At 39.9% G+C, this 137671-nt stretch overlaps 1 protein-coding gene across 2 annotated transcripts; it reads left to right on the top strand.

Moving 5' to 3' along the window:
• Nucleotides 1-35641: 35641 nt before the first annotated feature.
• On the top strand, nucleotides 35642-115914 carry rab3gap1 (RAB3 GTPase activating protein subunit 1). 2 transcript variants are annotated; one of them, XM_062432382.1, is made up of 24 exons: nucleotides 35642-35715; nucleotides 35826-35881; nucleotides 40273-40351; nucleotides 40454-40586; nucleotides 48468-48546; nucleotides 51271-51390; nucleotides 56336-56501; nucleotides 57337-57436; nucleotides 59553-59634; nucleotides 59822-59890; nucleotides 61008-61081; nucleotides 67827-67919; nucleotides 68138-68310; nucleotides 74415-74510; nucleotides 75664-75836; nucleotides 77362-77416; nucleotides 78520-78885; nucleotides 80400-80537; nucleotides 92352-92579; nucleotides 94484-94580; nucleotides 95578-95681; nucleotides 98026-98141; nucleotides 99690-99792; nucleotides 115030-115914. In XM_062432382.1, exons 1-24 carry the CDS (start codon nucleotides 35698-35700, stop codon nucleotides 115276-115278), a joined length of 2967 nt encoding a protein of 988 aa, XP_062288366.1. In that variant the 5' UTR covers nucleotides 35642-35697; the 3' UTR covers nucleotides 115279-115914. The 2 variants fall into 2 exon arrangements, with proteins under 2 accessions (XP_062288366.1, XP_062288367.1); XM_062432383.1 differs by lacking the exon at nucleotides 115030-115914 and adding an exon at nucleotides 104127-115011 and having other exon boundaries at nucleotides 35694-35715.
• The last annotated feature ends 21757 nt before the right edge of the window (nucleotides 115915-137671 follow it).

The following is a 137671-nucleotide window of genomic DNA, read 5'->3' as shown; positions in this document are numbered from 1 at the left end:
ATGGACACTGAAAATCAAATATGACAGTCAGCAAGGTTCAGGGAACTTGGTTTTTCATGTTATTCCAGTTTAGAAAAAAGAATACCTGACAAAAATAAATGATTAGGATATTATATATTAAATCCAGTCAAGAAATCGTTTTAATTTCATTTGATAAATGAACTCATATCTTCTTTTTTTTTTTTTAAACAAGGTTTACTTTATTTTCAGTGTACAAAAGTGCAATACATATTCTGAAACAGGCACTGTAGTTATCATCACCCACCCCTTGTAGTCCCGCCCCGTCCGGCAAGTCATTCAGCAGATGGATATACCCCAAAGTAAAAAGAGAGAGAAAGAGAGAAAAAGAAAATAAAAGAAAATAAATAAAAGAAAAAATAGGAGAAAAAAAAAAAAAAAAAAAGGGTAAAGGTAAAGGTTAATGGATTTCAGCAAGTAATTGAGCATCCGATTTCTCCACAAAGTTTAGAAACGGTTCCCAAGTTGAATAAAATTTGGATATAGATCCTCTCACAGTGTATCTAATCTTTTCTAGTTTTAATGACTGCATAAGATCTTTAATCCAATGAGCATAAGTAGGAGGGGAGGCCTCCTTCCATTTAAACAGTATTAACCTCCTTGCTAATAAGGTGGTGTATGCCACCACATTTGTCTGAGTGGCATGTAGATGTGCACCAGCTGGAACGACCCCAAAAATTGCACTCAAGGGAGAAGGTTCTAGTGGATATTGGAGGATAGTGGTTAAAGCATCAAATATGGATTTCCAGAAATGGGTGAGTTTCGGGCAGGCCCAGAACATATGACAGAGGCTGGCAGCGTCCTGTTTGCATCTATCACAGGCTGAGTCTAGCTCAGGATAAATCTTAGCTAATTTTTCTTTAGAGTAATGAAGTCGATGAACCACTTTAAATTGAATAACACTGTGTCTCAAGCATATTGAAGAGGAGTGAATCCTTTTTACCACCAGCTCCCAGGTTTCCTCTGACACAGACATCTGCATATCATTCTCCCACCGAGTTTTGAGAGGTTCAAGGGGTACCGGGCTAAGGGTATTGATTGTATCATAGAGTTTAGAAATGAAGCCCTTTCTCGCAGGGTTAAGATCAAGGATGTTGTCTAATTTATTTTTGGATGGAGAGGCTGGAAATTGACCGAATTTGCAGCGAGTGAAATCTCGGACCTGTAGATACCTAAATAAATGAGTTCTTGGCAAGTTAAATTTCTCACAAAGCTGATTAAAAGAAGCAAAAGTACCCCCTATAAATAGGTCTTCCAGGGTGCATATACCCTTTAGTCTCCAAATCTCAAAGGCATGGTCAGAAATAGAGGGGGGAAAGGCCGGATTTTTTGAGATTGGAGAAGCAAAAGGTGGGTCTTTGAATTTGAAGGCCTGTCTAAATTGTTTCCAAATCCTGACTGAATCACATATAACTGGATTAGTAGTAAATTTGGATACAGAGTGGACCATAGGAAGTGATGAGCAGAGGAGAGAGTGTAGAGATGTTTGAGATAGCGAGGACATCTCTAGTGCTAGCCAGGACGGAGTATCTGTATCTATGACTTTGGTCTGCCAAAAGGACAATGCTCTCACATTGCAGGACCAGTAGTATTGCTGGAAATTTGGTAAGGCCATCCCTGAACTCATATCTTCTGTAACAGTCTGTTCTGCTCTTCTCCTGCTGCTGGTAAAATTCCATTCACCACACCCCTGCTCTACTCCTGCTAATCAGCCACACCCACCTCATCAGTTAACTCTGTTCACCTGGGCTTCATCAGTAATCACCTGGACTCTCAGCTGCACCCCATCTGTAATCAAGCCTGTATATATACTCCTGTTGTCCACTCACTCTTGGCCAAATTGTCATTTGCAATTGCTACATGCCAGACCTTCCAGCATTGATTCACGGACTGATTCCCTGGTTTCGACCCTGCCTGCTTTTGACCTCCTCGTGTCCTCCCCGGTAAATGCACCAGCCTTCTGTTCCTGACTTTGAGTATTGCCTGTTCCTGTTTGCCTGTGGCTGTGTGGCGTCCTCCGGCTTCGATCCTGTCTGGATGGCCAGAAACTCCAGCTTGGTCAACCTCCAAAACTAACATCCAACAATATTAGCATCATAAACTACTGTTATTTGACAAAATTGTTGAAAGGCTTTTAATAAGACTCAAATGATGTAAGCAGCTATATGATTTTGACATTTAACTTTAAAATCTAATTTGACACCTGTGTAACATGGCTTTGGTCTCGATATTTGAAATGTAATTCTTAGAGTATTTCATTTTAATGAAATCTTATGAATTGTTTTTCTAGGGATACAGCATGGGACATATAAACTGAGTAAACCCGACCAAGTCCAAAAAAATGTCAGTTTGAGTAATTGTTAAGAGCTTCTAACTGTCAGACAGCAGTTGTATGTCATCTGGGTTTTTCTCTGTAAAACCACTTCCTGTTATATGGCCTTGTTACGTGCTGTAGGGTTTTTTTTCTTTGTGTTTTTCCTTTCTCGACAGATACCGCCCTCCTCCCTCAGCTGATCACCACAGCTGTACCCCATTGCAATCAGGACCAGTATAAAGGCTCCAGCCTCTCCTTTCTCTGTGCCAGTGGCCCATTTGGCACTGCAGTGGTTGTTGCCTTGTGAGTGACTGTTAGTGAGATGGTGTTAGTAGTGGTGTTATCAGTTAACGTATCAACTTGCTTTTAAGTGAAGCCCGTCCTTAGTTGTTGAACCAGAGTTTTTGGTTTATTATTCTGATTTAGTAAATACATCCTTGGTTTTGCTTTCGTACTCCAGGGGCCTGTTTCAGAAAGCGGGTTGAGTGAAAACTGAGTAAGTGACTCAGTTAAAGGAAACTCTGGTTTTTCGGTTTAACAAAGCCAGTTCAGCTTAATTCTGAGTCAATTACCCAGTCAACATACTCTGTGAAACTAACCAGCTTGCTAGCATGTTTTCTTCAACAAACCCCGAGTTTCTCTTTTTTAACTGAAGCCTGCAGACTGAATAAATACGCAGCAAATCGCCGTCAGAGGGTGAGTACACCCCGCTGGGGTGTTTAATCATTCTGTTCTGTTTGAGTGTTTCCATTTCTGTACAGTCGACGAAGGCTGAGAATCATGTTCAGCTCTGCAGTTCAGAACAAGTTCTTTGTGTTGCACTTTGTTTTTTTTGCCAATGGCAGTTTTATATGTAACATCAGTGACGCTGAGCATGTTTCCAAGGCAACGGTCTGTCAGGCTGTCAGATACGATACTTGGAGGGTCTTGGTAGCCAAGTGGTTACTGCGCATGCCTCATAATGACAGTGTCCCTGGCTTGAATCCAGAGAGGGACATTTGGTGCAGGTCATTCCCCTCTCTCCCTGTTTCCTGTCGGCTCTATAACAGCTACTCCTAAATAAAGATGAAGGTGCCCAAACAAATTAAGAAAAAAAGACTCTTGCACTGAATCATTTACTGTATACTTTTGTTGTGTGTACAGTAAGTGTATAAAGGCAATTAGGTGTTGCTTTCAAATAGACAATATTAAATACTGGCAGTGTTGGGATAGCTGGTAAAATTTACTTTTTTTGCTTAAATTTAACTAACTACTGAAATATATCACATGTTGAATGTAGCCACTCAATGCTGTTTAATGAGGGCAGGCTTAACACCACAATTGCTTGTAATGAAGTTATACCTTGACTTGTTTGAGCTATATTTTTCTATTTAATCTTCAATTGCTGCCAAGTTGGCCTATGTTTTGTACCTGTTGGGGTCTGCATGAATATTAAATGCGTTGCGCGCACACAGAATATAAATATTGAATAGGTGGACCACTCGGGACAAAACTTTTTCATTAATACTCACACATTGACTCTCAGTGATTTTCTTCCACTCCAGCTCACATTCTTTTGCTGCTGCTACTGTATTGCTTTTCTTAAATATATACTCATTATCTGCATGCATTCATATATTTTTTTTAACTCAACTGGGGAGGACTGAGCCCTTTGTTTCACCTGTTGCCGTGGTGAATTATGTTGTGTTCCATTGATGAGGCCTTGGTATCTCAGAGTTGATGGAACTCACTTATCACTTGTTCTGAAACCCAAAACTGTCTGAAATCACTCACTACTCCCTATATAGTGAGTATGCCATTTTTTAGTGCTGTCCGAATGTGACATACATATGTATCTATGTCCACAACCAGCATTGATGTATCACGTTTTAACTGTGCGGTAGCACTGACGTAATTAACGGCACCTGAGTAGTGTCCGAAAGTGTTTTTTTCTTTCTGCCGATGAGCTCCCTATATAGTCAACTACGTTGGAGTAGGGGATGAGTGATACCAGACACCTGGGCAACAGTGAATTGCATTATTGTTAGTGTACTTTCCATGTTTCTCACAGAAGATTTGCAGAGGCTAGGTACATTTTCATTTGGTGTCTTTAAATTTAAATGACGTCAAATGTTTTTTTTAATAACAAATCTATAAAAAGCGCATGTAGATATTGACACAATATCACTAACTAGTAAAATAAGTTATGTGAATTAAGTGCAGTCTAATATTAATGAAGTTCAGAGTGAACAGCTGCTACTGAAACAGTATACATTACATAAATGTTTAATTATTAGATATGACAGGTGGAATAATGTTATGCCAGCTGTTTCTTTACACAAAATGTCTTAGTCTAACCTGAAACAGGTTAGAGGATAAACTAGCAGTAAAATGTGTTTATTTTGCAAGAGGTGAAAATGTCAGTGCTTGTTACTGTTTGGATGGGTTATTTGGATGTGAACTTTTGAACTAAATGATGGGGTGCTCAAAAACTATTGTCATGGAACCAACAGATCTGCTGGTGTTTCAACACGTTTCCTGTTGACATTATTACACATAGGATAGATGGAGAAAGCCACTGGCTAATAGCTGTCTTAAAAATTTTGTTTTTTTCTTAAATTAACAAATGTGTACTAATGCCGACTATGAAGATAAGATATGAAAGTGGTCGGCTCCATTAGACCCACAAAGTCTCCAACAGGCATCCCCGCTTCCCTGATGCCGTTTCTGAATGGGTGTGACAAAAAATCTCTTTTTCCAGCAGAACTCCTGCCACGTATTCCAACCCGTTGAGTACCATTGTAGCTGGCATATGTTTTCCCAACTCTCCAGCGTGATCAATATCTTTCCCACTTTTTCTTGTATTCTGTACTCTCTTGTTTGGATAATCGTATGGCATTATATAATTTGGAAATAATTTTGTTAGTATCTAAAAAAATAAATAAATAATCTTTTCCCAGTCCGTGATCCTTCTGCAGGGTTTCAAAACTCTGGAATGCCCCCTTGTGGACAAATTAATAAGTAGTTAAACCTTTTTAGATCCCGTAATAGTTTTCTGGGATCTCCTGTTTTACTTGTAATTCATTGTCAGATAGTAAGGCTGTTTATAGGGATTCCCTTAATCATTGTGCCTTCTATTTCCTTCCATGCTGCAGTATATATTGGTGAACACAGGCAGACTAAATGTCTCAGCTGGGCCGCATAGTGGTATTCTTGTAAGCAGGGGCCATTGTTACCCCCTTTTATATCCTGCCTCTGTCTAATCCACTGACTCATAGGTTCTATAAACAAGGCGAAGAGGAGCAGCGATGCACAACATCCCTGTCTTGTTCCTCTTTCCAGAGTAAATGAATTAGTCAGGTCTCCATTATTTTAATTTTTGCCATTGGTCTAAGGTATAGTGCTGCAAATGTATCAATTATAGTTGTGTGAAAGCCACATTTTGATAGTACTTTGTATAAAAATGACCATCGCACTGAATCGAATGCTTTTTCTGGATCCAAACTTAATATCAGTGTCTCCTTGTCTCATAACGTGCACTGTTTTCCTGATATCTTGGGTTTGTCCTTATCGGACAAAGCCAGTCTGGTCCTTATGTATTAATTCTGGTAATATCAGTTCTATTATTTTTGATAGTATGGAGGTGAATAATTTATAATCATTATTTAGTAGGCTTACAGGACGATAGTTCCCACACTCCAATTTATCTTTCCCCTCTTTGGGAATGATCGAAATCATCGCCTCCCTCCACGAAGGGGGGGGGGGGGTAGTTTTGTTTTCCAGAACCCAGTTGAACAATTTTAATAGTGTTGGAATTAATTGATCTTGCATTGTTTTGTACCATTCTGTGGAAGGTGTATCTGGGACAAAATAGCATCAATCTGGGTATCGTCATTTGTTTGTGGTTAGGAACATAATATTTCATAGTATTTTTTTGAAGCACTGTTGAATTTTCTCCAGGCTAGTTTCTATCTCATTTGTTGTTGGGTTTCTTATTTTATGTATAGTTATGTATAGTCTACTTGTTTTTTTTGTTTGTTTTTTTTACTTATGATAGAAGTTTCAGTGATTTTCCCCCTGCTTCATAGTATTGTTGTTTTGTAAAAATAAGCTTTTTTGAATTTCCTGTGTTTGTATTTCCTTTTTTATATTTTGTAATCTCAGATTTTGTGTCATATTTAAGAGATTTTGCATGTTCTTTCTGTAGCCTTTTCAAACCATCTTCTAAGTTTATGAAGTTTTGTTCTCTAAGTTTCTTCTCGTATGAGGAGATGGCTATTATTTTGCCCCTAATCACAGCTTTTAATGCATCCCAGAGAATGAATAGGTGGAGTCACTTCTTCATTATCGTTATGTTCCAAATACAATTTGATTTCATTCTTCAGTTTGTCTTTAATAATTGGGTTATTCAAAACGTTCGAGTTCATCCTCCAAAGAGCAGACCTAGCCTTATTATTTAAGTGAACTGACAGTGGATGAGACCATGGTCTGAAAGAGTGCTGGGTCTTATTTCACATTTATCTACCCTGAAAAGATCTTTCTTTTTTTTAAGCATAAAAAAAGTAGTCGATGCACGAGTAAACATTGTGAGCGGAGGAGTAGTGTGTGTATTCCCGACTCGTCGGGTTTATCTCTCCACACATCTACAAGCCCTACTTCTTGCATCCAAGTATTTAAATCTTTTGTTGAAATGTTTTGCGTCAGATTTCCCATTTGAAGAATCAATTTTTGAGTTTAGTTGAATATTAAAATCACCCCCACATATTAAAATTCCCCGGACTTTTTGTTATCATTACATCAAGTATACATTTCTAGAAAGACCAGTCACTGCCCGGAGGAACATACACGTTGAGGAGACCCATCACAGTACCATCTATTTTGCCTGTAACCATAACAAATCTGCCTTCGCTATCTTTATGTACTGATATGTGTTCGTAATTTACAGCACTAGATATCAAGATCGCCACTCCTCTCCTCATCTATTCTGTGCGAACCAGTCCTTAAAGTAGTGGGTTTCCACCTCCAATTCCAACTATAGTCCAGTTCAAGTAAGTTCACAATTAACCCGCCGTCCTCGAGCTGGGGGTAGATCCATCAGGTCACAGAAGGTGCCGGGGAAGACCTCCTGAAAGCCTGGAGATTCTCTTTGTAGCTTGACTCACATCTGGCTTTGTGTGCGCCCTTCATCCCTCACCTGTCTGCTCTCATCCAGGTCAGCCGCTGAACCTGGATAGTCGTGGTCCAGGTTTATGTGACTTTCATGCCAGGTAAATCCCTTCCTCTGCCAGGTCCTGCGGAGTATTATCTCTTGTTTTGAAGATTAGGAACTCGACTATGATGGAGCGCGGCCGCGCACCCACCGGCGGCAGCAGTCCCATAGAGCGATGAGCTCTTTCAATATGCAAATCAGGCATGTCTTCCGTTAGCTCGAGACCCTCGCGGAGCAACTTTTCTACAAATTAAATCATCGTTGTTGACTCCTTCTCAGATCCCTCTGGTCACCATCGATCCTTATGTTTTTGCGTCTACAGTATATGGATGCTCTTCCAAAGAAAGTGTCAAAAATGCTAAACGTAATTATCACTATTGGTAAATATCATAATCATATTCATAAAAGCAAATGGAGAGAGTAAGGTTCAGGCAGTTTGATAGACACATTTAAATTTGTAAAAGGGTAGTTTGTGTCATGTTTTAAGTGGAGTGCAATAGCTCTGTGAATGTGAACATTTAGATTAATTTTTCAATAAATTATTAAATTGTATAAAATGGCCATGTTTATCCATTAAATCTACAATATATACATTTTTTTCTTGTACCACTCTTGTTTGAATACGGTTTTGCGATTTATTGTAATGGTTCCATTATTCCACAAGGTGGAGCCAAGTTTTGCACAGTGTTAGCTTTCCAACATGGCCGACCCCCTTGCGCATGCTTGGTGAAAATAGGGCATCTTATTTAGGTAAAATTATTGGTTCATGTTCAAGATTCATGTTCTAAATCTTTGGCAGTGTTAGAAGAAGATTGCCTAAATTACCACAAATATACGATAAACTCTCAAAATGCAGGGTTAAATAAAACATAATCTGTCTTAACTTGTATGTTAAGCAAAAACTTCTCTCTGGAATTCTTTCAGAGTAATGTGTTTGTCCAAGTGGAGTTGCCTTACGTAAGTGTCCAAGATGGAACAGTCCGGTCCTCCACGGACGAACTACTGTACATCTATCCAACTATAGGTTCACATCTGTTGGAGTCCGCACAAAGTATAGAAGCAGAGTTAAGAGTTTTTTTTTTCATCTGTACGTACAACCAGTGAATTACTAATACAGTATCTGAGAGCTGTTTTTCACACATGCACCATGTCGTTACACAATCTGGGCCAGGAAGTGACAGATGTGAGTTGTGCATGCGCAATGTAAAAGGGCCGTGGCTGATGTGACTGGGTTTTTTTTTTTTTTTTTTTTTACTTAGACCCTACATATTTTTGTAAAAGCCCTTTTTAAAGGGAGTGTTAATGAGTATTTATGTGAAAAAATGCACGGACAAACTTTCCTCTGGTCACGTCTGTAATAAATGAAGGGAAGAAGCTCAACAGCTCTACACTCCCTCTGCTGGAGCCCTGCAGTAACTACAACACCACTGCTGGAGTTAGAATAACATAAACATAAACACAGTGTAGCAACTACTTTTCAAAAAGGCCGCTGAGAGACTTAGTAGGCTCTAGACTGTGACTATTGAGTTCTTACTATTCCTTTTATTGTTTTTATTTATTATTACATTTGTGCATGATTATATTGTATTTTAATAACTGTACAGCACTTTAATCAACTGAGTTTGTTTTTAAATGTGCTTTACAAATAAATCTTGACTTAACTTGACACGTCCATTCAAAAACATACTGAAGTCCAGATGACGTTTTACTGATGTCTATTGAATGAAGAAATATAAAAGGACTGACAAGCAGCTGTTCTACAAAAAAATGTCAAATCGGACTGAGAATAAAGTGATGAAAAGACGACAGTGATGATGGTGACGGTCAACAGAAAATATCAGAGCTCTACTAACTCCCTTTGTCCAAAACTCCTGCCGCCACCCAAGTGAACAGAAAAAAATAAAAGGAAACCACACCTGTGTGTCAATCAACGCAAGTGACGCAATACATGCTGCCCAAGAAATTGTGTAAACACCAGCAAAAGCATATTTTGGCTCTTACACACAGAAATAACTATTTTCACAGTGCTGCAGCTGACAAAACAGAATTCAAAGCACAAGACAAACTATAACCTAACAATCAGTGCCAGACTAGGACAATAATTCAGGCCGGGAATTTGACTCTATTCCAGGCCACACTTTTCATGCAGATATCATATACACAAATAGAACATTACACCTCTAATTTGATGATACAAATCCAGTGGTCCAGTGTTTCCAACATCATTTTGAGAGACTATGGTGGTGGGACATCAGTCCAACCCTGTAGGGGGGTCCGGGGGTCTGCTCCTCCGGTAGAAAATGTTGTACATTTTTAAGTCAAATGCATCATTCTGGTGCACTCTGAGAACAACATTAAGGTTATATTCATAAAAATAAAAAGTGTGCTTTAGTAATTTAACTGCTGGTTGATGATGACACATGTTCCAAACAAACCACCAAAAATAAATAAACAATAATGTCCATATTTCAGCTCTGAAACAAAGAAAGCAGAAGTGATTATCCAAGTTCAACTAGTTAATTTCTGTTAGATTTTGACATTTTTCAGTAAATATCTTTTTCTACATTGTGTTTCTTCTAATAACTAAACTAACTCTCTCTGAACCCTCCATGCAGCAGCCACAGAGGCAGCAGGGTTTTTGTGGTACAGAGATCCACTGAAGCCTTCTGTTGCCCGTCATCACCACATAAGTGGATTTGATTGCTCCGGGCATCCTGCAACTCATTCTTGCTAAGTATATTGTTGCTGGTGAAGTTGACTGTTCATGTCAGCCAGAACTACTATCAGGCCAACAGGAATTGTCCCGTGCTCCCGATGGGCAGTCCACCAGTGCTTACAATGCCAACAATGTACATTATTCAATCTGTCACATTTTTTAATTTTTTATTTAGGTAAATTATTGGTTGATGTTCCAAGATTCATATTCTAATTTCTTTGACAGTGTAGAAATACAGGAATAAAGGTATACAAACTCTCCTACAAAAGTATCTCCTTGAGCATTAAAAAGAACTAATTCCTAAATTACCACAAATATACACAATCAGGGCCGGCCCAAGGCATAAGCGAACTAAGCAGCTGCTTAGGGCCCCGTGACCACTAGGGGGCCCCAAGAGCAGAGCAATTGACTTAAAAAAGGAAGAAGTAATTAATTGTTTTTTCCATGTGTGAGTGGTGATGATTCATATATTATCAAATGTGCGTTTTTGTACAAAAAAACAACAATAATATTATGTTAGCAGAGAGGCAGTAGGAAACTACTTCCTACTGCCTCTCTGCTCGAAATGTCAGAGCTCCGCTAGTAACGTGTGCAGTGCGTGCTGAGCATCCAGGAGCTAGGAGCAGGTGAATAATGTTGTAAAAAAGGACCTACCCTTCAGTTCCAGAAAAAAGAAAAAGGAAGAGGAGGAAAACAACAAGATAAAGGTATGTCTTGCTAATGTAACATTTGGTGTAAAGGAGAGTTTGAAACGTTTCCTCAAATTAGGAAAGTCCCTAATTATTGTTGACATTTTGTTCCAACTACGTTAGCCTATAATAGCAAATTAGCTAGCTAACGTTTTTGTGTTTGTGTAATACTTTGAATAAGTTGATTCTCAGTTTTATTCTTGGTCGCTTTTTGGCATCAAAACAACGTTTTTGATAACGTTTAATAGCAAATGTTTAATAACGAACGTTAATTACAAACGCAGTGACGTTTGCTAACAATATGGTTTTGCATTAATGAATTAACTTAGTTAACTTATAGTTTGAGGTATGTTGTTTGCAATTGTTTGCTGCAGAGCACAGTAATTTATGTGAGTAAATAAACATATTCCTTTTACATCAACTCCCTGTTATGCTCCTACGTTATATGAAACTTCCCCAGGAGCACTGTTAAAGTATTTTGGAGGAGGTACTGACTCAGCCCAGGAGCAATCCACTTCCTCAGGAGCAGCCAAGGCTGATGAATCAGGTGATCAAAAACTGTCACCATATATATTTAATTTCTAGTCAAATTATCTCCTTAAGATGTAATAATATAAGATAATCATATGACAAGGGACATGTTTTGAGACAAATGTGTATTATTTCAAAACTTCTCAAGCAATTTTCAGTTGTTCCACTGGCAGTTTGTTTTCTTATGACAAGCTACAGCTGTACTTTTTTATTTAGAAAATAAGCTGCATCATTTTCAAGTGTAATATGACTATAACATGGCTAGCTTTTGTTGTCAATGTCAATGTCAATGTCATCTTTATTTATATAGCACATTTAACACAGCCAATGGCCTACCAAAGTGCTTTACAGCAAAATAAGTAGAAACAATAAAAACAATTAAAAAAAAAAAAAAAAAAAAAAGGTCCATCTCTATCCTCTGCTCCATCCATTGTGCCCACTGTCCCTTCTGTGTCTTCTGCTAACTCAGCTGTACCTGGTAAGTTAACAATAAGACAGCCTTTATTTTAATTAATTATTAATTATTTAATTAATTGCTCAGTGTACTGCAGAATATTCTGAGATGAATAATTTTGTCCAAAAATATTAATTTAATTTCCCTATAGGTCCTTCATCTTTGGTCATCGAGACTGATGTTTCATCTACTTCTTCAGCGTCCAGTTTGCAGCAGGGATCAGGAGCTCCGCCAGTAGACCCAGCTGAGTGTCCCTCTTTCCTGTCAGACTACTTTATATTTTATTTATAAACCATTTGTGTTACCTTGTTTCAGGTGCCTCTGTTGATTTACATCATTATTTAAGTATTTGTCTGATATTTTTTTAATTAATTGTATTTAATACTGTCTGGTTTTGTACATTTACTGTTGCAGTTTATTTAAAACAAAAAATAATAAAGCAGATTGTGTTTACAGGAAATGATTGGTTTATTTTGTTACTTTTAGTTGGCCTAGATGACATTCAGTATCCCACTTAGTACTATATCACTTTGAATATTAAGTGTAAATCAACCCCAGGCTGCTCTTGTAGCTGAATTTGCTACCATTTCAGATTAAAAAACATATATTGGTAAAATATGCCGGGCAACTCTTTGAGGTTTTATGTATTGATTCTCTGTGTGGCCAGTAGGGGGAGTTGCTGACTTTGCTTAATATTAATTGAAAGATTTTTCTGTAAATTTGCAAATCTGGTGTCTGTTTCCATGGCATTAATCACTGTGGATTACAATCAAACTACAACAAAAAGTTCTCACATTTAGTTTTACAAATGTAATCGTAATGACGGAGTAAAATACGTTTATAGTAGGTGTGTGAATGATCAATAATCATTATTATTGGCAGTAATAGAGGGCCCCAAAATCAAATTTTGCTTAGGGCCCCATGGAGGCTTGGGCCGGCCCTGTACAGAATGTACAATAAACTCTCATATTGCAGGGTTTGTTTTTGTTTTTTTACTTTACTTTTCTGTTAAGAAAAAATCTTCACTCTGGAATTAATTTACATATACAGCTTGCTCTTCTAATGGTGTGTTAAGAAGGAAGCATACCACAAACTTAATACATATTTATTTATACAAAAACAGGCAGATCCAACAGGCCCCAGAAAGAAAAAGACAAAAGAGGAAGAGCTGTGACAAAAATAGATGATTTGGCTGTGGTAGTTATGTTTGATTTCAATAATAATAATTTAAAAAATAAGTTATTTGTATTTTTAAAATGATAGTATGTAAGGTTGTGATTTAAAAAAAAAAAAATTTAAAATTAAGTTACGCAGTTAGTTGTTGGATTTATACAACAGTGTATTAGGGCTATATATGTATGGGGGGGATATTTCGAGAAAAAAAGTCACAAATTTGGGAGAAAGAAAAAACTCACAAATGTATTTTTAAAAATGCAATGTATTTTCAAAGTCCGGATGCTTAGGATGATATGATGATTCTGGGCTAGATTACAAGTATCTCTTTTTAACTAAACCCAACTGAAAAGTACAATTAAAGCGACTTCTCTCCGTGTTGCAAAGTCTGGCTATGTGAATGCTTGGCAGAATAAAACACCTTTTTGTCAAGTTTTGCGATTTTAATCTCAGAAATAAAAGAAAGCAGTTCTTTTATTGAAATATTACCACCGCCCTGCGCCCATGTTATAAATGGCAAATGCACTTGCGCCAGTCTGTGTGCCCGTGGGTGTGTTGGTCTCAGAATGAGGTGTGGTCAAGCGCGTTGTTGGCACATTGCTATTTTGAGGCAGAGGAAAGCGATTGCGCCACAGACCAACAAAAACATGGTCTGAAGTCACTGGTGCATATTTCACTGTTATTTTAAGGGCACATTATTAAGATTTGAAAAGGCACAGTACAATGCGCGTACACTCTGCCTGTTAGACACACAGGGATAGGCAGCGGCACACAAACATACAAAAAAATAGAAATAGAAGTATTACATCAACATATTTAAAAAAAACATGTTATAATGGTCTTAATATTATCAGAATTAATTAACTGCAAAAAATAACAGATTAAATGAGAACTACTCTGTTTGTTTGTGGGGGAGTGGAGAGTGCCGCTCACAGACATGATTAAAACAGTTTTGGAACAATATTTAACACATATTGAGATGACATGGATCAGGTTTACATACTTTCAACAATTAAAACCCTGCTGAGTTTACCTGTTACTACATGACTGAACAAAACCATTTTAAAAAGAACCAAAGCTGTAATTAAAAGATAACCAAACAAAAACAAAGCACCATGGTGTCTGTATTGTGCGCTGCTGTATGCACGGTGACCTGACGGGAGGATACTCGAAAATATGCAGCAAGCCAGTTATTGGTGTTTTTGTGGAGAATGGGTCTCAGAACCACGTCTGCTTCTGGAGGAAAGACGCTCCGCTTCCACTTTATTTTATCAACTTATCAACATGAAAAGTATCTGAACATCTGAGGTTAAAACATCTGTACTGATCTGTTAATGAATGTGGGTGATTCTTACAGTGTCAGCTATCCAGAGCTGTTTATACTGTAGGACATAGATAGATAGATAGATAGATAGATAGATAGATAGATAGATAGATAGATAGATAGATAGATAGATAGATAGATAACTTTATTAATCCCGAAGGAAATTAAGGCATTCAGTAGCCCAGGTCGTACAGTCAGTCAGTCCAATAAAGAAGAAAAGTCAGTGATCGTTCTCCTACAGTGTGGAATTATAAAGCTGGATGGCCCTGGGGACAAAGGACCTCCTCAACCTGTCCGTTGAGCATGACAGCGACTGAAGTCTGCCGCTGAAAATACTCCTTTGTCCAGTTAAAGAACTGTGCAGGGGGTGGAGATCACAGTTCATTACTGACAGCAGCTTGCTCAGGTTCCTCTTTTCTGCCACTGATGTCAGGGACTCCAGCTCAACGCCAACAACAGAGCCAGCCTTCCTCACCAGCCTGTCCAGTCGCCCAGCATCACTCTTCCTAGTGCTGCCTCCCCAGCACACCACAGCATAAAAGAGGACACTGGCCATGACAGACTGGTAAAACATCAGGAGGAGTTTGCTACAAATGTTAAAGGACCCCAGCCTCCTGAGGTAATAGAGCCGGTTCTGCCCCTTCCTGTAAACTGCATCTGTGTTTGCTGACCAGTCCAGTTTATTATTCAGATGCAGCCCCAGATATTTGTAGGTCCTGACTACCTCCACATTAACCCCCTCAATGGAGACTGGTAGCCAGGGGCGTTTCTAAACCCCCTGGGGGCCCTAGGCAAGAAGGACCATGGGGCCCCCCTGAATAATAATGAAGTCCAGGACTACGGATCAGAAGAGAAATCTTTTATTAAACAATGAACATATAAAATAAATAATATATATATATGAAATTGTGTAAAAAATCAGCCGGTCTCTGCTCCCAAGCGCTCTACCAAGTGTCACCTATCAATCAATGTCACCACCTAGCTAGGCTGCTAGCTCGGCTAACTGGCAAAGGAGCAGGGGCGGGTTTTGAAGCAGTTTGCGAAGCCTAGCTCCACAATTCTTGAGAAATACATTTATGACCTATTTAATGTGTTTAGAAGAAAATGGCTGAATTCACTTTGGTTTCAAGTTGTGTCGCTGATATGGAGCGATATCAGCCGTCTGTCGGGGCCCCCCTACTAGCAACTAGCCAGTGACAACTCTAAAAGGGCCCTGTGCGGGGCATTTCCGATGTGTTGTCGTTGCAGCGTCTAAAGCAGTTCCATTATTTTGTCATTGACGTCAGCCGTCCCTCGGGGCCCCCTTCAGCTCGGGGCCCTAGGCAATTGCCTGGGTTGCCTGTCCCGTTGCGGCGTCCTTGCTGGTAGCAGAGGGGGGCTGGACCTCCGGAAGTCCACAACCATCTCCTTGGTCTTGGTGGCATTCAGCTGCAGGTGTTTTGTTCTGCACCATTTCCCAAAGTCCTCCACCAGGTTCCTGTACTCACCCTCCTGTCCATCCCTAAAACACCCCACTATTGCAGTATCATCAGCAAACTTGTGCATGTGGCACAGTGGCGGCTGGTGACAAAAATGTTTGGGGCACAGTTTGATGGTTGGTGGTCCTAGGGTTAGTGTCAAACAAGCTGTAGCACCACTTCATACCGCAGAAAAAAAAAATAAGAAAGGAAAACCAATCTAAAAACAACACAACACACTATAATGATGGGTGGAGCGGAAAAACTAAGGGCAAAAAAAAAAAAAAAAGGTTAGTGCAGGAGGCAGCCAAATTGACAGACCTTTTCCGTGTCGGAGGGGCTGAGGTCAGCCTGGCCACAGTCAGTGATGACACGGACTGAGCAGAAGCAGCATGGCAGGTAACAAGCACTGTCTATATGGCCCTATCATCCCAGACTTATAGTGTGTTTGTGTTTTTGGATGTGTTCAGGGCACACAGAACATTAAAGGTAGCAATGTTACACCATACGTGCATAAATCACTCATCTGCTTTATCAATTCAAAATAAAATCGATACTGGCTGACCAGAAAAGCACACACATTTCTTTATTGCAGAAGAAAACATATTTCAGGAGAGAGCCCGTGTTTAAAGTTAAAAAAGATACTATTTGAATATATAGGCTAATCATCCTGTTTTCCTGTTCTGTCTCTACAGTAATAAATAGCCATTTTTACTAGCTCAAGAAAAAGACATTAAAGTGATTAATTAATTTGTAGTGTGTGTGTCTGTGTGTGTGCATGTGTGTGTGTTTCTATGTGTGTGCATGTGTGTTGTGCACTGGGATTTATTTTCAAAAGTGCTATAACGTTATCACTGTTGCTGTTATTATTATTATTAGCTGACAAGGCCAGTGTCAGTTATAGGAGTGAGGAGGAGGAAGAGACAGATGAGGAGGGACAGGAGAAGGAGATGGAAGAGGATTAGCAGAAGGAGGAGGAGATGGAGGAAAGTGGAGCAGGAACCACAAGAAAAACAGTGCCAGGTACAGGGGCAGGACAGTGTGCAGGACTGGGTTGGCAATAGGTTTCTGTATATAACTACTTTAAGATGTCAGTGGCTTTCTGAATTAGATATCTTTTTTATTTCCAATGTTAATGAGTATTGCTATTAGCAATAACTCATTAACATTGGAAGAATAGCAATTTGCTGATGTCAGTTGAAGTCAGTACAAGTCAGTTGAAGTCAGTAGTCAGTTGAAGTCAGTCCAATTCAGTAGTCAGTTGGAGTCAGTTGAAGTCAGTAGAGTCAGTTAAAGTCAGTAGAGTCAGTTGAAATCGGTAGTCAGTTGAAATCGGTAGTCAGTAGAGTCAGTACAAGTTGAAGTCTTGTTTCTAAATATTTGCTTTGATTTGATAAGCTGCTTGTTTTTAATTGCTTATATCATTAAACACACTCACACACATGCATATGTTTTAGATTGTTTTTATACTGCCAATAAAAGTATTTGTGTTAAAACTACGGTTCCACTTGCGTCCTTCGTGTGATCAGATAAAAGGCCTCTCCAAGCCAAGCTCCCGAGCTAAATTTCAACCCCAGCCCGCCCCTGGCTGCTGATCACAGTCTCAGAGGTGCAGACCTTAATTTGACAAATTGAGGTCTTCCTGTGAAATAGTCTGTAATCCAGGACACCAGGGGCCTCATGTACAAAGGGTGCGTACGCACATAAACGTGGCGTACGTTCTTTTTCACTGCAAAGTTCGGATGTATCAAGAGCAGTGATGGGAATAACGGTGTTATAAATAAACGGCTTTACTAACAGCGTTACTTTTTTCAGTAACAAGTAATCAAATTAATTACTGTTCCCCCCCGTTACAATGCAGTTACCGTTACTGCCCCCCAAAAATGCGGCGTTACTTCTTCAGACCTCACTGAAGCGGTTTTCACCCGAACAGGCGCTTCTTTCTCTCTCTCTCTGTCTCCCTGCCAAAGAGTGGCTGCACTTAGAGGCAAAACCAAAGACATAGTAGGACGCAAATGAGACACAATCTCCCGGAGTCTGGATCGAGCGAGCAAGAGTGCGCTATAGAGAGTGACTGCGGGTATATGTGTGTGTATGTGTGACTATCAATGCAGTGCGTGTGAGAGCAAAACTTCCTGATAGCTTTTTTGAGGAATAAAATTCAATCGCTGCACATCTGCTACATGTACAATTATATTATTTACTTCTTTTTAGTACATTTCTTAAGCACAATTTAATTTTGAATGTATTTTGGGCCAGTTGTTGTTGATTGGGGCAGCCAAGTAATTGGACGTATTTGAACGATTTTTAAAAAAGTAACGTAATGGTTACTTTTCCTGGTAATTAATTACTTTGACATTGATGTAACTCAGTTACCAACTCAGTTACTTTTTTGGAGAAGTAATGAGTAATTATAATTAATTACTTTTTCAAAGTAACATGCCTGAGTGAAATGACCTTGGAAATGTGCGGTGCCTCACGCCAACTTCATGGCTGGCGTATTCACGTTTCTACAGCTGTTGATCCTTTGGCGACACTTAGAGGTGATGCTGGGAAACTGTTATAATAAATAAATGTGAAAACAATTAGTCCTCAGACTGAGTGATGTGCACATCAGAGACACATGAACAATTAACACTCATGAACAATAACACACCCACGTGTCTGCAATTACACGAGTGGATATAAAGCATGCACAAAGTGGTGCAGAAAATACCGTTAACAACAATGGCTGCTTTAGCAGTATTAGAAGACATTGTAAATGGTGTAATACGAAGAGAGCGTGTGTTCAGAGACAGAGGATTTACTGGCACATGATGACAACTGGCTCATCAGCCGCTTTAGGTTCCCGACGGCAATCCTCCTGGAACTGTGCGCAGAGCTGTGGCCGGCCTTGGAGCACGACACAGTGAGGAGCCATGCGCTGCCTGTATCCATACAGGTGCTGACCACACTGGGGTTCCTAGCAACCGGGGCATTCCAGAGGTAGCTGGCCGACCGATCGGGACTGTGCCAGTCGACCGTGAGCCGAGCCATGCCAGCCGTGTGGGACGGAATTATCCGCATGTCAGCCAGGTATATCAGATTCCCATACAATGCAGCTGAACAGGTCAACATTAAAGCACAATTTGCAGCGAGAGTCGGTTTTCCTAATGTTATCAGAGCTATCGACTGCACACACATTGCTATAAAAGTGCCATCACATGATGAATTTGTATATGTCAACAGGAAACATTTTCATTCGATCAATGTACAGATCATATGTGATGTGAAAATGCAATTAACCAACATTGTGGCGAGGTGGCCTGGTTCAATGCACAATTCATACATTCTGAGTAACAGCATGGTTGGGAACAGACTACTGTGCGCGATGGGTGGTTTCTTGTTGAGTAAATAATTTATTTGTTTAATTGTCCTAATATTAATCCCTGTGATGCGTATTGAGCATGTGCGCCCCCAAATACTATCCCGTCTCCACAGCATAATTACTAGTCAGTGGTTAAAGTTAGTGACTTGCTGGTTAAATTCATAGACTGTATATAAGAAATGGACGTAACATCCGTGACGTCACCCATTGGTTTGTGGACTGCTGCTCGGAAGCCAATAGTTTCGGATCTGGGCAGCGCCATCTTGAATATTTCCGGTGCATGCCAGGAAAAATAAAAACACGGTTTCTACTTATATGGGCATCAGGAGGAGCATAAGGCGCGCTCCTGAACCTGTGAACCAATCAACCTGTCAATCACGACGTAGCCACGCCCTAATGCATACCCTGCGTTATCGTCAAATATAAAATCAGGGAGGCCAAAATTTCACAAATGAACATCATACTGCATTGAAGAAGGCTTTAAACTAGCGATTGAGACCATAAACACATTTTGAAAACATTTACTGAGGTTAGAAATCAAGTGAGAAGTTGGTGAATTCTCCATTGACTTGTATAGAGACGGAAGTCCTTTTGACACCAAAACGGTTGCCCCCTGGTGGTCTTTTGATAGAATGCAGTTTTTAAGTTACTTCCGCGTTGGCATCATTTCAGAGGACAGGTGTCGTGCCAAAAAGAATCAGGCCGCTGGAGCACGCACAGCAGCCCGTTGAGCAGTAGCGCAAAAACGTCTGATTTTCTTTGGATTAAACGGTCATAATGTACATTTGCACACAACTGTACGTCCGCAATTATAGCAAAGGTATGTGTCTTAGAAAGTTAACGTTTGTTACGTAATTATCACAACTGTGGACAAAAGAAGTGTAGTTTGTAGCGAAATCAGGCATGGCAATTACGTGATAATTGCCATATTGTCTATGTATGTAGGTCTGATGACTTTGTTTAGCCCTGTCTTTGGAAATTAGACTATAATGAATGTGATTTATGGGTGTGTTTTCAATAAAGAAATGATCACTTTTGAAATGATCTTCGTGACTCTGCATTATTTTTTATCTGATCTGGGCCCTATGTAGTATTTGCTTCCCATGTTTGGATGTGTATTGTTTATGCCTACTATTTGGAGGCAAGACTATAAAAGACATGATTTATGTGAGGGTTACGCCTATAAAATAACGAACAGTTTTCACCTGCCAAAAATTGATTGAAGGCCAAATACAGTTACTGTTAGGTGATTTCTGCCTAAATATGACTTGATCTCATTCTTGAGCTTCATAATGTAAAGATCTGAGCTCACAAGACAGCTTGGAATTCTTTTAAAGGACCATTACAACAGAAAATGGGCTTTTTCACCTGCCAAAAATTGATTTCATAAATGACAAAAACTCTTTCAGTATCTAATTAAGAGCTGGAATCAATTTTTGGGAAGTGAAAATCTGCATTTTATGTGTTGCACTGGCAGGGTTTTTTAGTATCAAATTAAGGGCAGGAATTAATTTTTGGCAAGTTAAAAATGCTATTTAAGCCATGCATTGGCCCTTTACAACATTTCCAGAAGGTACAGAGTACTGGTTAAGGTATAATCAGGTAAACATAACTCTGAAGAGTTACATGAAGACATATCGTGCACTCTAAGAAATGAAATAGCCATGTTGTTCATGTTATGTAACTTTTTCATGGTATTCATTAGGTTTTCACAGAAAAAATAAGGTTTCATTGGAATAACGTAATAGTATAGGATTTCAAGTCTACGCAACACAGCTGATTCAAATGAACATAACCATCTCATTTAGATCAAATAGGCGGCCATATGCAAGTCTAGGACATGCGCAGTAAACAGGAAGTTCAGCAGGTAGTTTCAACCAGTCACGCGCCATGTGCTCAAGGGGAGACCAGAAATCACCCATCACCCAAAAGATTTGGTAAGTCATCCTTTCAAACTGGAAAACCAAGCAAACAATAAATATCAATCACTGGTTAAACCTACTCACAGAATAGAGCGTATATATCAATGGAAAAAATAACTGCTTTTCGAAAAAAACTAATCTCTTACTTCCTGATAACCATTTATCACAAATCTCAATCTCAAACTCGATATTGCCTGTTAGCGAATGCCACTAAACTAAACTAATCCAAACCAGGTCTCTGAGCATGTACATGCAGACGGATGCACGCCATACACTCAACGTTTCACCCCGCTTGCACACACACACACACACACACACACACACAGTTACCTACATGGAGGGAGGAGAGAAATATATTGTCTTTTTCTTTACTTAGAGAATGTATTTTATTCATTTATTTATTTTTGGCAATTAGATTATCATTGTCCCAATGTTGTTTTCTTTTTAAATTTGATTGACTAATTTTCTTTTTTAATTTAACATTTTTTGTTTGTTAATTATTATTATTGTTATTATTAATCGTTTATTTATTTATTTTTAATTCTATTTACAATTATAATTTATTTTATTATTTTTATTTATTTCCTTATTTGTTCACTATTATTATTATTATTATTATTATCATTAGTATTATTATTACAACTTACCACATCTTCTTGTAACTTTTATTGATAATGATAATAAGGTTATAGTATTAATATATATGATGACGTTCTGTTGCATATATACATACATAATATATTGATAATATTTATTAGTAAAGTGACATATAATGGGATGAATAGAAATTAGTATGGCGATAGGGTGCGGACCGGGCTGTGGGGGCTTGGGATGGGGGCGTGGCTCCTCGCCCGGCGGCCTGGGGGCATGCCCAGGGCCCCTGTGGGGTGGCTGGCGTCCCCCTCTCTCTTTGGATGGGAAGGAAAAATATAAATAATAAATAAACAATAGGAAACTTTTGGGAGATTGGGAGTATCGCTCCTAGTTGGGCTGATCCCCTCCTGGATGGTCTGGGGGTGGCCCAAAATAGGATGAGGCAATGTGGTGAACCAGTGCCCTCCTGAGGGCCTGGGCACGGCTCACTACTAGAGATCCCTCCAACCAAAGAGGAAAAGAAAAGAGAAAAAGAGAATAAAGAAAGAAGAAAATAAAGAAAAAAGTAAAATAATATAATTGATTAATGAAAAATAAAATTAAATAATGGGGCGTGGGCTTCGCCGTCTGCGTCCTGCTGGGGGTCCGGACTGACTTCCTCGGGGGCCAGAGCTGGGGGGCCCTGCATACATCCCGGGCTCTCTGGTTGGGTCCTGCTCATCTTACCAGTATAAATATAAATAATAAATAAACACAACCATTTGATTGCGGTTATTATTAGTATATTATGTGTGTGTACTTGTTTTAAAAAAAATGTATTTCTATATTTTTTCTTAGGGTATATGTGGGCATGTATATATGTAAATATATATATGTATATATATATATATATATATATGTGTATGAAAGGCCGCTTTAATGCACGGGCTTACCTGGGCTGAAGCCCAGGGGCCTCCCAGTTCAGGGTCATGATGAGCTGAAAAAGTCATATTGTTTTGTAACTTGTCAGGTTTTCTGTCAATCACTCTAATCGCACGTTACGTGGCTGCTGATTGATCCAAATTAAGGGTGACCCACGTGGCCCCATAGCCACGAGCCCCAGAGAGAGGACCAGGATGCAAACTATTCAAGGGGAGAATTGTTGATGTTTTCAGTCTTTTAATGTAATGTGATTGGACAGTTCTGGCTGTCATTCACGCCTTCCAGTCAGCTGTAGTTTCAGGAGATGACGTTAAAGTGGAGCCGCGGAAATTAAAGATTATTTGGTAATTTCTATACAAAAACATAATTTCACAATACTTTAACTAGAAGACAATAAGAGCAGTTTAGACCGGACCGGCTTCAGCAGCAGCAGGTGATGGAGGACGAGCTGAGACCCTGAGCTTCCCCGCTGCTGTTATGATAAACGGAGCTGGCTAGCTGGATGCAGTGTGAGTTATTCATTGTATTGCTTTATCCAGGGCCGCCTTAACCTAATGTTGGGCCCCGGGGCTGAGAGGTTTTGTAGGCCCTCCATCCCCTCGATTTATAGTCTCATTTTTAAAAAGTGTAATATTTAGGTAATCTACATCCAGTGGCGGCTGGTGACAAAAATGTTTGGTGGGGCGCAGTTTGATGGTTGGTGGTCCTAGGGTTAGTGTCAAACCATAGCACCACTTCATACCGCAGCAAGAAAATAAAAATAAGAAAGGAAAACTAATCTAAAAACAACACAACACACTATAATGATACCTGGTTTGTCCCAGTGTGGTATCTCTGACCCACAGAGAGAGGAATAAGAAATAATAACCAGACATGATAAAATGTCCATTTCACTCACATCACCTAAAGATACCAGCAGTTAAAGCAGAGTTACCAATGAGGTAATATGCTTAAAAAGAGACACCACCTATATTTTAGTTATTGTGTCTTCAGTCCTGATTTCACTGTAATCTGTTAGTTGTTGCAATACCTAAACATGACAATAGATGGCGCATTAAGCACTATACACTGCTGTGATTAAGAATAATTTATTTAACTTATTTTAATAATGACATGTACCCCAAATCAACTGTAATAGTCAAAATTACTTCCATCATTTCTTATCCTGCATTTATGCATTTTAGTTTTTTACACTTCATAGTTATGTCTTTTATAAAGTCTTTACAATATTAATAACAGGAATGCAGCTACTACCTGATCTTTTATATGTCCTGTTGGAGCTGCTGGATGCAGCCACTGACTGAATCTATGTTCCTCTTCTGGAGCTTGGCATAGCGGAGGTCCACATGTGGCCAGATGTGGCCAGCTGCAGAAAGAGCTAAAGTGCTAAAAACAACTTAGCTTCATGCTATTGTCTTGATGGCTGCAGCTACTTTAGTGTTTGCATTTTTTCAGAGAGATGTTTTAGGTCTCGTTCCCCTGTCGTTGTCCACAACGTTTCGGTGCTGACACTTTAAATGAGCAAACAGATAAAGCAATAAGCTCCGTTTATCATAACATCAGAGGGAGAAGCTCCTGGTCTCAGCTCTCCCTCCATCACCTGCTGCTGCTGAAGCCGGTCCGGTCTAAACTGCTTTATCCTCTTATTGTCTAAATAATTAACAAACAGCAGGGGGGGCTATGATGGGTTTGAGCACTTTTTAAACTCACTTTTTAAATTTCATATCATATTTTAAAATCTAATTATCTCAGAGTACTAAACAGTTCATTCTCATGTTTGCCTTGTTTTCAATGTAAGAGGTTTTTGTTTGCTGAACATAAGTTGTCCTGATTACGAATTCATCAGTCTTTCACCTGATAACGTAAATCCATTTATTGCAATTGGTAGACATACAGGTCTGACGCAATTGCCTCAGAGGCACAATGTACAACTGTTATTTACACATGTTTTATAAGCAGTATTAATTTTGACAGCTGAAGAGATTACTAATCACTGTCTCTCTTCTTTTTAGGCTCTGAATGTCGAGATGCAAACAGTGCCCTGAGACTGTCTCTACGAGGTGCCAGTTACTAAAACGTTACAAATTGAATCATGGTCATTATGGTCAGAGACACTCATATCCATGCACATACTATGAATGCCCATGCTCAAAGTAAATTCCAAAGATACAGTACCAGAAACATTTAATTGACACAATCATAAACTTAACATTTCTGAATATATATGCAACTAAATATCTATCTTCACTACAAAAACGTGGTCACAAGTGTAGAATTTAGAAAAGACATTGCAATATAAGTCATGTAATAATCAACCATGAAGCTCCTGTATATTCCCTGAAGTGATCTTTAATATTATTATTATTATTATTATTATTAATATTGAAGCTGTTTCTACACATCATGTTACAATGAAGTTCTTTGGCACAAACAAGTACTTAACAGGATAATGTAGATTCATTTGGCCAGATGCAAGAACCACTCGTACGCACAGATTCGTTCTTAAACCATGCGTACGAGTGATTTACGAAATCCAAAATACCAGGTATTTTGGATTTTCTCTTAGGTACGAACACAATTTACGAGTGATACAGACCTGTCGTACCTCTCACGCACAACCAACCTGCAGTCCTCCAAAGTAATAAAACATGACTGTTACTGTCTAATTGTCTAATGGCAGTGTGCCAACGATATCATGTCTTTTGGGGGAACTCAAATTTTTCCGGGGGGGGGTGACATCATATACTATAAGCAAGATATGATAATCACTTAATGAACACATAACACCTCCACACGGGTATCAAGACCAAACAACACTGTATGATACTATACAGCCAAGCACGATACGGTAGCTATACTCTACAGAGTGATGTAACCTGCTGTAGTTTATCAGCACAAACAACACAGAGAGGTTGAGATGTTGAACTGACATCTCCAACTTCTTCTGCCGGCTTGTCCTGCGTTGTCATCCCTGGTGTTAGCAGGTCTGTGCTGACAGCAGTCCACATCAGCAGTTGAGCTTCAGAGTCAACTGACTTGGATTTTCTTTTTAACATCACTGTATGCTGACTACCACTTAACAGAGAAATGAATAATGTCGATCCGCAGGCTGAGTGTATATTATATTGTCAGTATTTTAGAGACCCCTGAGTAATGGGTGTGTCTACAGGGGATGTAGGCAATGAGCACGTGTTTACTATTTCCCGTTCATTAAATTGCACTTCTGAATCCATAATCATGATGACATTACTCTGTTTGTAAAATTATTAGGCTATTTAGTATTAAGAAGTAGGCTATTTAACAATTTAGGTAGATATATCAGTCATTTACATTGACAATTGAAACTATGATATAATGCAAGCTTACAATTAATTAATTACAATAAATGAATTAATATTAGCGGCCGAAACTACAAAGCGACTTGTCCACAATATAAACTGACTATTTATTAATAACTTTTATTCATTTAATTGAAATATTGCTTATCTTAGTAATAGTTTAACTCCCTGGCTGATGACATCCTCTGGTATAATTCATGTTCAGTCATTTTTGTTTTTATTTCTGTGACGGTGCAACAGCTGAGACAGCGTTCACAGCACGGGTCATTTTTCCTCATTCTTTGTCTTTCTCAGGACCTTTAATTCCACTAACACTAAATAATAATCTGTGTTTCTGTTGATCTATTTCTGAGAGCGGGACCTCAGTCTGAGAGCTCGTAAAGTTCTTATTCTTAGTCTTTAGTGCCATTTTCATGAATGGAGCTTCTCCACAACCTGCCGGTCGTCTGACCTTATATGGTATTTTGGGGGCGTCATTCATGTTAATTTACTCGGGAATTCTCGGGAACGCGCGTTCATTTAGAACAGGTGGGATTCATCATGTTTACGAAGGTCATTTACGACTGTTTCCTGGTGATACGAGTGTTTGGTGAATCCGACGTGGCTCACTCGTAAATTCCACCTCACGAAAACAGTACGACAGATTTAAGAAGAAAAATACGAACATATTCTTGCATCTGGCCCATTGTGCCTTTTTTTTGTTTTCAAGTTTTTCTTGACAAGAAAAACACAATTACCAGTCTTATTCTCTAATGGCACTGGCAAATTCTTAATGTTGATATATACATTAATGTGATTATGTTTATTACTATTTCTTTCTGCCATTTTGAGGATGTTGATGGTGCTGCAAAGGGAGAAATGGAGAAAGCGGTTTTGGGCATCTATGTTGTGGAACGAGAGGGAGCAGAGTCAACAGATCTACCTGAGGATGTTGGCATAATCGTTGAAGGATGTAGAGTGCTGCAAGACCTCAGAGATATGGCAAATGGCTGCGCATGCTTGTTTGGCTTGATCTATTGTTTGAACTTGAGCTATCCCAAGAACCTGCGATACACTTTCGAGTTTCTTCAGAAAGTTGTGATGGGATTGGATGGGAACAAGCTCTCCACTAAGGTGCAGGTCCTTAAAAACAAACTGCATGAGTAAAATCACCCTCAAGACTGGATAAGAACTGGACTGGATTTCTGTTCATCTTTACACAAGGAAAAACTGACTGCTTTTGGATTGTGCACTGATGCTGGACTCAACTGTTGAGTTTCAAGAAATTATTTTGAGGGTCTGTAATTGTGTTATTTGGGATTAAATCAGTAAAATGATTTTATTTAGGATTTATTTTTAATTTTTTTTAATGAGTACATTTTTGTGTGTGTGTGTGTGTGTGTGTGTGTGTGTGTGTGTGTATATACACATGCATATTGTACACGTTACTTATTTGTATTGGTCCCACCAATGTTTCCAAAATAAAGAGTTAAGTGAATTTGAGCAACTTAAATTGTATTTATTTGACCTATTTATTTAAACAGCACAACTAGTTGCATTGACACTTAATTGCATTAACACAAACCTACCACATTACTAATGTTCATTTTTGTTAAGTTAATTGAATTCAATCATATTAAGTTAAGTGAATGTGGTGTCAGTGAATCCAACATAATGTTGTTGTGTTTATGCAATGTAACAATATAATATAGCTTTCAAGTAAGTGAATTAAGTTAGATTTACTTAACAAATGTTGTTCAGATTAATGGTACATTGCTTTTCCCATTTAAACAACACAGTTTTGTGGGACCAGTTGCCATAACTTAGTTGAGTAAATCCAACATTTTATTTCTTAGAGTGTGGCAGAAAAACCCTTTCAGTATCAAATTGGGAGCAGGAATCAATTTTTTGCAAGTAACAAACTGCATTTTATGCGTTGCATTGGCCCTTTACACCATTTCCAGAGGGTACAGATTACAGGTTAATCTATAATGAGCTAAATATTGCTCTGTTGAGTAATTTTGAGCAAGAAAACACTTTTCAGTATCAAATTAATGGCCGTAATCAATTTTTGGCAGGTGAAAAAGCCAATTTTGTGTTTTAATGGTCCTTTAAAAGAATTCCAAACTGTCCTGTGAGCTCAGATCTTTATATTATGAAGCTTATGAATGAGATCAAGTCATATTTAGGCAGAAATAACCATTCAGTAACTGTATGTGGCCTACAATCAATTTTTGGCAGGTGAAAAAGCCCATTTTCTGTTGAAATGGTCCTTTTAAAAGAATTCCAAGCAGTCCTGTGAGCTCAGATATTTACATCATGAAGCTCAAGAATGAGATCAAGTCATATTTAGGCAGAAATCACCTTTCAGTAAACTGTATTTGGCCTCCAATCAATTTTTGGCAGGTGAAAATGCCTTTTTGTGTGTTGTAATGGTCCTTTAAAAGAATTCCAAGCTGTCCTGAGCTAATGAGTTGGACAACATCTTTAAATGAAATTGTGTACAATAGGCAGAACAGGTCAATGGAATGTAGAACCTTTTTGTTTGTCATCTCATGTCATACCAGAGAATGTCTTGTAGGAAGTATGACCACATACAAATGCCTTTGTGCTGGACATGTCATGTCATAATGCCAGAAAAGCTTGTAAAAAGTATGAGCTCAGATCTTTACATTATGAAGCTCAAGAATGAGATCAAGTCATATTTAGGCAGAAATCACCTAACAGTAACTGTATTTGGCCTTCAATCAATTTTTGGCTGGTGAAAACCGTTCGTTATTTTATAGGCGTAACCCTCACATAAATCATGTCTTTTATAGTCTTGTCTCCAAATAGTAGGCATAAACAATAATATTAGATATACAAAACACATCCAAACATGGGAAGCAAATACTACGTAGGGCCCAGATCAGATAAAAAATAATGCAGAGTCACGAGGATCATTGCAAAAGTGATCATTTCTTTATTGAAAACACCCATAAATCACATTCATTATAGTCTAATTTCCAAAGACAGGGCTAAACTAAGTCATCAAACATACCAAGCACATAGAGAAATGTCTATCACGTAATTGCCATGCCTGATTTCGCTACAAACTACACTTCTTTTGGCCACAGTTGTGATAATTACGTAACAAACGTTAAACTTTCTAAGACACATACACTGTAACACATTTCTGTAATTTCTACAGTAAAAAATGACAGTAGCTTGTTGTTCTAACATTTTACAAGGTGTAACTGTATATTGCAATGCATTATGGGTAAAAAATAATTACAGTAACTTAAAGCATTTTTTCACAGTATCACATTGTAAAAGTACAGGTTGTGTTTTCACTGGTTGTGACTGTAAACGATACATTACAGTTAAACACTGTTAGTAGAAGGCGGTTTGAAACATGACACCACATTTAATGGCGGACGCAGGAGAGCGAACATCCATCCACTCAGTGTAAGTAAGATGTTATTAACCTACAAAATTAAAATGTGATTCAAGTAGTAACTTCATGCAATATAATTTGACCGTGTATCAGCCTGGTTTGCTCGTCTATAAACTAAAATGTTAAAATACCACTCAGTTAGATATATTTAGTTACTCTGTAATCACATTCTAAAAAGCTGCAAAACTAGCATGTTGGTAAGAATAATGTTTCTTTATTTGTGTGAGTGACTGTATTTCATCATTTTATTTATCTTAGTCGTGTTTTATACGGAATATACGGGGTGTGGGACTCAGACTGCACCGTTTTTGCATGTTAGCTAGCGCAAAACTGGTTAAGTTAAGCTAACGCTAGCTACGTGCATTAGCCCCGTCACCTGCAGGACAGGGAATGCCAGCAAATTATCTAAAACCCTCAAGGTTAGAAAACTGTTGGAGGGAAAGCCTATAGTGCATAGTTGCCCAGTCTGTTGTGTAGGAGGATTATGGATTATTATATTCAAAATATTCAAAATGTAGCTCTCGTTATCTAATCAGAGGCACCACCTTCGGATTATTGAAGGAAAAGATTTTATTTAATTGGCTGTTTGTTTGATTAGCCAATTAATAAATCAATAAATCGTAATTAATAAATCAAGAAATTTCGGAATCAGTCAAATATCTAAAGCTCATGGCTCTACGGTTCAATAGATCCCCTGTATCACTTCAAAGAATAGACATACACCATTGATTGAGTTTTATGGATTTTATTAACTACACACTACTAATAAATGATGTATAAATAAATGTAATGATGAGTTTGCAATACAATATGAATTCAACATATGGTTACTCGATATAGCGACATGAATGAAAGATGATGGTGAATGATGAATTTAAATGAAGGATATGTTATTATGTGGAAACTAAGAAACATAAGTTTTACTGAGTTTTACTTTTAAAGAAAATTTGAATTACTCGATCTGACATCAACCTTGATTAAAGCAATATTTGGATCCTACTTTCATCCATGGCGGGCCTCAGCTGTCCGTTCTTCAGAACCACGCGTACAAACACCAAGTGGAAGATCTCAGAGCGCGCCGCAGGTCCGGGCGGGGTCCTGTGAGGTGGTCCGGTTCGGCTGGCCGTTTCTCCGACTGCCTGGTTCCGGTGGTTGTTGTCATAGGATTGACAGAAGTTTGTCTGCCCAAAAAGCGCTCGCAGGTTGACGACAGATGGAGGAAAAGTTAAATTTAACTAGTTCACTATTTAATAACTTTCTGGAGAGATCTCAGCGTTAGCCACACGTCAAATCCTCAAAAAGGGTCAAACAGGCTGAATGCAAAACTTAATGACGTGTTTACTTAAAGGGCCTTTTCTCTGTACGTTTTCTGACAAGTTACACGGTTACAAAAACTTTTAAAAACTTAGATAAAGAATAACTAAAGATTAAAATAAGATAAGGTGACTAAGGTAAGAATGTGTGAGGTGAAGAAAAGGAAAAGAGGAAACCTGGAGCAAAGCCCAAGTCAAGTCAAAAAGGCAGAAGGCTAAAAACAAAGAAGAGTGAAAGGACAAAGATGGGTTTCAGATGGGTGCAGCCGTTTTTTCCCTGGGGAGGGCTTTAGTGTCAAGCCAATCAGGTCAGCTTTTACTCTGAAACTTTTCATCATCATCATTCATTCAGTATTTCATCCTCATTATAAAATGCATACTATAACATAGTAACACAGAACACAGGATGTATCATTCTGGCATTATTGACACTGACACTACTATGTTCCATGATAGATAATTGATTATCACCATAATGTAACCATAACATCAATGTAACACTTTCTCATATTAAGTAACATTCTCATACTAACATTTGTGTTTATCAATCAATCTTTATTTGTATAGCGCCAAATCACAACAAAGTTATCTCAAGGCACTTTACACATAAAGCAGGTTCTAAACCGAACTCTTCAGGTTTTAATTTTAAAGAGACCCAACATTCCCACATGAGCAAGCACTTAGCGACAATGGCAAGAAAAAACTCCCTTTTAACAGGAAGAAACCTCAGGCAGAACCAGGCTCAAAGTGGGCGGCCATCTGCCTCGACCGGTTGGGGTAGAGAGGAGAGAGAGGAAGAATAGGAGAGAGAGAGAAGCACATAGAAAATAAACACTGAAGCTAGAAGGTCCGGGACTGGAGTCTGTCATCCAGACGTCTACAGACCCAGATTACCTGTGAGATGAGAAAGCACAGACAACTCTGGGGAAGAAGTGTAGGTTATTGAATGCATTAATAGTACATGAATGTTATTGGATATAGATGGATGGATAGAGAGAGAGAGAGGAGGAGAGAGGAGCTCAGTGCATCATGGAGGTAGGAGTCCCCCAGCAGTCTTAAGCCTATAGCAGCATAAACTAGGAGCTGGCTAACTATAAGCTCTATCAAAAAGGAAAGTTTTAAGCCTACTCTTAAAAGTAGAGAGGGTGTCTGCCCTCCGGACCGAATCTGGGAGATGGTTCCACAGGAGAGGAGCCTGATAACTGAAGGCTCTGCCTCCCATTCTACTTTTAGAGATACTAGGAACCACAAGTAGGCCTGCATGCTGGGAGCACAGTGTTCTAGTAGGTACATAAGGTACTATAAGCTCTTTAAGATATGATGAAGCCTGACCATTAAGAGCTTTAAAAGTAAGGAGAAGGATTTTAAATTCTATTCTAGATTTTACGGGAAGACAATGCAGTGAAGCTAAAATAGGAGTAATATGATCTCTCTTTCTAGTTTTTGTCAGAACGCGTGCAGCTGCATTCTGGACCAGCTGGAGAGTCTTTAGAGATTTATTCGGGCAGCCTGCTAATTTACTAAAAGAGAAAGTATAATGACAGTTCTTCAAATACCCATTTATCTGTGATGGCTGTAATAACTGTTACAATGGAGGTTTCTTTAGGTAATTGATACTGATATAAGTAATTGGTATTGTCTAAACCATACTAAGTAATAAAACGTTCTTGTTTAAGTCTTATTCACTAATTCTCTCACTTTCATGCTCTGTGTGGTTTCAGGAGACACAGAGGGGAAAGTTAGGAATGTTCAGTGTCTCATAATTTATGACGGCCGTCTGTGTGACTCTGATCTAATGGTAGAAAGGGTTAGTAAAGTCTCTCTGATAAATTATGACGTCCAAAGAAAGCAAAAATCTGTCTTTCGTTACTTTTATGTAGTTCTTGTCACTTTGGGTTGCTCCATGGAATGTTAATGGATCTTTGTTTGTCCAAGAGAGAGACCATATCAGTCTCTATATCAAACCTGGTCCAGTTTACTCATCCTAGGGTCAAAGGTGACTCTGACCAGATGATGTTCTTAGCCATACTGATGCTGTGTTGGCTACAGTTGTTTCCATAAAACATGTTATTTATGCTGTATACCTGTATGTATTTTTTGCATTCATTTATTTTTTTTATAAATGTTTTATGTAAAATTGATTTGTTAACATCTTAAATGTTCTGTGCACTGTGCACTTTGATAAACAGGTTGAAGTCAGTTGACAGTTTTGTATAAATACTGTGACCAAAATACTTTTCACCTTATCAGGAACATTTTTCCTCTTGTAACACACATCATAACATATCATAGATAACATTTTCTTGCGGTGAGTATCAGAATCACTGTATCAGGAGACCATCATTATAATTGACAAAACGTATGTGCTTGAAGGGGTGCTAGTGGATTATTTTGTTACATTTTCCATTATGAATAACGGAGTTATTTTTATTCAACTCCCTGCATTTCCATTGTTTTGCAGTTTTGAACATTTGTAAAACTGATAAGCTTGTCTCCAGAACTTGGGGTTCTGCTGTCTCTTGTAAACAATGTTTTTCATTGTCTTTTTCTCAGATTTTGTGACTTCAGATGCCTCATCAGGATCAACCCAACCATTGGCACAAAGGTGAACAAGTGGATCAGTCCAAGAAGTGGGAAGGTGCAGCAGAAGAGGAACAGCGGTGTCAGCCTTCATGTCTCTGCACCATGGCCGTAGCTACCATTGAGGACAACGTGGTCATGTCCTCGATATTTTTTTCTTGAGGTTTCATTTCATTGTGAAGTGAAAATAGCTGAGACAATTATCCTTGCATCAACGGACCGTCACGTGACACGTACTTGCTGATACCGCTGCCATGTCAAAACGAAAGTAGTCTGCTATAGCCAGCGGCGGAGTGAGGCCTTGAAATCCACTGGGAATCCACCGGCCCCGGTCCCGGTATTATGTCCCAACTGGTTTCCAATTTAACTGGTTTCCTTACCGAACAGCTCCAGCTGTGTTGGGCTTCCGTCAGCAGATTCGTCACAAATTCACAAATATACACAGCATATTACTGGAGATTTTTAAGTTGCAGGTATATAGTTCTCACTTCCAGAATTTTTTTTTGCTGCAGTAGATCGCCAGAAATATGTTGTCTACATTTTGCAAACTGTTCATTCATTGGATGAGCCCTTTTCTCCCTTTCCCAGCAGGCCGTGCTCCATTCCACATTTTAAGAACAAACAAAGAAAATAATATATTGGAGTTATCATTTTTGAATATACAACCATGGAAGTTGTAGAATACTGAAATAGGAGTTGATTTAAGTTGCAAAATTGGAAGTGATGAGAAAGAACTGAACCACAAGAATGACTATGACTGAGAAATGCACAGCAAGAAAGCGGTATAAATACATCATGGATTATATTGATGTAATACATATGTCATGGTTTTCTTTTTGACCTCGGTATTTGAAAAATCCTGGCTACGGCCTTGCTCTGCACTCCTCAAAAAATGAATGGACATTGAATGGCTTGGATCCTGTCACAAAAGACCAGACAATGGCACTTTATTTCACTAACAAAGTTCCAAAAATCTGGTTAGTTTTTACACGTTAAACTGTATTGAGTATTAATAAATGTTCTGTTTTGTTGCAGCACTGACTCTTGTTTTATTTCACAGCTGAAGATAATCTAATGTAGTGTTGATACATTTTAGATTATGAGCAATCACAGTGTGCTTAATTTGCTAAATGTGACAAACAAACAAAGATTAACTGTAAAAACATTTTACAATAAGATATTGAATTATGAATAATTACAGTTATTTACTGGCAACATTAGTTTCCAGGTTACTCATGTAATTTGAATGGAATACAAGATAATGTTGTTAGCAAATACAATTAATGGTTGTTTCTAATATTAAAAAAAACCAATACATTGCTGTAAATAAAACCACAAAAAAAGGTATCCAGTAATATACTGTAATTATTTTTACAGTAATTAACAACACTTTTACAGGACTTTATTGGCAACTTTTTTGCCTGCTACTTACTGTCAATTCTACAGGAAATTCTTTACAGTGTACCTTTGCTATAATTGCGGACGTACAGTTGTGTGTATATGCATATTATGACCGTTTAATCCAAAGAAAATCAGACTTTTTAGCGCTACTGCTCAACGGGCTGCTGTGCGCGCTCCCGCGGCCAGAAATCAAATTCTGGCAGACGATCACTTTTAGGCACGACACCGGAACTCCCCGCCTGGTTAAACTACAGCTTCAGATCTTTCTAACAAGCCCCTGATTGAAAATTAAAAATCTTGCTGTTATTGTTTATGCCGGAGGACAGCGTGCTAAATAGTACATTTTTGCGCGCCTCCACTTCTTCTTGCGCGCCTCCACTTCAGTGAGTAGCGTTTCCAATCCACGGACGTCTTTGTACATGAGTCCCCAGGTGTGGATCCACTCTCATATGCAACAGTTTGTCTCTCAGTAGAATTGGTTGGCTGGTGTTGAAGGTAAATAAATAAAATACATCTGCATCCTCTGAGATGCTGCACAGAGCGCAGTGTCAGTAGTGTTTTATTCTTGAAACGCATTGCTTGGCAAATGACAAAAGTGACAGCGCTCCTGACTTTTAAAGGAAATGGGAGATGACACTCTGATTGGTTTATAGCGTGTTATGCCAAAAACACACCAATGATTAGTGAGTGGATTTAAATCAAACCCTTTTGGACCATGCCCTGGCGCATTGACCACCCCACCCCAGTTAAAATAGCAAAAAGTGGATTTGGACACGTCCTAATGGCACTTGCACCTCGCGCTTCACGTCATGCGCTAAAATAGGGCCCAAAAATTCATATTTTCTCGCGAATCGCGATGTAATGTATTTTTTCCCAGTGGAGTTGCCGTACGTAACTGTCCATGCTGGCGGACCCAACTGCGCATGTGCGATTTGGGTAATGGTAACAGTGACAGAACAACAAGGAAGAGCAAGATACTAACATGGCTGCTGACAGTGATGTGAGTTTCTTTAGCCAAATAACTCAGCGAACTGGTCTAAACGTTAATTCCCCACTTAAAACAACATCTATGATTTATTTTTATTCTGAACCTGTTTCCTTCTCTTCCAGCCCGAGTCAGAGGTGTTTGAGATCACCGATTTCACCACAGCGTCAGAGTGGGAACGGTAGGAGTTTATCCTCATTATGCTGACTCGAATTGTTTGTTTATAAATATTATACACTAGATTATAACAATGATTTAAAATAATAAGGATACGTAGTACGACAGCAACTTGCTGTGTCTCTTTTGGCATCACGACATCTTAAGTTAAGCCATTTTCTTTCGTTATGTCTCTTGGTGCAACAAAAACAAACAACAAATGTGCCGTTTGTAGCGACATTAAGTTAATATTCAACATGCATTTGACATTCAAAATACAAACCTATTATGTGCTTCAAACATTTGAGTGAATGATGTCAAACCAACTGTATAACATAGAGAATAATATCCCTCATGTGCCACAAGGCTTATTTTTCAAATATATCTTTTTGTCAAATTTTTTTACAATTAAGATAAATAAATAGTTATTATGCTACTTGACCCTTTGATCTCAGGATGTCAAACTAACTGTATAACATACTGAATAATATCCCTAATGTGCCACAAGGTTTATTTTACAAATATATCGTTTCGTCAATTTTTTACAATTAAAATAAATAAATAACCTTATTATGCTCCCTGACCTTTTGACCTCAGGATGTCAAACTAACTGTATACCATACAGACTAATATCCTTCATGTGCCACAAGGTTTATTTTTCAAAAACATATTTTCGTATTCTCACAAATAGTGAAATGGAGACACCTGAGTACAGCGAATGTGTTATAAGTGATTGTAGTATAAAGACACTTGTGTCTGGAAGGTCCAGTCACTGGTTCATCTGTATTCCTGCTACAATTACACCATGAAGGCAAATGTGTGAATCTGCTTAGAGCGGCCGCCACAAACTCAGTGACTGTGTAAGAAGGAGACTGGTGAGAGAGGCCACCAACACACTGTTGTGCTTGAGAATCGGGGTCTCATTAAGGGGACACCATTGTTGGGACCTAGTAATAATGGGGAAGCCATTATTTAGGGGAGTAAATCTAGTCTCATCACAGGAGCACTATTTGTTAGAACTCATGGCCTCACTGCTGAGCACCAAAATGTAAGAACTAGCTCCACTAAGGAGGGACTGCTATAATGCAGATGATAGTTGCTACAAGGCAACCATACATGTGAGAGTAGAAAGGAATGCGTTTGGTTATTATTAATGACTAATAATTATTAATTATTAACAAGAAATTAAAGAATAATCACTTCTAATGATTAATATGGGGCACCACTGGGTAAACCGGAACAATAACCAAACTGTCTGATTAGCCTCAATCAGTCAGAATTTAAAAAAAGAATATATATATATATAATATATATATGTGTGTATATATATATATATATATATATATATATATATATATATATATACATATATATATATATATATATATATATATACAATGATCACAAAAATGCTTCTCTTTAAAGCTATAACAATTTATTAACAAATTATTAATCAACAACTTAATCAATGAAAAGTTGTAGTTGTTGTAAAATTGTACTGCCACTATAACTAATAGACAAACAACAACAGATGTGTATGACTGTACAAATAAACAGATGTGTGTGTGTGTGTGTGTGTGTGTGTGTGTGTGTGTGTGTGTGTGTGTGTGTGTGTGTGTGTGTGTGTGTGTGTGTGTGTGTGTGTGTGTGAGAGAGGGGGCTGTTCAGGAGCGTGGGGGGTTCAGGCTGACGGACTCCGCAGTCTCATCGCACAAGAACAGGAAGTGGATATGGGGCACTGTTTCTGCTGGACAAAGTGGCGCGAGGGCGCCCACTCGTGGTCTAAGCTCCAAAACACACCGGCTCAACAGCAACACACGTGGCGAATGAATGAGGCTAGGATGTAGCTTAGCTTGTATCCTATGCTACCTCACCAACACCTGAGTAGTGTGGGATGTGAATGTGTGTGTGTATGTATGTGTGTGTGTGTGGTTAGTAAGAGGAAGAGAGAAAAAAAGAAACGCCGATCGAGAGAGAGAGAAAGAAGCAAAGCTTGGTACACAGATAAACGTGCACAGCACAGAGGCTATGGACACGGGTCACCTGATACTGGCCGACTAAGCTTGTTGTTTCTCTCGCTCAAGATGGCGCTAACCCACGAGCAAGCTAAGTTGCTAACACAGGTAGACGTGATTGTAAAGGAACTACAGTTGCTGGTTTGCCCACAGGCCGCAGCTTTGCCCTCAGCGGATAAAGGAAAGCTGTGCTTTGGTTCACTAAAAGCCAGGATATTGAGGCCCCCAACAACACCTACGACTACTCTGAAGGAGTTAAGAGCTTCAGCAGCTGTGATGGGACAGACTCTGCATACAACAACTGTTGCTTAATGGCAGAGTGGCAAAGAGAAAACCACTGTTTAAGAACTCATATTAAATCTTGATTAGAATTCACCCAAAGTCATGTAGGAGACTCCAAGGCCAACTGGAAGGTTCTTTGGTCTGGTGACACCAAAATGGAGCATTTTGGCCATCAGACTAGACGCTATGTTTGGCAGACACCAAACACTACACATCACCACAAACAATGGAGTAAAATTGCAGTGTCCAGATGTGCAAGCCTGACTGAGACCTATCCACACAAACTCAGTGCTGTGATTGTGGCCAAAGGTGCATCTGCTAGATACTGACTCGAAGGGGTGAATATTTATGCAATCACTTCTTTTATATTATATATTTTTAATTAATTGACATTACTTTGTAGAAATCTCGTTTCACTTTGACATTAAGGAGTTGTTTTTTGTAAAAAAAAAAAAAAAAAAAAAAGGAAAAAAAGAAAAAGTTTTAAAAAGCCAAATCTTATTGACCATGTTTCCATTTATAAAAGCAATAAAAGGGGAAAATATCCAAGGGGGTGAATAATTTTTATAGGTACTGTAGATACTTGATTCATCCCCATTGGGGAAATTCATGTATCCAGTAGCTCATACAGAATAAAAAAACATGAATAAATAAGAACATATATACAAAGACCTTGAAGTTAAAAACGAAAGTAGGAGCAGATTAAAAAGCAGGTTAAACATTTTTAGGAAAAATTACGATGTTTTTACATCAACAATAAACCTACTGTTGACACAAGTTGTATTTTTTTTTTTCTGTAATCAGGGTTGAGGTCAGCATTTATCCAATCTTAATCTGGTATTGAATCAGTCAGTGGAATCTGATTTCAGAATTGAATGTGCGTATCAAATTTGAATATATTAAAATTAATTTCTGTATCCAGTCAGCTGTAAATAACTACAGCTTAAAAGATGTGGTTGAATCTACAGGCTAAAATTACACAAACAATTTTGAGTGGCAGCCTAACACACAGTTTGACAATTAGATTTAAAAAATGCAAAAGAGTGCAAATATGTACCCCTTGAAATAACTGTAACCTGTTGACTTTAGCACACTCATTTTCTCAAGCATCTTTCTTTAAATACTGAAAGTCCTGATTCAGAGCTATTAACCTGATAACCTTAAATTCATATTATTCTGATGGCACTTATGTCACCTTTCGCTTTTGTAGCACTGTTTACTTTTTGGTGCTGGTCACTGCTCCATATGCCCAGTGTATTTCTAATCAAATCAGAGTTCTTTGTTAAAGCTGCAGTCTGTAACTATTTTTGTGTTATATTTACTAAAATTGTCATTATGATCTGACAGTAGAATAAGATACAGATAAGCTGTGACAAAATCCACCGTCTTTGGGTTCACCCAGTGGTCGTAAAATGATTTACAAAAATTCCACCGCTCCCGAATCAAAAAAACAATCAGAGCCAGGAGGAGTGTCAATGACGCTGTACACCCCTCCCCCGCACAGCGTGTGCTCTCACATGGCAGCACTCCTCCCCTGTGCAGCATATGCTTTGCTCTCACTCGGTCAAACAGGCTTCTTCTCTTACTGTGGGGACGAGCCTTCACGTGCATGTAGCGTGCACAGCAGGTTCCTCTGTGGGGAGGGGCTTAGAAAGCAGGGCTGCAGTGAAGCAGAGAGAAGAAGGAGGGACCTGGAGTCCACTTTAAGTCATTACTACAGACTGCAGCTTTAAGTGCATCGTCCATTCCTCCTGGAAGGTTCTTACTTTTGTAGTGACTTTACAAACTTTGTTCAGTCCCCTTGGCAGGTGATGACTTGACTCATATTCATCAGAAATTGATCATAAAGGATGAAATCAGGTATCCAAAATGTCCATTTGGGTGATGTTCACTTTTAGTGCAGAATGAAAAAGAGTCATTGCTTGACTTGCAGTATATGGTAAGAACTGTGTGCTTCCAACGGCCTCAGACTTATATAACATCTGTGATTACTTCACCTGTTGAATTTTTACACAAAAAAAACAATACTTCCCCTAGTGGTCATATTAAACATAACAGGTATATATATGTGTGTATATATATATATATATTTCTCAACATTCATTTTATTTGATTGCAGGTTTGTGTCCAGAGTTGAAGAAGTACTAAATGACTGGAAGCTGATTGGAAACTCAGGAGGAAAGTTCTTCCCAGAGAAGGTATTTTGCACTAATTAAGAACTGAATATTCAGCTGAATAACGCCAGTGACCAGAAATGTCTCACCTTCACTCTGTTATATCACTACATTATATGAACACAGGGTGAATACAGCAGTGGTACCTGGGGGGAGAAGTCTCAAGAGATTAACTTCGCTGATTTTAAGTTCTCCATAACTCACTACTTTCTGAAACAAGAATGTGAGAAGGACGATGGAAAGGATGAGCTCGAAGAAGGTACAGTCATGTGGGAATGTGCCCTAATATGTAGTGTATATTATAACAATGTTTAAACAGCTCCATTTCAACTTCATATTAACAGTAGTACGTTAGTACGAGTGTCTTAAAACAACAGTCAGAAGTGGGTGGGTGAAAATAAATCGATTCACATAAGAATTGTGATTCTTATCTTGTATGATTCTGAATCAACTCATAAATTCAAATGTTAATTAAAGGGACCTTTTCCTCATTTTCAGTCATAATGTTACAATTTTGGATGTTCATGTTAAATATGGCCAAAGTGTCAAATAATGAGGTAAATGTATGATTCAATTATCCCTGTGAGAAAAAAGAACCAACTTCAGACTGCTTGGTCTCCAACATATTTATTATGAATACTCTCTGTGCCATAACCAAAACAATAGCAACAACAACAACAGCTGAGCCAAGCCAAGACCAGCTGACCAATGCTGCAGCACTTAAACAAATTAAACCAAATCTGCCTACACACACTTTGTGTATTGGACAATGATGGTATGTCTTAACATCCAGTTATGTTTCTGATTGCATTTCACTGGACTAAGGACACCGGTGAATTCTTGAGTAAAAGACTTAAACTGTGCCCCTTTTTTGGTTTTGAATTGATAATTGATTCTGAATTAAATGGGACACCACACATCTGAATTCAATAGAATTTTGAGATTCCCAAAGAGCCCAATCCTACTGTATTGAGTTGTTGTTATGCACATTCACTTAAAAAGCATACCTTGACCTTTTCTGGTCATCAACATCCAGTTGTGCACACATTGTCACATTGTTAGAGTTGGATGACTAAGCAGGACTGCTACCTGGCCAGCAACATTATGAATGATGAGATGATGACATCTTGCTCCTAGGTCCCAGGACATAGTGAAAAGTAATAACAACAAATCAGTTGCATTGACCAGCAACTATAAAAAAAAATCTGAATAATTTAAAGTGCGTATGCAGTTATTGCACATAAGTGCACTTGAGGTCAAATTGTTGTGATGGCAGTGGAGAGGTGAGGGGTGTAAATATATACTGTAAATGTACAGAAACTATTTGACAACCATCTAGTGCCAAATCACAACAGAGATCATCTCAAGGCACTTTTAAAGAGGAGAGAGAGAGGATAGGAGAGAGAAGCACATTGGAAAAAAAAAATCCGACCCTTACTAAACACAGCACAAAAAAATTGTGTTTGGTAGAATATTTCTTGTTTCTTGTCTTATTTTTTTGTAACAATGCTTCTTGGCAATTAATCCTATAACGTTGGAAAGCCTGTTTATTTCCCTTTTTAAATGGTGCCACATTTGTAAAGCTATGTTTATAAGCTTTATCAAAAAGGAAAGCTTACTCTTAAACATAGAGAGGGTGTCTGCCCCCTGGACCGAATCTGGAAGGTTGTTCCACAGGAGAGGAGCCTGATAACTGAAGGCTCTGCCTCCCATTCTACTTTTAGAGATACTAGGAACCACAAGTAAGCCTGCATGCTGGGAGCGCAGTGTTCTAGTAGGTACATAAGGTATTATAAGCTCTTTAAGATATGATGGAGCCTGACCATTAAGAGCTTTAAAAGTAAGGAGAAGGATTTTAAATTCTATTCTAAATTTTACAGGAAGCCAATGCAGTGAAGCTAAAATAGGAGTAATATGATCTCTTTCTAGTTTTTGTTAGTACGCGTGCAGCTGCATTCTGGACCAGCTGGAGAGTCTTTAGAGACTTGTTAGGACAGCCTGATAATAATGAATTACAATAATCCAGCCTAGAAGTAACAAATGCGTGGATTAGTTTTTCAGCATCATTTTGAGACACGATGTGTCTGATTTTTGCAATGTTATAAGGAAGTCCTTGAAAATTGTTTTATGTGGGAATAGAAGGACAAATCCTGATCAAATATAACTCCTAGATTCTTTACAGTAGTGCTGGAGGCCAAAGTAATGCCATCCAGAGTAGTTATATCATTAGATAATGTGTTTCTAAAGATGTACTGTAGTTAGTATCGTCTGCATAACAATGAAAATTAGTGTTTCTGAATAATTACCTAAAGGAAGCATATATAAGGAGAATAATATTGGTCCAAGCACTGAACCCTGAGGAACACTGTGTCTAACTTTTGTTTGCATGGAGGATTTATCATTAACATTTACAAACTGAAATCTATCTGACAGATAGGATTTAAACCAGTTTAATGCTGTTCCTTTAATACCAATTAAATGTTCAAGTCTCTTTAACAGGATTTGATGATCAATAGTATCGAAGGCAGCACTAAGATCTAACAGGACGAGGACAGAGAGAAGTCCATTGTCTGATGAAGTTAAGAGGTCATTTGTAACTTTTACCAGTGCAGTTTCTGTACTATGATGAGCTCTGAATCCAGACTGAAAATCCTCAAATAAACTATTGTTATGTAGAAAGTTACACAGCTGATTGGAAACTGCTTTCTCAAGGATCTTAGAGAGAAAGGGGAGGTTAGATATACAGTGCATTCAGAAAGTATTCTAATTTCAAAATTGATTTAGTTCCTTTTTTTCTTATCAATCTACACACAATACTACGGAGCCCGTAAAGGATCATGCAGTATATTTTTAATGTTGACTGAATCGAGCGCACGTTTTTTTTTCAGATGTTTCTACAACTTGATTGGAGTCCACCTGTAGTAAATTCAATTGATTGGATAATTTGGAAAGGCCTGTCTATATTAGGGTTCACAAAATCCACGGTTCGGTTCATATCACGGTTTTGGGGTCACGGTTTTCAGTTCGATTCGGTTTATGTTGTTCTTTTCTGGGTTTTTTTTACACATAAGTCATTTATTAAGGAAACTTATAAATTAGTGCCTCAGATGAATTAACATTATTTTACACACTCTGGGATTAACCCATGGAGAAACACATCATCAGGAGGGATTCCCACCTGACCATAACTGACGAAGGAAAAGATCATAACAATATAAAGAGCTGTCACATGAAGACCATCGTGCATGCATGCTCCATAATAAATTCATTAGTTTGTTGAAGTTACTAGAAATATCCTGTGCTACTTTGTTTTTCTGCATCAGTTATTTTTTTAATATGCGCATTGATCTATTTACAGCTGCTGCTGCACGTCTCCTGTACAAACGGACCAATTTGCCTCAAAATGCTAAAATACAACAAGCCAACTCTAAAATAAAACGTGTAACTTATCCCAGGCTACATTATAAAGCCTATTTCCATAAACATATTGCAGGATAACAGAGAAAAACAGACAAGGAAACTGTTTTATTGATGCTGCTCAAATCCGTCTGTGGCACATGGAATAATAATACTAATTATAATAATAACACTAATAACGGAGTGTCTATTTGCACCCCTGGTACAAATAGCCTCGGCCACACAGCTGAACTATTTGCACCTTAGACGTATAACAACGTGAAAACATGGCGAACATTCATCTTCCACGCCAACAGAAAAAGGCGAATTTAGAAAGGTTTCATCTCTAATGTTTGTTCTAAAGACATTTCTGGCGGGAAAGTTGTATTATATTTTCATAATCTTTCTTCAGTGAATGCATAAAAGCGTCAGTTTGTCAGTTAGAAATTATTTGTTGCCAATATCTATCTTCTGTATTAGCAAACATATTGGGCTGTCACATCACTATGTAGGACCGAAGCAGTTGCGTAATGGGCAGTGTGTCCGTCATTAGTTCAGCAGACACGGTTTCGAATCTTTGCAGCAGCAGTTATATATTGATAATGTTTTCAGCGGAAAAACTCTGCTACATTTTCATAACTTTGTTGAGTAAATGCATACAACCCGAAAATATCTGAATTTAAAACCTTCAGTTTGTTATATGATGGAAATCAAATCTTGACAAACAAGTCTATGGTTGCCAAGGATACCAAATAAATTTCAGACCTCTCAATTCTCAGACATTGGCCGTGAGACACATGCATTTCAAGCTGCTCTCACACGCCACACCTGACATTTGCTTTGTTATAATCAACCTATCTGGAGATGTTGAGCGCGCTCTCAGTTCCGTAGCTGCCGGTGCTCGTACTGTTGGAAAGCTTTGCACGGAGCAAAAGCCTCCATCCTCCATAGGTCCCACGTATAATAATGTAACGCCTCTGTGTCGTGCCAAATGAAAAAAAAAAAAAAACTTCACTGGGTTATTGGCAAGACTTACGTTGCGCGTGTCATGAACCGAACAAACCGAACAATACACATGTGCCAGAACCGTGACAAGCGTACTGAACGGGACAGATTTTTTTAATGAACCGTTCCACCCATAGTCTATATCCCACTGTTGAGGGTGCATGTCAGAGCAGAAACCAAGGCATGAAATCAAAGGAACTGTCTGTAGACCTCCGAGACAGGATTGTATCGAGGCACAGTTCTCGGGAAGGGTACAAAAAACATTACTGCAGCATTGAGGGTCCCGAAGACCATAGTGGTTGCCATCATTCGTAATTGGAAGAAGTTTGGAACCACCAGGACTCTTCCTAGAGCTGGCCAGCCAGCCAAACTGAGCAATTGGGGGAGAAGGGCCTTGGTCAGGGAGGTGACCAAGAACCCGATGGTCACTCTGATAGAGCTCCAGCATTCCTCTTTGGAGATGGGAGAACATTCCAGAAGGACAACCATCTCCACCAATCAGGCCTTTATGGTAGAGTGGCCAGAGTTACTCAGTAAAAGGCACATGAAAGCCCGCATGGAGTTTGACAGAAGGCAAAGGACTCTCAGACCATGAGAAACAAGATTCTTTGGTCTGATCAAACCAAGATTGAACCCTTTAGCCTGAATGCAAAGCGTCATGTCTGGAGGAAACCAGGCACCTCTCATCACCTGGCTAATAGCATCACTACGGTGAAGCCTGGTGGTGGCAGCATCATGCTGTGGGGATGTTTTTCAGCTGCAGGATCTGGGAGACTAGTCAGGATCGAGGGAAAGATGAACAGAGCAAAGTACAGAGAGATCCTTGATGAAAACCTGCTCCAGAGCGCTCAGGACCTCAGACTGGAGCGAAGGTTTACCTTCCAACAGGGCAATGTCTCTAAGCACATAGCCAAGACAACAAAGGAGTGGCTTCGGGACAAGTCTGAATGTCCTTGATTGGCCAAGCCAGAGACCAGACTTGAACCCGATTGAACATATCTGGAAAGAGCTGAAAATAGCTGTGCAGCGACGCTCCCCATCTAACCTGACAGAGCTTGAGAGGATCTGCAGAGAAGATTGGGAGAAATACCCTAAATACAGGTGTTCCAAGCTTGTAGCTTCATTCCCAAGAAGACTTGAGGCTGTATTTGCTGCCAAGGGTGCCTCAACAAAGTACTGAGTAAAGGGTGTGAATACATGAGATATTATTATGTATGTGATATATATTTCTGTTTTTTATTTTTAACATTTTCTAAAAAACCTTTTTCGCTTTTCATTATGGGGTATTGTGTGTAGACTGATGAGGAAAAAAAAGAATGCTGTAACATAACAAAATGTGGGGAAAGAGAAGGGGTGTGAATACTTTCCGGATGCACTGTAGGTCTATAGTTGGCTAAAACCTCTGAATCAAGAGTAGGCTTCTATAAGAAGTGATTTAATCACAGGTACCTTAAAAGGACCTTGGTACATAACATTCCTTAATGTAAGAGTATATTTTGAGTGTTAAGTCAAGCAGAAAATGTTAATTCGTTGTGTTGTAGGCCAACAGTTATGCTCAGCAGTTTGAACAAATATTATGTCCACACAAATTTTTTAATAATTTTTTTTGCATTGGAAAGCAAAGATTTTCCAACATGTTTTCCAGAGTCATGTAATCTTTATACAATGGTTTATGCCCGCTCAGACATGTGTTGCATCTTTCTGTAACTTCTAACCCACTGTGATCACACAGTACAGGTGTTGTAATTACACTGTATATATGTTGATTTTCTCATGAAGTTCAAGAAAACTGAGATGTGCAAAGAAAAACTATGAATTGCAATCCCAAATTTAAAAGCACAGCCACTACAGTCACACTGAGGCTTCAAATAAAAATTTAAATTATTTGTATTTCACATGATATTCCTGATTTATTTTCTTATATTTTTGGACTAATTAAAACCCTAACCTTTTTTCATAGTTTTTTTTAAATTGTTGGGTAGTTCACTAGTCTTTGTCTTTGCTTTTTAAGGGACAAAATGGATTGAGGAATTATCTATAGCGGAAGAATGAAGATTAGGGGCCCCATTTTAACGATCTATAGCGCATGGCGCGAATCGTCAGGCACATGGTCTAAAAGGGTTGGATTTAAGTCCCCTCATTAATCATAGGTGTGTTTTGGGTGTAACACGCAGTAAACCAATCTCCCATTTCCTTTAAAAGCCAGGAGCGTCACTTTGGCAGATTGCTATTATAATGGTGCTTTTGTCAAACAATGTGTTTCAAGAATAAAACATGAGTTACTTGGGCTGAAAGAAAGTTTGCTGATGAGCTGCTAACCTCACATTGAATTCATAAAGATGAAGAATATGGAGATATAACCAACCAGTCTGTTAGTGTAGAGGTGTGTGTGGTTATACTGCAGCAGCCTGGTGTCATCAGCTGATTTAATAAACAGTGAACAGCTGTGTGTAATGGCATTGTGCTCTGTGCAGCATCTCAGAGGCTGCAGACTTATCAACATATCAGTCCTACAGTATAAACAGCTGTGGATAACAGACACTGTAAGAATCAGCCACATTCATTAACAGATTAATACAGATGTTTTAACCTCAAATGTGCAGATGCACTTCTTGTTGATAAAATCACAAAGTGGCAGCGAGGCAGACGTGGTTCTGAGACCCATTCTCCACAAAAACACCAACAACTGGCTTTGTGCTCCATATTTTCACGTCTCCTCCTTTCAGGTCACCCTGCATACAGCTGCACACCACACAGACGCTGTGGCGCTTTGTTTTTATTTATGTATCTTTAATTACAGTTTGAGTTCTTTTTAAAATGGTTTTCTTCAGTCATGGACTAACAGGTAAACTCAGCAGGGTTTTAATTGTTGAAAGTACAGAAACCTGATCAATATCATCTCACAAATATTTGTTAAATATTGTTCATAAACTGTTTTAATTATGTAATAACCCCTCATACAGTTGTTAGGACTGTCCGCAGCGGCACTCTCCAATGTGCTGAACCCCCCACAAACAATAGCAACGTTTATTTGTTTGTATGTTTGTGTGCTGCTGCCTGTCCCTGTGTGTGTAACAGGCAGAGTGTACGCGCACTGTAGACCTGCCTACAATGTGCCTACAACGTGCCTGACCACACCTCATTTTGAGATCAACACGCCTATGGGCGCACAGACCAGTGCAAGTGCATTTGCTATTTAGACAACGCGGGCACATGGCGAGAAAATGACAACTGCATCGGGGCAAACTAACAAAAACACGTGTGTTGCGCCCGCCATCCGCTGTGCCCTGATGCAAGATGGGGCCCAAAGTCTGAAAAGTATCTAACTCACAAAGGCAATAACAAGTTATCAGACAAGTCAAAAATATACCTGATTATGTTCCTTAATAAAACTGCTTGTTAGATAATTATTAAGTGTAATAATAATTAAAAAGCTTATATAATTATCACTTGATTACTATATTTTAGCTCCACATAGTTAATGACCTAAATTAGAACTATTCATGTACTATTCTTCTGTTTATTATTAACTGTCATTTTATTTTTCACTCTTTGTTGTTGTTTTTTGCTTCCAGTACACACTTAATTTATCTATTACATATCTTTCCCACAAAATGATCCTTATTATCATGCCCACATGTAAAATTTTCCATATGTTTGTTAAAAAAAATAATTTAAGACTAAACATGTAAGCGATTGCACCAGTCATCCCTCCAACAACTCTCTTTCCTGCGTGCAGATACCTTCCCTTTGGCAATGCAAGACCTTCTGTGCATGAACAATGACTTCCCTCCTCGAGCCCACTGTCTGGTCAGATGGTAAGTTCAGTTATTCAGTACATGCAACAGAGGCCAGGTTACTCACAGTTATTTAGAAAATCAGACCTGGTTTCTGTGAAAGTGCTAACATGGGTCAGTTCCGTAATAAGATTTCACTTCCACCTTAATCTTTTTTGGAGTATGGCTTACTTCATTGAGAGCACAGTTTAACCTAACAGCAGAACCTGCCTGAAATTCTGTCAACTGTCAATGATTATTGATTAATAATAATCCCCCTTCGATCACAAAAATGCTTATTAAATCATGTTAAACTGAACTAGAATATTTTCATTTTCTGAAGAAAATTCATGTAAGAGATGGAAGTTGTTTTAGCTGCTGCTGCTGCTGCTGTTCCAGGAGCAATTTAAAAAAAATGTTTTATCACCACTTACAGGTGAAATAGTATCAAATGTGATAGACTTGTTCAGTGTCCCCCTCTTTACATCTCTGCTGAATTTGGTTATTACTGAATATTACATTTAAGCAATGTGGCAGTTAATACGTAGTATGGTGGTGTTTTTTATAGAAGGTTGGGCTGTTGTAGCTCTGCTTCTATACACTGCACATTATCATGGAAAATGTCTGTACCAAGTTTCATTATATTAATGTCAACAGAATTTCAGAAATATCATGTTATTTTAGTACTCCCTTTGTGAAGAATCGTATCAAATGTTATGCAGTTTTGCTGTGCAGATTTGTATACAACATTCCACAATTCGGCTGGAGTGAAATTTAGTGTTGAAGAGTAATGGCCTGTTAAGTGCATCAGGCAATGCCTTCGAAATTTTAGTGACCAATTACAGACAAATGCTGTGCTGCAGCCCTGCCTTCAAAGCCCCTCCCCACAGAGGAACTTGCCGTGCACGAGCAGGCTTGTAACCACAGTAACAGAGGAATCTAAACCGTACTCTAATTTAATTCAAAGAGACCAAACAGTCCCACATGAGCAAGCACTTGATGACAGCGATAAGAAACCTCAGGCAGAACCGGGCTCAAGGCTGACGGCCATCTGTCTTGACTGGTTGGGAATGAGAGGGATAGAAGGAGAGGAGGGAGGAATGAGTAGGTTCATAGGGTACTATGAGCTCTTTAAGATAAGATAGAGCCTGACCATTAAGAGCTTTGAAATTGAGGAGAAGGATTTTTAATTATATTGTTGATTTACAGGCCAATGCAGTGAAGCTAAAATGGAGTAATATGATCTCTTTCTAGTTTTTGTCAGAACGCGTGCAGCTGCATTCTGGACCAGTTGGAGAGTCTTTAGAGATTTGTTAGGACAGCCTGATAATAATGAATTACAATAATCCAGCCTAGAAGTAACAAATGCATGGATTAGTTTTTCAGCATCATTTTAAGACAGGATGTGTCTGATTTTTTTTAAATGTTACGTAGATGAAAAAAGGCAGGCCTTTAAATTAATTAATTATCTGATAGTAAGAATCTAGTTAGAATCTTATAATTAAAGAATTTCATGAAGTCGTCACTACTGAGAGTTATAAGAATACAGGGATCGACACAGTTATGACACTGTCAGGCTGGCCAAAGTGCTGAAAAGAAACCTCAGGCTGTTTTCATTCTAATCTTTTAATGATGAGTAATAGGCAGCTCTGGTATTACAGAGAGCCTTCTTACATGTTTTAAGACAGTTTTACCAGACTAAGCGAGATTCTTCCAGTTTGGTGGAAAGCCATATTCTTTCAAGTTTTCACAATGTTAGCTTTCATTTTTGAGTTTGACAATTAAACCACAGAGCTGTTAAAATGTAGCTATCCCCCTTTTCTTTCCTCTCCCTCTCTAACTACTAACCCATACAGTACGTACACATCCACATGTCCCTGTCTTGTTCCAGTCGTTCTGTTGATTTCTTTCTTCACATCAAACAAACTGCTTGTATCACTGCAATTATATTGACTTGTATGGTTTTCATAGCCCTAACAAATAGTCCCTTAGCTTTTAAACATTCTTCCCATACCCTTTCCACTATAAATTTTGATATAGTAAAAATCATATAAATTTACTGTAATATGCTAGAAAGAATAAAAGTAATAGCACAATGTCCCCAAAGAGCTGAGGATTTTGAATTACATATTTGACATACATTAAGAGTAATATAAAATCAGTCTGCACACCACCAAGGTGAACCGGTGTGGACTTGATTTTATTGAAGACAACAGAAGTGCAGAAATATCATGTTATCTTATACTACTGCACCCATTTGGGAACATTTGTTGTAGTATATCATGTTTTGTTATAGAAGGCTGACTTCCTGCTGTCGATAAGTGGCACTATGACTCAATATTGGCATTTAGTTGTATTCGGGCCATGACCCCCATATCAAGCATGAGAAATTTGGGGCAGATTATGTAATGTAGTGTTACAACAATTTACTGTTTAATGACCCAAAAATGTTTTGGGCAAAACTGACCGGCCACCCCAAGGGCGTTCCATGGAATTTAGTCTTTTTGAACTACCAAATTTAAAGTCCCTCGGGTTTATTCTGTAGGAGTTCGTTAAAGTATAAACACAATAGTGAAGATGACAATGGTGTGAAATCATATTTTAATCTGATTATCAGAGTTAGTTTCCTTATATGTACATAAAATAGCTAACTATATTAATTGTTATCAGTTGTATAATTAAATACTGTTTTAAGCTAATGTCAGCTGTGAATGCATGTAGAATAATGTTAAATATGTTCATCTGTAACTTGGATTGTGTTGACAGGTATGGTATACGAGAGTTTGTTGTCATTTCCCCTGGAACCAACTGTGAGGCCATCATCAGCGAGTCCAAATGCAATCTGCTTCTCAGTTCCATCTCCATTTCTCTGGCCAACAGTAGCTGGTGAGTCACCTTCATCGCTCACTATAATCATAATACAAATGTTTGTTTATGTATTGGTTTGTTGTGTGTTTGAAAGAATCAGTTGTTTGTTTTTTACTGTGTGTAAAACAGTGTTTGCCTTGTGATTTATGACTAATTCCAGGGACAACTAGAACATTTGCTTTTTATGTGAGAGCTGGAAGGAGTTACCTGCAGCTGCTCTAGCTGCAAAAGCTGAATGTGGTTACCATGGAAGATTACATTAATGAGATGATGGCAGTTAACAAGTAGTATGGTTTTACTAATGACCACAAGGTGAGGCTATGGGTGCAATGCTTCAGAATGCCACATTCTCATAGAGAACTTATGCACCAGGTTTCATTTTCTTAAAAACAGAATTAATATCATGTTTTGATATTACTTTTGCATAATAATGAGTATAATTGTAATAATTGGTATAATAATGATTGGTATAATTGTATGAAATTTTACACATTGTGCATGTAACTTGATGTACAACATTCCCAAATTTGGTTGCAATACAGTGTTGTATGGAAGAGTTGTTGTCTGTTGCATCAGGCCATGCCTTCAAAAGTTTGGTAACCAATTCCAGACACAAGCAGCAAGTGACACCTTAAAAAACAAAGTCTTAGCTTTTGTTTTTGGTAATCTAAATATGGTACCAAATTTGGTGAAGATTAGATGAAATATGTGCCAAACAAAGCAAAAAAAGGGTTTACCAAAAATCCAAAATTGTAGAAAAACTTTCTAGGTCCTAATAGGCATGGCCTTTATCAGTCAAATTGGAACAATTGTTGCAAATATTGCTTTGTCACACCTCACAATTCATGAGTTATTAGCCAAAGCATAAAACACCTAATAACTGACCACAAGGTGGTGCTATAGGTAACATACTTTATTATGTTACCCATGGGATGTAATGTGTAAATACTTGACCACTGGTAGTTTTTTTTTAGAATATTCCACTTGTAGACTTTCCATTATACATTTTAATACTTAAAAAAAATATTAAAAAGTGTAAAAGATATAGAAAACCCAATGATAGTAGTACTGTTCTTAAAAAGCTGAATATAATTGTGTTACAATGTGTTGTCGTGTGCACAGTTTTGATGTGCTCTGACAGATTATTGAGACAATTCAGTTGTGTCCACTGTGAATAATGTGGATAAATTGCTGGTTTGTTTCCAACCTGTTTAATTGTCTGCCTGCTTGTGTTTGTTGACCTCCTGGACCTATTTATAGCGATGCTTCAGTGTTTTCCTCAACAAGTACAAGTGATTGTTATAACAGATAGAATCAGAATCAACACTAGAAAAGTAAATACAGAGTTTTAATAAATTGTAGTTTTTACTTAGTAATAGTCTAGAGCAGGGGTGTCAAACTCATTCAGGTCAAGGGCCACATACAACACAACTTGATCTCAAGAGGGCCGGACCAGTGAAACCATTTCATCAACAACTTTTAAATAAAAACACCTCTTGAATGTTTCCCTTTTTTACTGTAAGGAAGTACATTCTGAAAACCATCACATTTTATGATCCACCCATTCACTGTACATTTCAACAGAAAGTTAGTGCAAGTTCAACATTATACCTCAGTTTTTTTGACATTCAGTGTACAGTACAAGTATTGCATTCTGAGTACTTGTCACAACAACTGCTATTTTTCCGATCATTAATTAGTTGAAAATGTAATTTACTGCTGTGGTGTCTGTCATCAGCCCCAACTCAAGGAGCTCAGTGATATTCAAAGTCTCATCGACACCACAAATTAATATGGCCAGTTGAGCAACATCTGCAACATGTAATGTCCTCATCCTGTCCCGTGCTCTCGTCAGTTGGGAACAAAAATGCAACAAATGACAAATTAAAGTTTCTCCTCAGATTGATGTTGGCAAAAGCCTGTCGATTGCTGGGATTAAGCATGGGCCGGTTACCGGTTTCAAGGTATACCACGGCATGAAAAAGTCACGGTTTCAAAACCCCTACAATTTTCCGTCATACCGTTCCTGCGGTATGAGCAGGTTTTTTTTTAGTTTTTTTTTTTTTAAATGTGATGTCTCGTCAGAGAGAGAGTGGAGGTCCGTCAGGTCGCGTGCAGCTGCAGCGTAAATTACCCCTCCCCCCGCGCACCTCCGGTTGCTGTAACAAGCAGGTAGTTCTGCAGGCTGTATGATGGCTGAAGGAGGCGAGACCCATGAACTTTTGGGACGTATGGGAATACTTCTGCTACCGTAAAAAGACAGACGGCCACGGCTTGGAGGAAGAAGGTTGTTTTTTTTCACTAAAAATAATTCATTTATGTCGTGACTTGAGTTGCAGGTTTAGCCTCAGTTAAAGGACTGCATTAAGGACTGAACTTATTTTTTTATTTTTTATTTAGAAAGAATTCAGTTATTTTTTATTTTAAATACATATTTACTAATGTTCCATCATGTTATATAATAAAAATAAAAGACTGTAGAATGGAAAAGTTTTCATTTATTTTGTTTTTAATTACAGACATTTCAAAATAACACATTTTAGAGCTGTAATCATAATACTGTGAAACCGTGATATTTTTGCTTAAGGTTATCATACCATCACAATCTCATACAGGCCCATGCCTAGCTGGGATACACGACTTCTGCAGCCTTCAGCATGCATGTCTTCATAAACTCAGAGTATGGCTTTGATGTTGATGCTATTTCATTAGCAATAAGGTAGCTAGCTCTCACTGCTGCATTGCTGATCTCTCGGCTACGGCTAAAAACTGACTGCTGTTTCCTAAAACCCGCCAACAATTCATTTATCTTGTCTGTTCTCAGTTGTCCTTGCAAGTTCTTGTATTTTTTGCCATATAAGTCTGACAGTGTCGCCGAATATTATATTCCTTGCGCACTGAGAGGTGCAGTGAACATACTAAGCACACTGCCTTCCCATTTATCTCTGAAGAGATGAAAACTGGTCTATTTTTCTTTGGAAAACTTGACACTCTGTTTCCACTTTTCTCCTCTTTAACAGACATTTTCCACCACTGGTGTGTTGGTTAAACTGGTGACCATATTAACTGGTGACTTTCTCATATTACAAGATACTTAACGGGAGTTGATTGAACACAATTTACCTTGCATAAAGTGGTTAGCGTAACTTGAATATTACACACCTATGAGTATGTATTTAAAGGGGATTACATTTCAATTAACGGCTTTTAGGAGGACGCCTATGTGGAAGTCACCCGTTAACATGGTCACCAGTTAAACCCAAACACTGGCAGCTCCTGAGAGCAAGCGGGAGCATAATAAGGCCTGCTGCTCTTATTAGGACAGTGCGACCCCCTGTAGAAAAATCACGAATAAATGCATTTTATTGAAAAATTGGAAATTACTTTTTTCTGCAATTTTCCTACTTTGCAAAGGTACTCAGGGTCCCGTTTTCTGGACTGGGCTCATTGGGTTTCTGAAATAGTATTAAAGCACACTTTTCATCACTTTACAGCTGTTCCTGGCTCAGACTGACTTTCTACCGCAATTTCTGTTTTAGCTTCTAAGAAGGCTTGTTTACTTTTTCTGTTTGAACATTATATCTTTGTATAAGACACAGAGACAGCAGTTATTATTAACACAGAGTGACCAACAAGCCACCACCCACTTGCATTATGCAGTTTTTAAAACAAACAGCAGACAGACTGGGGCCACTTTCATGGGACAGATGAATGAATCAGAGGATGATAAATGACATTAATTTACATGTCTATCATAAAATAATAATCTGTCAGACAGAAGTAGCTAGCAAAAATTCTTCAATGGAGTTCACTTTTTTCTTTTAATTGATATTGTTGTTTTAACCATCCATTTTATCTATTGTTGCTGCTTTACATTACATTAATGTTGTAGCTTGATAGTTTGGATAGCTTGAATGCTGATGCATTTCCACTGTGTGTTGTTTGTCAGCAATTAACAATTAACAGTAATTAACACAATTCAAGATAAAGTTCTGTATACTGGTCTGTCAGACCTTTTAAAATGAAGGCTTTTTACATTTCCAGGGAGTGAGTGAAGTAACTAGAAGAGAGGAGACAGAAACGAGGAAATTCAGGATATAAAGTTGTTGAAAGAAAAAGGAGAAAATGAAGAACTGATTCCAAATAAAGTTTAAGGAGGAAAGAGAAACACATAGAAGCAGTCCATGTATCAGGTGATGGAGAGACATGAACAAATAGAAAGCAGAAAGACATGGTAATGTTTAACTTACATCTGTATCTTGACAATTACTGTTATGGTAAATATTTACAAGTCTACAATATGTCAGTATATCAAAATACACACTAAATGGCTTCCCCAATAAGAAGTGTTATAAAAAGATTTACAAATCTTTTAGTTTCAGTTTTTAGTTTTATGGAAGCGTATCCGCACCTTTATTCAAATTGTATTTTTTGGTTAAAAAATACAATGAAGTACAACAGGGCCCCCGCTTATTGGATTGCATTTTGCCAATACGCTTTATCTGCACCAAAATTCAATTGAGAATGCAATATGTCAGTTCCCTCATCAAGGCGGGTCTTCCTTAACGACGTCACTTCTGTGACTTCTCAGCTGTGTCCAGATATTGGCTAATACAAGTAGACATACCCATGTAACCAGCCAGGGACCTAGAATAGGGAGCTAGGTTGAGTCATAAGAACCAGCAGTTAGCATAATTTATTATGACCGAAAAATGTGCACCTCTTTTAAAAATAATCTAGTGTGTTCATATTGGAGAGTTACAGTATATTGTGATTTTACTCATTATTTTTCAAAGTCCAGTTTGGTTTACAGAGTGAACGTGCAGTTGCTCTGTGATATACTTGATGCTGTGTAGCATCAGAGGATACTGGCTGGTTAGGAGATCCTGCCACTGGAACGGATATAGATAATGTATTTAATTCCACATAATAATGTCTACATCTTTTTATCTTGTGCAATCAGCCAGGTACCCATGTTTGTGCAGATCCAGCAGAAGTGGAGGCGAATGTACATTGGAGAGTGCCAGGGACCAGGCGTGCGCACTGAATTTGAGATGGTCCATCTCCGCAAGGTTCCAAGCCAGTACAACCACCTGTCTGGACTGCTTGACATCTTCAAGTCTAAGACAGTAAGTGCTATGGGACAAGGTTCAAACAGAAAAACAATGACTTAATGGAATAAATGTAATGTATCATACAGCTTTAAATTTAACACATGCTCATTTAGCCTTTTGATAGAGGGTGTTTATATTTTGTGTTCTCTGGGGATTACAAATGAAAGGGCAAGAATTTCCTATTTTCAGGTTCATGTTAAATGATTCTTTACTTTCAAACCCAGCTTTTTGGTTGTGGTTAAAGTGAACTGTAGTACCTGTTTGGTTTGGTCGATTTAGGCTGGTCTAAAAACTATCAATATGATCCATGCAAATGCCAACCAATCAACAGTTCTGAGACAAAAAAAGACTGAGAAAAAGGAGAGTCTGTGAATATACAGACGTGGACAAATTTGTTGAAACAATGCTTCATTCCTCTTGACAATTGATCAAGTTAAAAGCAATTGTCTAATGTATACCTGTCTACACATGTCTTCAATCTTATAATCATTCATTGTAGTCATTCAGCCTATTTAAATGGATAAAAATAGTCACACTGCTGTTTTGTATCACGGGTGCACTACACTGAACATAGACCAGAGAAAGCAAAGGACGGGTCTCCAACCCTGCACCTAGATAGCTCCTGCCCTGCTTGTTTAAGGTACTTCCCCACTCTAACACACCTGATTCTAATAAAGAACTTGTTATCAAGTCCTTAATAATTAGTTCATTATTAGAATCAGGTATGTTAGAGTGGGGCGATACCTAAAACATGCAGGGCAGTAGCTCTCCAGGAACAGGGTTGGTGACCATGGGCTTAAGCTGTCAAACAGTGTGGCATCATGTATGACATGAGGGTGTCTCTCCTCAGGGCTGTACCCTGTCCCCTCTACCTCCAATCAACATTGCCATCCGTTTCACGTATATTCTCCAGGACTGGCAACAGTATTCATGGCCACAACAGCCCCCAGGTAGGTGCATGCAGAATGAGAATGATAAGTGTTGCACCAATTATCTCAAAGATCTGTCTCTTCTACAATATCATGATCACAATGTCCAATTTAATTGTTGAAAGTAAACGTGATGATTGTCATCTCAAATATGTTTTAAATATTGTTCCAAAACAGTTTTAATCATCTTAACCCCTCATACAGTTGTGAAGACTGTGAGTGGCTCTCTGCAAGGTGCTGACCCCCCCACATACAAACATACAGAGTAGTGGAGGGCTCATTCTAATTTAATCGGTTAATTTTGCAATTAATTCTGATATATATATAAAGCCATAAAAACTAAACCATTGTGACATGTATTTTTTTTTAAATATGTTGATGTAGTCCTTTATTGTTATTTTTTGTATATCTGTGTGCCGCTGCCTGTCCGTGTGTGTAACGGGCAGAGTGTGCGCTCATTGTGCACCTGCCTATTAAAATGTTTATGTGCCAGTGACTTCAGACCTGGTTTTTGTTGGTCAGTGGCCCAATCGCTTTCCTCTGCCTCAAAATAGCAACGTGCCAACAATGCGCATGACCACATATTTGGTATACACCAGTGACGTGCGGTGAGGTCAGTGTCTGGGTAGGCAGTGGGCATTCAAAAATCTAAACCCCACCCAAATATACACATAAAATGTTGTATCCAATATAGTGTCTGTAAGCTCAATAAGCTGCTTTAAATATCTGAAATACAGGACCATGCTGGCGTAAATTACACATGTAAGAGCCTGTTTGTCTGGTTTAGCTATTATGAAAGCTTATACACGAAAGCTGAGAATACAATTATAATACAATAAAATCTTGGTGTAATTACAAGGTAGAAATTAACAACACAGTGGCATTTGTTGAAATATGAGAAATTTAATTGAAATATATATCAAATAATTATTAATTTTCAAATAATGACTACAATAACAACACTAGTCTCATTGCAAGTGGCTTTAGCTACATCATTTATAAAGTGCACAAAAATCAATAATAACTGTCAACAATGCATAGATGTGTATGATGTGTATATGAGCAATTAATATAAGTACAAAACTGACATAGAAAAAAAACCACAGGACTATTTCAGAAATCAACATTCAGCCAAAGAATCAGAAATACTAAAATAACATGAATGCAAACCTTCATTGCAGCTAAAACACTTCCATTAATCTACATCATTGTAAAGTGTACATCCAAAGAAAACATATGGATGCAAATGTGTAACACTAGGTTGATCAGAGTGTGTTTTTTTAGAAGTTTTAACTGCAATTTGTTGAATGTGTGCAAAGTATCATAAATGTAAAAAATGAATGTTAGTAGAAAACAGTCATAACTTTGAAAATGTAAACCATTTTCCCTCCAACAAACAGGCCTATTTCAGAATCAACCAAGGTGACTCAAAAATACTAAACACACATGAATGCCAGCCTTAACCGAAGATAAAACACTTCACTTAAACTACATCATTGTAAGTCAAGTGCACAAGTTGAGGGGGCAACACTGCACAATGCAGACTTTACCTAGATTTGTAAATAGTAACAATAAATGCCCTCGTGGGCTTTGTATAGATTTGTTAAAAAAAAACAAGATGCCCACCGTTGAAATCAATGAAGATGAAAAGTAGAGCTTTCACCATTCATTTCGATATAGACAAGCTTACAAGACATGCGCGGCTGTTCGATCATAGATTAAAAGGACTTTTAAAACGAAATTTGGGGCAAAATGATCATGAAAGTATGCAAATAAACTACAAATTGTGACAAGATTGAGTCTGTAAACCATTTTAATTAAATGTCACATTGTTTTGCATTTTTGGCCTTTGGCCAGGGTAGGCCTAGGTATACACCTCCCACTTGTGAGTGCACATTATGTTCAGTAGTACAAAAGTGACAAAGGCTATGTCTCCCGTCTCAGCCAGTGAACTTTGTTACTTGTTCAGATGTGTTCAGACTGGCCTCTACCACTGGTGCCAGCCACCAACAAATGACTACATATGTATTGCTTTGCTTTGATTTATTGCAGCTGTTTTTTATTATTGAATTTTTTAATTGTTGTTTTGTTTCTGTATTCTTTGTATTTGACTGTTTTTATGTTTTCTACTTGGCAGACTTTGACACACTCCTCTGTGGTGAGGTGGGAGGGGTAGAGTTTGGGAAGCTCCCTTTTGGAGCCTGTGAGGAGCCAATCAGGTAAAGGCATTGTAACTGTGATGACAATACATTCCAATAATTTGCACCTCAAACAAAACTTAAATTGCAGTATTTTCACTAGGTTTTGATAATGTTCAATAGTGTGTGCAGCAGCTATGAAAATCTAGTCACATATACACAGTCAATTGTTATGCTCAACATTAAATTGTCTTTTTGGCTGTTGTAGTGAGCTTCATCTTGCAACCACTTGGCCTCACCTGACAGAAGGCATAGTTGTGGATAATGATGTCTACAGGTGAGTGTCCAAGAATGTTTCTCTGCACTGTATCTGACCTCCACTGCAATAACACTCTGCTTTCAAGTTGTTCATCCAAAGATTATTTATTGGTAAACAATAAGAGTTTGGTCAAAAAGAAGAGTTTCTAAACACTAAAAATCGAAAAGTTAATGGAGAATAGAAAAAAAGATTTTGCCGTTTGTTTTTGGCAGTCATAAACCAAGCAAAATGTAAGTTGATGCATTTTTTCTCCATTTTGGCTGTCAATACTAAAATCCTGTTTTTCTCATCCAAAAACAAAGCTTGGCCTCCAGAATGTGTCAATGTGAAAAAAGCAGCTTGGTGTTGTAGTGTGCATGGGTAAAACGCAACCATAGTGGTAATAAAACAGATGGTGGCAGTAGCATGGTATTTCATTGGAAGAGGAAGAAGAAGAAGAAACAACATTTTTTCTCTTATCTACTTTGATAGCGTGTTTAGAGTCAAATGTAGCTATAATGTGTTGACGGAAGCTGCTGCAGAAACAAATAGTATATCATTTTTTCTTTGCTGTTTTTTTGTGGTTGACAGCTTGTCTGTCTTGCACAAATGCCTAGTAGGAGGAGAATTATCCATTTTGGGTAATATGGACAAGCTGAAACTCCTGCTGTGGGGGCATGTTGCTTTTGCTTGTCATGCACATTTTAGAATTTAGCTGTCTAATGTAAACATGGTTGAAAGGAGTTTCACATTAAGACAACAACCAACATGTCTTGTATTTCACCTCAGCTTGCTGAATCAGTGATAAAACTAACATTCGCTGTAGAATATGGGCAATGCTGATGTCACTTAGCAGGCTACACAACTAATTATCATTAGCCAAAGAAAATGCTGACATGGGAGAATAGGTCTTGATGGTGTTATATACTGTAGATGAAAACCTGAAAGAGACAACTGTACAATGTACAGTGGTGTGAAAGAAAATCTTCACCACTCTGCAGTATAGGTGCAAAATGTTGTGCTATTCTTCCTTTGTTTTTAAGCTACAGCTACCAGTTTGTTTACTTGGTGCCTCAGTACCTCTGCAGGCTCATACAAAAATGTAGACAACAGGCTAAATTATTTTACTAAATGTGCTCTCTTTATGCCCTGGCAGTGACCTTGACCCTCTCCAAGCTCCTCACTGGTCAGTCCGAGTCAGGACAGTTGAAAACCCTCAGTGTCTACTGGGTAAGATGAATCCTTTGATCTACAGCAGGCATTTTCAGATACAATTTATGAACCTATAAGATGTAAATATCCAAAAAAAAGTCAATGAAATGATATTGTTTCACCTCCTTTTACATCAAATAACCTTGTTTTTTATGTACATTGGTGCAGTGATCTGCCCTACCCCGTTTTCTTTCAAGATATTGAAAAATTGAATGTGTACTGGGAACAAGTGGGATTATCTCAACCAAATCATACATTTCTTCCTTTTTAGATTTTTTTTCATTAATGTATCAGTTAATACAATATAAAAACTGCATGTATTATTGGAAAAGCCATAGTAGCCTGCTGGTTTCAAGTTCAACTGGTCTCTGACTAAGCTTGACTGACTACAGAATAACTTAAGTTGAACTGCTTTCTGAAAATGAGGCCTTTAGAGGTTTTATATTTGAACAATGACACGTTTTTCAATGTTTTCAATTTGCTCATTGATGTTTATTTAGATCTTGGAATTAGTGTGCAATAGGTTTCATCATTCTGAAGATGATATTGAATGCATCCACATCAAGAACAAATGGCAAGCTAAAGACAAGGGCTTTTAGTACAGTGATGTTGGTCAAAATGGCCCGAAATTGAGCTAAAGCCTCCTGACACACTTAAGACCATACCCACTCACACACTGTTATTTTTAATAATGGCAGGACTCATGATCACTTTGACCCACAGGATGTTGTGTATTGGGTGCCACCTTGTCTATTTTTTCACCTTATCTTATTGTGGCCATTTAGCCCAGTTATGCACAAACTGTCACCTGCTCTCAATCTCTGAAGATAACAGGTAACAGGATTCAGGACGTAAACCAATCATTTACAGAGGGTGCTAATCGCTCAAGACAATACGTGTGAGGGTTTTGAGTGGAAGAAGTAGGGTTAATTTTCATGAGATCAGTTGTTATACTTAGACACATGTCAGTCTTGTAAAAGACAATCATAATTGGTATTGTCATAGATGGATTAAAACAGCCTTAATGTGTGTTTATTTCCCCTGTGGTGAAGGTATACATTTTCTTTGTTGAGCTTTTAAAAGTCTCCAAAAGCACTGCAATTGGTTTCAAATAGTGTGCAGACACCCTGGCCAAGCTCAAATGAGACATTCTGTTAGAGACTGTTGAATAGGAAACAACATCAAAGCTCAACCTCATTTTACTCCTTGGGAGAGGCTTCCTAACGTTCAAATCATATTTGCACACATTTACGTGTGCCATGAAACCTTTCAATACATCTGTGCAACTGCAGATGGTAAGCTATTTTGCAACTCAGTTGTGACATGCTGGTGAAGCTTAACCCATCCTTTGCCAAAAACGCCCATTTTCAACCATACTGCGCTTTTCCACTACACAGTTTCAGCACGACTCGCCTCGCCTCGGCACGGTTCCTTTTCCATTACAAAAAAGTACCTACTCAACGTGGGCGGGGTCGTCATAGCACGGCTCCGCGAAACTGCCGTGACTTCGTTTTATACGCGACACAAAACACATAAACAGTGGAGGACATTGAGGCAGTGGTGTACTTGCTGCTGTATGAGGCTTTTTGTCACACACAAAGCAAGAAAATTGAGCCGTATGGTTGTAACTATGGTTGTAACGCTGCTGCCGGTATTTAAAAATGCCAGGTTTGATTCTTGTGTGGGACGGCTCATGACGCTTCCAGCGACAACTACCAATCAGCGGCCAGCAGTGTGTCGACGTCACATTTTAGTACCGACTTGGCTCGCTTGGAACCTCACCAGAGCAGGTACTAAAAAAGTATCAGGTACCAGGTACTTTCCCTAGTGGAAACGCAAAAAGAACCGAGGCGAGTCGTGCTGGAACGGTGTAGTGGAAAAGCGCCATATGTGGTGGCTACCACCCTTCTCCATCAGCAAGGAAGAGAGCCATGGCCATGAACAGCAGTGCAAAAGGAAAACCCTCCAAATTGTGGGGAGAGGGGAATTTAATTTTGGAGGCTACTACCAGAGTCCCGTTTCCCTCTCCTCAGAAATTTAGCTCTCTCAATTATCAGTATGTTTTGGAGCACATATATTTGTGAGAGCAGTTTTTCCAACAATTGACATTCAGTCTATTGTGCGCCAGCAGGCGAGGCCACAAGTATCACATTGAGGGAACCTATTGAAAGCACTGTGTGAGGTAGCAGGTATACAGGAAAATGTTTACAAAAAAATAGTTGTTGCACTTAATGTGTGTGTGCTGTTTTGCAGTTTTGTGCCATGTGTAATATTCTTAGAGAATATGTTGTCGTACGGGTCCCTGAAGTACACACGATTGTGATTGGTCCATGTGACATATGTGTGTGTAGCCGTCGTTGTGTTGTCTTAACTTAAGAACATATTGTACAAAATAAGACATGGTGTCAGAGTGAAAGTTTTGCAACGAATGAAATGGACATCGCTGGAGTTCCTACACCTCGCATGGACTGGGATGTGAACAACCTGCCTGAAGCATGGCGCAAGTTCAAGCTCCACGTCAACTTAATGTTTTCTGGCCCGTTTAAAAAAAAAAGGGGAGGACGAAAAGTGTAGCTACCTGCTCCTTTGGGTCGGTGAAAGAGGCCGGGATATATTCAACACCTGGACGCTCACAGAGGAAGAGCAAAAGGTACTGAAATCGTACTATGACCGCTATGAATCATACGTCATGCCGAAATCAAATGTCATATTTGCTCGATACAAATTTCACGAGAAAGAAACTATAGCTGGCGGCAACAGGAGCTGAGGAGCAGACTGTTCATGCTATCGGTCGGTATCCCTCAAAGAAGGCGGCATGGAAAACGCGTCAAGACCCGACAAAAGGAAACAGTACCTCCAGGACTGAGGGAGATAGAAAGCGCCCAAAGCGTGTGGTTACTGCGGAAACAAACCTCACGGAGCAAAGTACCCCTGCCCAGCAAAAGGGAAACAATGTAAGATGGAAACCACTGGAAATGGAACCACTTCGCAAAGGTTTGTCGCTCAGAACAAAGCAAAGGAGTACACACAGTAGACTACGGCAAGAGCAAAATAGAACATGACAATAATCTCTGTGCCATGCTGCAGCGCACCAGAGAGCGAGGAGTCAAACTCAACCCAGATAAGAGCACCATCTGTGCCACCGAAGTCAGCTAATTTGGGCACAGAATCACCAAGGATGGAATAAAACCAGATCCAGCAAAGAAGAGACAGTGAAGTTAACAAAGGTGAAAAATTGAAAAAGAGCTTTATGCCATTCAGTTCGGGTGCACGCGCTTCCACCAGTACGTCTACGGCCGTCACATCACTGTGGAAAGTGACCACAAGCCACTTGAGTCCATTATGCGAAAACCTCTAGCAGTAGCACCACCAGGGCTACAAAGAATGATGCTTCAGCTACAGAGGTACGATTTTACTATCATTCACAGACCAGGCAAAGAAATTCCTGTTGCAGACACTGTCTCCAGAAAGTCACTGCCTGACCAGGACACTAGCCTCAGTGAAGGAATGGACATGCAGGTGCAGACAGTGTATAGCAACTCACCTGTCAGTGACACCAAGCTGGATGAAATCAGAGCAGAAACTGGAAAAGACACCCAGCTTGTTCTGTTAAAAAAGATAATCAAGGCGGAATGGCCTGAATCACAGAGACGAACTATCACAGATGAATGACATCATATTCAAAGGTGAGAAAATTATCATACCTACCTCACTGCGCACAGAGATGTTATCCTGAGTTCATGCAGGTCACATGGGCATGGAAAAGTGCAAACAGAGAGCCTGTGACATCATATTCTGGCCTGGGATGAACAAACAGATTGAGGAGATGGTTGGAAAATGCCACATCTGTCTCGAACACAAGCCTTCCAACACTAAGGAACCGATGATAAGCCACAAGATCCGAGACAGGCCGTGGCAAACAGTTGTTACTGACCTGTTCACCTGGAACAATGAGAACTACTTAGTCACAGTGGACTATTACAGCAGATACTTTGAGCTTGAAAAGCTACACAGCACCACAACCTCTACTGTTATCCACAAACTGAAAGCTTCCTTTGCCACACATGGAATACCAAAGACTGTAATATCAGACAATGGCCCACAGTACAAATGCAGAGAATTTGAGATTTTTGCCAACACATGGGGGTTCACACACATTACCTCCAGCCCACATTATCCTCAAAGCAACGGCCTTGCCGAGAAATCCGTGCATATTGCAAAATCTCTTATGGAAAAGGCCAAAACTGATCAGAGAGACCCATACCTGAGTCTGCTGGAGTATAGAAACACTCCTGTGGACAACTTCCAGTCACCAGTCCAGCTGCTCATGAGCCGTCGCACGCGCTCAATCCTACCCAACACACACCAGCAGCTGCAACCCAAGGTAGTCAGACATAAAGATGCTCACATCAGGAGAGTACACAGACAAGGTCAGCTAAGCCGATGTCACCACTGCATGAAGGGCAAATCATCCGATTCCAAGAGCAAGGCTACTGGAAACCAGAAGTTGTCGTCCGGCCAGCTGATACTGAAAAATCGTACCACATACGCACATCAGAGGGGGGACAAGAACATAGGCGAAACAGGCTTCACCTCCTGGACACAAAAGAAACACAAAACACTCAGACTGTTGAAAACCCTAAACATAACACACAGCATACATTACCCACTACCACATTACAGGCTTCAGAGACAACAAGAGAGACAGCCCCCCATACTGTGCGGTACCAGACAAGGTCCGGACCGGAGGTTTAAGCCCAGAGTAGTTCTGGGTTTATAGAAACATGTAACTGGCATATTAAAAAAAAATCTGTGCTATTGTTATCAGGTTATGAGAACTGTTATTCAATATGACATATGAGCAAGCTAAATGATGACTGAGATTTGTTTAATGGTTATCCTGAATTATTGCTTTATATTACGGTTACATGCTAGTGAAATGCTACAATAATGGGTTATGTATCACAGTAGCAAGAAGTTCTTAAATCTTATGTTCTTTATCTTAAGAGAAGGGGTATGTAATATTCTTAGAGAATATGTTGTCGTACGGGTCCCTGAAGTACACACAATTGTGATTGGTCCATGTGACATACAGTCCCCTCCAAAAGTATTGGAACAGTGAGGCCAATTCCTTTATTTTTGCTGTAGACTGAAAACATTTGGGTTTGACATCAGAAGATGAATATGAGACTAATATGAGAGATCAACATTTCAGCTTTTATTTCCAGGTATTTACATCTAGATCTGATACACAACTTAGAAGATAGCATTATTTGTAACGGAACACCACATTTTTAGGAGACTCTTTTGTAAGAAAAGGCTTCCGTCTTGCGACCGTACCTCATAGTTTAGACATATGAAGAATATGGGAAATTGTGCTAACATGTGGTACACAACCAGTACTTGCCAGAAATTCCTGCAGGTCCTTCAGTGGTTCTGTAGGCCTCCTGGCAGCCTCCCTGACCAGTTTTCTTCTTGTCGTTTCATAAATTTTGGAGGGACGTCCAGTTCTTGGTAACGTCACTGTTGTCCCATGTTTTTTCCATTTGCTGTCTTCACTTTGTTCCATAGTATATCTAATGCCATGGAAATGTTTTTGTACCCTTCTGACTGATACCTTTTTCATCAATGGACCACTTTGATGCTTTGTAAGCCATGGCTTTTGCTGTAAGATGCACCAAGTAAATGTCAGGAAAATCCTGCAGGCACAACTGAACTTTATTTGGGATTCACCTGAATCACTTAATTGATGGCAGGTGTGTACTGACTACTATTTAACATGAGTTTGAATGTAATTGGTTAGTTCTGAACAGAGCTACATCCCACATTATAAGAGGGTGTGCAAACTTATGCAACCACATTATTTTATTTTTTTACTTTCTATGCAAATAAAACCATCTAATTGACAAATATCAGCACAAATTGCCACAAGCAGTTAGGGGGGAGATAGTGTGTTCAGAGATTTGATGTTAACTGTGCTCTGTCTTTCCTGAATGATATCAAATTGATATTTAATGATATAACGAAAATCTTCAGTCAAACTCTGGACTACCTAAAATAATTTCAGCTACTAAAAAATAAAAATGTCCTGACAGCTCTGATGGGACCCAGGGTTCATTCATATCTTCTGCTATATTATAAAATATCCCACCGTATAAACCTGAGTCTGTGTGTAACAGCTAAATGTGCACAGCCTTTGTCTCAGTTTGGAGACACACTTATCGTTTCAGCTATGACATACAGCCAGCATTGTTGCTATCAGCTGCAGATTAGCATGAAATCTTTTATGGGTAGGTCCATAAAACGGAGCAGATTGCAGGTTCAAATGAATTCCTGAATTTTGTCAATAAATATTTTATGGGTAATATAATTTTTTTAAATGTATTTGTCTTCATTTCCGTAGTTATTTTTTATATTTTAGGTTCATGATTTACATAATACAGTTACAGAATGTATTATTTTGACGCCATTTTGCAAGTTCCACCTCTTTGGGGTCGACTGGGCAGACTCACTCTCACTCTCCTCTCTTTCTCCCCGGTGTCTGATATGATCATTTTCGTATTCATATTCTGATAGGTTTAGCAACCAGTCAATAGTACTAAAGAAAACCTGTGATCATGCCAATTTAAATAACTAATTTGGCACTATATAAATAAAGATTGATTGATTGAAGAGTGAAACAATTAATTCAACTTTCTGTTAGTTGGATTCTTAACTGTGTAAAAAGTGTTGTAAGGATTTGGCCCATTGTCTTCCCATGCAGGTGACTTTCTTAGAGAGTTCTTAAAGCTCTGTTGTAGGAAGGAGTCTACAGAAGAGGTTCTGGGAAGAGGATTGACTGAAGAGGAGGGCAAAGGTCAGGCTACTGGATGTACTGGAATAGATTACATTGTTTCTCACTGCAGTGTCACTTAGCACAATGTATTCTAAAGGATAAGTGTTTGCCATAGACCTGCCTCAAATTTTCCAATAAATCTAAATCTGCATGTTCCCTCGACACGATATACAATACATAATTAATACAGTATAAAATATTAGATGGTGCAAGTAACCGCTGTTTTTTTCCTCTTGCAGAAAATAGTGACATCAGCTCTGCTTTATCCAAGCTGACAGAGCCAGCAACAGCAGTGCCAATCTCCAAACTCTCTGTGTCCAATATGGTACATAGTGCCCGAAAGCACATCCAACGCCACAGACGAATTGATGAGTCACCACTCAACTCTGATATACTCAATTCCATCCTTCTGGTAAGTCTGATTTGTGCTCACTGTTTTACAGGGGTATTATCCACACAGAACTGATGCAAGCAAACTCCTCACCTTTCATCAAAATTCACCACTTTGAAATCAAAACAGGTGATCTACGAGATTTATGTCAGTTCAAGCAGTCATTTTTAAGTTGGGGGGCATGGTTAGCAATATAGACGTGAACGTAGCAGTGCAGTGTTTTTACAGTTTAGGCAAGCCATTCTTAACCACTGGGCCACACGTTAATATTTGAGCTGTGAGGACCTGTGCAGTTATACCATTTGGAGTAGTTTGCTTGTTATCCAGCAGAGGGCACTCTAAAACTTCACTAACTCGAAGTGTTGTATGCCCTATTGACCGGTACCAGGTATTGATGAGTGTTTACTAATGTGAGTGTTGTGTTGTTATGTTAAAATGGAAGACAATAGTGAGCAAAGCTGTCTTGAGTGGACAATCAAGACACCAAAACATTTGAGTACCCGATGGTTCCACAATGTGGATGGCAAAGTCACAAACAAAGATAATACTGATGATTTAGGCAGCTGTCTCTTTAACGTTAGTAGAGGCGAAGACACTACAGATGAGCTGGTGGGTGCGTGGAGCGTTCAACCCAAGACACAAGTTGACCTTGCTTCTGTCAAAACAGCCAATCAAATTTGTGTTGTCACTAACACCTATTTATGTGAATCAAGGTTTTCATTGTGACTTTAACAAAATCAAAGAAATGGAACACACTAATAGCAACTTTGACTTCTTTGTCATTCAGTTTAAAAAAGATTTTGTCTTCGATCAAAGATGCCAGCTTGTTGTCACGATCAGTGTGATTGAAAACTGTTTGTCCCAACAATTCTTCTGCAACTTTACTAGTCTCTGAGATCCCATCTCTTGCCCCAGTGCCATAATGAATCTTTTCTTTGATGTGCAAGAAGCTTGTGCAGGGTTGGAGGGGTGAGGGTCGCCATTGTCACACAAAGTTGTTTTAAAAGTGTTGACCAGTGGCTTGTGTGTGCTCCCTAAGCAGACTTCTCCAACTAGCACCCATCCTAGGTCCAGGCGTTAACAACCGCTTTGATGGTGTTGCTCTTTTCTCCCTCCCCGCCGTTGTGCGGTGAAGTTGAGGCCAAGCCTTAACTTGAGGTGCAGGACCAGGATGCATGGCAGAGTCATGATAGGTGCTATCACACTCCATACACTTAACTGCATTTGGACAGTCCTTAGCAAGGTGAGTAGTTGAGCCACAACACTTAAAGCAGATTCCTCTTTCTTTGAGAATGGTCTTTCTTTCCTCCAGATTCTTGACTCTAAAAGCTTTGCACAATTTGAGAGGATGTGGCTTGCCATGTATTGGACAGCTTTTGTTTGGGTCACTGACACATTTCATAAGACTGTTTGCACTTGAGCCTGTTGAGGCAACGTCCGTCTTGTGTGACCAAAATAGGGTTCTTTGTGCCTTTTAAAGAGGGCTTTTTTTTAGCTCTGTAGGTGAGCCGCTAGCACTTGGAATAGCAAAGCTACGGTCAATTCCCTTCCTTGTGTTTTAAACCAGCTGAAATCCATTGTTCTGGAAGCCCATAGGGCAGTTATGCAACCATGGGTTCAATGTTTCCAGGTGGGAGAGAGCTGGGAGGGATGGATTTCTGTCAATTGGTCTACCAAAAGGCCATATATGAGATCAATGCAGAGCCGATGAGAATTACAAAAGGTATAATAATAATAACGATACCCTCCATTATTATCACAACAAACACATAGAGCAGGCATGGGAAGCCCACGAATCAATTTCCAAATATCAATTCATTGTTAAAATTGTGTTGGAAGCAAGCAGACCATTACTGTATCTAAATAAATAAGTGAAGTTGTGACAATTCTTCACCGTTTTCTGTGTCAGCTCTGCCCTGCTGAGACAGAGGAGAGTAGCAGATAACGTTAGCCTCTGTTACAGTTTGCTGTCATTGCGCTGCTCTCCTCTCCTCTCAGGAGGGCCTGTTCACGGCAGGAATATTACTACTTTATTCCTCCTCGCTGTTCTGTATAAAAGGTCCAGACACTGAATGGTGGGACAGATTTGCTCTGTCAGTTAGCGGCTACAGGACGATGATGTGTTAGCTGTGGTCGAGCGAGGTAGAGAGTGAATGAAGTGAGGGAGCGGTGACGGTAAGAAAGCTGGTGAATCAGATCAATAAAACGTTATTTTCTGATAGTTTCACAGCGGTTATGTTCAACAGCAGACATCCTAACTCTCCCGGAAGTTCCGGGAGTCTCCTGCATATTGCTAGCGGCTCCCTGACGCCCGCAAATGAGTCTCCTGCATATTGCTAGCGGCTCCCTGACGCCGGCGAATGAGATACAATCTCCCGGAATCTGGTGTGAGCAAACAAGAGTGCGCGCTACAGAGTGTGTGCGTGTGTATTTGTGTGACTATCACTGCAGCGCGTGTGAGAGCAAAGCGTCCTGATAGCGCTGTGTTGCTGCTAATTAGACCAATCACATTCTTCTTTATGGCTATGATGATATCTTTGTATTAAAGAGCTGTATGGTTCACCTCTGGTGGAGCTGAGTCCTCAGTGTGTGCTGCTCACACAGAGACAGTAAACCAGATAAAAATTGGAGGTGACAACTACACTCCTTATGTTACTGTAAATGCAATAAAATCTACCAGAGTAAAAAACCAAGAAGAGTAATTTAATTTAATCCACCCAAAAAAACGAGTGGTTACTTCATTTTCGTTTTAAAATACAAAAAATGTAATTGAAATACAAGCTGCTTTAACCATTTCAGAAGATGACTGGTTGAACATTTGCAAAACTCAAATGAGCACTTCTAGCTCTGGCTATTGGAGGGAATTTTCGTGGAAGAATATAATCCGATTTTTTATCACTCCCAAAATCAAACAGCTTCAGAATGGTCAGACAAGTTATGGAAAGTGTTGGAGAGAGTGTGGAAACGCACAGGCGGACCATTTCCATGTCTTCTGGGCCTGTCCGATTATACATTCTTTCTGGCGGGATGTAGTGGTGAAAATTAATTCGATATTGGGCTTTGAGATTAAACATGATTTTTGTACAATTTATCTTGGTAATATTTCCCCCACAATCAGTGTTACTGACAATTATTTGATTAAAATAATGTTGGTCTCCGCTAAAAAAGCTATTACGAGAAGATGGCTATCGAAAGAGTCTCCATCTAAAGAAGAGTGGACCGCAATTGTAAAGCAAATGTATAACATGGAAAAACTGACTTTTTCTTTGAACTTGAACATGGACAAATTCACTGTATTATGGAGGAAATGGACAGCTCATCCTGAATAAGCGACACTATCACAACTTGTGCTCTGTTTTATCTTGTTACTTTTCTATTTATTTACTTTTTTATTTTTTGCTTGAGTACAGTGCCCTCTACTGTCCTATTTGATGTGCTCTCTCAGTCTTGTTGTAAACTAGTGTGTGAATGGTTTAGTCCTGTTTTGACAAGAAGAGTAGACTGTGGATAAACAGAACAAAAATGATTGAAGTAACTCTAAACCTTGGATCTACCGCTTATATACATATTGTTATATCTTTCTCTGTGTAACGATATATTTGCGTACATTTTTCCGTCTGTGCACTTTCTTCCTTGTTCTTCTTTCTTGTTCCTTTTTCTTTTTCTCCATTATATTGTAAATTGAATGACTCAATAAAAATAAAGTTTAAAAAAAAAAAAAAAGAAATACAAGCTGCTTTTCTTTTTTCTGGTCAAATTCGGGATGAGCAGAAATTTTAAAAATGGTTTGATTTTCTTTTCATATTTAGAATAAAAAACCCAGAAACAAAAAATGACCCATTTTCTCATATTCGGAGACTGGATGTTGTCATCAAGGCAAGAGTGCAATAAAGATCAATACAAAATAAAAATCCTCTCTATGTCACTGCAACGGTCTGACGGACGGTTTGAGTTTTTATAATGTCAATAACTTATTTTCTGAAGCCCATAAGGTGCTAAAATAAAACACAATCGATTTCTGAACATTTATATCTCCGACCCCTACTGTGGTTATACAGACCGCAGTATGCCTTATTATTGCCTATAAGCATTTCCATTTCATTTAGAAAAGAGCAGCAATGGTTAATGGGTGAAATATAATCTTGTTCAGCAGGAGAACAATTTGCCGTTTTCTCAGCTGTTTAGACCTTGTTTTACCTTAAATCCTAGGAAGCAACCGCAAAAGGGTTTCTATGAAAAGGTAGATGGTGAACAATTCATGACTTAGCCTTGCTTTAATCCCTGTATAAACTTGAATTTACCAGGTCGCACCGAGCCAAGTAGTGCGCCAGGTGTTCAGTTGTGGGTGCGCTGTGGGAAGCTGTTGGCATATACTGGGGGTAGAAGGACTGTGCAGACTTGTTCAAGTTCATTTACTTGCAATATTTCAGTATATATATATTCAGTTTATTTTAAATGAATTTGCAAGAATTTCTAAAAAACCTTTTTCGCTTTGTCATTATGGGGTATTTTGTCTAGATTGATGAGAAAATAAGAAATTTAATCCATTTTGGAATAAGGCTGTAACATAACGAAATGTGGGGGAAGTGAAGGGGTGTGAATACTTTCCAGATATATATATATATATATATATATATATATATATATATATATATATATATATATATTTCCAGCGCACCGCTGTAGGTAATCCATTCCAGTTTTTTTCAGCTTTTCCCCCCAAATCCGGTCCGCGTTTATCAGCACACCTAGCGACCTGTCCAGCATCCAACTATTTATTTTCTACTCAGCTTTTTTGTGTGTTTTGCTTTTTTAATACAGTTTACAATATTGTTTGCACTGATGGCTTTTTAAGCCTTGGTTTACACTCTTGTTGTTCAAGAGCAGAGCACTGATGCCAATTCAGTTTGTGTGGTTAATTGACTATTTATTATTTTGTCTATTTTGTGTTTATTTAACCCTGTTAAGAATAAACAGGTCAGCTTCTCATTACCAACCATTGTGGATTATTCAAACTAACCTAATTAAGTTGGCTAGTTGTTCTTAAGAGTAAAACCCTTTTCAACATGAGTATAACAACAAAATAAGTAAATATCTTTAATCTTTAATACATGCTTGGATCGGCCGGTATCGGTATCGGCCGATGCTAAAAGCTACAATATCGGTATCGGATCGGAAGTGCAAAAAGCTGGATCGGGACATCCCTAGCCTCATGTAAACTATTTAGAGGCCTCCTAGGCAATGCCAACTGAAGAAGCTGTTGGGATATTAGTTTCTTTATAAAAGAGTGATTTGACATCTAAAATCTTCTTGAATAACACTATAATTCAAAATGAGGCTAGAATTAAACCTCTGTCTTAAAGAATCAATTATATGATTGATGAGTTTAATGAGTGTTAGAGATTTTAATTATGCAGCCCATACATCAATGGAGAGAGTAGACAGGAGTCCAGGATGTCGTGTATTGAAAAGGTTTATTTACTTGGCCAAGGAGAAGTGAATGAATGATCAGTAAATGTAATGTTCTGATGCTCCTTCAATTCTGAAGTTTCTCTCCTCCGGGGATAGACTTTAAACCACACAGATAACGCCACAGGTTGAGCCATGCCCAAATATGGGCAGATCCAACACATCTACAATATACAGAATGTAGTCTACTAGTCTATAGACAAAACATTGCTTAGACCTCACTCAGGTCCTTTGTCCTACATCTAACACTATATCAAACCTCTGACTCCAGTTACCTTTACATCGTTCAGGGAAAACAGTCATAAAACACATATCTGACCTCGGCTGCTATAGCAACACTATCAGAATGCCTCCTGTTTTCCCCAAAAGGAGCAGACTCACTGCTTACCACTATCTCAAGGGGAAACAGTGTCTTAACCCAACATTTGGTGTGGCCTTGCTATGACCGCAAAGCCTAGTTTGACCCAGTGCATATTAATGATGGAAAATTCCCTAACAATGAGCAGACAGACAACAGCATGGTAAAAAACAAGCTCTTCTACATATTTGATTGTCATGTAACTCTTCTAGTTGAATCCCAAGTACAATTAAATGTATATTTAAAATTCACATTAATATTTACTATATTAATATGTTTTTCTTTGTCCATGTGTCAGTATCTCTTCCCAGATGCTGCTGTGGAGAAGTCATCAGAGAAAACTGCAAAGTCAAATGCCTGTGGGAAGACCGACCAAGATAAAAACTCTGACTACGTATGTGTTTGCTTTTACCACTTGCACACAGTTACAGTTTATCTGTTTGGGGTGACAGCCAGGTAACATCTAATGATAAAAAATAAATAAATAATGATAATAACCTTGTCTGTATAGCATTTTTCATGTAAGATACAACTCACTGTGATTTACAAATTAGCCTTAAAAATAATTCCAACAACAAATAAAATGAAAAGTAAAAATAACAACAAACAAAAAATTGTCATACTACATACAATAAAAACACAAAAAGCAATACCAGTAAAGCTTGTATGGATAACAGAAAGCTGACAAGTTTGGATTCACCCAAATTAAAAGCCTGATTAAAAAAATTCAAATTTCTTAACCATTATAAAATCTAAGTAAAGGGTATACCACAGTTTAGTGCCATGGAACAGAAAGCAGTTTCACCAGATTTCTTGTGGGTAACATTAAAGTACCATAAAAGTATCTTATTTCTCTGTGCTATAGACCTCAATTGTTGTCAAAAAGATATTTAAAACAAGTCATTCAGTACGTTTTCATCGATCACGGTCACTAGGTTTATCTTTTAAGAACGACGAAAGTGGAAGATCTGCGAGTTCCAGTTGGAACATAAAATTAAAGGCAGTTACTGATATTGGAAGGTGGACTCCCATTATAAGAGATACATAGCCATTGCAGTGTTGTGAACAGTGAGGTAATGTGATTTTTTATTTTTTTATTTTTTTGAATTGCTTTTGTGATGCTTGTTTACATGGTTTTAAATCCACTCCACCAAAACTTGTGGTACATTTACACTTTACAATAATTGAGCAACCACTCTAAAACTGCAAAAACTGTAATTGACATAAAACAACACTAAAATAGCAATGCTAGTACAGCCGAAATAGATACAACAAAAATAACGTAGCTATTTATATGAATACATTAATCCAACACTATTTCACCAGTGTGTCCAGAAAAGTCGAAAAGGAGGCCACTTAGAGTTGATGCACCCCTAGTTAAATGGGGTCAGGATGCCACTCTCCATTTCCATCTGATACTATGCTTGCATTCATGTGATCATTCATAAATATAAGCCTTTTAAACTCTATTTGATTTCTGCTCTGAAATTAGATTTTTATAGACTGATGTCCATTGGTTGCTCTGCTTTCTATTTCCCTTTGTCCAGAACCTTTTCCTCCAGCTGAAGTCAGCACCCAGTGACAGTCTGACCTACCGCCTGGCTTTGTGTGTGTGTCTTGTCAACTTCTACCATGGTGGGCTGCGGGCTGTCGCCCACCTGTGGCAAGAGTTTGTCCTAGAGTTGCGCTACCGCTGGGAAAACAACTTCCTCATCTATGGGTGACACATCACAAAGACACATCTGACTCATTCTTATTGTGTGTTCAGACATAACACAAAGTCAATTTTAGACATGTCATGATTACATAAAAACGTAATGCGTCCATGCATAGATGCCAGAGGATTCGAAATTACCTGGGGAGGCAGGAATTTACATGAAGAAACACTCAGTGACAAAGTTGTTGTGTCTGTTACCAGCTAGCTTACAGCTAACATACAATTGGTACATTGCACTGTTGATGCAATAAAATCAAATGATGTGAGGCAAAAGTTTGCTTTGTGCTCTGTCTGAACACACCATGCCACATACTGTTATTTGGAAAAGGCTATATCATGCATGGGACAATATAAAAATGTAATTGCTGGATTATCCTGGCTAAAATAACGATAATAACAATTTCACAATATTATCCCAACAATTTTTTAAATATGCTTTAAACTCTTAAAATGTCACGAAAACATACCGTCACTTTACCGCACAATTTGTTAAAGCTGCAGTCGGTAACTTTGAGGAGATAGAGGACTTAGCGTCAAATTTGAAGAAGTACAACTTTCAGATCCCTCCCCCTCCCTCTCCACTGCACTCCTGCTCTGCCTCCAAAGTCCCTCCCACAGAGGAGGCTGACATGCGCGGGACGGCATGCAACCGTGTCTGTTGTTGGTAACGGAGGTATCGGTAGTTTTGTCCTCGCTGATGGTTGTTGCTGCGTCATTACTTTCTCTACGCTTCTGAAGCCGCTCTCCCGCGCTGAGGAGGAAGGGGGAGGGGCTGTGTGTGTGAGCAGTGATTGACCATCAGACACCATCCTGGCTCTGATTGGTTCTTTTTGTCCGGTCGCGTTGGATTCTGCCAATTTGCCAATTTGCAGTAGGAGCAGTAGATGGGGCTAAATGAGCCTGTTTTTTTTTTTGTTTTTTTTTTACAGATTACTAGTTTTATGTAATGCTGTCTTTACATAGTGACAGTCTTAGCAAATATGACAAAAAGTTACTTTTATAAGACTTACCAACTGCAGCTTTAATATACAAATATTTTTTATTGCATCTTTTTCTTTTTAAGGGAACATCCTTTTTAGTGGAAAACAATCAAACAATCCTACATACATAGGTCTGTACATTAGCAAGCTAAACAGCCTTATTCATGAGGAAATTCACCACAATCAGCTTACTATACCTAATTATAGGCATAGTATTATAAATATCATAGAATATTTTTAGATGAGTATCTCAAACAATATAGCTACAGCTATCTAGGGAGCAGACAAAAAATATCTTTGAACAAGACAAAAATGCTTTTTTTTGTGATTTTTAGCACATTACACATTTCAATCACTCCCTTTTTTAAGTACTCCAAAATACAGGCTGATAAAATACATAGAGATACAAACCATAAGCATTGCAATTATTTTTGCACTGCATATGGTTTGTATGACGCAGTGCAAAAGGCGTTCATGTAATTGTTCGGTCTGTTAGTACTGTCATGTTGACTCATGCCCACCTTCTCCGTTTGCTTTCTAATTTTCAGACTAGCTGGTGGACCTCCTGATCTTCGTTGTTGTCTTCTTCATCAGAAGCTTCAGGTAACACATTTTTGACATCTCCTCCTACACATTTTCTGTAGATCATCATCACATGGAAGTTATCAAAAGTTGTATAAAGCTTGTTGATATCTTATGTAGTTTTTATGATAACCTTAACAAGGGGCGGGGCTTAGCAGGAATAACTCGTTAACAATTTGAACTGGAATGAGCTAGAGACATGGAACTTGGCACCACAGCTATAAATCATGTCCAATTGCTTCACACAGAATTTGATCCCAAAACAGCCTGATGGTGGCACGATAATTAACAGTCAAAAAAGTGAACAATTTGAAAGCCTGCCCTTCATTCAAATCCACCCCTGGGAGGTGCCTAAAATGCAAAACAGTGGGCATGGCATAAAAACAAATCACTATACATTTGAAATTGTTTGTCCAATCATTATATCAGAGCAAAATAAATCCTAACTTATTCAGTGTGTGGTGAGCATAAGACATAGGCCTAAGCTATGTACATTAAACAAATGTAATAGGTGTGTGTGTGTGTGTGTGTGTGTGTGTGTCTGTGTCTGTGTCTGTGTGTGTGTGTGTGTGTGTGTGTGTGTGTGTGTGTGTGTGTGTGTGTGTGTGTGTGTGTGTGTGTGTGTTGGGAGGAGTTCAGGGGTTAAGGCGGGGCTTAACAGTTTGTCAACAGCTCTTGGGGAAAAAAAGCTGTTTGGCAGTGTGTTTGTTGTTGCATGCAGGACCCTGAGCCTTTGCATACAGCATGTGCCACATATGCATATCTTGTCATTTTATTAAATGAGAAACACTGAAGAATTTACTATCTCATAAATAATTACATTTAGGAGGAAGGAAGGAGGAGTGTTTCTTGTGTTCCTGATAGACTTTAATTAAGGCTTTAACATTAAATAAAATCAATCTGGGAAACAGTCTCTGATAAATAGGAAAGTTCCTATATTTTCTTCAACTTTTCAACTTGACACTATTTTTAGTGGTGGTACCTCTCCTTCTTGTTCTTTTCATAATTGTCTTGTCTTCATAAAGCTGTAGGAATGTTGAATGACATCAAGGCACCATTTCACCAGAGAGAGGACAGCAATGTTATGTATTCCATGTATTAAAAGGGCATATGTTCCTGCATAGATGCTGAACTGCTGCATTGAGAGGAAGAGAGCCAGAGATGAAGCTCGCAAGGTGCTGGAAGGAAGCAAAGAGAGAGAGCGCTGTTTGTCCAGTGGCCGCCAGAACAGCCGCTCTGTACCAGAGTCCACAACTGCAATGACTTCATCCAGCTTAACAAGGGAGGTTTCTCCAGGGAAATCCTGGGACTCATGGAGTGACAGTGAAGATGAATTCTTTGAGTGCTTAAGTGATCAGGAGGAGATGGAGGCTCCACACACTCATGGGGGAAAGGATGACAGTAAAATCAAAGCAGAGGGCAGGATGCACCCTTATAACAACATGGTTCTACTTAACTCTACAGAGCTTCTCTATGTTCCAGTCACACAGGTCAGGATCTCGCATGGTTTTTTCAGTCACTCATTCATTTACAAGTGTGTTCCTGAAGTATTGTGTTTAAAAAGATTCAGATATCAGTTATTTATGAATACAGATGTAATATGTACATAGTAATTATTTGTGTTTTATCAGAATCAGTTTATCAGTCAAGTATGCAAGCATACAAATAATGTCTTGGTGTGTGCTCCCACACTTATCATTATAATCATATTAATTTCAAATAGCATGTATAAAGGGATAAAATACACTTCAATATAATTAAGGATAAAGCACATCTTTTTATGATAGTTTGCAAACTCCACTGGGAGTTTTCCGACTGCATAATTTTGAACTTCCAATGCATTAATTTGAAGTTCAACCACCCAGGATTTATTTTTGTTTTAGATTTTATATTTCAGCCAACAGTATTTATTGGCTTATCCTGTTTTATCAATCAATCAATCAATCTTTATTTGTATAGCGCCAAATCACAACAAAGTCATCTCAAGGCACTTTACACATAGAGCAGGTTCTAAACCGTACTCTTCAGGTTTCATGTTAAAGAGACCCAACATTCCCACATGAGCAAGCAATTGGCAACAGTGGCAATAAAAAATCCCTTTTAACAGGAAGAAACCTCAGACAGAACCAGGCTCAAAGTCGGCGGCCATCTGCCTCGACCGGTTGGGGTAGAGAGGAGAGAGAGGAAGAATAGGAGAGAGAGAGAAGCACATTGAAAATCAACATTGCCGGGGCAGGAATCGATCATCCCGACGTCTACAGACCTGTGAGACGAGATAGCACAGACAACTCCGGGGAAGAAGTTTAGGTTACTGAATGCATTAATAGTACATGAATGTTAATGGATATAGATGGATGGATAGAGAGAGAGAGGGAGGAGAAGAGAGGAGCTCAGTGCATCATGGGAGTCCCCCGGCAGTCTAGGCTTATAGCAGCATATTTTATTATTTTATGACATTTCAAGATTATGATATTTCAACATTGACTTGAAAAATATGAGCCTGTCCTGGATAAAATCTCTAAACTGAAGTAACATTTTGTATCATTCCATTTATACTTATTGTATGCAATTTGGAAGGCCAAGAATAATGGAAGTTCTTTTCTTTTTTTTTAAAAGATTTATTTTGGGCTTTTTTGCCTTTATTCATACAGTAAATGGCAGAGAGGCCGTCAGGAAACAAGGATAGAGAGGGAGGTGAATGACCTGTCCTGCAGCATAGGGCCCTGGCCGGATCCGAACCAGGGACGCGGCGACTATGTGGCATGCGCTCTAACCACTATCAGGGCGCTCCATGAAATTTCATATTTAATCTATCTGTGACCTAAATAAAATTATAACAGGTGGATTTTATGAGAGATATGGTGATTTGGTATGAAACCGCATGCCTAGCATCCACACCAGCACCATGTGCTTGAGCCACTAATAAACAAAATAAACAAATGACAGTCAGTTTTAAAATAACATACATAAATTTGATGCTGGTGTGTGTGTCCTTGATTTTCAGGAACCTGCTCCCATGACTGAAGATCTATTAGAGGAGCAATCAGAAGTACTGGCAAAACTAGGCACATCAGCTGAAGGTGCTCACCTCCGTGCACGGATGCAGAGTGCCTGTCTGCTCTCTGACATGGAATCATTTAAGGTAAAACAGGCAGAAAACTGTACATATGCACATATTTACTGTCCTCTTGTGTAGTCTGGACAGTCGGATGATTGTTATAGTATAATATCTTTATACAAATTGTCCATTAGCTTATTTCTGTCTCCTTTGATCTAAAAAATCAGTTCAGCCAAATTCTCTAATCATGATGTAATAGGCAAAACTCCAAGGTATATTTCATATCAACTGGTGCCAAGTATCCGGTAAAAACTGGTAATAAGAAGCACCTTTGATATCATTTTTTAAAAAAGGGGTGCGTCTTATAAACAGGTGTGTCTTATAAACAGGTGTGTCTTATAAACAGGTGTGTCTTATAAACAGGTGCGTCTAATAAACAGGTGTGTCTTATAAACAGGTGTGTCTTATAAACAGGTGCATCCTATACACCAGTAATATGCAGAAAGAGGTTGGATCTGGATATGGTTAAAGGGCCGTCCACACTAAGAATGATAACTATAACGATAATGATGTCCACATTCACACATTATGAACTATAACATTCTGTAAATAGCGGTGTCAAGCATACGCTGTGCATTCCAGCTGTTTGGGCAGCTAATGAAATTGGATATTGATGACCTGCTACCGTTATATGTTGTATGGAGTAATGTTAATTTTGTCGCCCATTTTTCAATTTTAGTCTTAGTCCTGTGTCAAAGTCCATATTTAGTCATTCACATATCATCGACTGAAAGTCTCAACATTTTAGTCTAGTTTTAGTCAAACGAGGACTCATGGTATTTTAGTCAAGTTTAAGTCAAAGTTTTATGACAAAAATATCATACATTATTTCAGAGATGATTTTTGTTTATCATTCCAGTTGAATTGTGTTCCACACAGCTAAAATATTGATTAAATGTCATAATAACCTGGAAAAACACAAACATCTTCAATGATTTCAATGCAACTTTGCTAAAGGTGTCTAGTTTGTTGATTCAATACACATTTACAAATGATGAACTACATTTTCTTTAAAATCAACAACAAAATTAAATTAAATAATAAGACTCTTAGAGCTGAGCAGACACAGGCTAAAATATAGCAAAAACGTAAAAGGATAGACCTACTGTAGACCTAAAATACAACCTATTTACATGTTTGGTTCGGTTCTGTGGGTAGTTACAGTAATCAATGCGTGACATGATGAATGAATGAACCAGGGTCTGAGCGTCTGAGTTTGAGATGAAAGGGGCGGAGGCGTGCAATGTTGCAGAGGTGGAAGAAGGATGTCTTTGTAATGGATTTAATATGATGATCAAAGGACAGAGTGGAGTCAAACAGCATGCCGAGATTTCTGACTGCTAATGCGGGGGTGAGAGATAGGTTGCTGATGTGCAGAGTGGAGGCTTTAGGAAGGGAGGATTTGGAACCAATGACCAGTACTTCAATTTTGGAGGAGTTAAGTTTAAGAAAGTTATTGTGCATCTAAGTTTGTAGATCTGACAGACAATTAGCTAAGCTTCTGGAGGGGGAGTCTATGGGGGAATGAGAGTGTATGTAGAGCTGTATGTCATCTGCGTAACAATGGAAACTGAGACCATGGGTGCGAATGATCTGAGCAATGGGTAGGATGTACAGAAGGAACAGGAGTGGGCAAAGAACAGAACCCTGGGGGACACCACAGGTGACTGGGGAGATGAATGATTTGTGTGGACCAAGTGAGATGAACTATTTTCTGTCAGTGAGGTATGATCGGAGCCATTGTAGAGCTAAACCAGAGATTCCTATTGAAGAGAGACGGGAGATGAGTACATGGTGATTAACCGTATCAAAAGCAGCACTTAGATCAAGGAGAATATTGTATGAACCAGTGTCAGCGGAGAGGAGGAGATCGTTGACTACATGCAGGAGAGCTGTTTCAGTGCTGTGCTGTTTACGGAAACCTGATTGAAATGGCTCAAAGAGAGATTGTGAGGAGAGAAAAGATTCCAGTTGGGAGGCAACAATCTTTTCCATTGTTTTGGCAACGAAGGGGAGATTGGAGACGGGTCGGTAGTTGGAAAGGACAGCAGGATCCAGTTCAGATTTTTTCAGGATGGGGGTTACTACAGCAGTTTTGAGAGCAGTAGGAACAACAACAGAGGAGAGACAAGAGTTGATAGCAGTTGCAATAGGAGTACTTAGTATGGTTGCACATGACTTCAGAAGAGAGGTGGGAGCAGGGTCAAGCTGACAAGAGGAAGGGTTACACTGATGTAGATGAGAGAGGAGATGGAGGATGAGTCAATAGGAGTGAAGCCATTGAGTTTTGCGTCTGGAGCAGGTAGATTAACAGAGATGAGAGACTGAGAAGTAGAAGAGAATTAGTGGTAGATTTGGTCAATTCTGGAGTCAAAATAGAGCAGGAAAGCCTGGCACTGCTCAGCTGTAGAGGGGTTGGCTTGCACAGGAGGTTTGAGGAGGTGGTTGACAGTCCTGAACAGAGATTTTGGCCTAGATTTGGAGTTATTTATGATGGATGAGTAATAGCTGGACCGGGCAGTGTTTAGAGCATCCCTGTATTTTTGGACATGCTCAGTGTAGAGAAGTGAGTGGACATTAAGGCCGTTTTTTTTAAGATGCCGGCCTGCAGCCTACATTTCTCTGAGCTCAGGGGTGTACCAGGGACAGGAGCGAGAGGCTGGGAAAGTCCTACGCTTAAGCGGAGCAACATCATTGAATAGACCAGAGATGGTTTCATTGTAAAGGGAAATCATACTGTCAGGAGAGGAGAGATTATAGAGCTCAGACAAGTGAATTAAAGTGAAAACATAAACACAGTAAACACCTATAAACAAAACAGTCATGAGCAGTTATCATTCTACTATACTCTACTTATCTCTATTAAGCTTAAGGAAAGCACTTCTTTCCAATGTATCTGTTGCGGCGGAAAGGTCTCCAGTTAAACTAAAGACCTGCTCAGCAAAGTCTTGGGAAGCTGGCATTGCCAGAAGATCTAATGCCAGAGGTTTCAGCATTGGAAATGTGGTGGAGCTTTGAGAAGACCAGAGCTCTATACCTGATTCTTCTGTGTAATGGGACAGGATCTCTTTGAATTTTTGTAGCTCTTGTTTTATGTTGGTCTTGGTACTTCTTGGCCTTGATGACCGATGGGCACTGAAAAACCTAAACCTAGGCCGCTTTTGCATAGGTGCCTATGCAACCTCTGCGTTTCCAATGTCCTCTTCATCAGTAGCCTCTTCTTGATATGGTACACTGCGAGTGATGTACTCCTCAGCTTTACCTAGGAGATTCTGTATGTTGTCACTGTTATTGTCAATTCGGGTTTCTGCTGACACACTAGCATCAACAAAAAACGCAGATGCAGCAAGAGGAGAAAACTTGCTTGCTGACACATCCAGAAAACAGCTTAAATATGAATCCATGTTTACCAACATCTTCTGTGCCACTGTAGCTGCATCCCTGAAGCTCTTCGTATGAGCAAGGGAGAAGTCAGACAGGTGGCTCTTCAAGTCCAGTAGTGCAGGCACAACCAGAGAGAGAAAACTTGTGTCGCTTTCAAGCACCTTTGTGTGCTCTGCAAATGGAAGAAGCAAGTCCTGTAGGATGGCCACCTTCTGCCACTCACTAGGAAGTAGGCAGTCCCAGCCCATGTTGTCCCTCACCGATATCACATGGCCCTTCACTTCAAGTACACGAGACAACATAAAAACATTTCTGGACCATCTGGTTGGATAGTCTTTTGTGTTATCCAACCAGATAACAGTTCTGTGGCAACAAATGACTTCCGAAACTGTTTTACCAGGTGACTGACCTTGTCCAGTAGACGTTTGATTGCTTGTTCCTTGTTGATCATGTTAACGATGAGCTGCAGGGTATGGACGACACATGGGGGGTCCTCTCCAAGGTTCCATATCTGATAGAGTTAAACACAAAACAACAATCTTTTCATTAATCCTACAATAACTATTAGTCTATAACATAGCATATTTGTCTTTCACTACATGAAATTAATTGATTAGGCATATTTCAGATTCTTTTTGAATTCAACATCAAATATCTACAATAGTGAATAAACTCTATATATGATAAACATCGATCACAGATTGACCTTTCTTCTGCCTCTTCTTCTTCTTCACTATCCTGGCTATTGTCCTCATCAAAACTGGTGTCCTCTTCTTCATGCAGAAACCATGTTGCTTCCATTATCTGTTATTATCGTGAGAACTTTTTCCTTTGGAATCTCCCATTCTGCTAAGCACTCATCCACAAGAGCAGCTATAGACTGAGCTGTGTGTGGGTGAACCATTTTCTTCAGGTATAAGAGGATTTGTTCTGCTTTACTGTCCTGTGTGTTGAAATAGCAGGCACTAACTGCAAGGAAGGAGGCTGTTAGTCCCCTTTTGCTCCAAATATCTATTCCAATGCTTACTTTGCGAGCCATCATGGCTAATCTGTTTTTAAATTTGACCTTTTCGTCCAGGTACATTTGGTCTACTAGGTTTGAAATTTTTGTCTTTTTTCGGGGCCGTCAATCTTTTATCGATTTTTTCCACCATTCTGATGAATTCCTCATCTTCTACTGTCCGTGGAGGGTGGCCTGTCCGGGCTATCCATTGTGCGATGGCCTCCTCTTTGATGCATTGTGGCGGCTGGTTAATGCCGGGCACTGGGGCGCCGCCCCCTCCAAATATCTAGAGAAAGTCTACTTAAACATATCAAATATAAATTAATTAGATAATGCTAAATCATTATGAAATAAAAAGTATTTGCTTGTAAAATGTGCCTGTTAGTCTCTCAGCACCTGTCAGCATTCATTATAAATTGATTCCAAATGGTATTTTATTCATTTCTATATGTACTTCCTGTGTGCGGGGCGCCGGCCTTATGGGAGTCAATGTAAGCCCTCTAACTTTTGACAAGCACATGACCTGAAGCTGCTCTCTCATTGGCCTCCTTCAGTTTTCCCACGTGGCGCAACTGAGTGCGCCCCGGACACGCCCACTTTTATTGGCAGCAAATTGTTGTTGTTTTATGTTTTTTAATCTACTGTGATTGGAAAGTTCCGGCTGTCATTCACACCCTCCTGTCAGCTGCTGTCACCCAAAATCCTGCTGACGGTAGTTTCAGGAGATCATGTTAAAGTGGAGCGCAAAAATTAAAAAAGATTATGTGGTTATTTCTCTACAAAAACATAATTTCACAAGACTTTCACTTGAAGAGAGAAAGAGGATAAAGCAGTTTGGACCGGACCGGCTTCAGCAGCAGCAGGTGATGGAGGAGCTGAGACCCGGAGCTTCTCCTGCTGATGTTATGATAAACGGAGCTGGCTAGCTGGATGTGGTGGGAGTTATTCCTTTTATTGCTTTATCTGTTTGCTGTTTCAAAGTGTCAGCACCTTAACGTTGTGGACAACGACAGGGGAACGAGACCTAAAACATCTCTCTGAAAAAATGCAAACACTATAGTATCTGCAGCCATCAAGACAATAGCATGGAGCTAAGTTGTTTTTAGCAGACTTAGCATTGCTGAGCCCTTTCTGCAGCTGGCCACATCTGGCCACATGTGGACCTCCGCTATGCCAAGCTCCAGAAGAGGAACATAGATTCAGTCAGTGGCTGCATCCAGCAGCTCCAACAGGACATATAAAAGATCAGATAGTAGCTGCATTCCTGTTATTAATATTGTAAAGTGTTAAAAAATACTTTATAAAAGACCTAACTATGAAGTGTAAAAAACTAAAATGCATAAATGCAGGATAAGAAATGATGGAAGTAATTTTGACTATTACAGTTGATTTGGGGTACATTTCATTATTAAAATAATAAGTTAAATTAAAGCCGCAAGCGGCGATGGCGGGCCCTCGCTCACCCATGCCACCGCGGGGCCTGAGGCATGGCGGGGCTGTGGCGTGAAGCAGAAAGTGAGAAAAAACCTGGAAGGAGGCCAAAAATGCAATGTTTCGTTCATCCAGTAGGGGGCAGTCACAGGTAGTTACACATATGGTCTGGTGTGTTCAGGGCGGCCACTCATCAGTCATGTGAAGTTTGGAGTGAATTGGACAAAGCATGAAGGAGTTATGAGAGGTTGATGGTTCATCCACCAGGGGGCAGTAATGGGATGCATGCAGGTGTGTTCAGGGTCAGTCCCTCATCACACATGTGAAGTTTCGTGGAAATCGGACAATGTTGATGCAAAAAATGGCACTTCCTGTTTCCACTAGGGGGCGACATGAGCGACACCCCTATCAGATGGAACAGGTCTCCACCCTGGACCTGTGTACCAATTTTCATGATGATACGTGTTCAATAAAGCCATCAAAAAGCTAAACGTATTTTCATGGCGAGGAATTGATGGTAGCCGCGCCCCCACAGGGACGCCATTACTCGTAGCTTCACAGTGTTCATAATGTAGCTTCACCAACTGGTTCTGCATGTTTTAGAAGTGGAATGAAGTTGATGGGGTCAACTATGTATTTTTCATGAATTTAAGTTCACTTCCTGTTACCACCGGGGGGCGCTATGAGTTACATGGGAAGTTAATATATCGGGACGTTCAGGGCGGAGCCATCATCATGCCCAGCAAGTTTGAAGCTGATTGGATGAAATATGTGGGCGTGAGAGCCACTCGTATGTACATGGCGAGCACGCCAAAGTTAGTTGAGCCCTGGCAGACACGCCCTTTGACCTACGGATGCGCAGAGCACAACTTAAGCTCAGCTAGGTCTGGAGATGTTGCGTACCTAATTTGAACTTGATCGGGCGAACGCTGTGGGAGGAGTTAATTTTAGGCGGGAAAAATCAAAACCAAAATGGCCGACTTCCTGTTGGGTTGAGGTCATGAGGTCAAGAAGCTTTTTTGCATATGTGGGTATAATACATATGTGTACCGAATTTTGTGAGCATAGGACAAAGTTAGCAAAATTCCCTATGGGCATTTTTGGACTTTGTAGGGGGCGCTATTCCGCCATTCTGCGTCGACCATGTGCGACCACCCAAAAATATCGAATTTCGGATGAGGCCGGACGTCCGTGCAAAAGTATAAGCATTTTCGCATTTGGGAAAGGGGCGAAATTGGGGCACGAAATGTCGGAAGAATAATAATAATAATAATAATAATAATAATAATAATAATAATAATAAACATTACAATTTCAATAGGGCTTTCGCCAGGCGACTTGCAGTCGCCGCTCGGGCCCTAATAAACATTACAATTTCAATATAGCATTTTTCCCCGGGGGTCTTCCATACCACATGATTACTTGATTACTTTGGGGTCACTTGCACTTTGGGGTCACTTGCACGTTGGGGCATGAACGAATTTCAATAGGGCTTTCGCCAGGCGACTTGCAGTCGCCGCTCGGGCCCTAATAATAAACATTACAATTTCAATAGGGCTTTCGCCAGGCGACTTGCAGTCGCCGCTCGGGCCCTAATAATAATAAACATTACAATTTCAATATAGCATTTTTCCCCGGGGGTCTTCCATACCACATGATTACTTGATTACTTGATTACTTTGGGGTCACTTGCACTTTGGGGTCACTTGCACGTTGCGGCATGAACGAATTTCAATAGGGCTTTCGCCAGGCGACTTGCAGTCGCCGCTCGGGCCCTAATAAGTTATGCTTCATCACAGCAGTGTATAGTGCTCAATGCGCCATCTATTGTCATGTTTAGGTATTGCAACAACTAACAGATTACAGTGAAATCAGGACTGAAGACACAATAACTAAAATATAGGTGGTGTCTCTTTTTAAGCATATTACCTCATTGGTAACTCTGCTTTAACTGCTGGTAACTTTAGATGACGTGAGTGAAATGGGCATTTTATCATGTCTAATTGTAATTTTTTATTCCTCTCTTTGTTGGTCATAGATACCATACTGGGACAAACCAGGGGACATTATAGTGTGTTGTGTTATTTTTAGATTGGTTTTCCTTTCTTATTTTTATTTTTTTGCTGCGGTATGAAGTGGTGCTACGGTTTGGACCACCAAACATCAAACTGCGCTCCCCCATACATTTTTGTCACCAGCCACTACTGCTTGTGAATCTGCTTTGTACTTTGGTTGTGAAAAGAATGCACTTGAAACAGATGGGCTCTCTTTGGCCGCTGGCTTGACGACCTCTGAAATCTAGGGTCAGAATATACACAATGAGGCCTCATAAAATGCTATACACTAATATCTAGTATACAAGTGTTAGTTAGGTGTTAGATAGTGTACAGTTAAGTAGTTATATTCAGCTTCATTTTTCAGCATTACATTATTGCTGAATCTGTCTTCAGGTCTGTTGAATGAGAAACATGTGAGTGACTTAAAACGTTTTGTAACATCTGATAAAAAAACAGCTGATAAAACGCACAGCACCGTACACCGTACATTTTACACATTGCGCCGTTAATATCACCTGTTTAGTTGGAACCGATCATATACTCTGACCCGGTTAGCTTGAAACTTGTAGTAGTATAATAGTAACGTTACAGTTACCTGTCTGAGGATTAACGTTGTTAATGTTGACATCACATGGCGCTGTTTGCATTAGTCTTTCCAGGCTCCGCAGTTTTTTTTTGAGCAGGTTCCGCCTCAGATGATGTAAATTTATGTTTTAACCAGTGGTGTATGTTTGTTTCCTTAAACTTAATATCAGCTTGACTGTTATGCTAGCGGGAGGTGCAGAGAGAGCTACAGGTGTGTTCAGGGTCAAAGTCAAACAGTCGGACACAGCGGCTCGTCGTCCTGCAGTAAGCACTGCTGCAGACGTTGGTTGAACATTAATGTACATTGCTGTAAATGTGTGGGCGAATTTGCCGCATTATAAGCGTTGGGTATGCAGGAATCAATTAAATTATGCCCAATACCTGCAATCCCGTGCTGAAATTCAGGCCCTGTATCTTGTTGGCTAAACTGCCCTGGATTTATTTCTCCTTTTGAACGATTGTCATCTTATGTTATACTAAAACTATCAGTGTTGGCAACATGCATATATGCTAGGACTAGCTTAATCTATAGTTGTGTGTGTAGATGCGTGTGAGTTAGCTTACCTGAATGTTTGGGTGGTTGAGGTTTAAATGCCTTTTCAGGTTGGGGGTATTTTTCCCGGCGATCATAACAAGGCATTCTGTTTTTTTATCTGAGTCTATATATTGAAAATGGGACCAAATGTCCTGTCGCTTCTTCCTCCCTAGCATGATTGCAGCTTTGGCGCAGTCGGTGTTCTTGCATGTAGTTGTCGTGTTGCTGTGCCCCTGCGGCTGCAACACGACGTAGAAGAACTGCTGGCCTGGCACAAACACATTTGTAATATTGACAGCATGACAGCTGGGCTGGATGTTGTGTTTCCGCATTTTGTGTTGACGAAAACGAGGAGGGATTTTTTGTTAAGTTTTTATTTCATGCAAAACATTTTAGTCTCGTTTTTATTCGTCAACAATAATGCAAATTAACATAGTCATCGTATCGTCTATTTAGAAAAAAGGGTCGTTGAGGAACATATTTTCGTCTCATCGTCTGACGAAATTAACACTGGTATGGAAAAATAAAAATAAAATCAGAAGGGTTCATAAGTGGGTGCTGATACAGAGTGTTGCTCAGAAGTATTTCGGTACGCTAGTTGCTGTGATGTTTCAGGCTCCTGAACAATACAACACACTTATTACTGCACTCCACGCAGTAACACTCCATAACACTAAACAACTGTTGTGTCTGGGACAGCTCTGATGACACATCCGGGAAAATAGATATCCTACAGTAAATTACCCTCTGTGCAGGTTGGCTGAACTGACATTGTCCCGTCTATTGCAGTATCCTCATGCCCAATTTCCACCGGGGCTGTCAGCGGTGCGCAACGGCTGCGCCGCTGTCACCGGAGCTGATCGCTGCCATTCTAATCAATGATAGTGTTTCCACCAGGCACGTCCCAGCAGCGTCTCAGCAGCATCCCAGCAGTTAACAAAATCGGGCCGTTTAGTTGTGCTGCTACTACAGTAATTATGGTAGCACTCGTTCGAATTTGATTGCGCTGCCGCAATTACTGTATTAACAGTGCAACTATCTGTGCTCGTGCAAATAAACTTTCCATGCTGGGCTTCTTGAACACGTACTTCTGCTGTTAGATGTTGCTGTCTGGTTAAGGGCCCCCGCCTTGTGGTCATGCAAGGGTTGGCTCCCTTTAAGTATTTTGAAGTTGACATTCTCACATATATTTAACTAATCCACTAGAGCACAAGCACCAACTCAAACTGGGACATGAATGGTGGAATTAGGGTTAGGGGGGGGTTACACTTCATTTCTCATATTTTTAGACTGGGTCAAGGCAAGAGCGCAATACAGATTAATAAAAAAATCCTTAGTAGTTTAACTGTAACCAACAGTCATTTATACAGAAGGCTTTTAAATTAGACAAATTAACATTATTTTACACACACTGACAGTGTGAACACAGGCGGGGGTCTGGGATTACCCCCCTGGAGAAACACGTCATCAGGAGAGATTCCCACCTGACCGGCCTAACTGACGGAGGAAAAGATCATAACAATATAAAGAGCTGTCACATGAAGACCATCGTGCATGCATGCTACGTAATACATTCATTAGTTAGATAAAGTTACTAGAAATATCCTGTGCTACTTTGTTTTTCTGCGTCAGTTATTTTTTTATATGCGCATTGATCTATTTACAGTTGCTGCTGCATGTCTCCTGTACAAACGGACCAATGTGCCTCACAATGCTAAAATACAACAAGCCAACTCTAAAATAAAATGTGTAACTTATCCCAGGCTACATTATAAAGCCTATTTCAATAACCGCATTGCAGGATAAAAGAGAAATACACTGAAAGAAACTGTTTTATTGATGCTGCTCAAATCCGCCTGTGCCACGTGGAATAATAATAATAATAATGATAATAATCACCTTAGGGATCATTTATTCGTAACAGATCAACCGCCATGCTAATAATAAAAGGCTATAGATATTTACTTTGTAAAGATATTTTGGGTCTACACATGTTTGTGTATCTTACCATTTGTGTTATTGTGTAGTTTGGCTGCTTTGCTTTAATAAACCTGCATCTGGAGATGGTGAGGCTCTCTCAGGTCAGTAGCTGCCATTGTTCGTACTGTTGGAAAGCTTGGCACGGAGCAAAAGCCTCCATAGGTCCCACGTATAATTATATAACGCCTCTGCATCGTGCCAAATGAAAAAAAAAAAAAAAAAACTTCACTGGGTTACTGGCACGTTGCATGTGTCAAGAACCGAACTAACCGAACAATACACACGTGCCCCGAACTGTGACAAGCGTACCGAACGGGACAGATTTTTTTAATGAACCATTCCACCCCTAGTATATATGTACATATATACATATAGCGCCATACATTTAACGTCAAGTCAAAATAATTAAATAATGCCTTTACAGATTTTGTTTTCAAATGTATATATTTAACGTTTATATGTATGCCTGTGTATCATCCTGAAGATTGTTGTATGTAGGTATATTTAGCACATCTCAAATTCTTCATATGTGTGAACACACATAGCCAATAAAGCTGATTCTGATACTGATACTTTAAGCTGATCTTGAATTCACTTCAGAGGAATAAATACAATATATACAATGTGTACAGGCCTTCGAGTCACAGTTGTAATATTGGTCAGAAAACAGGTAATTAGATAAAATTGTTAAGCCCAAAGACAGTTGACAGTCTAACCATTAGACTCATTAGTCCAGGCTCATAATATCAAATATTTTCCAGATCATAAATGTTTCATAATTGGGAATGCAGATATACATAGATACATTAAAGATTAGTTCAATTCGAATGCAGACTAAAATAAATCTTCTCTTTTTTCCATAGGCAGCCAACCCAGGCTGTGTTCTGGAGGACTTTGTGCGCTGGTACTCACCCAGGGATTATCTGGAGGAGGAGGTGGTCAATGAGATGGGTAACAAAATGGTGAAAGGTGAGCTTAGTGCCAGGATGAAGATCCCAGGCAACATGTGGGTGGAGGCTTGGGAGACAGCCAGGGCTACACCTGCACGTCGCCAGAGAAGGCTTTTTGATGACACTAAGGAGGCGGAAAAGGTAATTTTCAGTAGATGTGTATAACACACTGACATAATAAGTCACTGACTGAATTTAGTTTATTAGTATATACATTAAAAGCTTTCTACAGGTGGATATGTTTGTTTCTCCAGTGAATATAGCCAAAAAGGAAATCTGACCTTGATAGTGTCTTACGCATAATGTTGCAAGTTGGAAACTTTCCATGGGAATAAACGGGAATATATGGGAATTAATGCTGCAAGCAGCGATGAACGGGCCCTCGCTCCCCACGCACGTCGTGCTGTGGCGCTGTCGGAGGGCGCGCACACGTAGACATCTACATCATATGCATGCTATTATTGGATGTTGCATGAATTGGGAAATAACACTTCCTGTGTTGTGGAGCTAGAAAAACAGCCACAAAGTAACACACACAGCCACTAATCATAAGGGAATGCAGAGGAAAATCACACCAGTCATGAATATGATGTGATAAAGGTGTTTAGTTTAACACCGAAGAAGATGCAGGGTATTTATGTATGGATTTAGCTTTTTCAAAGTGTGTTTTGAGCAGGCGGGGAGTTCCAGTCCTCTGAAATGATGCCAACGTGGAAGTAACTTAAAACTGCATTCTATCAAAAGGCCACCAGGGGGCGACCGTTTTGGTGTCAAAAGGACTTCCGTCTCTATACAAGTCAATGGAGAATTCACCAACTTCTCACTTGATTTCTAACCTCAGTAAACGTTTTCAAAATGTGTTTATGGTCTCAATCGCTAGTTTAAAGCCTTCTTCAATGCAGTATGATGTTCATTTGTGAAATTTTGGCTTCCCTGATTTTATATTTGACGATAAAGCAGGGTATGCATTGGGGCGTGGCTACGTCGTGTTTGACAGGTTGATTGGTTCACAGGTTCAGGAGGGCGCCTCTTGCTCCTCCTGATGCCCATATAAGTAGTATCCGTGTTTTTTTTTACCCGGCATGCACCTGAAATGTTCAAGATGGCGCTGCCCAGATCCGAAACTATTCGCTTCCGAGCAGCAGTCCACAAACCAATGGGTGACGTCACTTATGTTACGTCCATTTTTACATACAGTCTACAGTCTATGGTTTTGAGATGTAAACCATGTTTCTAATAATGTAGCTGGTATGAAAATTGCCCAAATGTTGTGGAAAAATTGTGGCAATTGGCCTTAGTGTAACTTGTAATAATGTATATGTCTATGTTATGTTTAGGGTGTTGTGTAAGGATGTTAATAATACAGACAATAAACTTGAACTACAAACAGAAAACTGAGGCACCTGTTCCTCATCAGGTATCCTGAATCAATACAAGTTTTCTCCATTAGATGGCACACTAAGACCACAAATGATTGGAACATGTCTGTTAAAGTTACAGCATGGCGAATGAGCAGACTTTGGCGTGGCGTCACGGTAAGGGCGTTTGATGCAGACTTTAGCTCTTAATAACTTATCATCACAAAGGGCTTAAGATGACACAGAGTAAATTTGGAGACGGAAGACTTAAAAATGTAGGAGGAGTTTATGGAAACTAGGACAATGCGCCCGTTGGGCACTGCAGCATGTTTACTTGCCAAAAGACACACGCTCATAGATTAAAGCAGTGAGAAGAATGTATATTTGTATATGAAGGTCAACATTGATACAGTTTGTATAAATTACCCCAAATTTCCAGTTAATTCCCATAAATTCCCATGTATTCCCATAATTCCCAAGGAACATTTTCAGTTTGGAATATTTCCTAAATTCTCCAGCTTAACTTCCCATGGAAAGTTTCTTTAAATTTACCCGAAATTTATCTGAAATTTTCCACCCTTTTGCAACCCTCTTGCATCATGATAGCATAATAGGTGGAAATGATGGAGAGCAGCAAAAAGAAAACAAAAGGTCAGTAAGCTAAACCTAGGTTTTGACGCTTCTCAGGTTCTGCACTATCTGGCAATGCAGAAACCTGCTGACTTGTCCCGCCATCTTCTGCCCTGCATATTCCATGCTGCAATTCTGAAGTTGAAGGAGGAAGGTAAGCAAACATTGTTTTGTCAAAACTTGTAATTACATCAAACAGTAAGTCATATGGGCTTGTCAGTACTAGTTAATTACCACAGTATTATCAAGACCGCCACATAACAATAAATAACCAACAAATAACCGAATATTTGCTGCATGCCTACATTCACAAGGGCTAAATAGCTATTGCGTCAAAAATAACAATATTCATAACAAACAAGCTTTAACTGTCAAAGTAGCTGAGGCAGGAGTACAATTCACTCTGTGTCAGGTCCAACTTTAACACAAGGTGGAGGTGGTTTATAAAAACTTAGACATCCTCCTAGTGGCTGAAATTGAAAAATACTCTACAGTAGCTGTTAATGAACCCTTCATACTGGACTACACAACTGGTTTTAATTACCCATCCTTACTCAGTAGAAGTAGAGTTAAAGATTAAGTCCTAGTCCAAGTCAATACGGTGTCCGAAGTAAAAAAACAGAAAATGAAAAAAAAAAAAAGCTAAATGTGACTGTTTGATGTCTTTCCACCAGGATTTTTTTCAAGAGCCGCATCTACCACTGTTAAGAGGGAAAACATGTTTTCAGGGTCCAAATCCAACACTTTCATGTAGATTACACATATTTTGAAGGTTAATATCATATCAAAGCTGATTATTTATGATACGATTCGTTATTTAGTATCTTCCCGGAAACATTAATCCACATGAGAAGTGATCCCTACCAGGAGTAATTTTTCAATGAAATGCTGCAAACGGTCAGTTTGTCTTTTTTATTACTTTTTTTTTTTAAGTTCTCAGGCCAGTGTCACCTGTACATCCATGATTGCAAACACAGGAGCACACAGGGAAAGAAATTATTTTTGAAAATATATTTTTGCATTGAATAAAAGCACATGGACCACATTCCATATTCTCACTATTTTAGTCAGTAATATGTTTAGTCTTACAACCTTTGTCATTATTTTTGTCCCTCCTCTTCTTTGTCTCTTCTCCATTCCTTCTGTAACAGAGTCAGTCGAAGACATTCCATCACTCAAAAAGACTATTCAGCAGGCCACGTCTCAAGTCAGCAAGCTGCTACACCATCCCAACCATGACTACAAGAAGTTAGAGGTCAGTGACAGACAAGATTGAAAATGAGCTCACCACTAGCTTCTCATTCTAGTTAGGTACAGAAATCTGACATGCTGGTCACCTTGTGTTCAGTCATTCTATTGTACTCAAATCATTTTCATGATGTGTTCTGAATTTACGCACTGGAGAAGCTGACTGCCCTGCAAACAATTTTAAAAATGTCAGTCAATGGCTGTTGTGGTTTTATTGTTTTATTACTGAGTAATTACACTTTTAGGAACTCAAAATCAAGTAGGGCTTTTTTCACTGTTACTGTTGTATTATCTTCCGAAACATGCCAGTGTTAGAATAATCATTTTAAGTTATGTTTCACAATTTAAACTCTTGGCCACAACTCATTAACCATTTGTCCAATCATCATAATTTTTGGTACATAACTTGATTAGGGATAGGTTCGCCAAAGCAAAGCGGGTGTAAGTATTAACCCAAAGTTGAAGCACCTTATTGATTGCTGCAAGTGGAGTAGCCTACCACATATTTGCTCATATCTCAAGATGCCTTTGAAGCAATCCTGAATAAACAGTTTCGAGACATCCCCCTCCAACTCCTCTATATACAGTGCTGCTTTAAAGTTTGTGAGCCCTTAAGAATTTGGCCTGTTTATGAATAAATATGACCTCAGATGTGATCATATTTCCATGCAAGTCCTAAAACTAGATGAAGAGACATCTGTTATACATATTAAACAACTGAGAAAAAACCTTACAATTGTTCTTTTATTTATTGAGGAAACTGATCCAATGCATATTTGTGTATGGCAAAATGATTGTTAACATTTAGGATTATCAATTCATTTGAAGTGGAAATTAGAGTTGGCTGTTTCATCAATGGAAGGACAATCATGTCTTGGAGGCTGCATTATTTACAGACTTGGGGAGTAACAGAATAAATGGAACCGTTACATAATAAGGATACAAAAAAAGGTAAACTGTATTCCGTTACAGAAAAAGAGACGTAAAACAGATTACAGATATATTTAGTAAAAATTAGGATTATTTAGCAGAATTACAACATAAAAATGTATTTTAAAATAAAGAACGATATTCTGCCATGCACTGTAAATGTCCCAAATATAAGCAAAGCAGGAACAAGAGGGAAGAATAACTCAGTGATCCACAATGGTGTGCGTAGTGGATGATACCACATGACATGCACAGGTGCACACAGCAAGCAAATGTATACACACTTCACTTCATTGGTAGGGATGTCGTTGCGCACTATGGCAGTCCCAAAGACAAATAAGTTAAAAGAGAGCTTGAGCATATGACAGCTTGTTACTCACATAATTCATCTCCACCAATATGACTGTGTGTGTGTAATGTGCCCAGAGCCGACAGCGTGTCACTGGTTGTCAACCATGTTTAATTCTGAATGAGTGAGACAAAGCTCTTACAATAATCTTACATTAATGTTCCGGAGTCACTGAATGTATTCAGGATTTCACAGAAAAATCTGTGCGGATTTTCTGTTTGTGTCACAGCTGGCTGCAGTATCACACAGCAGCTGAAATTATATAATTGCATCTCCAAACTGAGAAAGAGGCTGTGTGCATTTACACACATTAAGACCAGATCGGTCAGGATCTGACGGTAATTAATGTTCTATGTTCTGCTGCACATCCACTCAGCTGTTACATACAGACTCAGTTTTATACATGGGATTGTTCATAATAAAGCTGCCCTTATAGATGAATCCTGAGCTACCATCAGAGCTGTCAGGACAAATTCAGAAGATGTCAAATATTTTGTCCCCTGCCCTGCTTTTGCTGCGAAGGGTCCTAAGCCAGCCCCCTGATGCTTCTCACTGTCACCACACCAATGCCAGATTGAAAGCCTGGACTCCAGCCAGGGCCTGGTCCAACATCAGACGTCGCAGAGGCAAATCCAGCAAGACACTAAAAAAAGAGAGCACCAAAGCTCACTCCACCACCTGAACTTCCACTGCATTAATAGGCATGATCCTCTGACTGATGACATGACACATGATGCTGAACACAGGGAAGCTTATCACACCAGTAACTCAAAGGCAAACCAAAACAAACCTGGAATGGGAAGAATAAGTCCCCTTTTTTTACATTACATTACATTTTGATTGCCTACATTTTTTGGAACTGTTTGATTTAAGTACAATACCCTAAATTTAAAATCACTTTAAACTTCAACCATGACTTACATTTTTTTTTTTTTAATTAAATACAGTGACCAAAAACTAAAATAATAATGTCACTTCTAGACTGCATGGATCGGGTTCAACCATTCTTCATGTGAAGTTCCTCCAGCTCCTAATCTGATAGAATGCATTTGTGACTTCTCTCTGTCTGTAGGATTTCATTAACCAGTTGATGGCCGTGGAGACAGTCATCACCCAAGCTCGCTCACTCAAGGCCAAGTTTGCCATTAGTGAGGGTGAGAAGGCAGAGGACACAGAAGAGCTGGAGATGTAAGTTGCACACCGTTCTATCTCAGCAGACCTTCAATCAGAAATGCTCATATCAAGGAACTGACCATTTATAGCAAATTGTATTCAGTTTCGTGGAAAAGCCCTGCTATTACAGGGAGAATTCTGCTGAGAAATTAATTGCATCTTAAAAAATTATTCTGGTTTATTTCAACTTATGCTAACTTTTCACTTGCAAACTCCATTATAAAGACTTGGGGAAATGCCATACTGTATATTGGGTTATGCTGCAGGAGCTGCAGGAGCCTCCTACTGTTTTCCAAGTAAACATAAGATTATATGAAGCATTTCAAATGTTTATCTGAATAGATGTAAACACAGAGACAAGCCGCCTGGAATGACTATTATGGCCACCAGCATGAGGAAGTCTGGGCCTTCTTGCACGTTGGTTTGTTTGTATGTGTGATGCTGGAAAGGAAGTAGAAAATGAGATAAAATAATCTGTGTTAGCAAGTTTACATTCATAATTTATAAAAATCAGGGTGCCTAAGCCAAATGGACAGAAAAAAACTATGCTGCGAGTATATATCATATGCTGGTGTAATTTATAGTCATGCTGCTTCTGTCTTCTGCTGTCTATATTGGAGTTTCAAAAAGGATGGGGCTCAGCTCCTTGCACATGCAAGAGAAGTAAAGATAACGTTTTCCTTGAGTGTACAACAATTATGCTTGTTACTGTAAGTGCAGTAGAATCTGTGAGTAAAAAGCCAATAAGAGTAATTTATCAAAACAGCTATTTAACAAGCATTATTGTATAGTAAAGTTTTTTTTTCAACTGTTTTATCCATAGTGAATTGTTATTCATAAGTTAAAACAAAAGCTGTTCTTTAATAGCTTAACCATTTAGCTTGATTTGCCACAGATTTTAAAATGTGGCAAACCCCCACCTCAAGCCAGCTCCTCCTCTCTCTACCAGCAGCAGAGAACAGGAGGAATAACTGATACTGACTGATGTTGGAGTTTTTCGTTCTTTCTAAAATTCACTTAGTATTTTGGTGTCAGGAATATTATTTATTTTATTGAGATTTGTTTCCAGTGAGATATCATTCAGTGTATACAGTGGCTACTCCCAGACTTTGGGAGGATGAGCAAATTGTTGTTCAAATCCTTTCACTATAAGCCTAATTTTACTAGTTACTTTGTGATCATTATTTTTTATGAGGCACAGTGCAATCACTCACAAACATGTGAAAGATTAGTTGAGGTTGTAGCGTATTCATATCTGTTTAACTTTTTCATGCTGATGTCTGAGTATACTGTGTATTTAAGCACTTTTTTTTTTATTAAAAGAAAGTGTATTGTTGTGATGCAACATTACAAATTACTTTCTTATTGAATTTTTAATTATTTTTTTTCAACCAACTCATGATCAGATAACTGTTTCCGATGACAAAATGTTCTGAAATCATAAAATACGGAATTTAGACAATTTATGAATGAAAAATGTAACCACCTCACTGACCAGTGCTGCTGGAAATTTTCAGTGACCACACCAGTGCCACTTTAATGATATTTGACATCTTTCTCCAGGTTTGTGAGCTCCCTGCTGGAAGAACCAGAGGTAGAGGTGATTGGAGCTGGTCAGGGGCCAGCAGGCAGCATCATCCACAGACTGTTTGTCAATGCTCAGAGGGTAAGCAACCATTAACTCCCATTCTCCCCATGACACTGTTCACAGGGGTTGTTAATTCACTAACATTGTGTATTGTACCATGTGAAAAGACCAAGGTTCTCATTTATGACAAATATTGAATATGCCCAAAATGGGGTTTGAAAGAGGCATACACCACTTCCCAAGCAAAAGTTGTGATAAAAACAAACTTGGCCAAAGAATGTATGCGCCCATACACAAACTCTGACCCATTTGTACAAACATTTTGCAGAAATTGTAGATCCACTTCATCATGTGCATTCAAACCAGCAGTATTATCAGTATGTCTGCTTTTGAGCCATAAGTATTCCATAAGCACCTTTCAATTTTAAAAGCCATAGTCCAACACCTGGAGCACAGATGAGAGGGTTAGTTGTGGAACAGTAAAGCAGCTGCTGAAATCAGAACTGCCAACCTGTATCTATTTTAGCAGGTAAGCATTTTGACACCAAAGTACGCTGATACGATTTGTCACTCTGAACCACACAAAAAGCTGGTTCAAGTACTAGCTGGCTGGTTCCTCAAGTGAGAACGGTTTTTGTTGACTCCTTTGAAAAGGAAAACACACTGTGATGGATGTAGAAAGTCGAAATTGTAAATTAAGCAAAAGTTGTGATATGTGTAAGGGCACATACGCCTCTTGAATATTGGTCCACAAAAAAATATAAATATTATTGAATGTGGGCATGATACGAGGGCTGGATACGAGGGCTGGATACGAGGGCTGGATACGAGGCTGATCCACATGCACGTATTTACAGATAGACTTTTGCTGATGCAGCCTAAATATCATCTTGTCTAGTAAGGTGAGAAATGCAACTAAATTCCGGAGACACTGTATTTTCCTGCTGTCCAACTGGCTTCAATAAATCACTAAAGTGTATGCATAAGGGCTCTCCAAGCTCTGTACATTGAGCAGCTCACACAAGCATTTTATACTTTAAGCCTCCACCCAACACAACAGTCACAAGCACCCGTCACAGTTCCCCATCTGCAAACAGCTGTTTCCTGCAAGATAATCAAAAACAATTCCATATATGGTGTCATACCGGTCTTCTACTGCTTCCAGTTCTTGCATTTAGCTTCTCTTTTTGTCAACAATCACTTCTTTATAAATTGGGGTCACCATGTATCATACACTTCAGCTATTTCTTATTTTCCAATAGATGACACACTCATTTCGTCTACACAAACAAGGTGCAAGACATCTCGAAGAGATATCTTACTTAAAAACAGAACAATGGGCTTACAGCATATAAATGGTCATAGATAAGATCAAAAATGCAATATATTCTTTTAAAGGCAAAACTGATCAGTTGAATATACTTCTACACTGGATTAATGATCATTAAAGTATGAATTCAACAATAGAGTCTCCTCTCCAACAGTACACTTCTTATATCATAGTTTTCTTCCACACTGTGCATATGAACAGTTCATCATCCTAGGCACATTTTTATAAATGAAACCCCAAGTATTGTACTTTCTGGTACAGTGGGGAAACTAAGTATTGAATGTGTCAACATTTTTTTCAGTAAACATATTTCCAATGAGGCTATACACATGAAATTTTCACCAGACTCAAGAAATCCACATATATCATCAAAACATTAAAGTCCATGAATAAATTTATAATGATAATAAAGTGGAATGAAACAAGAAAAAAGTATTGAACACGCTAACTGAAATGTATTTTATACTTAGTGGAGCTTTGTTTGTAATGACAGCTTCAAAACACTTCTTCTATGAAGAAACTAATTGCCCCCAGTGCTCAGGTGTGATTTTTGCCCATTCTTCTAAACAACTAATCTTGCGTGTGTGGCCGGTTGATGGTGGAGTGATGTTCCTCCCGCTTCCAGATAATGGCCACAATGGTGCTGACTGGAAGATACAGAAGTTATGAAATATGCCTGTAACCTGTTCCATTGAAATGTTTTGCAACGATCTGGTTGAGTTATTTTAACAACACAAGTTGCCTTTTAACTTTGAAGTTCAAATGAAAAATGTAACTCTTTTAACAAATGTGCATGTGCAGTATTATTCAAACCCAGCTTCAGTACTTTGTGGAGCATCCTTTAGCTTTTATAACTTCCAACAAACATTTTCGGTAAATGATGACAAGCTTCTTACACCTCTCGATCAGAATCTTTGCCCATTCTTCACGTGCAAAAGCCTCTAGCTCAGTGATGTTTGATGGCTTCTGTGCTACAACGGCCTTCTTTTAATCCCACCAAAGATTTTCAATCAGATTTCAATCTGGTGACTGAGAAGGCCACTCCAGGACGTTCCAGGATCTGTTTCTCAACCAAGCTTTGGTTGACTTGGAGGTGTGCTTAGGATCATTTGGCCAGATGCAACAACCACTCATACGCACAGATTCGATCTTAAACCATGCGATTTACGAGGATTAGCTGCATTCACCAATTTTATCATATTTTGGATTAGGTACGAACAAAATTTGGTGCAGACCAGTCGTACCTGTCATGCACAACCAACCCGCAGTCCTCCGAAGCAATAAAACATGATTGTTACTGTCTAATTGTCTAATGGCAGTGTGCCAACGATATCATGTCTTTTGGGGGAACTCATCATATAGATAAGCAAGATATTAAAATGAATTAATGAACACATAACACCTCCACACGTGTATCAAGACCAAACATCACTGTATGATACAAATACAGCCAAGCACGATACAGTAGCTATACTTTGCGAAGTGATGGAGCCTACTGTATTTTAGTTTATCAGCACAAATAAGACACAGAGAGGTCAAACTGTTGAGCTGTTACCCCCATCTCCAGCTTCTTCTGCCGGCTTGTCCTGCCTCTGGTCTAGACAGTCAACTGATTTGGATTTTCTTTTTAACATCACTGTATGCTGACTAACACTTTACAGAGAAATGAATAATGTCGTTCCGCAGGCTAAGCGTATACTATATTGTCAGTATTTTAGAGACCCCTGAGTAATGGGTGTGAACTACAGGGAATGTAGGCAATGGGCAAGTGTATACTATGTCCCGTTCATTAAATTGCACTTCTGAATCCACAATCATGATAACATTACTATGTTTGCAAAAGCATTAGCCTATTTAGTATAAAGTAGTAGGCTATTTAACAATTTAGGTAGATATATCAGTCATTTAATGCAAACTTACGATATAAATATTAGCGGCTGATACTACAAAGCGACTTGTCCACAGTTACATTTCCACAACGCAAACTGACTATTAATTAATTACTTTTATTAATTTAATTGAAATATTGGTTATCAAAGTTATAGCTAATCTCCCTGGCTGATGACACCCCTAGCTAGATGTTTTTGGCATCTTAATTCATGTTCAGTCATTTTTGTTTTTATTTCTGTGACGTGAGCGCAACAGCCGAGACAGCGTTCACAGCACGGGTAATTTTTCCTCATTCTTTGTCTTTCTCTGGCTCTGGACCTTTAATTCCACCACTAACTAAATAATAATATGTGTTTCTGCAGACCTATTTCTGAGAGCGGGACCTCAGTCTGAGAGCTTGTACAGTTCTTCTTCTTAGCCTTTATTGTCATTTTAATGAATGGAGCTTCTCCACAACCTGCATCATCTTTACGAATGTCATTTACGACTTTTTCCTGGTGATACAAGTGTTTGATGAATCCGACATGGCACATTCGTAAATTCCACCTCATGAAAAAAACATGACAGATTTCGGAATTAAAATACGAATGTATTCTTGCATCTGGCCCAATGTCGTGCTGGAATGGTCAATGATCACCAAAGTTTAATTTGACAACAGAAAGCATCACGTTCCTCTTTAAAATGGCCTGGTATTTCTAGGAATCCATGATGCCAGGTACATGGTCAAGATTGCCAGTTCCTGCCACAGAAAACAGACCCACATCATCAATGACCCACCTCTATGCTTGACTTTGCGGATGGTATTCTTCTGGTCATAAGCCTGGCCTTTCGCACACCAGACATACCGCTGGTCAATATGTCCAAACAGTCCCAGTTTGGTTTCATCAATCTGTAGAACTGTCTCCCAAAACTCTTATTCAAATTCCTCCTGGCATGTTCTAGTCAACTATTGGTGTTCCTTGTGGTCAAGAGTGGAGCGTCTTGGAGTCCGGCCATGAAGTCCTTGTTTATTCAGTGCACGTCTTCACACGCATGAAAACTGAAGCAAATGAAGGATCATTATAGAGTTCCCAAAGGCTTAATTATGTTTCAACTCCACTTTAGGATATAAAAACTGGCAGATGGCTTTAAAACAACAATATTATATCATTTATTCAGGGAAATTCACTGAGATCAATGCTCTCTTTTGCAGGAACGCCCTGATTACATTCGCACAGTTACACACATTCATACCTGGAAGCTGCCCAGTACAACCACAGTCTGATCTGTCGGGCACTGAGCAGCTCCACTGTAGCAGGTGGGGTTTAGGGCCTTGCTCAAGGGCATGTCAGTGGTGGTAATGAGGGTGGGGCAAGTGCTGCTTCTTCACTTTCCCCACCCAGATTCATCTTGCTGGTTGGAGGAATTGAACCAGCGACCCTCTGGTCATAAGTTCGCTTCTCTAACCTTTAGGCCACCCCTATATGTACTAACCCAGATGATATTAATGTGCACAGATAGGAGGTAGAATTACTTTCTAACTAGTTATGGATTTCAGCTGGTTCCTTGACTTTCCTTGGTGTACTGCTTTTTCTTAATGTGTTCAATAGTCACAGCAAATATGTTTACTGAAAAAAATGTTGATGCATTCAATACTTATTTCCCTCAATGTATGTTTCCATATGAGCAGGTTTTATTTGAAAAATTGGATGCTTGTGACACAAAAACGTTGTTTGGGGAATTATCATCTCTGATTGAAGGCTGTAACAACACCTGGTTAGGTCTCATCAAGCCCTCAAAAAGACTGTGAAGCAAAATGTTGCTAAATTTTTTTAATTCAGTTTTATTTATATTTGCCCTAATCACAACAAAAGTTATCTTAATGCACTTTTCATATAGAGCAGGTCTAGATTCTACTCTTCATTTAACAGATACCCAACATTCCCCTGTGAGCAAGTACTTGGCAACAGCAGCAAGGAAAAACTATTTTAACAGGAAGAAACCTCAAGCAGAACTGGACTCTAGGCAGGCAGCCATCTGCTGTGAATTGTTGGGTTGAGAGAGGAGAGAGACCAAGTGAGGGAGATAGTTCGCGGAAGAGAGAAGCAATAACAACAGTAATAAGAGTAACAATGATAATAATAGTAGGTATAACTAATTATAATTAAAGCAGGCGTGGGTGTCAAGCAGGACCACAGGGGTCCCCCGAGCAATAGTTCAAACCAGCATCCATAACTAGGGGGTCTATGACCATGACGCACTAGAACCTGTTAAACAAGACAGCACAAAAGCTCCAGCATCTGCTGCATCTGGTATCTTGATGCCAACTTGAAATATAAATCAATTTTCTATTTATGTGAGGTTGGCATATCTAAAGTGGTGCGCTGATCCAGTACACTGAGTATCAGTACTTTATCATAGATCAGGTATTAACTAGGCTATTCAACATCGGTTTGCATGGCTTTGGCTGCATAAGCTCACAGTGACAACTACTAATTGAAGATGAACGTTTAATATCCATGAGTATGATTATAAACACTACCACTTGACCATACACGGTCCAGCCATATAGTAGGTTCTGACCTTATCTTGTTTATTCCAAAACATTTTATTCTTATTTGCATTATAACAACTGTGTATGCTTTTGAGTCATGCTGGTCCTCAAACCCTCTTCAGAGATAAAATTATTTGCTTTTTCTTTTTTGTTGTACATTTCTTCCATTCGACTGTTTTTTTGTCTCCCCCCTGCTGCTTACATCAAGCTGGCTGACTTCACCAGTGACGAGGTAACCACCACCAATAAGACTTTTCACCCCAACTACCACCGTTCCCCTATTCTTCTACATTACCTCAGGAACATTACAATGATACATCCAGAAGAGCTTTGCAAATGGATAGTGGACTTTGTCTGTAAGACAGAAATAAGTATATATTATAATGTGTTCCAGAGGTTTCTGTGTACTACAAGAAACTATTTCCTCATCAATATTAATCATTCCTTTACTTACTTATACCTGCAATTGAAAATGTACAAATATGAACTATATTTCATGGAAATCCATTTACAGTGTTAATTATAACTGTCACTAATTCAATATTTTAATAACAACAATAGAGCAAATGAAGGAATTCAAAAGGAAATTAACTGACAGGGAGCCACATTCTCCTCCAATGCTAAAAATCACTGCACACATGACAGTGCCCAAAGATTGCTTTCTAAATATACCTCTTTCTAACCACACAAATATTAACAGAATTGTCTGTACTGTATGTTTTTTCCTCTCATGTTTCTCTGATGTGACCTGCTTTGAAAGCAGGATATTTTTGGTGAAATGGAGGTTTGCACAGCAAAATATTAATACATGTGATAGTCTTGTTGCTCCTGTGTGGCACTTAAAGAAAGCTTGATCCCTGTAGTTCCATGTCAGCTTCTATGTGTCTTGGCACTCTTCGTGATTAACACACACCTATCACAATAAATAGATATATCTATGCATAAAGCACATACTCAAAGTAACTACACTGCTCAAAAAAATTAAGGAAACACTTAAATCACACATCAGATCTTCCATCCATCCATCCATTTTCTGCCACTTATCCAGGGCCTGGTCGCGGTGGCATCAGGCTAAGTAGTGCAACACAGACATCCTTCTCCCCAGCAACGTTCGTCAACTCCTCCAGGGGGATTCCGAGGCGTTCCCAGGCCAGAAGGGATATATAATCCCTCTACCGTATTCTCGGTCTACCCCGGGGGTCTCTTCCCAGTCGGACGTGCCTGGAAACACCTTTAAAGGGAGGCGTCCAGGAGGCATCCTGACCAGATGCCCGAACCACCTCAGCAGGCTCCTTTCAATGTGGAGGAGCAGCGGCTCTACTCCTAGCCTCCCCCGAATGTCTAAACTCCTGACCCTATCTCCAAGGCTGAGCCCAGACACTCTCCGGAGGAAACTCATTTCAGCCACTTATATCCGCGATCTTATTCTTTCGGTCACTACCCAAAGCTCATGACCATAGGTGAGGGTTGGAACGTAGATCAACCGGTAAATCAAGAGCTTCGCCTTCAGGCTCAGCTCCTTCTTCACTAGGACAGTCCGGTGTAACGCCCACATCACTGCTGATGCCGCACTGATCCGCTTGTCGATCTCACGCTACTACCCCCACTCGTGAATAAGACCCTGAGATACCTAAACTCCTCCATTTGGGGTAGCAACTCCCTCCCAACCATTCCACCTTTTTCCGGCAGAGCACCATGGCCTCCGATTTGGAGGTGCTGACTCATCCCGACCACTTCACATTCGGCTGCAAACTGTCCCAGTGCCTGTTGGAGGTCCTTATGTGTTGAGGCCAACAGAACCATATCATCTGCAAACAGCAGAGAGGCAATTCTGAGGTCCCCAAACTGGACACTCTCCTCCCCCCGGCTGCGCCTTGAGATCCTATACATGAAAATTACGAACTGCCGAGAATGCGGACACAGCTCTCACAGCGGTCGATAGGGACCAAATGGCTCGCAGCAGTGACCCTGGTACCCCATACTCCTGCAACACCTCCCACAGGGTCCCCCGAGGGACACAGTCTTTTAAGCCTTCTCCAAGTCCACAAAACACATGTAGACTGAATGAGCGAACTCCCATGGCCCCCCCAGTAACCCTGCAAGGGTGAAGAGCTGGTCCACTGTTCCACGGCCAGGACAGAATCCGCATTGTTCCTCCTGAATCAGAGGTTCGACAGTCGGACGGAGCCTCCTTTCCAGCACCCTAGCATAGGCTTTCCCGGGAGGCTGAGCAGTGTGATCCCCAATAGTTGGAACATACTCTCCGGTCCCCCTTTTTAAAAATGGGGACCACCATCCCGGTCTTCCAGTCCATGGGCACTGTCCTCCATGTGATATTGAAGAGGCGTGTCAACCATGACAACCCCACAATCCAGAGCCTTCATCTCAGTGCGAATCTCATCCACCCCCGGCGCCTTGCCACTGAGGAGCTGTTTAACTACCTCAGTGACCTCTGCCAGTTATATGGGTGAAGATTCCCCCAGATCATCCAGCTCTGCCTCCTCCACCGAGTTGGCTGGGTTTAGGAGTTCCTCGAAGTGCTCCTTCCGACGCCGGACAATATCCCCAGTCGAGGTCAGCAGTTCTCCACCCCTGTTGAAAACAGCCTCTCCCCCCCGCGGCATGGAATAATAAAGTAGTAAACCTAATCTTTTAAGACTTGCAGGATACCTGTGTAAAATACCTGTCATATATATGTGTGTGTGTGTGTGTGTGTGTGTGTGTGTGTGTGTGTGTGTGTGTGTGTGTGTGTGTGTTTGTGTGTGTTTGTGTGTGCTCTATGATGCTGAAAAGGATTGACATGATTATTTTCTCAGCTTATATGTTAATGAATTGCTTAGAGACATTAAATATGTGTTTTTGTTTGCCATCAACAGCAGAGTGATAGCAGATGTTATCCCAGAGAGGCTGGATGCACAAATCAAAGGACAAAGCGTCCTTGAGTTTGTGAAAGGCGCTATATAAATCACACCTATTAATCAAAACATATATTGGATATACTGCCTATTTTTAAATCACATTTTAAATGTAGTTTATAAATACATATTAGTAGAGTTGAGTATATATTATGTTATATCTGTGACAGAATTAAACATCAAAGAAACAGCATTATGAGAGGATGGAAGCAACCACTCCTAAGTTCAGTAACTACTGAACTTCGGAGTGGCAGTTTGCTCAGTTACTGGCTCTTGTGTTTCAACAGCAGCTCTTATAACAGTGGACATACACATTATTTTTTCTGTTTCCTAGTATGATCTATCTATTCTTTTTGTTGTTGCAGAAACACTCTTAAACGCAATTATTATCGCCATTTTGAGGCTGCCCACATTTTGCACGGATTGCACTGATAAATTAATAAATAGCTTTTTACTCACGAAGCTCTTATTGCACTTACAGCAACGTAACAAGTTTACTTATTGTGTCAACTCTCCACCACTGTTAGTCTCTCTGCCGCGTTGCACACACAAGGAGGACTGCGCAGACCTGCAGTTTGTTCTCCCTGACGCTTTCCGTTTCTCCATCAGTTCCCTGTTTATGTTGCTAGCTAACCTCGGTGTATACTGCAGGAGTAATGTTCACGTTACACACACACTTATCCTCGCAATATATTTAACACATTAAAATTATTACACCCCTTAAAATCAAGAGGGCTTCCGACCCCCAGTGGATCTTTGGCGGTTGGGGATCACTGCACTAGAGGACACCAGGCCCTCATGGAGTCTGTTTCTGACAGTTTGGTCAGAAACAGACTGACCAAACTGAAAGTCGTTTTGTAGGGCTCTGGCAGTGCTCCTCCTGTTCCTCCTCACTCAAAGGTGCAGTCCTGCTGCTGGGTTGATGCCTGTCTTTGGCCCTGTCCAGCTCTCCTTGTGTAACAACTGGTCTCTTGTTATCTCCACAATGCTCTTGAGACTATGCTGGGAGATGCAGCAAACCTTCTTGTGACTGCATGTATGGATGTGCCATACTGGAAGAGCTGGACTACCTGTGCAACCTGATTGAGCTGCAGGTACCGCCTCATGCTACCAGTAGTGACAAGGACACTAGCAGAACACAAAACTAGAAGGGATAAGGAGAGAGCAATTGTCTGTGGCCACCACATGCAAAACCATTCCCTTTTTGTTGTCTTGCTTTTGCCTCTCCATTGCACCTGTTGTCACTTTAATTTGCACCAAAGCAGGGGAAATTGATTCACAATCACATGTCCTTCCAAAATGGACAAATTAATATCCCTGAAGTTTACCTGACTTGGTGTATTACTGTGATGATTGTGTTGCCTTAATTGTTTTGAGCAATATATAGTATGATGTTTATCTGATCAGAGTTTGGAGAGATTTAAGGTGTCATACTTTTCATTAGATTATGTATTTAGCTTCCATTTTCCTTGCTCTGAAGGAGCCTGGAACTGGGAGTTTTTCACAAAGTTAAAATAGAATACAGTAGGTCTGAGGTATGCATAGCATTTTACCTACTAGATAGCAGTCCTGCAAAATAGTGGATATTAGGTTCCTTGTCTATTCTCATTGTGTGTGTGTGTGTGTGTGTGTGTGTGTGTGTGTGTGTGTGTGTGTGATGCCGTCTTTAAAGTGCAGAAACAAAAATAAATAAATAATTGCCATTATTTAATGCAGTTTAGTGCATTTATGGCTTTAGCGTAAAAGCAGTTTTGAAATCTATTTGTGCGTACTATAAAATCCTGTCTGCTGTTCTGGTCTTGGGACTATGGTACTGGCTCCCTGACAGTAACACAAAGAGAGCATAGTTGGGTTGGCTGGTGTCCACCTGTTTCACCTGCTTTCAGCCAGCAGCATGTCCTCAGGACTGCTGATTGCACTAACTAGTCAACCAGGATGTCAGTCTGTGTAGTACCTGAGAGGTCCTCAATTATGTGAACCCCCCAGGTATTTAAAGCTCCTGTCCCCTCCCCATTATTCTTTTTTTTTTTTTTCCCGGCATAGTCACCTTTATTTTAGCAGTAGATAGACAGGAAACATGGGAGAGAGAGGGGGGTGTAACATGCAGCAAAGGACCTCCGGCCAGGATACAAACCAGGGTGGGCTGCGTTTATGGCATGCACTCTAACCCGTCGACCACCTGCGCGCCCCCTCCCCATTATTCTAATGTTAGGCTTCTTGACAACCAGGAGCAAGATATTGTCAAAGCATAATTGTGACAGGTTGTCCGTCCGTCTAGTCGTTGTTGGAGATCAGTCCCACCATGGCTGTGTCATTGTCATCAGCAAATGTCACTATAGTTGTGGAGTTATGAGTTGCTACACAGCCGGGTGTGTACAGAGTACAGCAGGGGACTCAGGACACATCCTTGAGTGAATCTGATGTAAAATGTCAAGGGGCGTTCAGACCAAAAGCGTCTGACGCAAAAAAAACGCTTGAATCGCTTCTATCGCGCCACTTGATCATAAATATCAATTATTGGATCATCGCTTCATTCACGCTTGTGACGTCGGGAGAAACTCGCCGCTGATCGGATGTCGCGGCGCAATGTCACCTGAAAAGTTCAATTTTTCCAACTTTATTCGCGCCGCTTCAGACGCTTGATTCATTCACTCATTCATTCACTTCAGACACTTCATTCGTGCCGCCTGATATAAAATTGTGTGTTATCGCGCCATTAACATTCATTTTCTATGTAGACTTGCTGCTCATTTCGCGTCAGACGCTTTTGGTGTGAATGCAGCTTCAGAGTGGATGAAATGTGACTGCCCACCAGAGCTGGGGACTCGTACTCACGACTCGGACTTGAGTTGTACTTAAGTCTCACTAAACTGTGACTTCAGACTCGACTTGGACTCGAGGCTTGAGACTCGCCCAAGACTCGTGAACAACCTTTATTTCATGTTATTATTATTATTCTCATTATTTATCTGTCATTCATCTTTTTATATGATCTCTGGCTCTGAGCTAGATGTAAACACCAACGTCATGCCACGCACATGCGCCATGTGTGAAGCGCGCATCTTCAGTATCAGACATTGACATTGGCGAGTGCGACAAGTTCAGCAGGAGTGCCTTAGATCATTACGTTTGGATACAATGCCTTCACACTCCCGCTTTTCCCTGGTTCTCCCATATTTCGAACCCATCTCCCACCGCCCTCCCGTCATTTCTCCCGTAATTGACAAGCCCCAAATTTGTTTGTTGATAATAATAAAAAGCGCACAATAGCAAAGGTTTTCTTTTTAAAGTTCAGACAGGAAACCACCGCGACTCCGTCAGTTAGTGCCACTAACTTAGTGGCTCCGCTACTAATTATTAAAAAACACGTTGCGTTAACTATGGTCATTTTATATATATATATATATATATTTTATAATAACCCCACACATTTCCTGCTGTGTTGTGTTAAGCAGCAGATAAAAGGTGTGTTTGTACCACAGTGTTAAACTGCAGTACAGTGTTTCTGTGATGTTCATGTTTTGTTGTATTTTTCAACATTGTTAAAATAATTATTTTTTGTTGAAGAAAATACAGTTATGGAATTGAAATAATTCTTAGTGTATGTTTCTTCACATCACATTGCAGTAGATTCTTTATAGTGAACCTACAATTGATCAATTTTCATACTGTCCTATATCAAGGTCAATGTAACTTTATTAATACCCGAAGGTAGATTTGGTTACAGTTTCAGGAGAGGGCATCTCAACATACAAACAGATACATACATAGTGACAGCAGACAGTTAAAACACCACAGAAACAGACATGGGCAGGTGCTCGCAAGGCTGACTGATCAGGATGAAGGATTTCACAGCTCTAAGGTCAGAATTTGAATTAGATATAGTGTTGGCGAGAGACTTGTCTTGGACTCTTGACCAGAGACTTGAGACTTGACTTGAGCTTGACCCTCAAAGACTTGAGACTTGACTTGGACTCTAGCTCAAAGACTTGAGACTTGACTTGGACTTGTAAAAAATGACTTGTGAACACCTCTGCTGCCCACACACACAACCAAAAGACTGCCTGTCATAAAATGTAGGCTACAGCCAGCTGCATAAGGAGTTCAGACCCAGATCTCTGGGTTTAGGTACAAGCTTGGATATCATTAGACCTATTAGGGCATGGGGATGATAGTGGATGTCTTGAGACATATAAGTATAATGGACTGTACTGGGGGAGGTTAAATGGAATGGTTAATGGACTGTACTTATATAGGGCTTTTCTAGTCTTTTTGACCACCCAAAGCACTTTTACACTACATGTCATATTCATCCATTCACACACATTCATACACTGATGACAGGGGCTACCACACAGGGTGCCATTCTGCCCATCAAGGGCATCTAACATTCACACACACATTCATACACAGTTGGCGCAATCATCAGGAGCAAGCCACCCAGGTTATAGGCCATAAACACTGAAGCTATTTGGTCTGCAGCTTAAGGACACAACCAAAGATGCTGTCTGATCTTCTTGCTTTTGAACAGTTTATTCTCTTGAAGAACTTCTTAAATCATGCTCTGAGATAAATGTTGCTCAGCCTTTCTGCCTCACCTACCACTGCACCTGCGTCATCTCCCCTAATCTGCTGGCACCATCAAAGTGGGGAAAGAAGGCTCATCAACCAGGGATGTGTCAGCACTATCCATGAAAGAGGGAGGCCCCTTATAGTGCCTTACATTTGTAGCAATTCTGGATGTTTAAATTTATACGCTCTCGTTATCAGGGCACTACCTCTTTGTTTAAGAGGAAATATCTTCTTTTCTTACTAATTGGCTTATTAGTAGAGTTTAATAAATCAATATGTTTTGATAAATCAGTCAAATTTCTGAATCTGTCAAATTTCTGAAGTTATGAATTCTCCGGCATCATGGAACGTCCTGATATTCACTCCAAATCAATACACACACACAACCAAATATGATTATATGGGGTTTATTAACTATCAATGATAAACAATCAATAAAGGCAAAATGTAAATAATGAACAAAAAAATATGTCATATGTTCTACTGAATGGAAAAGATGATGATGAATGGTGGAATTAAACGGAGGTTTTGGGTTCTACTGTTATGATATGAAAAGGGATTAAAGGGAATGAATACTTTAGGTTTCATTCAGTTAAGCTCTTGACCTAACACCAGCCCGATTAAATGAAAGATGGTTTAGTCAGGCTTCTTTTCAGAAAACAAACCGTCAGCTGTCCGTGGTTCGTGGTTTTGGCGGAGTTCAGCGGGATGCGATTTCGTTGGACTCCGACGGGTCCCGAATTCTGTCCGGGGTTGCTGCGGTACCGGTCAGCTGGCCCGGGCGGTTGCTTGTTTGGATTAACTCTCTGCAGGTTGTCTCTCGGATCCAGGCGGTGAGCACCTGAGATGGTTCGGTGCTTTTGGTGGTGATGAGCGCAACTGATTTCACTTAGTTCGTTGCTCAATAAAACTCAACCGAACAAAAGTCGGAGCTGGCCAAGCGTCAAACTCTCAAAGTCCGTCAAACAGAACGAAACTTATCAAAATCAAAAGTATTAAATGTTTTTGGTTGACTTTAGCAAAAAGGCATCAAAAAGAAGAGAGTTGAGCTTCAGCTTGAAGGCACAAAAGCTTGCTGACTACAAAAATCTAGTGCGTGACTAAGTTTTGAATTACGCCGAGAAAAACTAATTAAGAAGTTATAGCTGATCGATAAAAAGGTAAAGCAAAAATAGAGGATTAGTAAGTTAAGATAAGTAAAGTAAAACTGAATGAAGAGAAGAAGACAGAGACTGGCGTCTCCAGCCATTTGTGCGAAGGGGCTTGGCTTAATTTTCAGGGTTGACCCCTATTCTTTAACCAAGCATTTGGCTCCTTCTTTAAAATGTATTACTTTTAAGTGGAGAATAAGTAATTGCTTGATTGATTACTCAATTCTTTAGTCGATTGACGCAATCCATTCAACATCATCGTTCACATTTGAGTATTTCATACTGTATAGCGTATCATTCATTTTAAAGCAAACACAAACACAGAATATGTGACGACACACTGTACTTGAGTTACATCAGTATTACTCATGGATCAGATGAAAACCAACAGGAGTAAATAATGAACCAAACTTCTTGAAAGAATGTAATCAAGGCTGTTAAGTCCTTTTCCAATAAATAAAGTAATGACAGTATGAATGTTTATCTCATTTACTCATCTATTTCTTGTAGTATACATTTATACATCTTTACTTAATTTAATTCATATTTGGTGAGTTAATGCATCTTGATCTTAACAGTAGGTGTTTTGACATTGGTAATATTTAAAGGTCTGTTCCTTGAGACTTTATTATGGTAACATCAATGATCAACCTGAGAATTGTTTTAAACACACGCTTTTAATTAAAGAGTCAGAAAAACACTTCAATGTTTGAAATGCCTCCTTAATTCTAACACGTTGGTTTGTTTTCAAGGATTTCGGCCTTTAAAGTTATTCTTTGTGAAAATGTAGAGTATATTTTAACTGGCTTACGTTGTTTAAGTGGTGCATCAGGCTGCAGTTTTTCAAAATACAGACAGGGCTCTCAGACTCCTGTCAAAGTATTTATTGCCAGTTAGTAACATTTCAATTCTCTGCACTATTAGGCTGCTCTCCTTACACCACTGGAGGAAGACTTCAGCCATGCAGCCAGAACAGAGGACAAGAAGCCAACTGTAGGAAACAGCAACGTGCCTGACTTTCCTTCTCCAGCAGGCCGGGAGATCGTGTTACGTACATGTGTTCCTCGACCAGCATCATACTCCAAAGCTCTACCTCAGCGGCTCTTTTGTGTGTTGATGAGAGATGAATTCAGGCTGGCTGGGGCTTTCTCCTCAGACACTTCATTCTTCTAAGAATTAACACCTTTTTTGAAAATATTTCATCTGAAACAGTTTTCCATTCAACAATTATAATTTGTAGCCAAAACTGGAGGAGCAGTTAAGAACACATTGTTAAATTTTTTTAGTGGTTCCACTGTGGGTTAATGAGTTTACAGTTCAAAACTGGATGTTTTCATTTAGGCATAACATATCTCTAACTCCCAGTAGGCCACCATACTGAATGATCACTGTTATCTCAAAACATAGACAAAACCCAAAAAACATGGCTTTACATGGGCTTACTGTATTTGGTCCTAATGCAATTTTCAGCAGCACTGAGGTTATGGGCACACTGAGGTTCAAATTTGTGGATGAAAGTGTAAACTTGATGTGCCAGTCCAGGTTGGACCTTCATTCACTGTATGGCAGGCTGCTTGCAACTTGATTTGGCTCATTTGATCGGGACGGGAGGGAGGAGGTATATCACGGGCAATATCTATCCTATATCTGAACCTGCTGGTGGACACCAGTGACAAAGGAGACCACCAACCTGAAGGAGGAGGCCTTTCGGGCAGTTGTAAAGTAATTCGGTGTCTGATTAAAGAAAAAAGAAAAAATATGTTGATAAAATAAAACTTAATTCTTCAAATAAAATGGTTCTCTTCTGCTCTCCAGTGTGATTGTAATCTTATTGCTGACCACATTCCAAGTGACAGAAAAACATTTTTGCATGCCATGTCCTATACTGTTCTATTTTTGTGGTGTAGTAATGGGTTTACTGGTCCCACTTGTTGATATGCTGATGGCATTCCTGTCCTGGCATTAGTGTGTGTGGATCTAAAAATCTCTGAAATGCAATGATGTACTTATTATTGGGGGTTAAGTTAACCAACTCTTTAAATTCTTTGTAGGTGTTAGGATTCCTTTGTATGTAGGCACTGTGTGTGTATAGTACACACTTAGTGCCCCATTTTAAAAATCTATAGCGCATTGCGTGAAGCGTGTGGCGCAAGTGCCTTTGGGGCGTATCCAAATCCACTTTTGCTATTTTAACAGCGGAAAAATGGTTACTGCACCAGGCGCATTGTCTAAAAGTGTTGGACTTTAGTCCCCTCATTAATCATAGGCGTGTTTTGGCGTAACACGCGGTATACCAATCAGAGTGTCATCTCCCATTCCCTTTAATACTTATATACTTTGGCGGATTACAGCGCATTTACCCAGCAATGCGTCTCAATAATAAAACATGAGTTACTTTTGCTGAAAAGAAAGTTGGCTGATGAGCTGCTAACCTCACATTTAATTCATATAAAGGAAGAATATGGAGATATAACCAACCAGTCTGATGAGTGTAGAGGTGTCATCAGCTGATTTAATAAACAGTGAGTGGCTGTGCGTAATGGCACTGCGCTCTGAAGCATCTCAGAGGCTACAGACTCACCCACGTTCATTAACAGATTAATACAGATGTTTCAACCAGATGTTCAGATGTTTTTCTTGTTGATAAAATAACTAAATGGCAGCAGTGTCTTTCTTCCTTTCTTTGTTTTCATTTATTTATCATTTAATTACAATTTTGGTTCTCTTTAAAAATGATCTTGTTCAGTCATGTAGTAAGAGGCAAACTCAGCAGGGTTTTAATTGTTGAAAGTATGTAAACCTGATCCATGTCATCTCAATCATATGTGTTAAATATTGTTCATAAACTGTTTTAATCATGTTAACCTGTTTTAATCATACGGTTGTTAGAACTGTCCACGGTGCTGACCTATTTAGACAACGTGGGCTCCGGAAGAGAAAATGACAACTGCGCCGGGGGAAACAAACAAAGACACATGCGCCACACCCGCCATCCGCAAAATGGGGCCCTTAATGTTGTTTCTTAATGTCCTATTATTTAAAAATAAACCTTTTTGCTGTCTCACTAATTCTGACTGTGTTGTCCACCAGCTATAACTAAAAAGATGTACTGTATATTTTTTCTGCTGAATCCGGGAATCAATCAAGTTAGATACTGTAATGTACAAAATTACGGAAGCCCTAAAGGGCCATGTATTCATACATTTTATTGCCTCCGTTTTCCAGTGATAACGAGTTAATTAGGGCCCGAGCACTGACCAGTCAGTGAGGGACCTATTGCTTTTGCCAAAATTATTATTATTAGGGCCCGAGCACTGACCAGTCAGTGAGGGACCTATTGCTTTTGCCAAGATTCTTATTAGGGCCCGAGCACTGACCAGTCAGTGAGGGACCTATTGCTTTTGCCAAGATTCTTATTAGGGCCCGAGGACTGACCAGTCAGTGAGGGACCTATTGCTTTTGCCAAGATTCTTATTAGGGCCAGAGGACTGACCAGTCAGTGAGGGACCTATTGCTTTTGCCAAGATTATTATTATTATTAGGGCCGGGACTCGATTAAAAAAATTAATCTAATTAATTAGAGGCTTTGTAATTAATTAATCGAAATTAATCGCATATAAATATTTGACCTGAGAACAGTGAGAAGTAATTTTTTTCACATGGCCTTTTAGTATATCATTGAATAATGACTGAAGACATAAGCTTCAGCAACAAAAATATTGTTTATTTTTGTTCAAGTCCAACAGACCAGTGCAATTTTTGCCGTTAAGTGTAGCAATAGCATATTTACAAATATAGTACATTTCAGAAATTAGCTAGCTTCCACGCTAGCTGCTATATGTTTTGCATTGAGGTGATACTTGAGGTTCGATGTGCTGCGGTGATATGCGAATTCCTTGTTGCATAGCTTGCACACAACCATGCTCTTATCGACACTTCCATCCGTTCGTTTTTTGTAACAGATTTCCCATCCACGGGGCCAACCAAAGCGGTCTCATCAGCTACTTTGTTCATGTTCACTGTGGTTTGTTGTTGTCTGAACTACGCTAGTTGGTGCTCCAGTATAATCGGTCCGCCTGAAACTCATCCAGTGAGAAACGTTCCGCGTTGCAAAAATAAGTGTGATTAAAATGCGTCAATTTTTTTAACGCGATAATTATTGTGTAATTAATTAATCTTAATTAACGCGTTAAAGTCCCGGCCCTAATTATTATACTTCATTATTTTTCACGTTCTTATGCCGCGTAATGAATCACATTTTTGGCGGCCTGAACATGCATGAAAACTCATGAAATTCTGCACACACGTCACAGCTGGTGAAAATGTATTTAATTCAACGTGATTGGACGCAAGCGTGGTAAGGGGACTTGATAGCGTCCCCACACGTCGGGTCATGTGACCACAAATCCTCTCGGATCTGCATGAAATTTCAATATGTCACAGCTCTCATCGGATCATGGTAAATGGTAAATGGACTGTACTTATATAGCGCCTTTCTAGTCTTTTCGACCACTCAAAGCGCTTTACACTACAACTCATTCACCCCATTCACACACATTCATACACTGATGACAGGCAGCTACCACGCAGGGTGCCAACCTGCACATCAGGAGGAAGCTAACATTCACTCGCATTCATACACCGTTGGCACAGCAACAGGAGCAATTAGGGGTTAAGTGTCTTGCCCAAGGACACATCGACATGTAGACTGGAGGAGCCGGGAATCGAACCGCCAATCTTCCAATTGGAGGACGACCGCTCTACCTCCTGAGCCACAGCTGCCCATGGGGAAATTAATTTTGTGGAATTTTTTTACCAAACAGGAAGTCGACCACGCTGCGTGGCGTGCACTGATTTTCATTTTTCCAACACCGTTTTGAGGACTTTATGATGTTCACAGAATCATGAAACCTGCCACATAGGTTTCAAATCATGAGCTCTTTCATCTGATAACACATTTGCCCAAAAATGTGCCCCAACAGCTCAGTAGCGCCCCCTAATGCCTTTTCCAACTTAGTATGTACTGACAAACTCTAAAACTCACCAAATTGGACACACTTGTCAAGACTCACGAATCTTGTTTTTTGGTATAAGCGCCCCCTAGAACATTAAAAGTTGAAGCCCCGCCTTCTACATACACGTACATGAATTTAATTTAGGATTCATATATATCATGACCAGACGCACAAAAAAGCCTCTTGGACCCATACCCTAAGTCCAACAGGAAGTCGGCCATGTTGGATCACAGGTGCATTTTTTCCGCCATTTTCCCCATTTCCAGGCCTCGTACTTTAACAAACTCCTCCTACAGTTTTGACTCCAGAGACTTCAGATTGGAACTGTATCATCCTCAGACCTTGATGATGTAAACTTGACAACAGATTTTTACCTACGTTATACCAGGTGGGCGTGGCAGTCGTTTGTATGTATAAACAAACGACTATATAACTCCTTATAACTCCTCCATACATTGTCGCATGTTAATACATGCAGCGCGTGAAATGTCACGCCTGGTGACGCCGTTTCAATTTCAACATCATTGGGGTTGGGGGTGGGGGTGGATAGGGGTCTCCACAGCGCCCCCTAACAGCAGGTCATGTGACCAAAAAATGTGTCTGATCTTCGTGAAATTTACAGGACTCATAGCACTCATGGGTAAACCCCCAAATTAATTTTTTCAAAGTTTTCGCTCTAACAGGACGTCAATTTTCCGTTTTTCCCACTGCGTTTAGAGGACTTTCCCGTCTAGACAGAATAACCAAATTGCCCACATAGGCTCACACTCAGGAGCACTTTAATTTGAGACCATAACTGCCCCTGGGCGTGGCACAACAGCTCAAAAGCGCCCCCTAATGCCTTTATCCAATTCGTACATTTTCACAAACTCCTACACTCACCAAATTGTACACATACGTCAACAGTCACACATATTGACTACTGACAAAGTTTGGGATTTTTAAGTGAGAAGATGACTCCACAGCGCCCCCTGGAAGATTTCAAAGTTTAAGCCCTGCCTTCCACATTGACATAGAGAAATGAAATCGACAAGGCCTATGTATTATGTCCAGACGCACAAAAAAGCCTCTTGGACCCATACCCTAAATCCAACAGGAAGTCGGCCATCCAGGCTAAAATGTTCAATCTGGATGATTACGGCCCGAGCGGCGACTGCAAGTCGCCTGGCGAAAGCCCTATTGAAATTCGTTCATGCCCCAACGTGCAAGTGACCCCAAAGTGCAAGTGACCCCAAAGTAATCAAGTAATCAAGTAATCATGTGGTATGGAAGACCCCCGGGGAAAAATGCTATATTGAAATTGTAATGTTTATTATTATTAGGGCCCGAACGGCGACTGCAAGTCGCCTGGCGAAAGCCCTATTGAAATTGTAATGTTTATTATTATTATTATTATTATTATTATTATTCCGACATTTCGTGGTTTTGATTTTTCCCGCCTAAAATTAACTCCTCCCACAGCGTTCGCCCGATCAAGTTCAAATTAGGTACGCAACATCTCCAGACATAGCTGAGCTTAAGTTGTGCTCTGCGCATCCGTAGGTCAAAGGGCGTGTCTGCCAGGGCTCAACTAACTTTGGCGTGCTCGCCATGTACATACGAGTGGCTCTCACATACTTCATCCAATCAGCTTCAAACTTGCTGGACATGATGATGGCTCCGCCCTGAACGTCCCGATATATTAACTTCCCACGTAACTCATAGCGCCCCCCGGTGGTAACAGGAAGTTAACTAAGATTCATTAAAATTACATACTTTGCCCCATCAACTTCATTCAGAACCAGTTGGTGAAGCTACATTATGAAGACTGTGAAGCTACGAGTAATGGCGTCCCTGTGGGGGCGTGGCTACCATCAATTCCTCGCAATGAAAATACGTTTGGCTTTTTGATGGCTTTATTGAACTGGTATCATCATGAAAATTGGTACACAGGTCCAGGGTGCCGACCTCAACGTCTCCATTCGCTCATAGGCGATCTCACTCGTGTCGCCCCCTAGTGGAAACAGGAAGTGCCATATTTTACATCATCATTGTGCGATTTCCACAAAACTTCACATGTGTAATCACTGTCCCACCCTGAACGCAACCGCTTGTGTCTTGTTACACTCTACTGCCCCCTGGTGGATGAACCATCAACCTCTCATAACTCCTTCATGCTTTGTCCAATTCACTCCAAACTTCACATGACTGATGAGTGGCCGCCCTGAACACACCAGACCACACCAGACCATATGTGTAACTACCTGTGACTGCCCCCTACTGGATGAACGAAACATTGCATTTTTGGCCTCCTTCCAGGTTTTTTCTCACTTTCTGCTTCACGCCACAGCCCCGCCATGCCTCAGGCCCCGCGGTGGCATGGGTGAGCGAGGGCCCGCCATCACCGCTTGCGGCTTTAATTTTTATTATTATTATAGTTTTACGCCTTTTTGACAGCCTAAACATGCCCCAAAACTCAACTTGCAATCATGTCCGATCCGGCAAAAGATTTGATATTTTTAGGATCGCGGAAATGTCCGACGCAAAAATGGATTAATAGCGCCCCCTAGAAAATTTAAAAATTCAAGCCCCTCGACTCAGATTGACGTAGACAAACAAAATTTGGGAAGAACATGTATCGTGTAAAGACGCACATAAAAGCCTCTTGGACCCATACCCTAAGGCCAACAGGAAGTTGGCCATCCAGGCAAAAATGCTCAATCTTGATGATTTTTTTGCCCTTAACCAACATTCCTTTGTGCTGAGAAGTCACCCAGACTCATTTGTGGTCTTAGTTTGCCATCTAGTGGGGACATTAACCGCATCTAACAATGTTCAATTAAAGGCACAGGAGCAAAGACATCTACATGCCAGTTCTGACAGCCCTGCCACTGCCGCATGCGCCGACGTGCACGTACGGCACGCGTTACAGTTGGGGGGAAAACTGGGGGGTGCGAGGGCCCTTCGACACTGCTTGCAGTTTTAATTAGGGCCCAAGCACTACAGTGCGAAGGCCCTATTGTAATCGTAGAGATTATTATTATTATTATAGAAAACAAATGCCTTTTTGACAGCCTAAACATGCCCCAAAACTCACAAAAATTTGCGCGCACATCAGACCCGGCGAAAAATGTGATATTTAATGGTTCACCAAAATGTCCATCGCAAAATGGCTCAATAGCGCCCCTTAACGAATATAAAAATGTGACAGATTTACGTACATGAACGACATTTGGTATATATATGTAGCATCTCCAGTCGCACAAAAAAGTCTATGGGGCCGATGACGTCACTCCAACAGGAAGTCGGCCATTTTGAAAAATATGTGCGATTTTGGCGTTTTCCACGCCTCGTATTTTAACGAACTTTCTGATTAGGGATTCGGTTTGGGCATGGCGGTTCCGACAATTTCCTTCACCATTCGATCCTTCGCCAAAAAGCAGGAAGTCCACATAACTCCTACAGACATCGTCCGATCTACACCAAATTAATCACGCATGTAGAAGGTCCCGCCCTGAACACGTCTATGCATTAATACTGTGTTAGCTCCAAAGCGCCACCTACTGGATACTCGTGCCATTTTGGCATTTTCCATGCCTTGTATTTGAACGAACTCCTCCTAGAGATTTAATCTGACCAACTTCAATTTCACTCACTACATCTTGAGACATTGGATATGAACAGTTATATCAAAAACTTTCTGATTAGGGATTCGGTTGCTTCGTGGTGATGTGAGGAATTTTGCCTTTCGCCATTTAACAGTAACTGCTGGCCAAATGGGGGTACTGCACCGCGTAGAAGATTAAGGAAATTGAGGCCCTCCCTCCAGAGTGACGTAGACAAACGAAATTCGGCAAACATATGTATCGTCTAAAGACGCACAAAAAAGTCTCTTTGACCCATATCCCCACAAGGCAAAATAGCTCAAAAGCGCCCCCTAGAAAATTAGAAATATGGAGCCCCTCGACTCAGATTGACATAGAAAAACGAAATTCGGTACACATATGTATCGTGTAAAGACACACTAAAATGTCTCTTGGACCCATACCCTCACTCCAACAGGAAGTCGGACATTTTGAATAGAATTTGCGATTTTGGCGCTGTTTGTTTCCATTTAACCTGGAAGATGCGTCGCGCCAAGTCTCATTAGTGGCGTGGCGGGGGAGCTTGGGCCCGGTCATCCCTTCCTTGCAGCTTTAATCATTATTATTATTCTATCTACACTTTGCGCCTCAATTTGACCCCCTAAACCTGCTCCAAAACTCACCAAATTTGGAACATCAGGTCTGGTGAAAAATTCGATAAAATGGAAAAACAAACAACGTCGCAGGACGTCAGACACCTGGGGACAGGGACACTACGGAGCCCGCCGGTAACACAACTACACAACTACACTACTACACTACTACACAACTACACTACTACACAACTACACTACTACACTACTACACAACTACACTACTACATCACCACGCCCCCTCCCGATCCCTCGATCGGGCCTCCTCAGCTGCTGCCCCAACCCGATGGAAATCACTCCCCCCTCACATCAAAGTCTCCCCAACCCTCCCACTAGCCTTCCCCACCTAGCTCCCACTAGCCTTCCCCTCCTAGCTCCCCACCTAGCTCCCACTAGCCTTCCCCACCTAGCTCCCACTAGCCTTCCCCACCTAGCTCCCACCGTACTCTTCATGTTTTAACCTCTGTTTTGTTTTTAACCCTTGTATCAATAAAGATTTGTTTTCATAGTTTTAATAAGGAAATATGTAAAGCGACTTTGAGTACTACATAAAGCGCTATATACATGTGATTTATTATTATTACATGGTGGTGATGATGGTGATGATGATGGTGGTGATGATGAAGGTGGTGATGATGATGATGATGAAGGTGATGATGATGATGTTGCAGGGGCAGTCCGAGCCACCAGGGTTTGGATATCGTGTGCAGTGATGGTTCTGATGTTCTGGCATGTGTTAATCCCATCATGGTCTCCATGGACGTTATCTTGACCTTTGACCGTGACATCATCAGATAGGAGTGAACACTTTAAAAAAACACCTGAAGAAGAAACTGGACGGTTTGTGAGGCTTGGTCTTCGTCCTGAGGAGTGATCAGCTGATCAGACGCCCATGATGTGATCAGCTGATCAGACGCCCATGATGTGATTAATGTGACCCTGAGACAGAAAAACACGTTAGACAAACGTCATCATCTTCTTCATCATCTTCAGAGATGCATCCTCACGTTAATGAAATGCATCCTCACGTTAATGAGATGCATCCTCACGTTAATGAGGTGCATCCTCACGTTGATGAGATGCATCCTCAAGTTAATGAGATGCTTCCTCATGTTAATGAGATGAATCCTCACGTTAATGAGATGCATCCTCACACTAATGAGATGCATCCTCACGTTAATGAGGTGCATCCTCACGTTAATGAGATGCATCCTCAAGTTAATGAGATGCTTCCTCACGTTAGTCAGGTGCTTCCTCACGTTAATGAGGTGCATCCTCACGTTAATGAGATACATCCTCACGTTAAGAGATGCTTCCTCACGTTAATGAGATGCATCCTCATGTTAATGAGCACGTTAATTAGATGCATCCTCACATTAATGAGATACTTCCTCACGTTAATGAGATGCATCCTCATGTTAATGAGCACGTTAATTAGATGCATCCTCACATTAATGAGATACTTCCTCATGTTAATGAGGTGCTTCCTCATGTTAATGAGGTGCATCCTCACGTTAATGAGATGCTTCCTCACGTTAATTAGATGCATCCTCATGTTAATGAGCACGTTAATTAGATGCATCCTCACGTTGATGAGATGCTTCCTCATGTTAATGAGGTGCTTCCTCATGTTAATGACGTGCATCCTCACATGTTAATGAGATGCATCCTCACGTTAATGAGGTGCATCCTCACATGTTAATGAGATGCATCCTCACGTTAATGAGGTGCATCCTCACGTTAATGAGATGCATCCTCAAGTTAATGAGATGATTCCTCATGTTAATGAGATGAATCCTCAAGTTAATGAGATGCATCCTCACACTAATGAGATGCATCCTCAAGTTAATGAGATGCATCCTCACACTAATGAGATGCATCCTCATGTTAATTAGATGCATCCTCACGTTAATGAGATGCTTCCTCACGTTAATGAGATGCTTCCTCACGTTAATGAGATGCATCCTCATGTTAATGAGCACGTTAATTAGATGCATCCACATGTTAATGAGATGCATCCTCACGTTAATGAGATGCATCCTCATGTTGATGAGATGCATCCTCACGTTAATGAGATGCTTCCTCACGTTAATGAGATGCATCCTCATGTTAATGAGCATGTTAATTAGATACATCCACATGTTAACGAGGCGCATCCTCATGTTAATGAAATGCATCCTCACGTTAGTGAGATGCATCCTCACACTAATGAGATGCATCCTCACGTTAATGAGGTGCATCTTCACGTTAATGAGATGCATCCTCACGTTAATGAGATGCTTCCTCACGTTAATGAGGTGCATCCTCATGTTAATGAGATGCTTCCTCAGGTTAATGAGATGCATCCTCATGTTAATGAGATGCATCCTCACGTTAATGAGATGCTTCCTCACGTTAATGAGGTGCATCCTCATGTTAATGAGATGCTTCCTCAGGTTAATGAGATGCATCCTCATGTTAATGAGATGCATCCTCATGTTAATGAAATGCATCCTCACGTTAATGAGGTGCATCCTCACTTTAATGAGATGCTTCCTCACGTTAATGACATCTCATTAACGTGAGGAAGCATCTCATTAAAGTGAGGATGCACCTCACACTAATGAGATGCATCCTCACGTTAATGAGGTGCATCCTCACGTTAATGAGATGAATCCTCACGTTAATGAGATGCTTCCTCACGTTAGTGAGGTGCTTCCTCACGTTAATGAGATGCTTCCTCACGTTAATGAGATGCATCCTCATGTTAATGAGCACGTTAATTAGATGCATCCTCATGTTAATGAGCACGTTAATTAGATGCATCCTCATGATAATGAGATGCATCCTCACGTTAATGAGATGCTTCCTCACATTAATGAGATACATCCTCATGTTAATGAGAACGTTTATTAGATGCATCCTCACGTTAATGAGATGCTTCCTCACTTGTTAATGAGATGCATCTTCACGTTAATGAGATGCATCCTCATGTTAATGAGATGCATCGTCATGTTAATGAAGTGCATCCTCACGTTAATGATATGCATCCTCACGTTAATGAGATGCTTCCTCACGTTAATGAGATGCATCCTCATGTTAATGAGCACGTTAATTAGATGCATCCACATGTTAATGAGGTGTATCCTCACGTTAATAAGGTGCATCCTCACGTTAATGAGATGCATCCTCACGTTAATGGGATGCATCCTCACGTTAATGAGATGCTTCCTCACGTTAATGAGGCGCATCCTCATGTTAATGAGATGCATCCTCACGTTAGTGAGATGCATCCTCACGTTAATGAGATGCATCCTCACGTTAATGAGGTGCATCCTCACTTTAATGAGATGCTTCCTCACGTTAATGAGGTGCATCTTCACGTTAATGAGATGCATCCTCATGTTAATGAGCACATTAATTAGATGCATCCTCACGTTAATGAGATGCATCCTCATGTTAATGTGATGCAACCTCACGTTAATGAGATGCTTCCTCACGTTAATGAGATACATCCTCATGTTAATGAGCACGTTTATTAGATGCATCCTCACGTTAATGAGATGCTTCCTCACTTGTTAATGAGATGCATCTTCATGTTAATGAGATACATCCTCATGTTAATGAGCACGTTAATTAGATGCATCTTCAAGTTAATGAGATGCATCCTCACGTTAATGTGATTCATCCTCACATTAATGAGATGCTTCCTCACGTTAATGAGATGCATCCTCACGTTAACGAGATTCATCCTCATTTTAATGAGGTGCATCCTCACGTTATTGAGATGCATCCTCACGTTAATGAGATGCATCCTCACGTTAATGAGATGCATCCTCACGTTAATGAGGTGCATCCTCATGTTAATGAGATGCTTCCTCATGTTAATGAGATGCATCCTCATGTTAATGAAATGCGTCCTCACGTTAATGAGGTGCATCCTCACTTTAATGAGATGCTTCCTCACGTTAATGAGATGCATCCTCACGTTAATGAGATGCTTCCTCACGTTAATGAGGTGCATCCTCATGTTAATGAGATGCTACCTCATGTTAATGAGATGCATCCTCATGTTAATGAGATGCATCGTCATGTTAATGAGGTGCATCCTCATGTTAATGAAATGCATCCTCACGTTAATGAGGTGCATCCTCACTTTAATGAGATGCTTCCTCACGTTAATGAGGTGCATCTTCACGTTAATGAGATGCATCCTCATGTTAATGAGCACGTTAATTAGATGCATCCTCACGTTAATGAGATGCTTCCTCATGTTAATGAGATGCTTCCTCACTTGTTAATGAGATGCATCCTCTCGTTAATGATATGCATCCTCACGTTAATGCGGTGCATCCTCACATTAATGAGATGCATCCTCACGTTAATGAGATGCATCCTCACGTAAATGAGATGCATCCTCACGTTAATGAGGTGCATCCTCATGTTAATGAAATGCATCCTCACGTTAATGAGATTCATCCTCATGTTAATGAGGTGCATCCTCACGTTAATGAGATGCATCCTCACGTTAATGAGATGCTTCCTCACGTTAATGAGATGCATCCTTACGTTAATGAGATGCATCCTCACGTTAATGAGATGCATCCTCATGATGCATCCTCATTTTGAAAAATATGTGCAATTTTGGCGATTTCCACGCCTCGTATTTGAACGAACTTGTCCTAGGGATTTTATCCGACCGACTTCAAATTCATTCAGAAACATGTTGAGACATTGGAGATGAAAAGTTCTGATTAGGGATTCGGTTTGGGCGTGGCGGTGCCGACAATTTCTTTCGCCATTCGATCCTTCGCCAAAAAGCAGGAAGTTCTTATAACTCCTACAGACATCGTCCGATCTACACCAAATTAATCACGCATGTAGAGGGTCCTGCCCTGAACACGTCTATGCATCAATACTGTGTCATATACACAGCGCCACCTGCTGGACACAGGAAGTCAGCCTCATATGACAAACATTATCCGATTTATATGAAATTCACAGGATGTGTTCTCCACATCATACACTACAACATGACATATAATTGGTGGGTGATCTCTAGCGCCACATAGTGGACACAGGCAGGAAATCCTTATAACTCCTGCAGACATCGTCCGATCTACACCAAATTAATCACGCATGTAGAGGGTCCTGCCCTGAACACGTCTATGCATCAATACTATGTCATATACACAGTGCCACCTACTGGACACAGGAAGTCAGCCTCATATGACAAACATTATCCAATTTATATGAAATTTACAGGATGTCTTCTCCACATCACATACCACAACATGACATATAATTGGCGGGTGCTCTCTAGCGCCACATAGTTGACACAGGCAGTGATATTTCACCACATCATGCAACGTCAAATAAAAGCCTGCGTAAGAAGACTTCTACGTGCGCGCCCTCCGATTGCGCCACAGCCCCGACATGCATGGGGGGGGCGAGGGCCCGTTCATTGCTGCTTGCAGCTTTAATTAGGGACCGAGCCGAAAGGCAAGAGGGCGAGGACTCCAGACGGGAGTCCTGCCCTTGCCTGGAGGCAAGGACCCTATTGAATTTGTATCGTTTTTTATTATTATTCTATCGACACTTTGCGCAATAATTGGACCCCCTAAACCTGCTCCAAAACTCACCAAATTCGGAATGCACATAAGGTCTGGCCATAAGTTCATAAAATGGAAAAACAAACAACGTCGAACTCTCTAGCGCCACCTAGAAACAGTAAAACGGCCACTACACCTGATAGGAATGTCGTAGAAAGATCAAACCAAAACTCAATTGTTTGTCTTATCAAGACTTACAAATCACACACTGACACCACTGACCTAAATCCAACAGGAAGTGCACCGTTTTCCTTTAAATGTATGATTTTGCATGATTTTTCAGGCTTTTTCAAAATATATATATTATTCCTGCATACTTTCAGCTATAGACTTCATTCGAACGTCAAAATATAGCCACAAGTCTCATCTATAGATGTGTATAATTTGGTCTGGCTATGTTTTATACTTTTTGATCTGCGGCCCCACATGTGCACCCTGTTCCTCTCCCATTCAATCCCGAATCTCCATTCTGTCTGTGCACGCTCTGTTGTCATGCTCTGCAGTCGTTAACTACCATGGCAACGACTGTGTGTGTGTATGCAGCTGGCTCAGCCAGGTCTTAGTGTGCCACCCAGGGGAGAAAAGTTGTCATGATAGTTCAAGTTTATTGACTGTATTATAATGATTTTAGATATCTGTGCAGTCTGTCAACTATTTCACTGACATTGCTGTCAAAGTCTAGATCAAACACGAATTACATGAGCATGAACTACAAACATATCTACAGGTTTCACTGGAAATAAGTTCCTCTCCTGTTTGACTCATCAAAGTGGCAGTTCATTTCAGTTGCTCAGTCTAAATGTCTACACAGACAGAGAGAGAGATCGTGTGTGTAACGTGTATCTACTTATTGCAGTGTCCAATAAATGCCCGGGTCTGAATGCGTCTGAATGCAACTGACGGAAACCTTTCCGCTTCGCTGCGGCCCGACGTGCGCAAGGGGGCGAGGTCCCGCCCAACGCTGCTCGCAGCTTTAATTATTAATTTGTTATTATTTATTAATTTATTATTTTTATTATGTAAATCATTTGGAATTTTAGTAGTGTTGTATTTAATAATACATATTCTGTTAATAGTTTGTTCATAATTGTACATAATGTTCTAATAATAATCTGTAAATTGTTATTTCTGATGTATTTTTTGTTAAATGCTAAGACTGCCCCCTTGTAGAGTTAAGTTTCATCCTTTGCTAATAAAAGAAAATATTAGAGAAAATATTAAATCCCTTGTTGTTCCTGAACAGTAGCACTTTATGTCGTTTGCTAATCCTGTTATTAATTGTACTTAAGTTGAAAATACTAAATGGAAAAGACAACGTGTAACAATTAACAATATTTTTTATTTTATAACAATACCATATAAAAACATAAACATTTATTAATAATAACAACCATTGTTCTTTTCGCGGGACTGAACATAGATATATATGGAACACATGTTCTATATATATCTATAAAAGGATCTTGGGATATGTGAGGCCGCGAAGGATAGTAGCGGTGCATCCTCAAAAAGAGGGAAAAGAAGGCCGCATTTGAAGGCTGCGTTTGAGCATGCGTTTGAGGAGTCTTCGAATTGGGACAGCCTTCGCGCGGCGTTGTGACATAATCGGCCCTAAAATGCGTCCTTCGAAGGATGCAGCCCCTGAATTGAGACACAGCCACAGACACTGACACTTGAACCAATTGTGAGTATTCGCCATTGTTTTGCTCGGCTAGAGTGAAGAGGCTACCCGTTTTGGCCACCACGATCCCGAATTCATCCAGGCCTGCAACGTGGGGGTTATTTTATTTAATTGTCATTTTTTGCCAGCTTGTGTGAGTGTGAGTGTGTGGGCCCATTAAGTTAGTATATGTTATTTTACTGGTAAACAAAAGGTATTTGATTCAATTCATTTGTGTTTTATTATTTTGAGGTAAAAAATTACTTTTATTTTAGTTAATAAATTGACTACTTCTGAAATGTGATTTACCTCCATGATGGGATGTATTGCCCCCTGCTGTTCTTTATTTTAAGTAAAAACTTACACTCTCAATAATTTTAACTTAATAATAGTGTTGCAATTTTTGATAATGTGTTTTGATGCTATGCAAGAACTGAGAGAGTTTCAGCGTGAAAATGCAGACACTCTCCAAGAACTATTAGCAGATACGAAGCCAAAATGCGAATTTTAGAGAAAGAGGACAGAGTGCAGGGGCTGGAGGAGGATACGAGGTAACTGCTTAAGCTACAGGCTAAACTGGAGGATAAACTTACAGATCAAGAGGGAAGAGCAAGATGGGAGAATGTAAGAATTCACGGAATAGAGGAAGGGTCGGAGAACAACTCCACGTCGATGATAACATACGTGGAAAATCTGTTGCCTCACACCAACGACCTCAAGATTGAGCGGCACATCGCGCATTGGGACCGAAACCAACAACCTCCTCCCTCAGTAAGAGCATTGAAGATGGGTCGTGACTGGGTCTTCCAGCATGACAACGACCCGAAACACACAGGCAGTGCAACCAAGGAGTGGCTCCGTAAGAAGCATCTCAAGGTCCTGGAGTGGCCTAGCCAGTCTCCAGACCTGAACCCAATAGAAAATCTTTGGAGGGAGCTGAAAGTCCATATTGCCCAGCGACAGCCCCGAAACCTGAAGGATTTGGAGAAGATCTGTATGGAGGAGTGGGCCAAAATCCCTGCTGCAGTTTGTGCAAACCTGGTCAAGAACTACAGGAAACGTCTGATCTCTGTAATTGCAAACAAAGGTTTCTGTACCAAATATTAAGTTCTGTTTTTCTGATGTATCAAATACTTATGTCATGCAATAAAATGCAAATTAATCACTTAAAAATCATACAATGTGATTTTCTGGATTTTTGTTTTAGATTCCGTCACTCATGACAGACAATGACAGACTTCTACATGCTTTGTGACTGGGAAAACCTGCAAAATCGGCAGTGTATCAAATACTTGTTCTCCCCACTGCAGGTTGACTTCTTGCAATGTGAAGGGTGTACTTAACCTGTTAAAAAGAAATAAGATTCTGGGCAAAATGAAAAAAGACAAAGTAGATATAATATCTACTTACTCCCCAAGTGGGCTCAAACGAGGCCACTTGGGGAGTTATGTAAAAATTGTGAAGTCAAAAATGGGGATTTTCCCAAACCTTGCTAAAAGGGGCCAGGGGGGCGGGCTGAGTGAGAAAGGAGCAAAATCAAGCACAGTTGGGGCGTTGTGTGAAAATTGTGAAGGATTTTCCAAACCGGGCAAAAAGTTGAATAAAACGACAGGGCCGGTAGTGTTGAAAAAGTCAAAAATGGGGATTTTCCCAAACCTTGCTAAAAGGGGCCAGGGGGGCGGGCTAAGTGAGAAGGGAGCAAAATCAAGCACAGTTGGTGCGTTGTGTGAAAATTGTGAAGGATTTTCCAAACCAGGCAAAAAATTGAATAAAACGACAGGGCCGGTAGTGTGGAAAAAGTCAAAAATGGGAATTTTCCCAAACCTTGCTAAAAGGGGCCAGGGGGGCGGGCTGAGTGAGAAAGGAGCAAAATCAAGCACAGTTGGGGCGTTGTGTGAAAATTGTGAAGGATTTTCCAAACCGGGCAAAAAGTTGAATAAAACGACAGGGCCGGTAGTGTCGAAAGAGTAAAAAATGGGGATTTTCCCAAACCTTGCTAAAAGGGGCCGGGGGGGCGGGCTTAGTGAAAAACGAGCAAAATCAAGCACAGTTGGAGCGTTTTGTGAAAATTGTGAAGGATTTTCCAAAGTGGGCAAAAATTTTAAAAAACGACAGGGCCAGTAGTGTCAAAAAAGTAAAAGATGGGGATTTTCCCAAACCTTGCTAAAAGGGGCCAGGGGGGCAGGCTGAGTTAGAAAGGAGCAAAATCAAGCACAGTTGGGGCGTTTTGTGAAAATTGTGAAGGATTTTCCAAACCGGACAAAAATTTAATAAAACGACAGGGCCGGTAGTGTTGAAAAAGTCAAAAATGGGGATTTTCCTAAACCTTGCTAAAATGGGGCCACGGGGGCGGGCTGAGTGAGAAAGGAGCAAAATCAAGCACAGTTGGGGCGTTATTTGAAAATTGTGAAGGATTTTCCAAACCGGGCAAAAATTGAAAAAAACGACAGGGCCGGTAGTGTCGAAAAAGTCAAAAATGGGGATTTTTCCCAAACCTTGCTAAAGGGGGCCAGGGGGGCGGGCTGAGTGAGAAGGGAGCAAAATCAAGCACAGTTGGGGCGTTGTGTGAAAATTGTGAAGGATTTTCCAAACCGGGCAAAAATTGAAAAAAACGACAGGGCCGGTAGTGTCGAAAAAGTCAAAAATGGGGATTTTTCCCAAACCTTGCTAAAGGGGGCCAGGGGGGCGGGCTGAGTGAGAAAGGAGCAAAATCAAGCACAGTTGGGGCGTTGTGTGAAAATTGTGAAGGATTTTCCAAACCGGGCAAAAAATTTAATAAAACGACAGGGCCGGTAGTGTTGAAAAAGTCAAAAATGGGGATTTTCCCAAACCTTGCTAAAAGGGGCCAGGGGGGCGGGCTGAGTGAGAAGGGAGCAAAATCAAGCACAGTTGGAGCGTTGTGTGAAAATTGTGAAGGATTTTCCAAACCGGGCAAAAAATTGAATAAAACGACAGGGCAGGTAGTGTGGAAAAAGTAAAAAATGGGAATTTTCCCAAACCTTGCTAAAAGGGGCCAGGGGGGCGGGCTTAGTGAAAAAGGAGCAAAATCAAGCACAGCTGGGGCGTTGTGTGAAAATTGTGAAGGATTTTCCAAACCGGACAAAAATTGAAAAAAAAGACAGGGCCGGTGGTGTCGAAAAAGTAAAAAACGGGGATTTTCCCAAAACTTGCTAAAAGTGGCCGGGGGGCGGGATGAGTGAGCAAAATCAAGCACAGTTGATGTGTAATGTGATAATCGTGAAGGATTTTCCAAAGTGGGCAAAAATTTTAAAAGGCGACAGGGCCGGTAGTGTCGAAAAAGTCAAAAATGGGGATTTTCCCAAAACTTGCTAAAAGTGGCCGGGGGGCGGGATGAGTGAAAAACGAGCAAAATCAAGCACAGTTGGGGCGTTTTCTGAAAATTGTGAAGGATTTTCCAAAGTGGGCAAAAAGTTTAAAAGGCGACAGGGCCGTTAGTGTCGAAAAAGTCAAAAATGGGGATTTTCCCAAAACTTGCTAAAAGTGGCCGGGGGGCGGGATGAGTGAGCAAGATCAAGCACAGTTGATGTGTAATGTGAAAATTGTGAAGGATTTTCCAATCCAGGCAAAAATGGGCCCGGGGGCGGGCTGAGTGAGAAAGGAGCAAAATCAAGCACAGTTGGGGGTTTTGTGAAAATTGTGAAGGATTTTCCAAAGTGGGCAAAATTTGAAAAAAAACGACAGGTCCGGTAGTGTCGAAAAAGTCAAAAATGGGGATTTTCCCAAACCTTGCTAAAAGGGGCCAGGGGGCGGGATGAGTGAGCAAAATCAAGCACAGTTGATGTGTAATGTGAATATTGTGAAGGATTTTCCAAACCAGGCAAAAATTGAAAAAAACGACAGGGCCGGTACTGTCGAAAAAGTCAAAAATGGGTATTTTCCCAAACCTTGCAAAAAGGGGCCGGGGGGAGGGCTCAGTGAAAAACGAGCAAAATCAAGCACATTTGGGGCGTTTTGTGAAAATTGTGAAGGATTTTCCAAAGTGGGCAAAATTTGAAAAAAACGACAGGTCCGGTAGTGTCGAAAAAGTCAAAAATGGGGATTTTCCCAAACCTTGCTAAAAGGGGCCAGGGGGGCGGGCTGAGTGAGAAAGGAGCAAAATCAAGCACAGTTGGGGCGTTTTGTGAAAATTGTGAAGGATTTTCCAAAGTGGGCAAAATTTGAAAAAAACGACAGGGCCGGTAGTGTCGAAAAAGTCAAAAATGGGGATTTTCCCAAAACTTGCTAAGAGGGGCCAGGGGGGCGGGCTGAGTGAGAAACGAGCAAAATCAAGCACAGTTGGGGCGTTTTGTGAAAACTGTGAAGGATTTTCCAACGTGGGCAAAATTTGAGAAAAACGACAGGGCCGGTATTGTCGAAAAAGTCAAAAATGGGATTTTTCCCAAACCTTGCTAAAAGGGGCCAGGGGGCGGACTGAGTCAGAAGGGAGCAAAATCAAGCACAGTTGGGGTGTTTTGTGAAAATTGTGAAGGATTTTCCAAACCGGTCAAAAATTGAAAAAAAAAGACAGGGCCGGTGGTGTCGAAACAGTAAAAAATGGGGATTTTCCCAAAACTTGCTAAAAGGGGCCAGGGGGGCGGGCTGAGTGAGAAAGGAGCAAAATCAAGCACAGTTGGGGCGTTTTGTGAAAATTGTGAAGGATTTTCCAAAGTGGGCAAAAATTGAAAAAAACGACAGGGCTGGTAGTGTCGAAAAAGTCAAAAATGGGGAAGGGTGGGCAATTGTTCCAAAACCTTGCTAAAAGTGGCCGGGGGGCGGGCTCAGTGAAAAATGAGCAAAATCAAGCACATTTGGGTCGTTTTGTGAAAATTGTGAAGGATTTTCCAAAGTGGGCAAAAATTTAAAAAAATGTCAGGGCCGGTATTGTCGAAAAAGTAAAGAATGGGGATTTTCCCAAACCTTGCTAAAAGGGGCCAGGCAGGCGGGCTGAGTGAAAAAGGAGCAAAATCAAGCACAGCTGGGACGTTGTGTGAAAATTGTGAAGTATTTTCCTAACCGGAAAAAAATTGAAAAAAAAGACAGGGCCGGTGGTGTCGAAAAAGTCAAAAATGGGGATTTTCCCAAAACTTGCTAAAAGGGGCCAGGGGGGCGGGCTGAGTGAGAAAGGAGCAAAATCAAGCACAGTTGGGGCGTTTTGTGAAAATTGTGAAGGATTTTCCAAAGTGGGCAAAAATTGAAAAAAAACACAGGGCCGGTAGTATCGAAAAAGTCAAAAATGGGGAATTTTCCCAAACCTTGCTAGAAGGGGCCAGACAGGCAGGCTGAGTGAAAAAGGAGCAAAATCATTAACAGTTGGGGCGTTTTGTGAAAAATGTGAAGGATTTTCCAAACCGGGCAAAATTTGAAAAAAACGACAGGGCCGGTAGTGTCGACAAAGTCAAAAATGCAGATTTTCCAAAACCTTGCTAAAAGGGGCCGGGGGGAGGGATGAGCGAAAAACTAGCAAAATCAAGCACAGTTGGGGCGTTTTGTGAAAATTGTGAAGGATTTTCCAAACCGGGCAAAACTTGAAAAAAAACGACAGTTGTTGTGCTTTTTTGTGTTGAAAAAGTCAAAAATGGGGATTTTCCCGAACCTTGCTAAAAGGGGCCAGGGGGGCGGGTTGAGTGAGAAAGGAGCAAAATCAAGCAAAGTTGGGGCGTTTTGTGAAAATTGTGAAGGATTTTCCAAAGTGGGCAAAAATTTAAAAAAACGACAGGGCATGTAGTGTTGAAAAAGTCAAAAATGGGGATTTTCCAAAAACTTGCTAAAAGGGGCCAGGGGGACGGGCTGAGTGAAAAACGAGCAAAATCAAGCACCGTTGGGGCGTTTTGTGAAAATTGTGAAGGATTTTCCAAAGTGGGCAAAAATTGAAAAAAACGACAGGGCTGGTAGTGTCAAAAAAGTCAAAAATGGGGATTTTCCCAAACCTTTTTAAAAGGGGCCAGAGGGGCGGGCTGAGTGAAAAAGGAGCAAAATCAAGCACAGTTGATGTGTAATGTGATAATTGAGAAGGATTTTCCAAAGTGGGCAAAAATTGAAAAAAACGACAGGGCCGTTAGTGTCGAAAAAGTCAAAAATGGAAATTTCCCAAACCTTGCTAAAAGGGGCCAGGGGGGCGGGCTGAGTGAGAAAGGAGCAAAATCAAGCACAGTCGGGGCGTTGTGTGAAAATTGTGAAGGATTTTCCAAACCGGGCAAAAAGTTGAATAAAACGACAGGGCCAGTAGTGTGGAAAAAGTAAAAAATGGGGATTTTCCCAAAACTAGCTAAAAGTTGCCGGGGGGCGGGATGAGTGAAAAACGAGCAAAATCAAGCACAGTTGGGGGTTTTGTGAAAATTGTGAAGGATTTTCCAAAGTGGGCAAAAATTTTTAAAAACGTCAGGGCCGGTAGTGTCGAAAAAGTCAAAAATGGGGATTTTCCCAAAACTTGCTAAGAGGGGCCAGGGGGCGGACTGAGTCAGAAGGGAGCAAAATCAAGCACAGTTGGGGTGTTTTGTGAAAATTGTGAAGGATTTTCCAAACCGGTCAAAAATTGAAAAAAAAAGACAGGGCCGGTGGTGTCGAAACAGTAAAAAATGGGGATTTTCCCAAAACTTGCTAAAAGGGGCCAGGGGGGCGGGCTGAGTGAGAAAGGAGCAAAATCAAGCACAGTTGGGGCGTTTTGTGAAAATTGTGAAGGATTTTCCAAAGTGGGCAAAAATTGAAAAAAACGACAGGGCTGGTAGTGTCGAAAAAGTCAAAAATGGGGAAGGGTGGGCAATTGTTCCAAAACCTTGCTAAAAGTGGCCGGGGGGCGGGCTCAGTGAAAAATGAGCAAAATCAAGCACATTTGGGTCGTTTTGTGAAAATTGTGAAGGATTTTCCAAAGTGGGCAAAAATTTAAAAAAATGTCAGGGCCGGTATTGTCGAAAAAGTAAAGAATGGGGATTTTCCCAAACCTTGCTAAAAGGGGCCAGGCAGGCGGGCTGAGTGAAAAAGGAGCAAAATCAAGCACAGTTGGGGCGTTATTTGAAAATTGTGAAGGATTTTCCAAACCGGGCAAAAATTGAAAAAAACGACAGGGCCGGTAGTGTCGAAAAAGTCA

The sequence above is a fragment of the Scomber scombrus genome, chromosome 13 (genome assembly GCF_963691925.1).
Source record: "Scomber scombrus chromosome 13, fScoSco1.1, whole genome shotgun sequence".
NCBI classification, from domain to species: Eukaryota; Metazoa; Chordata; class Actinopteri; order Scombriformes; family Scombridae; genus Scomber; species Scomber scombrus.
The sequence above is the reverse complement of the archived record's forward strand: the minus strand, read 5'-3'. Positions and strand labels throughout refer to the sequence as shown.

Bases quoted from the DNA above. Each gene is read 5' to 3' on its own strand.
- rab3gap1 (XM_062432382.1), top strand. The intron at 51,391-56,335 runs GTGAGTCACCTT...TTGTGCAATCAG, and splicing joins TCTCTGGCCAACAGTAGCTG to CCAGGTACCCATGTTTGTGC. The intron at 77,417-78,519 runs GTAACACATTTT...GTTCCTGCATAG, and splicing joins TTCTTCATCAGAAGCTTCAG to ATGCTGAACTGCTGCATTGA.